Source organism: Opisthocomus hoazin, chromosome W (assembly GCF_030867145.1).
Source record: "Opisthocomus hoazin isolate bOpiHoa1 chromosome W, bOpiHoa1.hap1, whole genome shotgun sequence".
Classification (NCBI taxonomy): Eukaryota; Metazoa; Chordata; class Aves; order Opisthocomiformes; family Opisthocomidae; genus Opisthocomus; species Opisthocomus hoazin.
Window position 1 is genome coordinate 24633222 of NC_134453.1, and position 144179 is coordinate 24777400.

Below are 144179 nucleotides of genomic sequence, written 5' to 3' on the forward strand. Positions count from 1 at the left end.
CTTTAATTAGTTTGTAGACATAAATTAAAAATTGGACTCCTGCAGCTGCCACATTATTTCATTATGTGAATTTGGCAAATAATAAATATGTAAGGAAGCATTTCTAACACTGCATATCTTGTTTATTCTAGCTAAGCAACCAGTTTAAGAGGCTGTAGCATGCATTTTTATTTAGGAAGCCTCAGGCCTGATTTTTCTTTTATGTGTTCCATACTTATAGAAACACAATTCCATTGATCTCTGGTGGAATTACTCTTGGTACAAATGAGAGTGAGAAGAGCATAAGACACTTAATTTCTTGTAATATATTCCTTTGTATTTCCTGAATGTCTTTTGAGACCAATCCTTCATTTAATGCTTATGTCCTGCTCTTGCTTGGAGTGGGTCCCACAGTCCTAGGCAAAACATCCACTGACTCCCGGGGAATGTTGCCTGAGTAAAGATCCTCATCTGGGAAGAAGGCCACGTGCACTGGGAATTTTGCAGGTGGGATGCTGCATGGTTAGGTCGGGCATGCAAAACCCATGGTGGTGCAAAGGGTTGGCCGTGGGCCAGGTGGATGACACTGAGCAGGCAGTGTATGAGTGTGCAGCAAGGGTTTCCCCTTGGCTCTTAGAAGTGGGAGAGAAAGCTGGCATGGTGCTGGTAGGAATAACAGCTGCAGTTTCCCATGCGTTGAACAGCCTCCACCACTCGGTACCTAAGTGCCTTGGCTCTGTTTTGGTCCACAGATAAATAGCACTTCAGAGCTTAATAAACACTCTCCAGTCCAGGTATTACTTTATTCTTAGCTGGATCACCATCCAAATGCACTGAAATTAGCAGAAAGACCCCCAGAGCACTTTTGCATCAGCCCTGTGACACTCAGCTGCTGAAACTTGGTATGGGAGGACACAGGAGTACTTCTGCCTGGTGCTTTTCTTAATCTTCCTCACTCTTCCCCTTCCTAGCTGTTTTTGCAGTTTTCTCTTCTGACGGATAAAAGACAGATTTCCAAAATCCTGTGACTCTAATAGAATCATAGAATCATTTAGGTTGGAGAAGACCCTTAAGATCATCAAGTCCAACTGTAAACCTAACACTGCCAAGTCCACCACTAAACCACGGCCCTAAGTGCCACATCTGCAGGGATGGTGACTCAACCACTTCCCTGGGCAGCCTGTTCCAGTGCTTGACAACTCTTTTGGTGAAGAAATTTTTCCTAATATCCAATCTAAACCTCCCCTGGTGCAACTTGAGGCTGTTTCCTCTAGTCCTATCACTTGTTACTTGGGAGAAGAGACCGACCCCCACCTAGCTACAACCTCCTTTCAGGTAGTTGTAGAGAGCGATAAGGTCTCCCCTCAGATTCCTTTTCTCCAGATTAAACAACCCCAGCTCCCTCAGATGCTCCTCATAAGACTTGTTCTTTAGACCCTTCACCAGCTTCGTTGCTCTTCTTTGGATGCACTTCAGCACCTCAATGTCTGTCTTGTAGTGAGGGGCCCCAAAATGAACACAGCATTCAAGGTGCAGTCTCACCAATGCTGAGTACAAAGGGACAATCACTTCCCTACTCCTGCTGGCCACACTATTCGTGATACAAGCCAGGATGCCATTGGCCACCTGGGCACACTGCTGGCTCATATTCAGCCGGCTGTCGACCAACATCCCCAGGTCCTTTTCCGCTGGGCAGCTTTCCAGCCACTCTTTCCAAAGCCTGTAGCATTGCATGGGGTTTTTATGACCCAAGTGGAGGACCCAGCACTTGGCCTTGTTGAACTTTATACAGTTGGCCTCAGCCCATTGATCCAGCCTGTCCAGATCCCTCTGCAGAGCTTTCCTACCCTCAAGCAGATCAACACTCCCACCCAACTTGGTGTCATCTGCAAACTGACTGAGGGTGCACTTGATTTCCTCATCCAGATCATTGATCAAGATATTAAACAGAACTGGCCTCAATACTGAGCCCTGGGGAACACCACTTGTGACCGGCCACCAGCTGGATTTAACTCCATTCACTACCACTCTTTGGGCCCAGCCATTCAGCCAGTATTTTACCCAGCGAAGAGTACGCCTGTCCAAGCCATGAGCAGCCAATAAGATTAGATTTTTGTCCTGTTGCTTTGGGTGCTGATGTGCTGGTCTCAGTCTGGAAAGCATGTGCCCATGCTAAAATTGTTTATCGTAACACAGCTTAATCATAATAATTGTTTTGTAGTGTTGATGTTATTAGAGATAAATTGAATTCCAAAGTGAGACCTGAATTAAAATCGTAAAATCAGCCGTTGAAGCTCAGACTAAGAGCTAAGGAGCAAGAATGGTGAGAGTAAAATTAATATATAAATATTGTTAAATCCATATACAATAGGTACAATGGTACATGAGTAATTCTTAGCAAGATCACTTGAGCAAAAATATTAATACGACATTAAATGAGTAATTTTAAAAGTTTTAAGGATTTTTTGTAAAAAGCCTGATCTAATATTTTTTTTTTTAAGTAAAATGTACTGTTAGTATATCTCAGTGTATATGACTCTTCATAGTCCTTGCTATCAAAGTATCTTCTGCAAGTATATTCCTGGCATAGTTTAGCAGCTCTAGTATCAAGGCATTAATATGTTATCTTATGATTATTCAGGTGAATGAGTTTTGAAATTATTTGGTGTATTTCAGGAAGAACTGGTTCTCAACAAAATCGTGGGTGACTAACTCTTCCCCTGTAAAAGAGAGAGGTGATTGTGTAGTGTATACACTTTAAAACCACACAGTAAGTAAAATATAAATGCAGTTATATAGAGCACTCTAGAATTGTTAATAAATAAGACAGGATAAGTAATTTATAGAGTAAATTTTTTAACAAGTCATGTGAGCCTGTGCTAAAAAAAACCCCATGTTTAAATTCATATGAAGCTCAGTGCTATTGGTATTTTGTGCCTCTCTCATTTTAGAATTTTAGACTCTGTTGTATATTAAATATAAAACTGTCAACAGGGCTTCTCAACCCCCATCCCCTTCCTCCTGAAAACACTTCTGGCTGTGCAGGATGGCACAGTTTGGCGGGATTTAATGTTTATTTCTGGTGTTTTGGAATGATACAGTAAAATACAAGGCATTGGGCTGCAAATTATTGAAGGGATTTTGGGCATTTGTGATACAATAGCTCCCTTTAGGAATCTGTCCATTTTTTTTCATCTTTCTTTAAAGATCTTAGTTGGTTACAGTGAGTTGTAAGTAAGCATTATTAAAATCAGTTTTGTAATTTCCAGGCTCTAAAAATACCCCAAATATCACAAACCATAGAGTTTTAAATATCCTGGTTTCTTTTTGCTCTCAGGTAACCTTTTGCATCCCTTGTTTTAATCCTTGTTCTTCCAGTCAGTGAGGACTCATGGGGCTCCTTGGGAACTTATTTGGGGTTGTCTCTGACATGCTGAGACAGTGCAAGTTGGCTCTTGCTGGAGGAGGGCAGCATTCTTCAGATGTTCAGTGTTGTGCAGGATTGGGCTGGCAAGACACTACCTGTAGTTCTATGTCTTTAGTCTCTCAAGAGTTTTAAGAGAGGTTTGGGATATACTAAAATGAAGGTAATTTGTATGAATTTGAGACTTTGGTCTAGAATATGTTGTTTTCATGAAACTTCCACTTCTTTCCATACTAATGAGAAAACAGAAGGCCCAGGAGTCCAGCTTCCGATATCTTTAGAATGGTATTTACCAGATTTTTCAGATTCTATTTTTCCTTTATTATTTTTATGCTGAAAGTATAAGAGAGAAAGCAGCCTATTGAGATTCTAGATCTCGAATCACTCTAAACCAAAAACTTTTCCATAACTAAATAAAGGTTTTATTTCTCAATTTTGCATTAGTTTTAAAGTTAGAGGGGAAAAAAATAACGTACTTGTTGGATTGCAGTTCTCTCTCTCCAGTGTTTGTCATCTGTCACTGCAACAATATCTAACAACATGTCAATAAGGGTGGCTAGTAGAATTTCTTCATCCAAGCTGGATGAGTATAGTAGGTAATGAAGCATAAAAATGATGAAAAACAGAGCAGAGAGCTTTAAAAAGCCTCTCAGTACTTTATTGATGTTAAATGTATCTTTAGCTTGTTATATTTGGAAAACCTCTCTTTGAAAACTGTCCTTTTTAAAGTGAAGTACTCTTTGTATTAACTTATCATTTATCTGCATTGTAAATGGAGAAATAAATTCATAGAGGTTTGAAAGCCATATGCCTATGCTGCATGGGATGTGAATACAACCTATTACTGGAAAGTGTTTGCATTTACAAAGATCTACTTATAGAAATGTATGTAGGCTCATAGCTGCTATTGAAATCAAATATATTGGAGATGCACCTTAATTCCTTTTTGATTGTGAGCCTAAGAAACTGCAAAAAGCAAAGCAAACCAAACTAACATCCCCTGAAATATGCATATGGAAATCTTGTTTCTTATATAGCTATTATTAACCATAACATTACAGAATCATAATGCACTTATGGGAAAGGAGCCATGCCATGAAAATTCTATTGTGAGTATGTATATTTTTTTAAAATTTTCCTGGAAGAAAGTTACCTGTATTGACTGATGATTATCAACAGCAGTTATAGCTGAAATGATTAAGTATATTTAATACCAGGTCAGCTAGTCTTGTTTCTGACATTCTTGATGATCAGATTTCAGGTCAATATTCTTTAGTTCTAAGCAAAGCCTGAAGAAACAAATTTTTTTTATGGAATTAAGGGAAAGTAGGACAAGGCAGACACAAGACCCAAGACATTTGTAAAAGCAGTTTAAAAGATCATAATCTCTAAATGGTGTAACTTGAATCAGCCTTTTGCTAAGCCTACTGGTCCTGATCCAGCAAGACACTTAGACACCTTTTATTTTAAGGGGAAGCCAAGGCTCAGATTCTTGCCTTGTTAAAACTGGTGGCAAAACGTCAATTGAATTAGCATTCACCAATGTAGAGTAGTTTAGAGGACATATGCTAAGGATGAAAAGAACTTTGATTCAAGCATTTTATTAGGTGTTTTTTTTTTATAAATTTGGAAGAGAAGGGATATTCTTGAGGCCTATTAATCTACCATGTGATTTATTTTTGGCTTGGTGCTTTTCTTGGATCCCAAGTGTTTCCTACTGTGTGAAGACTAAATATGTTGAGGCAAGAGGAAGTTGAGATTGGGTATTTTAGAGGGGTGTTTTACAAAGTTTCAAATAATTCCATATTTAAATGAACCTGCACAATAGTTACATGTGCAAAACAGTGGCAGTTGCAATCACTACAGAAGCTTGTACTAGATTCACTAGTTCACTTTATACATTTGTCCTATGTATAAAGAAAAGAAGGACAAGCAATTAATCAAAGTTAGTCCATTGCTGAAACAGAAACAGTGAAATGGTAACACTTCTAAGCTTCTTGTGGGAGACTCTATTGATAGAACTCTAACTGGGACTGGGCAAGTTATTTATTTATTTTTCATCTTGGTTTGGCAGTTAAGACAACAGAAATCTTGATTTTAGATTTAAACAAAATATTTTTTACCTTTTTCATTTCTAAACCATACATATAAAAATAATTAGGGCCATATTAAGCAGATATCCTCTGTAACATGGATATTACACATTCAGATGCTGTATTCTGTATGAAGAGCATATAGGACATGACTTTTCCCCATACTTCTGCAAAACTGTCTGATTTTCTAAATGCCAGACTGCCCAGAAAGCATATGCAGATAAATCATGTGTGCATACTGGGCATGTCAGACTTATTGGACATACATGGATGGGACTGTCCCAGTCATATGCTGGATTTGCTGTGCATGTCTGGGACTGTCCCAGACCTCAGCATTTAAAATCTGGCAAGTCTCTATGAACTGTGTAGCAAAGGGACTTAAGTTGGCTGGCTACTTCTCTGCTAACAATGGAGAGTCCGCCTCTTCCAGGAAGTGATTCAGAAGGCATAAATTAGATTCTTACTGCAAATCTACTTATTTGATGTAAGCATCCCCCTCTCTCTCCACTGACTATAAGAAAACTGGGGACTTATTTCACTGAGTGGGAAAAGCAAGAACTCCCTTTTAGCGAACAGCATCATGCTGTGGAGTGTGCTGTTTGTGTGGTCCAAAACAAACCATTTCAGCAGAGTATTGTGCAGGGTTGCTCTGCTTGATTCAGAGCATGGGTTTGAAGATCTTGCATGTCAGCATCTTAACTACCATCCTATATGGCATACAGATGTGGATTTGTCTTTATTCTTCCTGTCAGAGTTGCCTAAATTCATGTGGAATACTTAAATATGCTTTTGGGTCAGAGAGGAGAACTGTCTAGCTAAGTGACTGTAATACGTATTTGTATAGTGAGACAGCTAAATCCTGTTTCTGCTTCACTGAATGTTCAATTATGACAAAAATTATAACAGCATGAACAGGTAAGGCTGAGACTGCCCTCTCTGATTGCTTTATAGTATGGTATCTTTTGGGAGACTGGGATTACATTCCCTCAGGAAGAGGGAAGAATTGAACCTGGTATTCCTCAATAATAGTTGAACATTATTTCCAGCATTTCCTCCAAATCTGTGGTCTTCTACCTCATGTAGACATGTCTCTTTTTTTCTTATTTTTTTCCAGCTGAACCTGTTTGGTTAATATGGGTCTGTTTAAGGAAGGTAAAATCCCATTTGTGGATAGGGAGGTGAATAATCTGTTGCTTTTTCATTTCTTACTCCCTCCTCGAGTCTTTTAAAATTTTTAATTTTTTTAAAAATTAGTTTTGGAATACAACATATGTGTAGTGATCTTCTGCTTATAAACACATATATTAAACTCTCCTACTAGGAGCAGTTCTGTTAATTTCTATGTGGCTAACTATGCAGTGTACTTAAGCATATGCCAAAGTATTTTCAAGTTTAGGGTGGCAGCAATGTAAATATATTTTGAATACTGTATATGCCCCATGTATTTATATGTGTACACAAAAGTTTGAACTTTTCACATTAGGTTCAAATAGATTTACAAACATTTTGAATGGACACAAATCCATATGTGGCATAAAGATACCAAAGTGGAAAAATATTAGTGCTGGATAGAACTTTTGGGGTTTTTTTGAGCACTAGACATCACTGCAGATTCTGGACTGTGTTTGTGTGCAGTGGCTGTCTTGTTGCCCAAAGCCCATGTTTTTTTGGAGGGCATGGACCTAGGTGGCACAGCTACAGATATAGTTACCGCTTTTCCTGGAGGTGCGAGAGGGTGGAAGAAAGACTGTTTTGATCTTCCCTGCCCTGAACATTTCTTGCAACTCTCCATGGCATTCATGTCTGCGTGGAGACAGGGCAGTCATTCCCTCCTCTTCGGTATGCTTGTATGTACAGTTTTTTCCTGCTGTACAGCACTTTGCATCTTGTTATGATTTTTAATAAACAGTTTATCTTGAAGCAGTTTTGCTCTCCACAGTTGGTATCTAAAGTGAAAGGTTTAGGAGATGACAATCCTAAAGAGTCTGGCAGCTCGATCTGATGTAATTGCAGGTGAACACTTCACCCATCCTGAGGGTTGGGGGAATGCTGGAAGGTGTGTAGATTGGAGGAATTCTGAAAGGTGTATGCAGCAGTGTTGCATAATTAGGAAAATCATAAAGATAAATAGGCTGGAGGATGAGAAAAATATTAGCCTGCTCTTAAGCAGTGGTAGAGACAAAAGCTGTAAAGGTAAATGAAGAATGCCATGAAAATTGTGGTGGGTAAGGAGAAGGCAGCTTTTGCAGAAATAATAGTGAAAAAGTTTGAAGACCATTGTACTAAATAATATCTTGTGAAAGAGGTACATGCAGGATGAGAACAAAGTTTGAAGGGAAACCAATAGAGAAGATGGTCAAATGTCGCGGAGGATGAACTGGACTAGACACGACGATCAATGTGATCAGGTACAAGCCGTTTATTAGCCCCAGATAGCTCACATTTATATTCCCCATTACATACGCGGCGATCTCCCATTGGCAATAATCAAATTAAATCACATAGCAACCTGATTATGATTGGTGTGCATTACTTGTTCACGCGCTGTGCTCGTGGCCTTCTTGCAGGTGGCAAGTTCCGCTTCAGTATCCTGGACTTATTTTTCTTTGCATTAATTTCCTTGTTTATACCACCGTTTGTCCTCTAGATGCCCTTGCGGCCTTATGCTAAGGCTTCATGGCCTCATAGAGAAAATGCTGGATTGCTCACATGCCCCCAGTTCTTTAATGCTTCATCCTCCACAAATCCCCCTTCTTTGTTTTGAGCAATCCAGGCCTGGTTGAAGACCTTAAGCATCAATTTCTTCATGCAGCTTAAAGCACAACCTACAATTCCTAAACACACAATAATTGCTACCAGAATAACAATACCTTGTTTAACTAATTCCCTTATCCACCCCGACAGACCCCAAGAAGACAGCCAACTGTCAAACGGTGATGAATTGTACGTAATAAGCTCTGTTCTTTCCCGCAAGACACCTAGCTGTTGGTGAATACTTTGAGAATGATCAGACAGATTCATGCAACACATCCCCTCAAACTCTTGGCACCCATGACCTTGCGCAAGCAATAAGAAATCAATAGCTGCTCTATTTTGTAAAACTGCATGGCGAACGCTATCTACATCCATTAATAGCTGCGTTAATATTTCTGATGTGGTATTAGACTGCTTCAAGCTCCAACAAGCTAATTTTTTAAGAGTATTCCAATTCCTGGCAGCAGTGCCTCCAGGGAGGAAAAAGGATAACGCTACTGTTCCAGCTACAGATCCCAGCTGTACATTATCATCACACCCTGGATCAAAGTGTCTAAGACTTTGCTTACTACGAGTTTTATTGAGACTCAAGAAATCTCTGATACGTGGGGTGAACAATGTTAGCTTTCCTATGTAGCACGGACCTCCTACTGGGTGAACAGGAATCCCTCCCCACGTGCGATCTCCGCAGATGAGGAAATATCCTGATGGCAACAGAAATCCCCCTGAGGTGTTAACCAAAAACCTTCCCACGGAGTTTAGCAAAAAATTCCAATGCCTTGAATTCCCACTTACATTTTGATAACCTATTGTATACTGCTTTTCACCTTGGCTATGTAACCAAAGAAGCCATGGATCTCCGAACTCAATCACTCCTGTGCCATTCCACGGCAACCACTGCGATTGCTGATGCAAATCGCTGCAATTTGGCTGGTTAGTCACATTTGCCCATTGAGCGGGTGCCATGGAACCTAGTAGCTCCAACTCTTGCAGAGGGAGTGAACGAGAGTGATTTAAATGTGTTACAATCCACTGCTGTAAAAAGGCACTCTGCATCACTGGCACATCACTACTCCACGTACATTCACCTTTCTCTGACCTACTTTGCCTGGTTTTGTTATACAACTTGTTCAAATTGTTCATACTCTCATTCACAAAGTCCTTGAACTCGTCCCCATTCATGATAGGATAGCCAATCAGGCATGTGCGAAAAGGATCTCCTGGAGTAGCTAAAGAAAGGCAAAAATCCATCTGACCTGTTTGATTGGCCCAGGTTACCCACATATTCTGTCTCACGTCAATGCAATGAATGGCTCCTGCATTCTCAACAAATAGGCAAAGGCATATCATTATCCCTAGCGCGATGGCTGCTGGCATCCTCGTCTCTTTCCAAACCGTTGTAGACACTGTCTCTTCGTTTTCTCCCATTCTGTTTTTGGCACCGTCCAGATAGCAGGTACCGGGTTATCTTTACTGCACTCAGGCTTAACTACCAGGATAGTTCTTGCCCTTACATACACTAATCTTACCCAATCTGCTGTAGCCAAGTGATATTTTTCACTGTTTATGTTTTCATGTCCAGCAAAAATTAGCACACAAACAGTGTTGAGTTCCCTTTCCATGCACTGATCACACCAGCGTTGTGCACGTGCTACTCTACACCACCACTGTTTTTCACAGACATAACACTTACATAAAACCCATGGATTACACGCCTTACAATAGTTACACTCAATTGTTCCAGTATGTGCTTCCACACCAACGTCCATTAATCTTTCTTTTCCAAAGCCTGGATATCTGTGCCGTTGTTATCTCTATCAGGACCTTTCCATGGACGGACCCATCGAGCAGGAATCCATCTTACTCCGTTATCTGTAAGCAAGCACATATAACCTCTACCAGTTAATTTCACTTCAGCTGGTCCTTCCCATTTTCCTGTTTGCAAATTCTTAAACTGAACCAACACTTTTTCCTGTTTCTGTTCTTCCATCAACGCCCTGTGATGTATTAATGCTGGAGGTTCCTTCCTTTCCCCTGTCAAACGCAAAAAATTCAAGACATACAATACTTTGTTCAATTGTTCCTGTGGCATACTCCCAGTTTCCCCCCTTTTTTGTTTATGCAGTAATTGTTTCAATGTGTGGTGTGCTCTTTCTACCATGGCTTGTCCTGTGGGATTATGTGGGATACCTGTGGTATGGTGGATGCCCCAGAGTACACAAAACTGAGCAAATTTTGTTGAGGTGTATGCTGGACCATTGTCTGTTTTTATCTCTGTGGGGATCCCTAGGACTGCAAAACTAGCATACAGATGCTTTATTACATGCCGCATGGTTTCTCCAGACTGCGCAGTTGCCCAAATGGCCATGGAAAATGTATCAATCACTACATGTACGTACTTTTGGCGTCCAAACTCTGGCACATGCATGACATCCATTTGCCATAGCTGTAAAGATCGTAGTCCCTTGGGGTTTGCTCCCACTCCGAGACCAGGACTGATATTTTGGCAGTCTGGACAAGACTTCACAATTCCTTGAGCATCATGCAAGAGAATGTGAAACTGTCTCGATAATACCTTCGCGGACTGATGGAAAAATTCATGGGCATTGCGCGCCTGAGCAAAGCTGTCCGTGGGTGGTCCCGTCCACGTTGGCATAACAAGCTGATCTGCACGACGGTTTCCTTCTGCAAGGCCCCCTGTCATCAAATGGCTGCGAATATGGGTTATAAAATATGGCACTGTTCTATTGTTTAGCATAACTAACAAGTGCTGCAACATTTTATACAAATGTCTATTGGATACTTCTTTGAGCATAGCACACTCTAAACGCAACACTACTCCTACTACATACAAAGAATTAGAAACAATATTGACTGGCTGTCTATCCCACTTTCCCACATCTAAAACACCACTTTTCTAAATTTCTCTTTTCCTGATTTTTATGTAACAATGGTGTGATAGCCCCTTGTACCGCGGCAGCCACACACGCAGCGTACTTGGTCTGTTGGGTTCGTTCCATCAAGTCAACCATGTCCGCTACCTGTGCAGATCGTGGCAACGAGCCTAGTATTTGTTTACTCCTCTCATTGGCATTGTCAAAAGCTAGTAACTGGAACATTTTGGTCTTCATGTCCCCTGTTAGGTCTGGGTGCGTCTCGATAGCTTTGTAAAGTCGGTCAACAAACTGCATAAACTGCTCATTTTGTCCCTGCTTAATATGTGCAAAAGCAGTAGGCTGACCCGACTCCTGCACTGAAAGAATTGCTTGTAACGCGAGTTGCTACAACAGCTGTATCACCTGCGGTATAAATCCTAACTGCATCTGTGCATCTGCAAAAGGACCCTGTCTGGTAAGCATTTGTGATTGAATACCATATAGTGGATCATTTTGATCCCGAGGCCGTGCAGCCTCTTGATCACACAGTCGCGACCATGCCCTGTGGAATAAAAGTTGTTGTGAAGGAGTTAGCACAATTTCAGCAATTTGTAAAATGTCCATAGGAAGTAACCGATCAGCAGTAAAAATATACTTTAGCATTTGTTGGGTTACCGGAGATCTTAACGCATTCTGCATTACTGAAGTCTTAACTTTCTCCAATAACTTCCAATCAAATGCTTCCCATTTCGATTCCCCGCCCACCCCCGTCACCACTGGATACGCTGCAACAGACGTGATGAATTGTCCCTCCACCAGCGCGTCTCAAAAAACTCCTCTCCATCGTTGTCCTGGATGCGTCTCTCCAGCAGGTGGCAGCACAGGAATACATAAGCGACTGGGTGAGGGTGCAGTAGGTGGCAACGGTAACGATGGTAACGATGTTGCTGGCAACGGAAGCGGGGGGGGGGGGGGGGGGGTGGGGGGTGTGTGTGTGGGGTGGCAGCTCAGGATTCCAGTCCGACCGGAATGGATTTCCCTTTCGTCGGCTCTGCCTGCACCGATGGTTCAAGCGTCTCACCAGCCCCTGGCGAAGGTGACCGCACCAAGTCCTTTAACTGCTGGCTGATCTCCTGCAGTACTTGTTTAAGCGAACTATCGTCCTCCGCCCCCGACTCCCTTTCCCCTTCCGGGGTCCCTGGTCGGGTCAGCGATAGTTGTGGGTATATTTTTTCAGGCTGAATTTCCTCACTAGCCTTTTCGGCTATTTCCCCGTCACGTGTCTCTGCCGCCGTTGTTTCTTTGACCGCCCATAAAGGTGGCATACGTATGCGATCCTCAAACAAATTCGGCGCGTCGTTTGAAAGCAGCGTAGCATTTCCCGACACTGATGGCGTAGCAGCGGTCAGTGCAGCGAAAGCGGAGGCGGCAACGGTTCTTTTGCTTTTCATTTCTTGCAAAGTCTCTCTCACTAACTGCCAGAGAGTAGAGAAACGACCCGCGGTCTTATCCCCGCTACTGATCTCCTCCCATAGGCTTTGTCCTATGGCTTCCCAGGTGGGCAGCTCAAACGCGGCTCCGACCCCGGGGATCAAGTTATGCTCTTGTGCCCACAGCAGTAACTCTTTCAGTACTTTTGCATCGTAGGAGACCCCTCTCTTAGAGAGGATATGTTGGAGGAGCTTCACCACTGCACTTTCTTCCTTTGTTAGCATGGACCCCAACCGCTCACCTGTTCCTGGTGAGATCCCAACGGGGATAGCCGTCCCGTCTCGCTCCGTCTCCTCTTGTCGTGGGGCACGTCCTGACGGGGATAATCGTCCCGTCTCAAACGGAGCCTCTTATTGTGGTGCGCGCAAAGTTCAAGCCGCCGGGGCAGCAGCTGCTCTCGGTTGGCTTCTCCGCTCTTTGGATGCCTCCTTCTACCTCCAGACAGATCCCATCGCCTGAATTCTTCGGGGCACACAAGGGTCCCTGTTCGGGCGCCAGATGTCGCGGAGGATGAACCGGACTCGACACGACGATCAATGTGATCAGGTACAAGCCGTTTATTAGCCCCAGATAGCTCACATTTATATTCCCCATTAGTCAAAGACTTAAAATGATGTCAACATGGAAAATGAACACTTACAAAAGAGTAAATTTTCATGAAGCATAACAACAAAGTCAATTTGATCCCGCTCTAGAAAAGTTAATATGTATATACCAAGCAGCACAACAAACAGAAATGCAAATAAAAACCCGGATGAAAGGCACAGAACATTTTACTGTGTGTACCATTGCAAGGGAGAATTTTCCAGAAATTAAATTGACCAAGTAGAGAAATATGAAAAACTGTGGAAATAGTGGCAGCAATATGCCAATCAACATGAGTATTAGAAATGCTCTGGGTAGTGACAAATGTGCAGAAAGTGTAATAAATGCATCATTATGCTAAAATATGCAATGCAAGCAAGAAACTGCTTGTATTAAGTGAAGAATGGGATTCCTCAAGTGAAGGTGAAGTGCTGTTTTTGGGAATACTAGTGGAAAAAGCTATCAATTAAAAAGATTGGCCAATTAAAATGAGCAGAAATGGACTATACAGGACAGAGAATGGAATGGAAATAAATGTGGTAACAGAAAGTGAAATAAGGAAATTTAAAGAGCACATAAATGTGGTAGGATAAAGAGTGCCTCTGAAATGCTTTAACAGAGGAGCAATTTTAATGCTGTTGAAATATTCTCCAGTAATGTATTTATTAAATAGAAATGGTAAAATAGGTGTTGATATGCAGAAGGTGGCAACCTGTTCTGGGCCTAGAAAGCTGAGGTAAACATCAAGAGAGTTAATATAATGGAAATTCAGAAAGACAACCTGTAGCCTTTTTGGAATGTTTTAGTAACATAATATGAAGATTAAATGTCTTCCATTAAGAGACAAGATATGGCTTGGAGATGACACAGATCTGTGGTCAGGGCTACACAGAATGTTTCACAAGTCTTGAGAAAGAGGCTAGGAAATGAGTTGTGAACTAAGGCAGCAGATGTTATCATTTGAAGAATAGAAAAATATCTAAAAATTGAGTTCTCTACTTAATAATTGCAGAGAAAAAAAGAATGGAGATTATGACCATATGTAGACTCTTTGGACAAATAAAAACAGAAAAAGGAACATTTTTGCTGTCTTATGGAAAGGAGAATGTTGTTTGAGATGTCAGGAGTCAAATTATTCAGCAAATTTAATGCATTAACAGGATATAGATGGATTTTCCTGGATAGATGGCTTTAAGCTTTGCAGTTTCATTCCGTCATTTGGAAGTACTGCCTTTTGATCTGTTTGGCTTGAGGTATATTGCATGCAATGAATGAGACAATGGAAAGTGTAGCAGGTACAGACACATGCCTTGATGATTCAGTGAATATCAGAAAAGACTGAACAGAGTATTTAACATTAAAAGAGATAGTAATTTTTAGCTGAACAAAGCTGCTTATTAATGTCAAACAGTGGAAATAATATACTTGGGAGGAAGACTGGCTTCAGAGAGAATTTCTGAGGGAATTTCTTCTGTTGAATCAGAGTCAGGGAATACTGAATGTATCAAAACTTGAAGATAGGAAAAATGACTTAAATGTTGTAAAGCACTGAATTATGTCAGCGAGTGCTTATCTAACTCTTAAGACATCTCTTCTACAAAGTTACTTCCTGAACATGAGTTTCTGGGAAAAAAAGAATTCAAAGGTTTTGACATCAACCAAGATGCTTTAATGTTTTGATTCACTGAAAGACCTGAAAAGATGTGTCTAAAGGACAGTTAGGATCAATCTTACTGCACTATTATGGAACTGATGTTTTGTCAGTCTTATTTGCATCAAGACCAGTGACAGCTATAGAGGTGGTGTATGCAAGTGCTGGAAAAGAGAGATTGTGTTACTAGTCTCTGAAAAGTCATCATACTAGGTGACTCTATAGGAGAAAGAGTTGTCACATATATTTCTCTGTGGGGTTTCTGGAGAAACAGGGACATATTGTGAGCAACCCAGACACTCTGAATATGGACTCGATCGGTTTGTAGTAGCACAGGCTTCAAGCAGCACAGGTCTCAAAGCTTTTCTCAGGCTGGTTGTGGGAAAGCAAACCTTTCTCAGGCTGGTTGTGGGAAAGCAAACCTTTCTCAGGCCAGCTGTGGGAAAACAAACCTTTCCCAGGCTGGCTGTGGGAAAGACAATCGTTCTCAGGCCAGCTGCAGGTAAACAGTCATTCTATGAATAATGACCAATCATAGTTTGAGTATTGATTATGTAACCGGGGTGTTTTATTGATAGATGTTTTTATGTATAGTAACCAATCATAGCTGAGTGTTGCACCGAGTGTTTATGTATAGTGACTAATCACAATTGAGTGCTGTCTATATAATCTAGATTCTTTACTAATAAAGTTGACTGTTATGGATCATATTGGTCGAGTCCTAGATCCCGCCGCAACATTTCTCTGTATTTATTCATTCCTTGAAGATGTCCTTTCTTCCTAGCAAGCCAAATTTAAAAGAAAATTTTTTAACTCTTATGTCTGCTCTCTGTCAAGAACTAATAAACAGCCACATTCATTGCTTTACTTTTGTACATTTATTTAAAGTGTGATTTTTTTGTGTATATATTATAAAGGGTCCGTACGGGAATTTAACTCCCTTCCTGTCAGTCTGCAGAGATTATTTCATACACAGTGGGGGAAATGTGTTTTATGGAAAAGTATAAGGCCAGCGTTTAAGACATGCCTTTATAAATAAATTCTTTATCATCTGGATAGCTGATACTTCTTTCTGACTATAACAAGGGATATCAGTATTTCCCAGAAATCTTTGCCAGGGAAAAGCTAGACTGTAGCTGTCACCTGTCCTCTGGAGAAATGTTAAAAATTGATGTCTTGGTGAAGTATCAAACGTATGAACTTCATGGAGCTCAGGGGGTGTGTGTGTGTGACAGGAATAGAGATCCTAATGGAGAAAATAGGCAAATAAGCTTTGCATTCATTCTGGGGAAAGTAATTCTGAAGGTGTTGCTTAAGGACATGAATCACAAATCTGGAGAGCTGCATGAAAAGTCTTGAGAGTTAGCTTGATTTGGTACACTGCTACTTGAAAAGAACAGAACAAGCACCTTCAAGCCAAACCAGAGACATAAGTAAGCCTGAGTGCATTACATTTCATATTCCCATTTTCTAAATATAGTAACCATTTTCTTAAATTCTGCATTGTGGTCATATTAATTTATTTCTACTTTTGCCTTAGTGTTTGCATACTGTAAGGAGTGAACTAAGGTTAACTGGCAAACCATGGGCTTTCCATTTCCCAGGGAGTTGCAGTCCTAAGCAAGAGTATGGATCTGCTCCTGCACTGTCAAAACAAGACCGGCATCTCCACTTAATTCCAGCTTTCTCCTGCTTTAAGCTGGTGGATTGGTGCTAATTGTTCAGAATGTCAGCTTTGGAGAAGCAATTCCCAATGGCATCTGCATATTACTAATTGGACAATTATAGCATCTTGGCATGGAGCAGAATGACTCCTGGTGTCTCCTTGCAGTTGAAACAGTCACAGAAAAAGAACAGGGAGTTCTTGAAGCTAACTATAATCTGTGACCTTGGCCTTTGTTCCAGATAGCCCTGAACAGTACCTTGTCTGAACATGGGATATATGTAGTGAAGAATTTGCTCAAAAAAAGTGTGTGTCAGTGGTTGCAAAGAAGGGTCCAAGAGTTAGTTCTGTCAGCTCTAGAGCTGATATACTGGCATATGGAAAGCTACCTCCTGTAGTCTTCTGTGGCTAATGGTTAAATACTCTAAATGGGAGACAAAAACCCTAAAGGATGACTTAAGGAGCGTGTGATAGTGGCAATCAGTTTTCTGCTCTTTGTGAAATACAAAATGATTCACAGTTTAAAAAAAGCAAAGACAAAACCAAAAAAAACCCACAGGACTTGCTGAGAATTTGTCAGGAGACGCTGCATAGGCAAAGAGTCGAGCATATGTTTTTAAAATTGCTTAATTCTAGGCAAGTCCACAGTGGGCTAACTGGATACTCTGTCTCTTTTCTGAGTTATGGAGTATTTTGTTTCTTGATGTTGGCCTCCTGAAATCTGGGACTGATGATACCAGATGAAGACAGCACAATAAAATAAAATAAATTGGAATAGGACTGAGCCTGTATATCTGTAAAGAACTTGCTGCTAGCATAGGTATTTACATTATGTTCATTAGCCTGCTGTTAGAGAGTCTGTCCTGGGGGAGATTAGTCCTATATAAAAAATTTCTTTCTTGAGTGGAGATTATATCGTTGGTCCCTACATCTGTCTGAAACCTGAATTCCTCATATGCAAAGTTATATACTTCTATGCTTTATTTTCAAACTATGTGAGTTCACACCCCTTGAGCTTTACTTTATGTTTGGTTTTGTCACAAAAATTTTGCAACTGGCCCATGCTGACTGAGGAGAGAGGCTAGGACACAAAGTATAGAATTACAAGAGTAATTCTTTATTCATGAACATGAGGTGTCCCATTCAAATTGGGGCACCCCTAATGTGAATTTGCACATGGTTCTTATACCTTTCAAGCATTCAGGTACAACATGATTTGACCAATCAGTACTTAACACACACATACTACTGTTTTGCAAGGCAACTATAATTCTATGGCATCATCATCCATCTTCTTCTTCATCTAGACATCCCTGGAGTTGGTCTTGCTGCAGTTCCTTTTCTATGATGCCAGATAATGGGAGGGTTTCACAGAGGTGTTAGAGGGGCTAGGATGCTGGTGTGATCTCAGTAGTCTAGGGGTATCTTTTCTTCTTTGTGGATGGCTTTAAGATTCCAAGAAACAAAGGTCCTTAACTTCAAGTTGGGGGCTGTCCTTCTCCTTGCAGTGAGCTGGGGCCCTTTAGTTATGCTGAGTTAACCATGGTTATGCAGTATACAATGTAAAAGATATATATCTCTTGAAAAGCTAATACAGTTTCATACTGTTAAGACTAATTGGTACAATAGTTAGGGAATGAGATTTTCCTAACAGTTTCAACAGGACTGCAAATGAAACCCATTTTGTCCAGCCTACAAGTTTTTCGTGATTTTGATGCATAAGTATAAATCGGCCCAGGTGTGCTGAAAATGTCCATAAGCTTTAGCATATCTTTTGACGAACTTAATTTGATATTTGAGTTTGTAAGAAAATACAGCACTAGGGAATTTTGCAGCATTTAATTGTGGATGTTACATAAAGCTCTCACAGCAGTGTAGACTAAGGACATATGTGACTTGTCATTAAATGGTAATTAATCTACTGACAATTCAGTGTCTGGAGTGTGCTGCCTTTTTCCCTAAAGATCCGGTGAAAAAAACCCTCAGAATAAAAAGTTTTCCTAAAGTTCAGAAACATTTCACCAGTAAACGTTTATTAATTTTCAGAACTTTTTTTGCCTAGCTTTATGAATCAGGGCTAAATGTATAACTGATTTAATTATTTGAGTGTTAAGTAAATATTTTTCCCATAAAGGGAGTTTTCTGGCAACAGAAATATTTCTGGAGCTGAATTACAGTGTTATCTGCTTACATCTATGTCATTGATACTAGCATGTGGCTGGTTTTACAGTATAGCTCCAAATGGAGTAGTATACCTTAATGTACATAAATCCAGAGAAAATAGAGTAAATCAAATATGCTAGGGAGACATAGTTCTGCTGACCAAATGTTTTCAGTTCAAGAAAATGGATGTCAGATTTGAAAGTTAAGAGTGAAATCTTCTTTTGAGCTGTTGAAGCACAAAAGAATCTAAACTGTTTTAAAGTACAGAAATTACATTCATTTCTTTTCATGCTTTCATAATTCAAAAGTTGCTTCACTGACTTTGTACAGTTTTTTACATGTGTAATGCATGAAAATGAAGACCACTTAAAAAAAAGTTACTTGAAAGAGTTAAATCTTTTGCCATAGGTTTTTAAAATATCCTTTCCAGAATGTTGCAGAAGTGGTGAAGTATGAATATGTGATATTATTCAATAGTTAAGTTGTTGAAGTGTGCTGAGATGAGCATGTTACTGTAAGTTTCAATGTGCAGTCAGTAGGTGTATGATTCTGAATGCTTTTATGAGATTGAATCAGTAGTTTACGAAGGGGATATTAAATTAAAGGTATAAAAAATAGTTTACTGATGACTTATTGAAGGAGAGACAAAATGGTATAGTATAATCAAGTGAATAGTACTGTAGACAGCTGAGGGTTTTGTTTGGAGGCAATAATGGGTATTTGTGAGCTGATAAGTGTGTTCCGATTGCGTAATATCCTGACAGATTGCAGCTGCGCTACACTTTGCGGTGTGTAGTGGGAGCTTCCAAGCTCCTCATGTAACTTGAGCCAGCCATGAGTCAGGATGTTTTTCTTCTGTGCTACAATAAAAAATGTTCAGTTAAAAAACAGGCTGGATATCCTTAAAGCCAGGCAGGCATATTGCATTTCTCAGCATCACACACTGCAAGTTGGAGCTTTTAGAGTATTAATGTTTGATGATAAATAACATCAAGGTAGAGTAATTGTGAAGAAAGTAAAAATATACTTCACTTAAAGTTTTTATTTCAAACCTCTCTCTGAATTAAAAGAACAGCTTCCCTTTGAAGTGTATAGCTGCAGTCATTGTACTTCTTACTTTTTCACTGATGTGAAATAGCTGCAAAGATTTGACTTTAAAAAAGATTTGTTAAGCAAGTAAGGAAGCATAGGAGAACCTGACCTGCTTGTGGTAATTTACATCTGTCTACTCTTCAGGAATTTCCAACTACTCGAGAGCAGCCCTGAGGAGAAGGACTTGGGGGTACTGGTGGATAAGCTCAACATGACCCAGAAATGTGCGCTTGCAGCCCAGAAAGCCAGCCGTATCCTGGGCTGCATCAAGAGAAGCATGGCCAGCATATCAAGGGAGGTGATTCTGCCTCTTTACTCTGCTCTCGTGAGACCCCACCTGGAGTACTGCGTCCAGCTCTGGAGCCCCCAACATGAAAAGGACATGGATGTGTTGGAGCGGGTCCAGAGGAGGGCCACAAAGATGATCCGAGGGCTGGAGGACCTCTCCTATGAGGACAGGCTGAGGGAGTTGGGGCTGTTCAGCCTGGAGAAGAGACGGCTCCGGGGTGACCTTAGAGCAGCCTGACAGTACCTGAAGGGGGCCTACAGGAAGGATGGAGAGGGACTTTTCACAAGGGTGTGTAGTGATAGGACAAGGGGGAATGACTGTAAACTAAAAGAGGGCAGATTTTGATTAGATATTAGGAAGAAATTCTTCACCATGAGGGTGGTGAGGCACTGGCACAGGTTGCCCAGAGAAGCTGTGGCTGCCCCCTCCCTGGCAGTGTTCAAGGCCAGGTTGGATGGATCTCTGAGCAACCTGGTCTAGTGGAAGATGTCCCTGCTCACGACAGGGGGGTAGGAACCAGCTGAACTTTAAGGTCCCTTCCAACCCTTACCATTCTATGATTCTATGTAAAATATGCTTTACTTTTATGTTCTATACTAAGTGAGTGGTATACAAATGTATTGAAGAACAGTTATTATTTTGAGTAATTTGTAGTTGCACTTAACCAAAATTTCTTTCGAGTCCCTACTTGAAGTACAGTTATGGAAAGTCAGAAATCATTTACTATAAGCAGCCTAGTACCAGCTCAGAGTAAAGTGTGGAACTTTCTTTTTGTTGTTATTTTTTTAAGGCATGCAATAAGAGAAAGATAGGGGAGGAAAGATTATGTATTTATGTTGCTTCATCATCCCAAATGTTGTCCCTTTGGTTTGTTCCCTAATAGACCAATACCGATATTTTTTTTTATTTTTATTTTTTATAGATGGTCTGCTCATACTCAGATCTTAATCTGGTGTAAATTGTGGTTGCTTCATTAACTTCAGTAGAGCTGAGCTCTTTTACACTGGTTGAGGTTTACCACTGTCCTGGGTTTGGCCAGGACAGAGTTAATTTTCACCAGAATCCAGGAAGGGGCACAGCCGGGTGGGCTGACCCAACCCCAACCTGGCCAAACAGAGCCGGGTATTCCATACCATGTGCCGTCATGCTGGGTTCCGGTGGGGGGGGGGGGGGGGCTGCGCGGCGGGTACTCACTCGCGGCTGGGGAGCGCGCGGCGCCGGTCCGGTCCGGGAGAGAGGGTCTGTTGTGCGAGTTTGTGTCGTATTTTCTCCTTATCTGTATCGTTGTTGTTACTGTTCCCTCTGTTTGCTGTTCTGTTAAACTGCTCTTATCCCGACCCACCGATTTCTGCCTCTTTCTTTTCATTCTCCTCCAAACCCCGGCGGGGGGAGGGGCGGCCGCGTGGCGCTTTTGTTGCCAGCGGCAGCCGAAACCAAAACAACCACAGAATGTAATACACTAATATATTTCAATGCAACACTGTAAGTTATGTCAGTTTTGTAGCTTATCATAGTAAGAGTTTCTGGTTAAATGTTTTATGATTAAAATTGCAATGTTAGATCTGGTTTTGTGATAAATGTATTTAAGTGACGGAGTTGGATTGTGGTAGCGCTTGTTGGAGAATTGTTGCTCAAGTTTCTTCTCTTTTACTCTTCTGAGTCCCTTCTCCCTCTGTGTTTCTCTGTCTGTTTTCCTTCATTCATGCTCTTCTGCATTTGCTCTGCCTCCTGGTCTTGCAGGGTGCTCATTGGTTGAATGTTGAGAACAGAGTGAGGAAGATACCTTTCATATTTCTTGCACAACTTTATTTTAGCATGATGAGGTCTAAGTGACAGATAACATGAGACTTAATTAAATCCCCTGTTCTTCAGGGCAAATTCAGAGGCAGTAAGACCATCCACTTACAGGACTCCCAAATGGAAGGATTGATAGCCTTTGCTAGACTTACTCATTGTTTCTACTTGACAAAATACATAAATCAACCAACAAATGAAAAATAGATTAATAAACCCCAAGAGATCAAATCAATTTAATTTAAAAATCCAATAAAGGGCACAAAATATATAGGAAACTTACCTTACAATGGGTGCACCATGTTAATCTTATCCTAAGAAGCCCTGCAGAGCAGTCATTGATGTCATATGATGCTGTGGTAACGTGTTTTGTCCAGTATCATGTGCTGATTTTTGTCTGCCTTTATTTTTCCCAAGAGACAATGAATCCCATTAGGGGATTTTTTTTGTTTTTCCTGGCAAGACCGTAGCCTAAGTCAGCTTTTCAGCTTGGAGGGAAGTCTAGCCCACCTCTTGGGATTCTAAAGCTTCTGTTGGGATGTGGGCACACAAAAGATTTCTCTAAAACACCAACTATGGTAGATTTTATTGTCTTTGAGAAAGTGATAAACTTTCTTCTCCAATCACCAGAGTTCCTTTAAATACAAGAAACACTTAAAGTGAAAAAAAGTTTTATTCTAGCAAAATAAATACTCCTTCCATTTATGAAAGTGTACTGTATTGTGGCTTTGCTTAATTCTGGATGCTTATGAAAATACGAGCCTCAGTTTAGTTTGTCTGTGATGGGTTATCTTTGGAAATGCACTGACTCTTTGACAAGGTGATTTCCCACATCAGACTTATGTGTCTTCTCATAAGGTCAGTTGAATTGCACTTTCCTCTGATTCCTTCTTCCTGGACAGCATGATTAGCTCTGTGAAACGTTTTTCTGTCTGCAGAAGAGAGAAGCTATGTATCACCCCATGTATTATCTGTACAACATTTTAATTTCCAGTCTGTGGGATGTCACTGGTCATTCATAGATCTGACATGGTAATAATACAAAAGACCAGCTTGCATGCCCACATCTTTTTGGGGTTCAAACAGAAATTCATGGTACGTGAGAGGACTGACAGTACTTCTGTCTGTTATGACAGTTTCCCTTCTCTTAATTTCCACTTGTGCATGTGATATAATGAAGTGTAGCCTACCTTTCTTCTGTTTTCCTATTGCCACACCTTAAAAAATAAAACTGCAACTACTTTGGGAAAGGGAGAAAATTAATTTCATGAGTGATTAGTTTAAGAACAACATAATGGAAATAAGACCAGGGCAGCCCCCCCAAATGTAAATGGGAGCAACTACTCTACTACCATGAAAGCTGGCCCTTTTCCTGTTGTAGAACCCATGAAACAGTGTCCTGGAAAACAGTGACACTGTAATCCAGCTTTATTTATTATGTCTTCAGGGTGACTTCTTTCCTTGATGAACTCATTTGCCCTGTGCAAAACTTGACTGTTCCTCCTCCATCCCCTTATCACAATAATAAATGATGGGGAAGATTTTAATGAGCATGTTTGCTATGCAGGTGTTTCAACTAGACCTCAGTGTTAATTGCATGTGGTGGGTTGACCTTGGCTGGCTGCCAGGTGCCCATCAAACTGCTCTATCACTCCCCCTACTCAACTGGACAAGGGGAAAAAATATGACAAAAAGCTCGTGGGTCGAGATAAGGAGAGGGAGATCACTCAGTGTCCTGAGTTTGGCTGGGTTAGGGTTAATTTTCACAAGAAGTCAGGAGGGGACACCGCTGGGCCGGCTGACCCAAAATAGCTAAATAAACAGGGTAGTTGATACCATGTGACATTGTGCTGGGTTCTGGGTGGGGGGAGCTGGCTGGGGGGAGGTTAATCATTGCTTAGGAGCACGCTGGGCATCGGGCAGTGAGAGAGAGTTGCTCTGTGTATTCCCTTGTTTTATATATTCTTCTTATCTTCATTATTGTTGTTACTGTTGACTTTCATTGCTTTTCTGTTAAACTGCCCTTATTCGGATCCACATGTTTTGCCTTTTTCTTCCCATCCTCCTCCCCACCCCAGCGGGAGGAGGGGCGATACAGCAACCGCGTGGTCCTTTGTTGCCTGCTGGGGCTAAACCATGACACTCAGCAAAACAGGGTCGACTAGGGGAAATTGATTTAAATTATTGCCAATCATATGAGAGAAGGATAATGAGAAAAAAGAACAAATCTAAAACCCACCTTCCCCTCACCTCTCCCTTCTTCCCAGGCTCAGCTTCACTCCCCACTTCTCTACCTCCTTCCCCTGAGTGGTGCTTGGGGATGGGGAATGGGGGTTACATTCAGTTCATAATGCTTTGTCTCTGCTGCTCGTTCCTCCTCATGCTCTTCCCCTGCTCCAGGGAAAACTATCAGAGAGGTGCCACCAGTGTCACTGCTTCACTCAGCTTTGGCTAGTGGTGGGTCTGTCTTGGAGCCCACTGGAACTGGCTCTTTCCGACATGGGGGCAGCTTCTGGCATCTTCTCACAGAAGCCACCACTGCATCCCCTCCTCCTACCAAAACCTTGCCATGTAAACAAAATACAGTGCAATAGGTCAGCAACCACTGCCAGCTTTCAGACTTCATTGCTGGCTTCCGATCAATCAAAGCCATGGAGGGAGCCACTTTATTACTTTGCTTTTTGTCTTTTTCAACAGTTACATCGCAAACCAGCAGAAATTAGACAGTATCAATTACAATGAAGTTGGATTTTATGTTGGACTTAAAAATCTGTGAGTATATGGGATAATTATATTTCCTTATTTCTCTTGCAGAAACATTTACAGACCTCATGAGAGAGCAGGGCTAACTTTTTGCATTACAGAAGACAGCTGTAGAGCTTGCAGTTCAGCTTAGTTGATATTTTATTCACATTCTTATTTTAAACATCATCATTATTATTTCCATTATATTTTAAATGAAATATTCTAAGTTTTATATACTTTCACAGGACTGTGGTGGATTCAGGCTTAAGGTTTGTGTCCCATTTCAGGCATTTGTGAAAAACATCAACCTACAATACATGTGAGTAAGGATAACTTCTGTCTTCTAAGTTAAAACTGTTCAGACCTTGTTAACTCCCTTCTCTCTCCTCCTGTTTCCTTAATGTAAAATGTTTTAACTTTATTTAAACTATTTAAATTTAAAATTTAAAAAATTTATTTTTAGTATAAAATGTTTTATCTGGGGATGAATAACCCCATGCACCAGTACAGGCTCGGGGCTGAACTGCTGGAAAGCAGCTCTGCGGAGAGGGACCTGGGAGTCCTGGTGGATGACAAGTTGACCATGAGCCAGCAGTGTGCCCTGGTTGTCAAGAAGGCCAATGGTACCCTGGGGTGCATTAAGAAGAGTGTGGCCAGCAGGTCGAGGGAGATTCTCTTTCACCTCTACACTGCCCTAGTGAGGCCCCATGTGGAGTACTCTGTCCACTTCTGGGCTCCCCAGTTCAAGAAAGATGAGGAACTGCTGGAGAAAGTCCAGAGGAGGGCTACGAGGATGATCAGGGGACCGGAGCATCTCTCCTATGAGGAGAGGCTGAGGGAGCTGGGCTTGTTTAGCTTGAAGAAGAGAAGGCTGAGAGGGGATCTTATAAATGCTTATAAATATCTGAAGGGTGGGTGTCAGGAGGATGGGGCCAGACTCTTCAGTGGTGCCCAGTGAAAGGACAAGGGGCAACGGGCACAAACTGAAGCACAGGAAGTTCCGTCTGAACATGAGGAAGAACTTCTTCCCTCTGAGGGTGACGGAGCACTGGAACAGGCTGCCCAGGGAGGTTGTGGAGTCTCCTTCTCTGGAGGTATTCAAGACCCACCTGGACAAGGTCCTGTGCAGCCTGCTGTAAGTGACCCTGCTTTGGCAGGGGGGTTGGACTAGATGGTCTCCAGAGGTCCCTTCCAACCCCTACCATTCTGTGATTCTGTGAACTTGTAATGGCCTCCTGTCTTTAATGGGCATGAAATAGGACATGTATCATTAGGAATTGGTAGATCGTAAGAACATAATGTGGAATGGCAAAATGACCTATCCAGCTCATTATCCTGTCTCTAACAGTGGTTGCTGGCTGTGTCTCTTTTAGTAAGTACTGGAGCACAAAGGAGTGCATCTCTCTACTGAGTCATTTGGTGGTGAGAGTGTGATGTCCACACTATATGCATCACACTCAGTGACATGGGTTTGACTTTGGACTAGCTCTAGTCTGATTCAGAGGGCTGAACATGTTTTAGTAGCTAGAAGTGCATTTGGTCCATGCATGGAGCACATCTTCTAATGTAGTTTGACTAGTTTACATGCCCCAAGACTCTACCATGCCTGTGAACTTAAGTCTTGTGAGGATGATCAGAAGATTCACTTCAGCTCAATTCTGAGCTGAACTGATGCATCCAAAGCAGAATATAAGAATGCAATTATTTTCCCACCCAATTGCACTTTGCAGTTCATGAACTTCAGGAAAGAGTTGGTGCCTGTGCAGCTTTTTGACTGTGTTTTTCTAGATTACTTACAGTTTAGATTTAGCAAAGTACAGAGAAAAATGATCAGTTATAAATAAAGATTTTGTGGGTTTTTTTAGTTTAAATACATACACCTGAAAGACTGGAGTGCCTTTCAGTGGGACAGACATAGAGTAAATCATTCCTGCTACTTATATGGAAAATTGTGGTTCCAGTCCTACAAAACACTGAGATCATGTGTGGGGTTCACTGTTTTAGCCAAGTATTCAAGTATGTGTTTAAGTCCATCCATCTTTGTTAGATATATTTATCATTTAATTAAACCCTTGCTTTTATTAAAGTTCTAATGAGATCAAGAAGATTTAAGGCCAAGCTCCAGGCTTGTAAGATGCCTAAATGCTCTTGTAATATGGAAGAATTGTTGGATTTGGCTTAGGACTGATTGCTTTGTTAATAAAATGGACTCACTTTCTGCACCTGTGTTTTCCAAGGAACAACAATTAGTTTACGTAAAGAAGTGGGCATGAATATCTGAGTTCACCCACACAGTAATTGCTATCCTTAATATAGAACAAACAGTTGGAAGAGTATGAAGCAGATCTCACTGGCCTGTGAGGATTACATATTAGTTCATATAGTCTTTGATAAAGTAAATTGCTTTTACTATAATCAGTTGGCGAATAAGGGAAGTATCTTCCAGAATGAGTTTGTGTGTCTACCTTGTGTCAATTTCCCAGTGAATTATGATTATATAAGATGAAATTCCATGAAGTCAAGTGCATATACACTGACTGTGGAAATGCACAATGATACAGTATTGGCTAAGTGGCACAATTGCAGAGAAATGTTTAGTGGCTATATTGAAACAGAATCTCAACATGATGCAGGAGAACAAAGAAAATTCAGTGTATGATCAGAAATAATTTTGTGTTAGACTTTTGCATCTTTTCCCCATTGCTTCAGCTGCTGGGAAGGCATCTATTGGAATACTGTATACAGATTAGGACACGGAATCTACTGATCTAGAAAGATATTTGAGAAGAGCAACAGAGCTGTAAGGAGTTTGTAAAGCAAATAATTTCAGGATAGGCTGAGAAGGCTGTTTAATTTAGTAAAGAAAAGAGTGAAAAAGAATACACATCTTCAGATATTTAAAAGGAAAGTGATTATGAAGAGAACAATCAGTTTTCTCTATGACCATGAGGATAGGAAAGAATGAGTTTAATTTGTAACAAGGAAGATACATATTTGGAAAGTGGATATTTGTGGAGTCTCCTTCTCTGGAGGTATTCAAGACCCGCCTGGACAAGATCCTGTGCAGCCTACTGTAGGTGACCCTGCTTCGGCAGGGGGGTTGGACTAGATGACCCACAGAGGTCCCTTCCAACCCCTACTATTCTGTGATTCTGTGATTCTGTGAAAACCTTCCCAGCTGCATGGGCAAGTAGACACCACAAAAAATAACTGAGAGAGTTGGTGGGATTGTCTTCATAGTCTTTTTTGCCTGGTTCCTTAAGAAAATGAGTCTCATGCAGTCAGAAAGTGTCTTTGTCCCCAGTGGTTTATTCTAACCAAAACTGATACAGGTGAATAGGTTTTGTGAAAATTGGCTATTGGACAGAACATAGAGAGCCAGGGCTGAAAGTAGGGGGAGTAAATACTGTGTTTTTTAGACAAGGGGCAGGGGGAAGAGGTTTAATCCCTTTTTTAAATGCTATGCAACTTAAAATATGGAGCCCCTATGGCATCTCTATAATACCACATAAAACTCGTGGTATTTTGGATCATAATTCCGATTTGCATTACATTACTGTCAGTTTTACAGTTTACTGCTCTCACTTTCTTTAATTTATGGACTGATAAGACTACGGAAAACCAGCATTGGTTGAATTGGAGCATTGGAGAAAGCATTTTTGTAAGCCTGGGAAGGGGAGCATTTCTGATTCAGATTAGCATTTCTTTGCTCTGCATAGTGGGAGAGGACCTTTCACTTAATTACCACTGGAAACTGTAAATGCTTAATTGACATAAAAAAGCCCAGTATAGGCATTTTACATTTTTATTTTTGATCTTTCCTGTGTGTGCATATTGCACATGTAATTTGAACATAATAACTAAAAGTCTCTGATATGGATTGTGTACTACTATGCGAGTACAGAGTTTGGTGCAGTATCAAAGAAAGGGATACAACCATTTCACTTATGAATAAATTAAGCATATAATTAACATCTGGACTTTACATAATACTTGTGAAACACAACTAAATCTGCTGCTTTTCTGTAATGAACACAAGTGCTTTAAGGGAAAATATTGACTCCCTGTTGAGTTTGATTTTAAAGAATGTATTTAACTTCAGATACAAGCTGGATTCAAATCCTTGAAACCCATCAAACTGTAAAAAGAGACTGGGCACTATTCCTTTCCCACTGAAGTTAAGGGAATAAGAGCTTTTTAGAGCTGGTTCGGGCTCTTCATTTTTTTTTTTGAGACACAAACTGTATTGTTAGTGTAAGAAGAAGCAGCCCTAATTAATACAATTTTTCTGTTTTCCCATAGCAGTTTATCCAGAAACAAGCTCTCAAGTTTGTCCAAGAAGACTTTTCGCCATCTGGGTTCGTCTGACCTGTAAGCTGTCTTTTTTAAAAATAAAGTTTTTGTGGCTAGCAATGAAAGAACAGGACTTTGATGCCACCAAAGAAGGTGGCATATATGTTGCCAGTGACACAAGCACAGAGAGATTTTAATTCCAAGCCTTCATAAAAGATCAAGTGTATGTTTTAACATAAATTTATAGATCAAAATAGTCTTTTCCTTTCAACTTTAAAATACTTTTTATGAGATTATTTCACACAAAACTACTGGTGCTTTTATTAAATATTTGAGCTAGTAAAAAATGTAACCATCTACAGATCATAGAATCATAGAATGGTTTGGGTTGGAAGGGACATTAAAGATCATCCAGTTCCAATCCTCCTGCCACAGGCGGGGACACCTTCCACTAGACCAAGTTGCTCAAAGCCCCATCCAACCTGGCCTTGAACGCTTCCGGGGAGGGGGCATCCACAGCTTCTCTAGGCCACCTGTTCCAGTGTTTCACCACCCTCACAATAAATAATTTCATCCTAATATCTAGTCTAAATCTACCCTCTTTCAGTTTAAAACCGTTACCATTCATCCTATCACTACACTCCCTGATAAAGAGTCCCTCCCCATCTTTTCTGTTGGCCCCCTTTAAGTACTGGAAGGCCACAGTAAGGTCACCCCGGAGCCTTCCCTTCTCCAGGCTAAATGACCCCAACTCTCTCAACCTGTCCTTGTAGGAGAGGTGCTCCAGCCCCCGATCATCTTTGTGGCCCTCCTCTGGAGCTGCTCAAGTAGGTCCATGTCTTCCTTATGCTGGGAGCCCCAGAGCTGAACACAGTACTCCAGGTGGGGTCTCACGAGAGTGGAGTAGAGGGGCAGAATCACCTGCCTTGACCTTCTGGCCATGCTTCTTTTGATGCAGCCCAGGATACAGTTGGCCTTCTGGGCTGCAAGCACACATTGGTGGCTCATGTCCAGCTTTTCATCAATCAGTATCCCCATGTTCTTCTCGGCAGGGCTGCTCTCAATCCCTTTGTGGGAAACCATATAATTTGAGACAGAACAGCTGCAAAAGATCCTGGAAAACAGCAACTGTGAATTGGCATTCGCAAAGCCACGAATCCAAAGCTGACTGGCTCTAGTAACTATTGTATTAGTATATAAGGTATTCACTTGAGCAATAAAAGGATTCTGACCGAGCACAAGATTGGGGTCCGTGAAGTCATTCACCACATCCCTTCATCCCCCAGTCTCTACTGATATTGGGAATTGCCCCGACCCAGGTGTAGGACCTTGCACTTGGCCTTGTTGAACTTCATGAAGTTCACACAGGCCCACCTCTCAAGCCTGTCAAGGTCCCCCTGGATGGCATCCTTTCCCTCTAGAGTATCAACCACACCACTCAGCTTGATGTCATCTGCAAACTTGCTGAGGGTGCACTCAATCCCACTGTCCATGTCCCCGACAAATATGTTAAATAATACCGGTCCTGATACGGACCCCTGAGGGACACCGCTTGTCACTGGTCTCCCCCCAGACATCAAGCCAACAAGCGCAACTCTTTGAGTGTTGCCATCCAGCCAATTCCTTATCCATCGAGTGGTCCACCCATCAAATCCATGTCTCTCCATTTTAGTGACATCTTCAAATGAAGTCTTTGCCTTATATTCTTATATTGGGTCCACAACTGCTATGCTTGTGGTTGGCTATTGAACAATATTTTTGTTTTCTCAAATTCTTTGAGTTTCATTGTAATGCTTCATTTGATAATGAAGCATTTGTAAATATATTTGTTAATTTTTTTAACATTACATGTTTATTCTGTGCTCTTTCAAGCAGAAGTTCTGTATTGGTATACATTCCAAAATTACATAACCAAAGGGTAAAAACAGGGAAAAGAGGATGTAGCATGCCTGCATGACAGATATTGTTGTGTCTTATTTGTTTTGTTAAATTTGGGGCTCACAGAAAAGGTAGAGTTTTTGAATGACTTTGTGATTGGGGGATGCCGAGGATGCCTCCAACCTTCACATTCTCAACCAGTCCCTCTTTGTTTGTGAGTACAAGGTCCAGCAGCACACCTCTCCTCCACCACTTGCATCAGAAAGTTTTCATCGATGCTCTGTAGGAACCTCCAGGACTGCATGTGCCTGGCTGTGTGGTCTTCCCAGCTGATGTCAGGGTGGTTGAAGTCCCCCATGAGAACCAGGGCCTGTGACTGTGAGGCTACTTTTAGCTACTTGTAGAAGGCCTCATGAACCTCCTCCTCCTGGTCAGGTGGCCTGTAGTACACACCCACAACAGTGTCACCCATATGAGCCTGTCCCTTAATTCTAACCCATAAGCTTTCAACTTGTTCTTCATCTGCCCCCAGGCAAAGCTCAATACATTCCAGTTGCTCCCTCAAATAAAGAGCAATTCCACCACCTCTCCTTGTTGGCCTGTCTTTCCTAAAGCGTGTGTAGCCATCCATGACAGCATGCCAGTCATGTGAGCTGTCCCACTATGTCTCTGTGATTGCAATGAGATCATGGCCCTGCGACCGCACACAGATCTCTAATTCTTCTTGCTGCATACATTGGTGTATAGACATTTCAGGGAGGAACTCGAGCATGCAGGTTTCCCTGGAGGGGTGCAAGAGGATCTGCCATGCCCACCCTTAAGGTTGTTGGTCTTTTGCTTCTCAGCTTGGGACACAGCTGAGGAATATTTGTCCCTGCTCTGATTAGCCACTCTTAATCCCCAGCCAGATGGGATGGCTTGAGCATTGTGACTTTGCCCCCCACCCCCCGAGTCCTTCAGTTTAAAGCCTTCCACACCAAGTTGGCTAGCCTGTTGCCAAAGATCCCCTTGCCTTTTCTAGACAGGTGGTTCCCATCCCTCCCTAACAGGTTATTGTCATTGAAGAAAGTCCCATTGTCATAAAAACCAAAACTCTCATTGTGACACCAGCCACGAAGCCAAGAGTTGATACCTGTCATGCGTCTGTTTCTAGCTGATCCCCTTCCTCCAACTGATAAAATAGAGGAAAAGATAACTTGGGCACCAAAGCTTTTTGCTTTCACCCCCAGGGCTTTGAAATCTTCCTTAATTCTGCCAACATTCCGACTTGCAGTGTCATTTGTGCCTATGTGAAAGAGTAACAGTGGACAGTAGTCTGTGCTCAGGGACTTGAGTGATCTGCCTGCTCTAGGTGACCCTGCTTTGGCAGGGGGGTTGGACTAGATGACCCACAGAGGTCCCTTCCAACCCCTACCATTCTGTGATTTTGTGATTCTGTGAGTGATGTGGGAAGAGAGATTACCAATGAAAACTGAGGCAAAAAAATTGTTGAGTACCTCAGCCTTCTCCATGTCAGTTGTCACTAGTTCTCCTGTCTTATGTACCCCCCCAGTAAATTTTCTTTAATCTTCCTTTTCTGTCCAACATACCTGTAGAAGCCCTTCTTATTGTTCTTCATATCCCTTGCCAAATTCATCTCCAACTGTGCCTTAGCTTTCCTGATTCCATTTCTACACATCTGGGCAGTGTTCCTGTATTCTTTCCAGGATACAAGTCCCTGGTTCCACTGCCTGTGCATTTCCTTCTTACACTTTAGTTTAACCAAGAGGTCCATGCTGGTCTCCTGACTTCTTTGCTTGATTTCATACACATGGGAACGAGAGGTCTTGCTCTCTAAAAAGTATGTCCTTAAAGCTTATCTCCTTTATCCTTGAGGGCAGTTTCCCAGGGGGTCCCATTCACTAATTCCTTAAACAACTGAAAGTATGCTCTCCTAAAATTCAGGGTCTTGACTTCACTCTTCACCTGGCCCATATCCCTCAAGATTGTGAATTCCACCAGGGCATGATCACTGCAGCCCTGGCTGCCACCAATCTTGACCTCTCTAATTAGTTTATCTGTGTTGGTAAGCATCAGGTCCAGTAATGCTTCTCCTCTGGTTGGGCTGTCTATCACCTGGATTAAGAAGTTATCCTCAATGCACTCCAAGAGTCTCCTGGACTGCTTACAGCTTGCTGTGCTGCTTTTCCAGCAGATGTCAGGGTGATTGAATCCCCCCAGCGGGATCAGGGCCTTCGAGCGTGATGCTTCCTGTAGTTCAAGTAAGAATGCTTCGTCAACAGGCTCCCCTTGATCAGGGGGCCTGTAGTAAACACCAACCACGAGGTTTCCTTTTTTGGCATGGCCCCTAATTTTTGCCCATAAAATCTCAGCCTGTTCATCACTGTTTTTCAGACAGCTCTGTGTGATCAATCCATTTTTTTACATAGAGGGCAACCCCTGCCACTCCAGCTCTTCCTGTTTGTTACCCATGCTGTGTGCATTGGTGTAGAGGCACTTCAGCTGGGCTATTGACCATGTCACCTTTTTAGAGGAACACGCCCTAATTCCTTTGAGGCATTTCACAGGTGTTGCCCTGTGGATTCCTAATGCATCAGCATCCCCTATCTCTTCTGCATTGCTCAAAACTCCATCCCCTTCCCCTGCTAAATCTGTTCATTAATGACCTGATTAAAGGCTAGTTAAAATTTAGATGCCATCAACTTTGTGATTTCTGTTGTTGACATTTAAAGATAGGTGTATTCAATAACTAGAAGATCCCTTCCACGTGCAATATTAAAAGTGTCAATCAATTGTTATGGTGTTTGCAGCACTATTTTTTCAACTGCATTTGGAATTTTGGAATACACAGTTTTGTCTATGTTGGTGTGGTACTTGATCTGGCTTTCAGTTTTGTTTATCCTCCCAGCTTTGTATGCTTACTTGTCGTGCATTGTCTCTGCAGATGTTTTCTGTCTGTCATTGGTCATATATGCTAGCTAAATATACTGACCAAAGTAGCAAAAAAGTATATGACTAATTTTTTCTGGATTGTATTGGGTCTGGCTATGATGGAGTTAACTTTCCCTATAGCAGCCCTCATTGTGCTGTGCTTTGTAGTTGTAGCTAGAAGGGCGTTGATAACACACCAATGTTTTGGCTACTGCTGAGCAGTGTTCATGCAGCATCAAGGCTGTCTCTCCAACCCCCCACCACTAAAGGCCGGTAGGCTGGGGGTGGGCAAGAGTTTGGGATGGGATGTAGCCGGGACAGCTGACCCAAACTGGCTAAAGGGGTATTCCATACCATATGATGTCATGGTCAGTAATAAATGATAAGAGAAAGAAGAGGGGGAGAGGGGCCATTCGTTATTAAGACACTTGTCTTCTGAAGCAACTGCTACATGTACTGAGGCCCTACTTCCCAGGAAGTGGCTGGACATTGCCTGCAGATGGGAAGTAGAGAATAATTCTTTTGTTTTTTTTCCTTTGCTTTTACATGCAGCCTTTGCTTTTCTTTGTTAAACTGCCTTTATCTCAACCCATGAGTTTTTAATCTTATTTTCTCCCTCCATCCCACTGAGGAGAGGGAGTGATAGAGTAGCTTGGTGGATACCTGATGTCCAGCCAAGGTTAACCCACTACCAAAAAAACGTAAACCCAGTACATTCAACCCCTCACCTCTGTGAATCACATATTTAAGAATTATCATTAAAATATACATTCATCACACAATCTACAATCTTCGCGAACTTCACTTACATCAACAAAAAGAATTCCCCATACCAAAATCAGAAGAACATCATCACAACACTGACAGAAGTGGACAATTTACACATACTTTAACACTTCACCATAATTACAACAACAAAAATTCCCCACAATTATTCCGCTCTCTAACAATGTTCAGTCCATGTTTTTCCCATTACCTCTCCCAATTACTATCCTTATCTCAAATTCCTCATACTCCATGTTGAGTGCCACAAAGGACTGTGGCAAGTTGACCATGGCTAGCCGCAAGGTGCCCACCAAGCCGCTCTATCACTCCCCCTCCTGAACAGGACAAGGGGAAAAAATACAATGAAAAGCTTGTGGGTCAAGATAAGTAGAGGGAGATCACTCAGCAATTACTATCACAGGCAAAACAGGCTCAACTTGGGGAAATTAATTTAAATCATTGCCAATCATATGAGAGTAGAATAATGAGAAATAAGAACAAATCAAAAAACCACCTTCCCCCCACCCCTCCCTTCTTCGCAGGCTCAACTTCACACCCCACTTCTCTACCTCCTCCCCAGGAGCAGCACAGGGGAGTCAGAATGGGGGTTACATTCAGTTCATAACTCATCTCTGCTGCTCCTTCCTCATCATGCTTTTCACCTGCTCCAGCATGGTGTCCCTCCCATGGGGGACAGTCCTTCATGAACTCCTCCAACATGGGTCTTTCCCACAGACTGCAGCTCTTCACAAACTGCTCCAGCATGGGTCCTTTCCACAGGGTGCAGTCCTTCAGGAACAGGCTGCTCCAAGGTGGGTCCCCCATGGGATCACAAGCCCTGCGAGCAAACCTGCTCTAGCGTGGGCTCCTCTCTCCACAGGGTCTGCAGGTCCTGCCAGGACCTTGCTCCAGTGCGGGCTCTCCATGGGGTCACAGCCTCCTTCGGGCACTACCAGCTGCTCTGGCATGGGGTCCTCCACGGGCTGCAGGGGACAATCTGCATCACCATGGTCTTCACCATGGGCTGCAGGGGAATCTCTTCTCTGATGCCCGGAGCACCTCCTCCCCCTCCTTCTTCATTGACCTTGGTGTCTGCAGAGCTGTTTCTCTCACATATTCTTACTCCTGTCTCCCAGCTGCTGTTGCAGCAGCATTTTTTATCCTTTCTTAAATGTGTTATCACAGAGACGCTAACAATGTTGCTGCTTCAGTCAATCTGGGAATCAAATAATTTTGTAAATTTTGTAAGTGTGAAGATAATTAACCACTGAAATAGCATTTTAGGTGTAATGATGGAGTCCTTTCTCCTTGTTTAAGACGCTCTTTTTCTAAAAGTTTCTGTAGTATATTGGTTAGAACATTGGCTTCGTGCCAAGAGATCAGTTACAGATTACAGTTTGTATTAATATTCAGTTATTTCTTAATTAGGTCATATCCTTCCTTTGATAGATATGGTGACAGTTTGACTTTACTGAGGGCAGTATAAGTTTTCTGTAGAAAGTAGTAAGTAGCAGCATGAGGACATAGAAAACTCTCAAGGAATTGAGATAGAAGTTTTTTATTAATTTCCATTGACAATTGTGTAGCCAAATGCTGTAGTAGCTTTGAAAATTTCAGCCAAAATATTTGGTTTTGTCATTGTGTAAGTCCTAGCTGTGCATTGTGAAAATATGAGTCATTGCCTAGCGATGCTTGACAGTTTAACTGTAATATGTCCTCTGCCATCAGTTTGCAATAATAATGGTCTGTGAAAGTAAATTGTCTGCCTACTTAGAGTTTTTTACTTCTAAAGCCTGACATAATATTTAGGGAGACTCAGCTGACATAAAGGAGTCCCCCCAACTTGCCTTTTGTTGTGTCCATTTGTGCTGGAGTGAATGGAAGTGACTGCTTATTCTAGTTCACAGCCGCCTGTTCCCTGGAACAAAGCGTCATTGATTTGAATGTGTGTTGCGGTTCAACTCGGGCGGCAGCTAAACCCCACTTGCTCACTCCAACCACAGTGGGATGGGGGAGACAATCAGAAGGGTAAAAGTGAGAAAACTCATGGGTTGAGATAAAGACAGTTTAATAGATAAAGCAAAAGCAAAATAAGGAATTCAGTCATTACTTCCCATTGGCAGGCAGGTGTTTAGCCATTTCCAGGAAAGCAGGGCTCTATCACGCGTAATGGTTACTTGGGAAGACAAATCCCATAACTCCGAATGTCCCCCCTTCCTCCTTCCTCCCCACGGCTTTTATTACTGAGCACGACGTCATATGGTATGGGATACCCCTTTGGGCAGTTGGGGTCAGCTGTCCCAGCTGTGTTCCCTCCCAACTTCTTGTGCACCCCCAGCCTGCTCGTTGGCAAAACAGTGTGAGAAGCAGGAGAAACCTAGACACTGTGTCCTAGGCTCAGCTGGGATAGAGTTAATTTTCACAACAAGCTGGTTGGACTGACACAAACAGCCAACCAAATGGGATATTCTATACCATGTGATGTCATGCTCAGTATTTAAGTGGGGAGTTGGCTGAAGGAAAGGTTTTTTGCTACTCAGGAGCAAGCTAAGAATTGGGTGGTGAAAACACTGCATCTTGCATAAGCTTTTTATCAGTATTCTTGATAGCTGTTTTCTTCTTCCTTTGCCATTCACTTAAACTGTTCTCATCCCAACCCATGAGTTTTTGCCTTTTTCCTTGTGATTCTCCTCCCCATCCCACTGCGGAGGGGGTAAGGAGTGAGAGAGTAACTGCATGGTTCTTTGTTGCAAATTGAGGCAAAACCACAACAGTTCTTGGCGCCCAACGTGGGGCATGAATACAATGGCAGTTTTGTACTAAATGTGCTATAGCTATAGTTGTTATTAAGTGGCAAGCCTCTCTGTGGGTCACGGAATTGGTTGTTTGTACTGCTTATGTCTTTATTTTGCTGAGCTTTGGAGCATGTTAGTACAAACAACGGCTGTGTGCTTTGTCCTGGTGTTGACAGCCTTGCTCCATTGCAGAAGCTATCTTATGGAGATGATAAGGAAATACATCTCCCTCTCCGTACCTAGGATTTCTGTGGATGGCTTTATGAGGCAGGCTCCCGAGGTCCTTGTTCACCCACACGTGAGTTTTCTAATACTACTAATTGATGCTGTTGGCATATTATGGGTTTTGTGGAATGCGGTCCTGTCCTGGTGTAAGAGAAAACACATTCTGGGCGAGGCGATATTGAAATGTGCCCTGAAACGGACAGTCCCTGGGTGGCAGGGTGTGTGGAAGGATCTGGGCAGGTTCCTAGGACGGTAATCACCTCCCTTAATCCTGGTGAGGGGACTTCTGGTCTGGCACCGCAAAAGTCAGGCAGTGAACACTCCAACCAGGAACAAGAATAGAGGGTCCGTGCCTTCGGCCAGGAGGAGGAAAGGAATGTCCGGGTGTACTGGACTGTGTGGATTCGATGGCCTAGCACATCAAACCCACAGAAGTATAAGGCTTTGGTAGACACTGGTGCACAGTGTACGCTGATACCATCAGGGTATCAGGGCACAGAACCCATCTGGATCTCTGGAGTGACAGGGAGATGCCAAGAATTGTCTGTACTGGAGGCTGAGGTGAGCTTGACAGGGGACAAGTGGGAAAAGCACCCCATTGTGACCAGCCCAGAGGCCCCTTGTATCCTTGGCATAGGTTACCTCAGGAGAGGGTACTTCAAGGACCCAAAGGGGTACCGATGGGCATTTGGTGTGGCCACTGTGAACACAGAGAAGATCAAACAGCTCTCTACCCTGCCTGGCCTCTCAGAAGATCCCTTTGCTGTGGGATTGCTGTGAATTGAAGAATAGCAGGTGCCAATTGCTACCAGGACTGTGCACCGGCAGCAATATCGCAAAAACCGAGACTGTTTGGCCCTCATCCATGAGTTGATTCATCAACTGGAGATCCAAGGAGTAATCAGCAAGACTCGCTCACCTTTTAATAGCCCTATATGGCCAGTGGAAAAGTCTGATGGAGGGTGGAGGTTAACAGTAGACTATTGTGGCCTGAACGAAGTCGCACCACCACTGAGTGCTGCTGTACCAGACATGTTAGAGCTCCAATATGAACTGGAGTCCAAGGCAGCCAAGTGGTATGCTAGAACTGACATTGCCAATGCATTTTCTTCAATTCCTTTGGCAGCAGAGTGCAGGCCACAGTTTGTTTTCACTTGGAGGGGCATCCAGTACACCTGGAATCGACTGCCCCAGGGGTGGAAACACAGTCCCACCATTTGCCATGGCCTAATCCAGACTGCCCTGGAAAAGGGTGAAGCTCCAGAACAACTACAATACATCGATGACATCATTGTGTGGGGGGACACAGTAGAAAAGTTTTTAAAAAAGGGAAGAAAATAGTCCTAATCCTTCTGAAAGCCGGTTTCACTATTAAACGAAGTAAAGTCAAGGGACCTGTGCAAGAGATCCAGTTTTTAAGGAATAAAATGGCAGGATGGGCGTCGTCAAATCCCAATGGATGTCATCAACAAAATAGCAGCTATGTCTCCACCAACCAGCAAAAAGGAAGCACAGGCCTTCCTGGGTGTTGTGGGTTTTTGGAGGATGCACATCCCAAATTACAGCCAGATTGTAAGCCCTCTCTGTCAAGTGACCACGAAGAAGAATGATTTTGAATGGGGCCCTGAGCAACGACAGGCATTTGAACAAATGAAACGGGAGATAGTTCATGCCATAGCCCTTGGTCCAGTCCGGTCAGGGCAAGATGTTAAAAAGGTGCTCTACACCGCAGCCGGGGAGAATGGCCCAACCTGCAGTCTCTGGCAGAAAGCACCAGGGGAGACTCAAGGTCGACCCCTGGGGTTTTGGAGCCAGGCATACAAAGGATCCGAGGCCCGCTATACTCCCACTGAAAAAGAGATTCTGGCAGCATATGAAGGCGTTGGAGCTGCTTCAGAAGTGGTCGGCACTGAAGCACAGCTCCTCCTAGCACCACGATTACTGGTGCTGGGCTGGATGTTCAAAGAGAGGGTCCCTTCTATGCATAATGCCACTGATGTTGTGTGGAGTAAGTGAGTTGCACTAATCACATAGCGTGCCCGAATGGGAAACCCCAGTCTCCCAGGAATCCTGGAAGTAATCATGGACTGGCCAGAAGGCAAAGATTTCAGAATGTCACCAGAGAAGGAGGCGACACCTTCTGAAGAGGTTCCACCATACAATAAACTACCAGGAAATGAGAAGCAATGTGGCCTGTTCGCTGATGGGTCCTGTCGTATTGTGGGGAAGTACTGAAGGTGGAAGGCTGCTGTATGGAGACCTACACGACGAGTTGCTGAAGTCGCTTATGGAGAATGTGAGTCAAGCCAATTTTCAGGGGTGAAAGCCATCCAGCTGGCTTTAGACATTGCCAGTCGAGAGAAGTGGCCAGGGCTCTATCTTTACACCGACTCCTGGATGGTGGCCAGTGCCTTGTGGGGGTGGCTGCAGCAATGGAAGCAGAACAACTGGCAGCACAGAGGCAAACCCATCTGGGCTGACCCATTGTGGCAAGATATAGCTGCCCGGTTGGAGAAGCTGGTTGTGAAAGTGCATCACGTGGATGCCCATGTACCCAAGAGTCGAGCCACTGAAGAACATCAAAACAACCACCAGGTGGATCAGGCTGCTAAGATTGAAGTGTCTCAGGTGGATCTGGACTGGCAACATAAGGGTGAATTTTTTATAGCTCGGTGGGCTCATGACACCTCAGGCCATGAAGGAAGAGACGTGACATATAGATATGCTCATGACCGAGGGGTGGACGACCATGGACACCATCGCACAGGTTATCCATGAATGTGAAACATGCGCTGCAATCAAGTAAGTCAAGCGGGTAAAGCCTCAGTGGTGTGGAGGACGGTGACTAAAATATAAATATGGGGAGTCTTGGCAGATTGACTATATCATACTGCCACAAACCTGCCAAGGCAAGCACCATGTGCTTACAATGGTGGAAGTGACCACTGGATGGTTGGAAACATATCCTGTGCCCCATGCCACCACCCAGAACACTATCCTAGGCCTTGAAAAGCAAGTTCTGTGGCAACATGGCACTCCAGAAAGAATTGAATCAGACAATGGGACTCATTTCTGCAACAACCTCATAGACACCTGGGCCAAAGAGCATGGTATCGAGTGGGTATATCACAGCCCCTATCATGAACCAGCCTCCAGGAATATCAAATGATATAATGGACTGCTAAAAAATACACTGAGAGTGCTTCGTGGTGGAACCTTCAAACATTGGGATACACATTTAGCAAAGGCCACCTGGTTGTTTAACACCAGGGGATCTACCAGTCTGGCTGGCCTTGCCCAATCAAAACCTTCACATACTGTAGAAGGGGATAAAGTGTCTGTAGTGCAAATGAGGAATATGTTTGGGTTAGTCCTGTCTCAGGCAAAGGCAAGCCCATCCGTGGGATTGCTTTTGCTTAGGGACCTGGGTGTGTTTGTTGGATAATGTGGAAGGGTGGGGAAGTCCAATGTTTACCTCATGGGGATTTGATTTTGGGTGAGACTAGCCAATAAATTAAATTTTATTATGTTAATTGCTAAATAGCCATGTCACGGTGTGCCATCAGTTCTGTAGTTGTTATATGACATATCAATGGTATTACATTAAGAATAATCCAAAATAATAGAAGATGAATTTTGATAAAACCAGCTGCAAGCTCCGGATGCAGCATGCGACCATCCAAAACCACAGGTCATCTCTCCTGCCCTGAAAGACTGTTGCAACAGATGGAGCCCAACATCATACATTAAATGAACTCAACGGACATTTTAGAGGGTCTGTAAACTAAGGAAATTATATTTGTGTGTGTGTGTATGTATGTAAAACCAGAAGAAGTGATAGTAAAGTGTGGACCCTGGACATGACATAGATGGTATAGAATAAGGGGTGGATAATGTCCTGGGTTCAGCTGGGATAGAGTTAATTTTCACAACAAGCTGGTTGGGCTGACACAAACAGCCAACCAAACGGGATATTCTATACCATGTGATGTCATGCTCAGTATTTAAGTGGGGAGCTGGCTGAAGGAAAGGATTTTTGCTACTCAGGAGCAAGCTAAGAATCGGGTGGTGAGAACACTGCATCTTGCATAAGCTTTTTATCAGTATTCTTGATTGCTGTTTTCTTCTTCCTTTGCCATTCACTTAAACTGTTCTCATCCCAACCCATGAGTTTTTGCCTTTTTCCTTGTGATTCTCCTCCCCATCCCACCGGGGAGGGGTAAGGAGTGAGAGAGTAACTGCATGGTTCTTTTGTTGCAAATTGAGGCAAAACCACAACAGTGACCCATTTGTATGTGACTGTTGTAGACTCCAGTTTTGAATCCAGTCCAGTGCAAGAGAGGATGGTTTGTTTTGTTTTGTAGTCTGAAGACAAGATTGGTTTTGCAGATCAACTCAGCTATACGCTAATTAGATAAGTTCATAGAGTCTTTTACATCAGTCAGTGCTAATGCTCTGCACGTGTTCATTAGATTCATATAGAACTACAAAACCTTTACACTGCATTATAGTATTTGCCTCTAATGGCCAGGAATAAGGCTGTATAATCAGTTTCCTTTAGCAGTTCCTTGTTGAGAATATTTGATTTCCATGTAAATCTTTTCTGATAAAGTTGTTGTTAAGAAGCAGCCATGGCTGAATTTTTTGTAAAAGATGAAGTGACAGTCTGAGCATCACCCTAAAATACTTGAGTATAACAAGTAATAATGCTATTTTATGTGAATGTATAAATTGCATCATCACAGGAGGCCATGCCCAGAATTGTGACCTGAATGTACTAGGTGGTGTAAACCCAGGGAGATGTTAGAAAAAGAAAGGATAGACAAGCCAGAAGTGGTCAAGAGAGACATTATTAAGAAGAGAGGTAAAACTCTTCAGAAAGGAAGAAGGTAGTAAATGAGCAGAAGGGGCACATCAGAAAAAAGGTCAGCCGAGAATACTTGTTAAAGGTCTCTGGCAATGTAGAAATTATTTATGAAAATATTTCATGCATCTTCTTGAAAAAAATGATTTATTTATAGCCCTGCAAAATAGAAGCGATGATACTTCCAATGTTTTTGCAAAACCTCATTGTAGCTTTGTGACCAATTTCATAATAAATGCATCCCTTTTCAAATCTGCTGTAGCAAAACTTCTAGAGCTTGGTTTGTAGTGTGGCTATCTCCAGGATGGCTGCCTGGTGTGGTGCAAGCAGCGTTCTGTGTAGGGCATTTTTATGCTTGCCATGGAGACAATTGCAAGGAAAGCTGTCAGAAGACAGGTGGCAGGATAGAATCTCCAGGAGATGAGGTATCATGTGGCGGGGAGGAGGAGGAGGTGGCTGTGAACAACAACAGAGGACCAACATCTAGAGGCAAGTCACCCAATTTGTGGAGCTGATCCTATAGCTTGTGGGTGATGCTGCTGGGACATGCTGAAATTTAAAGTGACACCTTTCTATTCACAGTTGCCCTTTGCTCTGCTGCAGTAATTTTTAGGTCTGCATTTGAAGAGGATTTTGAGTATTTGAGGCTTCACTGCTTTAGAAATAGACTTGGGAAAGAAGTGTGTTCTGAGGCAATTCTGTATCTTTGATCTGAAGCTGTATTGGCAGGGATATTCTTCCAAATAGGTCCATCCAGCTCCCTTCCTTCTTCAAAGCTGAATCTTTTTTTAACATTGATGTCCCAAAAGATCTAGTTGAGCATAATCCAAAAAAGCTATAACCATGTTAAAGCAAAGCAATTGCTTTTCTTCCCTTTATGATTTCTTATAGATGCAGACAACCACAAAATCCTGCAGTGAGTCTGTCACTAAGGCTATTCCATGTCGTAGAAAAATGGCAGATGTTTTGCCTGGCTATCAATCACAAGAATTTTTACTGACACATGATTGTTGAGCACCAAGACTTTTCCCAGAAGACCACCTGTTGCAGGCCAGTAAGGGTTTCTGGGCAGGGGCTAGGATCTCCATTCTGAGGCCAAAGAGAGATGTATAGCTGCTCAGTGCTCTAGGGACAGGGGCTATAGAGAAAGCTGCTGAAACGATTGCTGTCACAGAGGCATAAAGGAATCAGTTTCACTATTGCTAAGTAATTTAATGGCAGTTGGGGAAAAATATCAAGCACTAATGCTCTGGAAGGAAAGTAAGTTACCTCTTGCTTTATGCTTACTGAGAGCCAGTTTTGGACAGCCCCTCTTCTGTGCTGAAGCCCTCTTCCAAAAGCCAAATGTTGCCTCCTTAGCACGTGTAAAATTTAGGTCATCAAGACCCAAAGCCTGTTTACCCAGGAAGATAGTGCAGTGCTTGGCAAGTAGTTGGTGGACTGCTAGTTCACTGGCTTCCCACGTCCTCCTTTTCATTTGTAGGTGGGCCTTGGGATTTTTTTTTCAAAGCCTGTTTTCGAGGCTGGGGAATGCTTGGAGATGAAGAGGAGCTAGGCTGGGACTGAATGGAAGTCCAAGAAATCTTTAGTTGGGCTGTAGTATCATCTAAATAAGAGTTGAGTAAACAGCGATACCACATTTCTGCAGACATTGTTTATAATTTGAGCACACTTTGTGAGTTGATTGTGTGTAATCATTCAATTTTGCTTCTATGCAGAATGTCATGTTTAAGGTTAGCTAGTATGGATGTAAACGAAAAATTATTTTGAAGCTATTATGCTGAAATGTTTGTTGAGAGCAAATTGAGAGGTATATTTCAACGTAAAACTTTATAATTTATGCAGTCTTTGTGGACTATAGAAATCTTCCACTCACAGAAAATGAAAAATGATACAAGACTTTGTGTTATAGTGCTATGTGGCTAACACCTCCACTAATAAAAACTGCTCGGAAGCAATTAAGACAAGGAAATTAAACCCTGAAATTGTATGTGAAGAATGCAATAAAATAAATTGTAGTCTAATAGCAATAATCCACTATAAACTGTGTATTCATGCGTTACTGATGTGCTTCTCTCCTGACTGAACCTATCTTGGTACTGAAGCCTGCAGAAGTAACCTGATAATGCAGTGAAATGTATGTAGCTTAATCACATATATTATGTGTTTGTTCAGCTACAGGCCTTGTTCAATTCTGAATAGACGTAAATCAACATTTGAAGAGGCCAAAGTATCTGCTGTAAGACCCCTCAAGGTCTACCTTTTTGACAACATGGAAGATTAAGGCTGGAAGGGGACATGGGAGATTACTCTCTGTCCTAAGCCTGTGTCAGCTATTTATCTTTCCTGACAGACATTTACCAAACTTGGCTTCAAGATCTCCAGAACTAGAAATTTCTGTATAATTTATGAACAATTCCAGTGCCTGAGGAAGTCTTCCTAACGTTTCACTTCAGTCTCTCTTCATGCAATTTTATCATGCAACTATTTTTGCTATATTCAGCTCCAACTGTGCCTTAGCTTTCCTGATCCCATCCCTACACATCCGGGCAGCGTCCCTATATTCTTTCCAGGATACAAATCCCTGGTTCTACTGCCTATGCATTTCCTTGTTACACTTTACATTGACCAGGAGGTTTCCCCCCTTCCTTGCTCTATTTCTTACACATGGGAATCAAGAACTCTTGCACTCTTAGAAAAATGTCCTTAAAGAGCAGCCGGCTCTCTTCTGTTCCTTTGTCCCTGAGGGCAGTTTCTCATCCATTCTGAATGACTTTGCAGAAGAATCTGAAATTACTTTGAATAGGTCCACCACCTAAAGAGAATAGACAGGTTTGTCTTTGGGAAGCTTATTCAGCTAGCTTTGATTTTTTTTTTCCTTTGTGTTCTATTTATGCCTTTTAATTCAACATCCTGTATTCAGCATGCAGCATTTAAGAGACAAATTATATAAAAGAATGTTGGTACAATTGCATTACTTTCAATTAGTTTGGGCTGTCTTATTCAGTTTTAATAATAAACAACTGCAGTCTTAATGTGCAATTGCAGAAACATTATTTAATATCACAGTTGCCTATAGTTGTTGAATTTAGGAATGTAAAAGAGCATTCAAAATAATGCTTGTAGCATCTGTCAGAAAAATGTGTGCCAAGCCATGACTGACGAGTTGTCTTCTAGATGAAGTGGAAGATAGGCTGTGATTCAAGAGTTGAGCTAAAAAGGAGATATATACTCTGTTAAGACACTTGGATCTTAGCTTGATAACAAGAAAGTTTGAGTCTTTGTTCTTGCTGAAGTGTAAAACTTGCCTTTTAATCATGCAGAGTTTCTTGGAATCTACACTAAATATGTGAGTCTTATGGGGAAAGTCTTATGTAAGTGCTTTTTGAGAACAAGGTGTTCAACTAGTGAAAAAATACATCTATCTCAAAAGGAAAAAGAGAAGATTCAGTATGGCTCAAAATCCAACAGAGCTGATGCTGACTGGTGATATGCACTCAACTGTCTCCTGCTTGGTGCGTCATTACCTGATGGTGTGCCATTACCATGCCTCTGCACAGACTGGTCTTTGTTTCTCTGGGAACAAGGACTTGAAGCAAGAAGAGCCAATGCTAGTGCAAGATCTATTGATAAGTCTTCCTAGTAATCAACATCCTTTTTCATGGAAGAAGTCATAGTTATTAAGGCATCAGCACAAATGTAATCACTATAAACAATCCTCTTTACCTGAGCTGCCTTGTAATGCTTGACTATATCCCTGGATTAACTACATGGCTCCAACCACAAAGCTAAGATTGGCTGGTTTTGACAATCATTGCTTCTATTTCCTCCTGGCATCGCTGAGCCATTAGTGGTAACTTCAGGGATAATTCATGTGATGTGTGATGCACAAAAATGTGTCCAAGAAATCTTGGATACAGTGATTGTGACCATCTAAACTAAAGTCTGGGAATATGTGCTAGCAATGCCATGCCAAGTGCAAACCATGTTCTTTATGATTCGATATTTGCAAGCCTTTTTTTTGCCTGAGACTGCTTAGGTGAGTGTGGTGGATTGACCCTGGTCAGCAGTCAAGTACCCACATAACTGCTATGAGTTCCTTTTGAATATCCTGCTTTACTGTTCTAGTAATGTGCAACGGACACTTTTCCATACCATTGTTATATACATGGTAGAAGCAAATGATGAAAAAACAGCCGCCTCCTGTGAAGCGGAGAAGAGCAAGGATGAAAGACTTAGTGGAGTGCCTCTAATTGCATAGCCAAGAAAATTCACTCATTTGCTGTAAAGGAAGGGATTTGACCCTCATACTAAAGCTGTATTAGTATAAAAAGACTGTATTGTTTCCAAGCAAATGTGTATTTGCTTGCTTTTTGGTGCCATTAGCTTGACATTCAGAAAGTTTGGAGACCTAAGGACAATCTCTAGAAAAAATGGACAAGTGTTTTTCATGTGTTTGCACGCTAGTCTATTTCTACTGCACACAAACTCATATGCACTTGAAAAATGTATCTTGTGGAACTCATCTGAGGAACTAACAGTTTGTTAGGCTCTGCACTTCATTGTAAAAATCTTCACAAAAAACTTAATCCTGATAGCTTTCCTAGGAGGATTAGTCTTTTGAGGATTTGGGTGATCAGTAAGGACAAAACCAGCCTTGGTATTAGTATTCAATTCAATAAACTGCAGAGATCTAGACTTCACTTACATTTGTCAACAGTGACTTTCCAGTGAAGTACAAGGCATTTGAAAAATCACTTCTAATGTTTCAAGCCAGTGGAGGAAGTACTTTTTCAAACAATGAGAAGATTTCCCTCATGCACCATTAACCCAATTAGGGAGAAAAGAAAGCAGGATAGGAGTGGGACTATGCTTGAGCCTCTAAAACTATGATTGAAATCACCACATGCCAAATTGCAAAACGCACTCTATGCAAATGCACGCAGGATGGGGAATAAACAAGTGGAGTTAGAGACATGCACATGCCTGAGGGGCTACAATCTTATTGGCACCACAGAGATGTGGTTGGATGGCTCCTATGACTGGAGTGCTGGAATGGAAGGATACAGGCTCTTTAGGAAGGACAGGCAGGAGAGACAAGGAGGGGGTGTCACTCTCTAAGTCAGTGACTAGCTGGAGTGCATGGAGTTCCACCTGGGGATGGATGAGGAGCTGACTGAGAGCTTATGGGTCAGGATTAAAGGCAGGGCAAGAACTGGTGACATTATAGTGGGGGTCTGCTACAGGCCACCTGACCAGGAAGGCTGAGAAGATGAGGCCCTCTATAGGCAGACAGGAGCAGCCTCATGTTCACAAGCCCTGGTCCTCATGGGGGACTTCAACCACCCTGATATCTGTTGGAGGGACAACACAGCAGGGCATAAGCAATCCAGGAAGTTCCTGGAATGCATTGATGATAACTTCCTTCTCCAAGTGATAGAGGAGCCCATGAGGAGAGGTGTGATGCTGGACCTTGTTCTCACCAACAAGGAGGGGCTGGTGTGGAATGAGAAGCTCAAGGGCAGCCCTGGCTGCAGTGACCATGAAATGGTGGAGTTCAAGATCCTTAGGGCAGCGAGGAGGGCGCTGTAGAGATTCATTGTTATTCCTAGAGTGAGATTAAGACACAAATGAGGTCAAATGCCGCCAATCAAACAAGTTTATTGATCACCTATTCAAATGAAGGCACGAGGAAACAGCAACAGGAAAGAGAGGAAAAGACGGGAAAGAAAGAAACCTAGGAAGCAGTCGGGATAGAGTTGCAAGAGATCCAGCAGCGTCCCGTTGGTCTGTAGTTCCTGTGTGTGCTGGTGGTGGGGGTCCCCCCATCATTTGGTCGCACAGCTTTTTATAAGGTGTTCAGGGAGATTGTTCCCTAGGCAATGGCACGTACCCCATGTTCCCACAGTCCCGTGCATGTGTTTTTTCTCAGTCCTGGCTCCAGCAGGCCAGGGAGGGGGTTGGTGTCTAGACACATATTCCACAACAAGGTACCCATCCTCCAACTCCCTTCAAAGCTGGTTTCAGGCAGTTGTTTATTCCTTGTCTGGTTTGTATTTGACTGGCCTGCCAGGAGGTCCAAGCAAGCAAGCAAACTGTCCGTGGTAGTTGGAAATATGTTGAATTATCTATTTCCAGAGGATGGCACATCAGCAAGGGTTGAGGGTTAGGTGTCTCATAAATGGAACAGGACCAAGCACTGGTGTCATTAATCCAGGAACAATTAACACTGGGGGTATAGGGTAGTGTGCAATTTTTAATGGATTTGGGGATATAAATTCTGGACTGATTAGTGGGAGACCAAAAACTGGAAAATCATTTCCTGTGTCCTGTTCGATTTACCCAGGCCCAACTGGGCCAGCGGGGTACAAGATTCGAGGCTTTGGACCTAAAGAGGCAACAGTATGTCTGGCTGCCTCCACGGAGCAGAAAACGGGTCAGATTTGAACTTCTTGAGCAATCAATCGGTTTAAAACCATCAGTGAGGAAGTGGTTGCCATAGGTATAAGTCCAGGTGCAATTGCTATTTCCCAAGAAAACACCACCCTCTTGTGTTCGGCTTAGGCAATACATACCTTGGGCTGGGTATTGTATTGCCCAGGGCTGCAAGTCTTCATTCCAATAGGAATCACTTTTGACTTCACTGTAATTACTCACTAACTATTCAGGGGAAATGGGGGCAGCAGTCCATGGCCAGCTCTCCGGGCCAGTTGGACCACTGCAAACCCAACAATTGCTGAGGTTAAACTGATGAGTTACTTCAGAACCTAACGCTATAAATTTATTTTCCCACTCGTGTCCTGAAGTGAGAAAAGAGAGGTTTCCTGTGGTACTAAGGGTGAAGAGAATGGTTGCCCAAAACAGTGCCTGAGATGGTGAACAATGCATCCTACAAATATTCATAAAGCTATAACCATCAGTATTATACAAAGAATCAGGATCATCATCTATCTTCTTTCCGGCGAAGGCTTTGATTTTCCCCCACAGACTTCGTCTGCTAAAGGAAAAGAAGAGAGAAAACATACTCGGTCCCAAGAGAACCGGAATTAAGTCAATCACAGAATCACAGAATCACAGAATCACAGAATGGTAGGGGTTGGAAGGGACCTCTGTGGGTCATCTAGTCCAACCCTCCTGCCGAAGCAGGGTCACCTACAGCAGGCTGCACAGGACCTTGTCCAGGCAGGTCTTGAATATCTCCAGAGAAGGAGACTCCACAACCTCCCTGGGCAGCCTGTTCCAGGGCTCCATCACCCTCAGAGGGAAGAAGTTCTTCCTCATGTTCAGACGGAACTTCCTGTGCTTCAGTTTGTGCCCATTGCCCCTTGTCCTGTCACTGGGCACCACTGAAAAGAGCTTGGCCCCATCCTCCTGACACCCACCCTTCAGATATTTGTAAGTATATATTAGGTCCCCTCGCAGCCTTCTCTTCTTCAGGCTGAACAAGCCCATCTCCCTCAGCCTTTCCTCGTAGGAGAGATGCTCCAGTCCCCTCACCATCCTTGTAGCCCTCCGCTGGACTCTCTCCAGTAGCTCCTCATCTTTCTTGAAGTGGGGAGCCCAGAACTGGACAGAGTACTCCAGATGAGGAAATATTAAAAAGACGATTGTTTACATAAGTAATTGCATCCCATAATCGCTCCAACCATTCTGATTCATGGAGCTTAAGGAAACGCTTAAGAAGGCCGTTTGTCCTTTCCACTATTCCATTTACTTGTGCATAATAGGGCGTGTGGAAAACCCACACAATCCCTTCTCCCGCAGCCCAGTCCTGAACTACTTTGGCCATGAAGTGAGACCCATCGTCCGATTGTATGGATTGAGGCTTGGGGAGAAAGCTAAACCACATTTTTAAGGCTTTTACTGTGTTTTCCCCCATAGCTCATGCAAATGCTTTGGCTTGAACTAGACCAGATACTGTCTCTACCCCCACTAACACATAGTATTTTCCCTTCGATCTCCGAAAGCAACCAATGTAATCTATTTGACAGGCTTCCCAGAGCCCTTTTCCTTGCCTTAAATGTAGGGAGTCTCTTCCGAAGGGTGTCTGTCTAAATGACGGCGGCACTGTTTGCATGCAGAGATGCAGGTTCGACAGTTCTCTCGGGTGACTGACCAGGCTCTAGCCTGAGCTTCCCGATAAAGATCCTTAGCTCCAGTGTGCCCCCTCTTGAGGTGTAACCGTTCTAACAACCTTTCCCAATCTTCCAACTCAGGATCACTTTGCAGGGGAGCAAGTCTGGCTAATTCATCCGCCTGATTGTTCCACCAGTTAACCGGGGTTTCATCTGTTTGGTGGGAAGCTACCCAGCCCACTGCAAAGTCTCTCTGTTTCGCAATAGCTAATGTATCCTGCCATTTCTCCTTTTTTTTTTTTTGCAAACAAGCTTTGAGGCAATTGTCTTAAGATATGCTCTCAGACAGGCACACAGCAAGCTCACTGCCCTGGACTTCACGAGAGCAGACTTTGGCTTCTTCAGGGATCTGCTCAGTAGAGTACCATGGGTCAAAGCCCTGGAGGGAAGAGGGGCCCAAGAAAGCTGGTTAATATTCAAGGATTACCTCCTCCAAGCTTGGGAGAGATACATCCTAACAAAGAGGAAGTCAAGCAAAAACACCAGGAGACCTGCATAGATGAACAAGGAGCACCTGGACAAACTCAAGCACATAAAGGAAGCCTACAGAGGGTGGAAGCAAGGACAGGTAGCATGGGAGGAATACAGAGAAATTGTCCGAGCAGCCAGGGATCAGGTTAGGAAAGTTAAAGCCCTGACAGAAATAAATCTGGCCAGGGATGTCAAGGAAAAGCTTCTATAGGTACGTCAGTGATAAAAGGAAGGCCAGGGAAAATGTGAGCCCTCTCTGGAAGGAAACAGGAGACCTGGTCACCCGGAATTTGGAGGCTGAGGTACTCAATAACTTTTTTGCCTCAGTCTTCACCAGCAAGTGCTCCAGCCACACCGCCCAAGTCACAGACGGCAAAGGCAGGGACTGGGAGAATGAAGAATTGCCCCCTGTAGAAGAAGGTCAGGTTTGAGACCATCTAAGGAACCTGAAGGTACACAAGTCCATGGGACCTGATGAGGTGCATCTGTGGGTCCTGAGGGAACTGGTGGATGAAGTTGCTACGCCACTATCCATCATATTTGAGAAGTTGTGGCAGTCCGGTGAAGTTCCAAGTGACTGGAAAAGAGGAAACATCAGCCCCATATTTAAAAAGGGTAAAAAGGAAGACCCTGGGAACTACAGGTCTGTCAGCCTCATCTCTGTGCCTGGCAAGATCATGAAGCAGATCCTCCTGGAAACTATGTTAAGGCACATGGAAAATAAAGAGGTGACAGCCCATATGGCTTCACTAAGGGCAAATTGTGCCTGACAAATCAGGTGGCCTTCTACGATGGGGTTACAGTGTTGGTGGATAAGGGAAGAGCAACTGATGTCATCTACCTGGACTTGTGCAAAGCATTTGTCACTGTCTCGCATGACATCCTTGTCTCTAAATTGGAGAGACATGGATTTGACGGATGGACCACTCGGTGGATAAGGATTTGGCTGGATGGTCGCACTCAAAGAGATGCAGTCAACAGATTGAGACCAGTGAGGAGTGGCGTTCCTCAGGGGCCAGTATTGTGGCTGGCACTGTTTAACATCTTTGTTGGTGACATGGACAGAGGGATTGAGTGCACCCTCAGCAAGTTTGCTGACAACACCAAGCTGTGTGGTGCGGTCAACACGCTGGAGGGAAGGGATGCCATCCTGAGGGACCTTGACAGGCTGGAGAGGTGGGCCTGTGCAAACCTTATGAGGTTCAACAAGGCCAAGTGCAAGGTCCTGCACGTGGGTCAGGACAATCCCAAACACAAATACAGGCTGGGCAGAGAATGGATTGAGAGCAGCCCTGAGGAGAAGGACTTGGTGCTGGTTGGCAAGAAGCTCAACATGACCCAGCAATGTGCGCTCGCAGCCCAGAAGGCCAACTGTATCCTGGGCTGCATCAAAAGAAGTGTGGCCAGCAGGTCAAGGGAGGTGATTCTGCCCCTCTACTCTGCTCTGATGAGACCAGGAAAGACATGGACCTGTTGGAGCAGGTCCAGAGGAGGGCCACAAAGATGATCCGAGGGCTAGAGCACTTCTCCTATGAGGAAAGGCTGAGAGAGTTGGGGCTGTTCAGCCTGGAGAAGAGAAGGCTGCAGGTAGACCTTATTGCCACCTTCCAGTACCTGAAGGGGGCCGACAAAAAGCTGGAGAGGGACTTTTTACAAGGGCCTGTAGTGACAGGACAAGGGATAATGGCTTTAAACTAAAAGAAGGTAGATTTAGATTAGATATAAGGAAGAAATTCTTTACTATGCGGGTGGTGAGGCACTGGAACAGGTTGGCCAGAGAAGTTGTGGATGACCCCTCCATGGAAGTGTTCAGGCCAGGTTGGATGGATCTCTGAGCAACCTGGTCTAGTGGAAGTTATCCCTGCCCATGGCATGGGGGCTGGAACTAGATGATCTTTAATGTCCCTTCCAACCCAAACTGTTCAATGATTCTATGAAATTATTTACCTTTTATTCCTGCAAGCCATACTATGTAATGATAAAGTGATTTTGTTACGATACTGTGAACCACAAAACTGTAAGAGAGTCCGTTTCTTTTCTTTAAAGCTGCCCTTTCTTGGCTGATGTGTCTGGTACTGTCCTGGTTCTTATCTTGTCCCTTAATTGTGTGTGTGTGTGGTATATCCTCCCCATCTTTTCTCCTGCCCTCCATGAAGCACCCACAAGATCTGCTGTTGGTCCCCATTCTCTCTCCCTCTGCATCCACCGACTTTTCTGCAAACACAGATGCCGTCTATGTGCAGGTGATAGTCAGATCCCCATCTTACCTCTGCACTGTCCTCTTCTATTCAACTTAAAACCTATCTGGGGCTCCAAAGGAGTCGCTGTCAACTCCGAGTAAACACAGCTTTTTGTCTTCCCCAAAGTCCTCTCTGCTGCCCCCTTCTTTGATTGCTGTGAATGCTGCTGTCACCCTGCCTGTCACTTTTGCCTGCGGGACAAACACAGGTGTCATCTGAGGATGCCATTCTAGGAGATGTGACCGCTACCCAAAAATCCCTGGTTAACACGGATGGAGAATTATCTTAAAAATTGATATTTTGTGGACTCTGTCAGCTATTCAATGGGCAAACTAGGTAAAACGTCAATGTTTAATGATGATGCTGATTTTCTTTGAATTCTGAATGTAAACTGGAGGATATAACATAGAATTAGCTAGCAAGCATTACATCACAAGAGTTCAAATGTTATCTGCTCTGATCTTGGTGTTAGATCAAAGGCTTCTGCAGCTCACATACGTGGAACTCTGCTAAGCAGGTTGGTTATTTTTACCCATTTATAAGGTTTTATTTCCATGGTGCTTTCACTAAAAATACAAAGCACAAACTGAGAAAAAATAAAAAATTGTCACTAAATTACTGATCAAAATAAACCGCTCCTTCTGGAAGGTCACTAAACTTGGCTATTGATGGGGCCTCATAAGGCAGAGAAATGTTTCCCTGGGCTGGACAAGCCCCTGTGAAATGACCCCAGATCTCATGGTGGGGTGGGAAGAGTGTTTTTCACTGCTCTTCTGAGTGTCTGCCTTGCACCTACTGTGACTGTGAAAATTTTCCTCTGGATTTTGGCTCTCAGCCATTTTGTCCTTCAGGAATCATACAGCTTCCCATGTTAGGATGAGCCCATCTCCTCCATGTTTGTTGTCATGTTATAATGCCGCCTCAAACGGAAGGCAGATGTTCGCCAGCTTTGTGGGAAAAGGAATTATTGCAGTGTGATCAGAGTAGGGCATAAAGTAAAAAAGTTAATGTGTGTATTTCATAGCTTATTTCTGAGAATTATAGGAATTAATCAAATTTGGACATCTTTCCCAGTGACACAGTATGCTAGACCCTGATGTATTTAGTCTAGGTGATCTCCAGTACAAAAATTTATATCACATTCCCGCTCTTAATGGCAAGACATATAAAATCCCTGAGGTAAGATCAGCAAGGGACATAAAGAGAGCTTTTGACTAGCGGGATGAAGGAGAAACTGGTCAAAAAAAGAAAAAAAAAAAGAATTGTCTGAGGGAGGGAAAATGTTCTGAGTTACAGGAGAATCTTTGTTTCTAACTCTAGGTCCTTCTTCAGTTATCAGCAATGATGATGATTTGGCAAGTCCCCTCCATCACATCTCAAATGGCAGTAACACTCCATCTTCTTCTGCGGGAGGTCCTGATGCAGTCATCATTGGGATGACAAAGATTCCCATAATCGAAAATCCCCAGTATTTTGGAATTGCTAAAAGTCAGCTCAAGCCCGACAACTGTAAGTACAAATGCATATATGCAGTTCAGTCATTCTTTTTTTTTTTTTTTTGGTGCAAGTCCTGGGGCCTCTTAGCAGTGCTAATAGAAAAAATGGTGTAAATTCCTGGTAGCAGAAGGGTGGAGTTAAAACATATGCAATTCATTAAGAAATACTTTGGTACATGGGATGAACTGCTTTACATCTGTCAAAGCCAAATTCAGTCCTTGTGATGAATCAAACAGTGTTAGGCTCAAAGCCCAGTCTGTATTCCATCAAAGTCACCGGTAGTCTTTCCACTCATTTCAGTGGTCTTTGGCCAGTCCTGTGCACCTAATGTATTCTTGGGATAAAACACATCCTGGGTCAGAACCAGAAGTCAGTATTTGCATTTATGGCTAAAACAGTGTTGATAACACACCAGTGTTTTGGCTATTGCTGAACAGTGCTTGCACAGCATCAAGGTTTTCTCTTCCTTCCCCACCTCCCCCAGCGAGTAGGTTGGAGGTGGACAAGAGGTTGGGAGGGGATATAGCCAGGACAGCTGACCCGAACTGACCAAAGGGATATTCCATACCATATGACATTATGCTCAACAATAAAAGCTCAGTGAAAGGAGGAAGAAGGGAGGATGTTTGTGGTTATGGTGTTTGTCTTCTCAAGCAACTGCTACACATGCTGAGGTCCTGCTTCCCAGGAACTGGCTAACTATCTGACTGCTGATGGGAAGTAGTGAATGAATTCCTCTTTTTGCTTTGCTTGCACACACAGCTTTTGCTTTCCCTTTTAAACTGTCATTATCTCAACCCATGAGTCTTCTTGCCTTCCTATTTTCTCCCTGTCCCAGGAGTGAGCGAGAGGCTGTTGGCTAGATTTAAAGCACCCCAATATGCAATGCTGATTTTTGAAGCAGCAATCAACACTGCAGCAAATAACTGTAAAAATATCTAAAGAACATTGCAATTAATAGCAACTGTACTACTTACTGAAGGAAGGGGTTAAAAGGGATTTTAGATTTTAGTAGAAGTAGCATTATCTAATAGTTGCAGTCCATTTAAAGAGAATTGATAGTGCCTATCTATTGTCTAAATTAACTGAAGCAGAGTGTCTTGCATCTCCATACAAAGGGGTTAGTTCCTGATAGGGGCTGGGAGTCGCCTAGAACCGGTCAAGACCGACCCTGCTGTATGGATGGGAGCCAGGAGAGAACTGAGTTTGCGCAGAAACAAAGGTCAATCAGCGGACACTGTGATGAAGAGGATGGGCCTTCATCTTGGGACCCCCGACGACCACCACTAGGAGGCACTGCGCAAGCGCAGCTGGGAGGAGACTATGGAAATTACTTCTTGGAACTAATTATAATATGGAAATTATTTCTCGGAACTGATTTTGATAAGCAATGAGGATAGATGCATATGTATAGGTGTATTGGGAAATCTAATGTATATGTAATATTTGATTGTATAAATTGAAGAGACACGTTGCTGATCGGCGCGCACGACTTTGGTGGGACTACCCCCCGTGTTGCCCGGTGCTGAATAAACATACCTACTTTACAATCTTACAGATTGTGGAGTCTGCTTTCCGCACGTCAGTTTTGGCGAGCCAGCCAGGAGAATCGCTACTCAACTGTGGGAGCGACTATGGAGCAGATGCTCCTAGGTGCGCCCCGGGCACTTTCCTCGGAGGAGCCTCCGCTGCCGGCCGCTCACCCGGAGAGCAGACAACAACCTCCTGAAGCCGCAGATATAAACGGTATGTTTTGTAGGGAAGGGTCTGTAAGTTGTATGCGTGGCCGGGGCAGCTGGTAAATCGCACTGATACGTCTGGCGTGCAGCATAGTCCCCGTGGGGAAAGGATGCCCTGGTAAGGAAGGGGGGGTTTGCTGACCTATATAGCGGCTGCTAGCGATCTTGAGGGTAGATCGAGCAAACCTGAGGTTACCGCTGTATCCCAGTGTCGGGAGCCAGGACGGACCTGCTAATTTTTGGAAGGGTAAGCGGACCTCCGCACAATTGCGTTCGGGTGGTTTTGTATGAATGCTAACCTCTGCACAATTGTGTTTGGGTGGTTTCGTATCAAAGAAGCAGGAGAAGGGTAAGCGGACCTCCGCGCAATTGCGTTTGAGTGGCTTTTGTATGAATGTTAACTGTAACTGCGTTTGGGTGGTTTTTGTACGAATGTTAACTGAAGTGATAATGTTATAATTTGAATACCCGGGGACCTTATGTTAAAAGTTTTGTCTTTGTGCATGTGTATGTGTGGTTGAGACGCAGCATTGTTGTGAAGTGAGTGGGAGTCCCGATCTGCGGTTCCATAACTCCGCGAGGAGCACGACCAGAGACGGACAAAGCGCCTGGAATAATTATAAAGCTTGTAAATCTTTTAATGTGCAAGTTGGGCTGCCGTAGTCCCTAATCATTCTCCTAAGTGACGGGGAACGGGAACTGGTTAATTATTAAAGTGGCAGAGCAAAAGAAATCACTCCTTAGGTGGTTTGGGCTCTAACCTTGGGAGTATTTGAATGAGGGGGGGAATTGGATACAAAGGGGAGAAGAGAGATTTTATTTGAAAGGGGCATACGTGACTCCCGCAGGGTGGAAGGTAGCCTTAGATTGGGAACAACCTCCATAAATCCTTATAAGTCCTGGGGTTGGTGGGCAAGCAGGAATAATTCCCTGCTTCGCATGTGGGCTAGTTCCTAGATTATGTAAGAATTGGCACCAAGCTTGGGTCCTGTTGAAGTGTAAATCTTGTGATAAAAAGTGGTACTGTGTATCTAGGAGGCGAAGAGTGCAGTGTCCTAAGTGCCTTCCCTGGACCCCATGGTTTTATAGTTTGGAAAGAACTCACCAAGAAATTTAGGTAGTGAAGCTGCTGTGCGGAAGGGAAAATTTGATTCCGGAAATTTGGGACGTGTGGGAGAAAGATTGGGAAGAAACTATAGCGAATTGTAAGAAGCGGTACGTGTGGAAACTTATTAAAAGAATAGCAAAAGGCAAGTTAAAGGGGCAATAAGTCGCGAAATGGGTAACAATCAGGGAGGAGTTTTGAAAAAGAGTCCTTTAGGCTGTGTGCTCGCTCACTGGAAAGACATTGATGGGACCGGAGGCATAGAAAGTAAAAGGACCCTTATCAAATACTGCAATCAATGGTGGCCTCTATATAAATTGGAAGATGGGGCCAAGTGGCCATTAAATGGGTCAACAGATTATAATACTCTCTTGCAATTAATGCTGTTTTTGAGGAGAGAAGGAAAATGGGATGAGGTTTCATACGCAGATATGTTTTTTACCCTCCGAAAACATCTGGAGTGGCAAAGGGACTGTGGAATGATACCACCACAGGACCCTATGGTACTCGCACTCGAGCAAGAAAATAATAAAGAATTTGGGGGGAAACTGAGGCGGTGTTGTTCGGCATGTAGCATTGGGCAAAGATGTACTAAAGCTAACAAAATTCACCAGGCACCAGAACAAGATCTAACTGACTTGTTTAAGCCTCCCCCTCAACCACAGGAACAGGATGCGAACTCGGATGAAATTCCCACTCCTTCAGACAGCCCTGTATCTTCCCGGACTAGGAAGAAATTCGCTACAACGGTCTTACAAGCACCTCTTTGAGAGGCAGTAGGACTTGATGGTGGAACTATGCTAATCAAAATACCTTTTTCCACCACCGATTTAGACGCTTGGAAAAGGTAGCCCGGGAATATCGGGTCGAGCCAGTGGGTGTCGCTAAACACTTTAAATTCATAATGAAACAACATAATCCAGATTGGAATGATATACAATTATTATTAGAATATGTAACCGATACAGAGAAACAGTTAATTCTAAAAACTGCAGGTGATTTGGCTGAAGATCACTATAAGAAGGTGATGTTGAGGATTATTTCCCCCTCCAAGACCCAAAGTGGGATGCTAACAGGTCTGCTCATATGGAGAGATTGCAGGCATACCAAGAGTGGATTTTTAAAGGAATGGAAAGGGCCATTCCCAGAACTATAAATTGGTCAGCTTTATATGTAGTTAAACAAGGTCCTTCCGAGTCCCCATCCGAATTCCTGGATCGATTGAGGGATGTAATGCGCCGTAACACACTGCTGGACCCTGGGTCACAGGCAGGAATACAACAACCAGTCTCCCTACTTTTGGGTCAGTCTATGGGAGACATTAGGCGCAAACTCCAGAAGTTGCATCCTACAGAAGGTAGGAACTTGAAAGTCCTGCTGGATGAAGCATGGAGAGTGTTTAGCAATAGAGAAGAGGGATGCAGGCAAGGGCAGAGAATAGTGACAGTCGTTAGGGAAGAGGAAGGAAGAAGGCCTAGACGGGAATGGTCCCGGTTGGGTAAAGACCAATGTGCACTATGTAAAAGATTTGGTTATTGGAAAAGGGAATGTCCAAAAAATAAGGAAAAGGGACGAGGCTGCCAGATAGGAAAAATAGCCCATGTAAAGGAAGATTGACGGGGACCTGTGGAATCCACCCTAGCGGATCCACTGGTTATAATGAAGCTAGGGAAGGAACAACAAGAGGTAGAATTTTTGGTTGACACGGGGGCAACATACTCGGTTTTGAATCAAGCCTTGATGCCCCTGGGGAGTGACTATATCATGGTAAAAGGGGTAACTGGCCAAAGTGAAAAGGCATACTTTTGTAAATCTTTGAAGTATAAATTAGGAAAACAGTGGGGCACTCACAAATTCTTGTATATGCCCAACTCCCCAAAGGCACTTCTGGGAAGGGATTTGTTGGAACGATTAGGTGCAAAAATTACATTTGAAAAAGGAGAAATTACTCTGGAGGTAAAGGATCAATATATCCAGGTACTGAGTCTATTTCTAACCAGTCCCCCCACAGAAGGAAAAATTCCCGAAGAGATCCTAAACCGGGTATACCCTGGGGTATGGGCCACTGGTGTGCCTGGAAGAGCAAAGAATGCTCTACCCGTTGAAGTTAGACTCAAAGAAGGCCAGCAACCGGTAAGAGTTAAGCAATATCCCCTAAAACAGGAAGATAAAGAAGGAATCCGGTCAGAGATAGAAAGATTTTTACAATTAGGATTATTGAAAGAGTGCGAGTCGGATTTTAACATCCCTATGCTACCTGTCCGTAAATCTGACGAGTCGTATTGGGTGGTCCAGGATCTGTGAGCCATAAATGAAATAACAGAGGACCTCTACCCAGCAGAAGCAAACCCATATACTTTGTTCACTGTATTAGCTCCTGAATTAACCTGGTTTACTGTTTTAGATTTGAAAGATGCCTTCTTTTGCCTCCCTCTCCATGAAGCCAGTCAGAAATTATTTGCATTTGAATGGGAGAACCCCAAAAGTGGTCGAAAGACTCAGCTCACTTGGACGGTGCTGCCACAAGGATTTAAGAACAGTCCTACCATCTTTGGCAATCAACTTGCAAAAGACTTGGAATCCTGGGAAATCCCGTCTGAAGAAGGGAAATTACTACAGTATGTGGATGACATTCTGATTGCCACCAAAACAGAAGACGGTTGTATCACTTGTACCGTGAGTCTACTAAATTTCTTGGGGCTCGAAGGGTACCGGGTATCTAAGAAGAAGGCCCAAATAATGCAGCGCGAGGTAATTTACTTGGGCTATGAGATTAGTGCTGGACAAAGAACTTTGGGACAGGCCCGTAAGGAGGCAATATGCCAAACTCCGAGACCTCAGACAGTGAAAGAGTTACGGACTTTCTTGGGAATGACCGGGTGGTGCCGGCTGTGGATTTATAATTATGGACTCCTTGGTAAACTACTATATGCACTAACAGCTACTGGACAAAGTCACCTTAAATGGAACAAGGAGACCATGCAAGCCTTTGAACTACTGAAAAAGGCTCTGATGTCGGCCCCTGCCTTAAGGCTCCCAGATGCAAGTAAGCCATTTTTCCTTTTCTCTCACGAAAAGCAGGGGATTGCTCTGGGGATACTAGCACAAGATCTGGGTCCATACCGACGAGCAGTTGCCTATCTCTCCAAACAACTGGATGCAACTGCGAAGGGTTGGCCTGGATGCCTGCGAGCAGTTGCAGCTGTAATATTAAATATACAGGAAGCCCGAAAATTTACCTTGGGCCAAAAATGACTGTCTTGGCGTCCCACACGATATCCGCAGTATTGGAAGCAAAAGGAGGATACTGGCTTTCTCCACAAAGATTCCTGAGATATCAGGCTATACTGGTAGAGCAGGAGATTATAGTTACTAACATTGTCAATCCAGCTTCCTTTCTCAACGGAGACACAGGAGAACCAGTGCATCATGACTGCTTGGAGACCATTGAAGCAGCCTATGCAAGTCGCCCGGATTTGAGAGACAGCCCTATGGAAAACAGAGAAAACTGGTTCACAGATGGAAGCAGCTATGTCCTGAGTGGTAAGAGACACACGGGGTACGCTATTACCACCAGTCAAGAAATCATAGAGTCAAGACCTTTGCCCATAAACACCTCTGCGCAAAAGGCAGAGATAATTGCTTTAACCCGTGCCTTGGAATTGGCCCAAGGCAAAGCTGTGAATATATATACAGACTCGAAGTATGCCTTCGGAGTTGTGCATGCGCATGGAGCGATCTGGAAGGAAAGAGGATTATTTAACTCTCAAGGGAAAAACATCAAACATGCAGAAGAAATTTTGAAACTACTGGAGGCAGTTCAACTCCCCGAGAAAGTGGCAATCAAGCATATTAAGGTGCACCAGAAAGTGAGCTCAGAATTGGAAAAAGGAAATGAGCTGGCGGACAGAGAGGCAAAACAGGTAGCCAAAACGGAGGTAAAAACTGAAGGGGCTTTAATCCCTGATGGACGAATCTCCCTAGAAGGTAAGCCAGAATATGCTAAGGAAGATCAGAAACTTATTACAGATCTAGAAGGGTCATATAATGAGGAGGGGTGGGCTCAAACCCCACAGGGAAATCTGATCATTCCCTCCTGTCTGATATGGCATTTGGTAAGGGAAGAACATAGGAAAAGGCATTGGGGGACAGAGGCTCTGTACAAACATTTAATTAGAGAGATTGTGGCCAGAAATTTATACACCACGGTGAGACAGGTGACTCAGCAGTGCAATCTTTGCCTCCAGACTAATCCGAAAAATAACCCTAAACCAGAAATGGGTCAGATTGGAAAAGGTAGTGGGCCTGGACAACAATGGCAAATTGATTTCACGGAACTCCCAAGAAAAGGGGGGTACCAATATCTATTGGTATTAACCGATACATTTTCAGGTTGGCCGGAGGCATTCCCGACCAGGACAGCTAAAGCTCGGGAAGTAACTAAAGTATTAATAGAAGAGATAATACCATGTTTTGGGGTTCCAGCAACTATGTCTTCTGATAGGGGACCATATTTTGTTTCAAAAATAGTACAACAAATTAGCCATCACCTGGGTATAGACTGGCAACTCCACACCCCATACCGCCCTCAGTCGAGCGGCCAAGTGGAGAAAATGAACCACTTAAGCAACAAATTGTGAAATTAGGGCAAGAAGCAAATTTGGCATGGCCTCAGTCCCTCCCTCTAGCCCTCTTGCGTATACGGACAAGGCCAAGGGCAAGAGAGGGACTGAGCCCCTTTGAGATCCTGTATGGACGACCCTACGGGATACAGAAGGGGATATCCACGCAAATTGGGGATGAAATTATGACTTCTTATTTGGTGGCATTGAGCAAACAATTATACGAAATCAGGAAACGTTGTTGGAACCCGGTGGAGAGGTCTAGATGGACCTGTACATAATATACACCCTGGAGATTATGTATATATAAAGTCTCTTGCAGAAAAAACTTTAGAGCCACAGTGGGAAGGACCATATCAAGTACTGCTCACCTCCTTCACGGCCATCAGGATCAAGGAACAGAACGCGTGGATTCATCACACCAGAGTCAAAAGGGCACCTAAACAGCCATGGGTATCACAAGAAATTGGACCCTTGAAGCTCAAAGTATCAAGGCATTGATGAAAATTGTATTTTTAGGATGGACGTTACCTAGAGGGGAAGCCTGGAGCCAAAACACCTATTTACAAATAACTGAAAATATGTCAAGAATATTGAACTTATCCAATTGTTGGATATGCAATACTCTCCCTCGGGGTGGGCTAGAACTCCCTTTAATAGGAATACCGACTAGAAATTGGACCATTTACACTAACGGAATGAACATGAATGGATCATGTGTGTATGGGAAGGGGAATACAAGAGAAGGACCAAGTTTTGACCTAGACCTCCCGCTCTCAGAAAAGGTAATGATTTTGGGTTGTTGTTTAGGATTCGAAGACAAAACATGGATAGATATATAAGATTGTCCTGCTGCCAAAGATTTAGGGACTTTTGATGCGGAAAGATTGAAACAGATAGGATTAAACTTGACCTCAAGTTTATACCTCATTCAAACACCAAGAAAGGAAAAAGGTGGGGAAGATGGTAGAGAACAGAACAAGGATCCAAGATGCAACATGGGACCTGGATATTGGTGGCTTTGCGGTGACGGGACGGCTAGAAAGAGCTTACCTTTAAGCTGGAAAGGACATTGTACTAGAGGGTACCTTACGCCTGGAGCAAGCATTCACGAAGCTACCTCCCCTCTTATGGGACTTTTAAGAACTCCCTGGATTCGTTTTAAGAGAGCGGAGAATCCATTGGTAATTCGAGGTACTGGCTTTCACAGCTTTGTACGATGGTTAATCCCCTCTTTGGGAGTAAGCGAGTTAGAGAAAGCTATAGTTAATATATCGGCTACTGTTGAAACTCTGGAAAATTTAACATTAGATGCCATACGGGGAATGCAATTAGAAGTAGAATCCTTAAGCAAGGTGGTAAAGCAAAATCGAATGGGATTAGATATGCTTTTAGCTAAGGAAAGAGGATTGTGCATGGTTATTAATCAAACCTGTTGCACCTATGTAAACCAGAATAAAAGAATAGAAACAGATTTGAATAAAATCTGGGAAAAGACCAAGGTGTTACATCAAGTTGCCCAAGATGATACATCCTGGGGTTTCTAGGAAATATGGGAGAAACTCACCTCTTGGTTACCTAATTTAAGATGGCTGAGGCAATTATTTGTTACAATGGTTTTGATCATAATGCTAGGTATCGTTTTGTGTATTTTGATTAGGTGTAGCCTTTGGTGTTGTAGGAGTACGGGAGATTCTTATAGTGAATGGAAAAAGAATCAATTACGACAAAAGCTGGAGTCCAATAAGTATTTTGAGAAGATGCTGAATAATGATGTACTATAATAGAATTAAGAGTAGTAAAAGAATTTACTGACCTTTTTGAAAAGGGGGGACTGAAGGAAGGGGTTAAAAGGGATTTTAGATTTTAGTAGAAGTAGCATTATCTAATAGTTGCAGTCCATTTAAAGAGAATTGATAGTGCCTATCTATTGTCTAAATTAACTGAAGCAGAGAGTCTTGCATCTCCATACAAAGGGGTTAGTTCCTGATAGGGGCTGGGAGTCGCCTAGAACCGGTCAAGACCGACCCTGCTGTATGGATGGGAGCCAGGAGAGAACTGAGTTTGCGCAGAAACAAAGGTCAATCAGCGGACACTGTGATGAAGAGGATGGGCCTTCATCTTGGGACCCCCGATGACCACCACTAGGAGGCACTGCGCAAGCGCAGCTGGGAGGAGACTATGAAAATTACTTCTTGGAACTAATTATAATATGGAAATTATTTCTCGGAACTGATTTTGATAAGCAATGGGGATAGATGCATATGTATAGGTGTATTGGGAAATCTAATGTATATGTAATATTTGATTGTATAAATTGAAGAGACATGTTGCTGCTCGGTGCGCACGACTTTGGTGGGACTACCCCCCGTGTTGCCCGGTGCCGAATAAACATACCTACTTTACAATCTTACAGATTGTGGAGTCTGCTTTCCGCATGTCATTACTATGTTTCACCTGTACATTAAGGTCTTTAACTGTTTCAAAGAAGGTTCTTTCTATCTCTTTATGCTGTGAACTTGTACATATATTTCTGAAGCGTTGCTGGAAGCCTGATCTGTTTCTCTGAGAAGTCATTCTAAAGATTGCCAGTGCAGTTAGTGAGCGTTGGATGTGCAACTAAGTGATATTCATATCTGTATCCTGACTGATTTAGCTTCACAGCACAAACTGTAGTTTAAGGGCATACAATCTAGGTCAGAAACCTTTGCATCCAGCTTTGCATAACTTAAATACTATAATAGGTGCCTGCCTTGTTGAAAGCCTTCCTGAAGTCAAGGTAAGCAATAGCCAATGTTCTCCCCTCATCTGCACGGCCAGTCATTTCATCATAGAAGTTTATCAAGTTGGTCAAGCATGACTTCCCCTTGGTGAATCCATGCTGACTAATCCTGATGACTTTCTTGTCCTTCCTGTGCCTGGAAATGGTTTCCAGGATTAGCTGCTCCATCACCTTCCCAGGGATTGAGGTGAGGCTGGCCAGACTGTAATTCCCCGGGTCCTCCTTGCCTTTTGTCCTGGGTTCGGTCAGGATAGGGCTAATTTTCACAAGAAGCCAGGAGGGAACAGAGCCGGGCTGGCTGACCCAAACTGGCCAAAGAAATGGGGTATTCGATACCATGTGCTGTCATGCTCGGTTCTGAGTGAGGCAGCTGGCCGGGGGGATGTTAGTCACAACTCAGGAGCGTACAGGGCATCAGGCAGTGAAAGTTGCTCTGTCCATTTCGCTATTTGTTTTGTATATTCTTCTTATCAATATTATTGTTGTTACCGTTTGCTTTGTTTGCTGTTCTGTTAAACTGCCCTTATCCTGACTCACGAGTTTTTTGCCTTTTTCTTTCCATTCTCCTCCCTGCCCCAGCGGGGGGAGGGATGATAGAGCGACCGCATGGTCCTTTGTTTCCCGGTCAGGGAACTGCAACATTTCTTGAAGATAGGAATGACATTTGCTTTCCTCCAGTCCTCAGGCATTTCTCCCAATCGCCATGGTCGATCAAAGATTATCAAGAGTGGCCAGCTCCCTCGCGCACATGGGTGAGTCCCATCAGGGCCCGTGGTCTTATGTACATCCAGTTTGCCTAAGTATTCCCTGACCTGATCCTGTTCCACTAAGGGTACATCTTCCTTACTCCAGACTTTCCCCAGTCTCTGGGACCTGGCATTCCTGAAGGCCAGTCTTGCTAGTAAAGACTGAGGCAAAGGCGGCATTCAGTACCTCAGCTTTTCAATGTCCTGTATAACCAAGGTCCCCTGTCTTGTTGAGTAACGGGCCCACATTTTTTCCTAGTCTTCCTTTTGTCACCTATGTACTTCTAAAAGTCCTTCTTGTTGTATTTGACATCCCTGACGAGATTCAATTCCATTTGGGCTTTAGCCAAATGGATGCTCAGACATGCATCCTTGGATGCTTGAACATCTCTGTATTGCTCTTATGCTACCTGTTCCTGCTTCCATGCTCTGTATGCTTCTTTTCTGTGTTTGAGTTTGTCTAGGAGCTCCTTGTTCATCCACACAGGCCTCCTGGCTTTTTTGCTTGACTTCTTGCTCGTTGGGATGGACCTCTCTTGAACTTGGCGGAGGTGATCCTCGATTATTAACCAGTTTTCTTGGATTCCTCTTCCCTCCAGGGACTTATCCTATGGGACTCTACCAAGCAGTTCTTTGAAGAGTCCAAAGTCTGCTCTCCTGAAGCCCAGGGTTGTGAGCCTGCTTTTTACCCTCCTACCTTCCCTCAGAATTCTTAACTCCACCATCTCATGGTCTCTGCAACCAAGACTGCCTTTGACCTTCACATCCCCAAAAAGCTCCTCTTTGTTGGTGAGTACGAGGTCCAGCAGAGCACCTCTGCTCATTGGATCCCCTATAACTCGGAGGAGGAAACCATCATTGATGGACTCCAGGAACCTCCTGGATTGCTTATGCCCTGCTGTGTTGACCCCCCAGCAGATATCGAGGTGTTTGACTCTCCCCATGAGGACCAGAGCCTGTGAATGTGAGTCTGCTTCTAGTTGGCTATAGAGGGCCTTATCCTCTTGTTTTTCCTGGTCAGGCATCCTATAATAGACACCCACTATAACATCACCTTTAACTGTCCTCTCTATTCCTAACCCATAATCTCTCAGGTAGCTCTTCTTCCATCCCCAGGCAAAACTCCATGCATTCCAGCTGCTCTCACATATAAGGCAACTCCCCCTCCGTGTCTTCCCAGCCTGTCCTTCCCCAAGAACTTTTATCCCTCCATTGCAACATTCCAGTCATGGGAGCCAACTAATCGCATCTCTGTGATCCCAGCAAGACTGTAGCCTTGCAGCTGCACACAGATCTCTAACTCATCATGTTTATTCCCCATGCTGTGTACATTAGTATGCACTTCAGAGATGCACCCCATTGTGTTGAGTTCCTGGAGAGAGTTTTGGGGATTTCTGCATAATGGTGCCTTGTAGGCACTTTCTTGCTTACATGCAAGTGCTGAAGATGACCCCATCCAAGCCTCATTTTGCTGACTTTGTGATCCCTTCCCATCACACCACCCCATGCCCTTTCCTCATTGACCCTGTCCATCGCTGCCTCACAAGACTGCTGGTGACCCTCTTCCTCCCCCGTCGTTCCTAGTTTAAAGCCCTCCTTATGAGGTCAGTCATCCTACTGGAAAACTTAGCTTTTCCCTGCTTAGTGAGGTGGATGCCATGTCTCCCAAGCAGATGCTGATATGCAAACAGGGTCCTATGGTTGTAGAACCCAAGACTCTGCTGCCAACACCAGTTCTGCAGCCAAATATTGACTTGTTCTATTAGTGCCCTTCTCCTCACACCCTTTCCCCTCACTGGCAGGACTGAGGAAAACACCACCTGGGCCCCCATGCCCTTGACTACTGCCCCCAGAGCTCTGTAGTCACTTTTGATCCTGTCCAGCTTTCCCCTGGAAGTATCATTTGTGCCCACATGGAAGAAAAGCAGGGGGTAGTAGTCAGAGGGCCAGACAAGCTTCAGCAATCCCTCCACAACATCCTGGATCCTGAGCCCCAGCAGGCATCAAACCCCTCTAGTTGATAGGTCAGGTCAGCAGATGGGTGCCTCCGCCCCCTGCAGCAGGGACTGACCCATTACAATGACTTGCTGTTTCTTCCTGGTGGTCTTGCATAGTTTAGGATTCGGTGGACCATCTCCTTTGCTTGAAGGAACATCTGGCTCCCATTCAACTTTGAGGGTGGTGAACCTATTTTGCAATTATAAGCCCTTAGGTGGGGCAGGACCCTTCCTCTTGGCGCCAGAAGTCACCAGCTTCCATTCTTCACCTTCTCCAGAGGTTGAACTTACCATTCCACTAGGGGTGGACACTGCCTATGTCTCTGCTGCAAATGGGGTGAGAGGCTTTTCAAGCTGCTCTGTCTCAGAGAAAACCCTATCTCCCTTCTCCATCTTCTCTGATGCTGTGCAGCCTGCTCACTTCCTCCTATGAATTGTAAGTGCTTTCTGGGAATAAAGAGTACAGGGGAGAAAGATGGCTATGATTTATGGTAAAATCTATTAAGGCTTTATAGAATATCATACATTTGCACTAGTTATCACCATAAAATTAACCAGGTACTAGTTGGTTGGAGCTGCCAACTCAGCCTAATTATGCGTGTAACACTCTTGTTTGTCATGTCATTTGCTGAGCCACTCTCTATCATCTTTGAAAGGTCCTGGAGGACAGGAGAGGTGCCCGAGGACTGGAGGAAAGCCAATGTCACTCCAATCTTCCAAAAGGGCAAGAAGGAGGACCCAGGGAACTACAGGCCGGTCAGCCTCACCTCCATCCCGGGAAAGGTGATGGAGCAGCTCATCCTGGAGGCCATCATCAAGCAAGTGGAGGAAAAGAAGGTTATCAGGAGTAGTCAGCATGGATTCACCAAGGGGAAAGCATCCTTGACCAATCTGATAGCCTTCTACGATGGCATGACTGGCTAGGTAGATGAGGGAAGAGCAGTTGTCTACCTCGACTTCAGCAAGGTTTTTGACACTGTCTACCATAACATCCTCCTAGGGAAGCTCAGGAAGTATGGGCTGGATGAGTGGTCGGTGAGGTGGATTGAGAACTGGCTGAATGGCAGAACTCAGAGGGTTGTCATCAGCAGCGCTGAGTCTAGTTGGAGGTTGGTAACTAGTGGTGTCCCCCAGGGGTCAGTACTGGGCCCAGTCTTATTCAACTTCTTCATCAACGACCTGGATGGAGAGTTAGAGTGCACCCTCAGCAAGTTTGCTGATGACACAAAACTGGGAGGAGTGGTGGATACACCAGCAGGCTGTGCTGCCATTCAGTGAGACCTGGACAGGCTGGAGAGTTGGGCAGAGAGGAACCTGATGAGGTTCAACAAGGAGAAGTGCAGGGTCCTGCACCTGGGGAGGAACAACCCCATGCATCAGTACAGGCTTGGGGTGGACCTGCTGGAGAGCACCTCTGTGGCGAGGGACCTGGGTGTCCTGGTGGATGACAGGTTGACCATGAGCCAGCAGTGTGCCCTGGCTGCCAAGAAGGCCAATGGTACCCTGGGATGCATGAAGAGGAGTGTGGCCAGTAGGTGGAGGGAGGTTGTCCTTCCCCTCTACACTGCCTTAGTGAGGCCCCATGTGGAGTACTCTGTCCACTTCTGGGCTCCCCACTTCAAGAAAGATGAAGAGCTACTGGAGAGAGTCCAGTGGAGGGCTATGAGGATGGTGAGGGGAGTGGAGCATCTCGACTTTCGATTAATGCATCTGTGTTTTTTCTTCTTCACTAAATTAAAGTTTTATTTACTTGTGGAAGGGGATTTATACATATCAGTGAAAATTTACAAAGCCCCTATTTAAACAGATATCTGAAGGGAACTTTGCTGAGCAGCAGACCTGGATTTCTATTGGCTGCAGTGGAACTGAGGATCCCTTTGCTCCTACTTTATGTCCCCTGCTTACCTGTGTTTGGCTTGCTAGCTGGACAGACAGGCTACATGCTAACTAGGTGGCTGGTGCCTGATGGTCTGCAGCCATGGAGGCATAGATAGCATGGTGTTGCTCCTGATCTGCTAAGGGGAAAGCAACCCTGAGCTTTATTTGGTGCTGAACTGTTGCAAGGGACTGTGTGTTGTTGACATTATTGCTCCCTTGTCAAACTTATTTGACATTGTCCAACAGACTCAAAAAGTGAAAGAGGTGCAGATACTGTCATTATATAAGCATCTCCACTTCAGAAATCCTAAAAATTCCAGTGGCGTAGTCACTTTAATTTGTATGCCTAATTTTATATCACATTGGAACCTTCTGAACTGAAAGGGGCGAAATTAGTTAATATTTCAAAGATACAGTCTAAAAGATCACAGAAACAGAGGGGCAGACAGCTTTATAGGAACCTGCTAAGTCTTTGTCTCTGCTACCAGGTTATATTGTAAAAATGCTCAGTATGTGTAAAATGTACATTCAGTGGCCCAAAATTTAATAATAATGACTTTAAACCCCTCTATGCATAGTACAAAATAAAATAAAAAAGGAGGCCTCCTTATCTGTCTGAAATGCAGAAAAATATAATCATAGAATCTATCATAGAATATTCTGAGTTGGAAGGGACCTACGAGGATCACCGAGTCCAACTCCTGACTCCACACAGGGCAACCTAAATGTTAAACCATATATCTAAGTGCATTGTCCAAATGCTTCTTGAGCATGGACAGGCTTGGAGCCATGACCACTTCCCTGGGGAGCTTGTTCCAGTGCTTGACCACCCTCTCAGTGAAGACCTATTTCCTAATATCCAATCTAAACTTCCCCTGATGCAGCTTTAAGCCATTTCTTCATGTCTTATCACCGGACACCAGAGACAGGAGATCAGCACCTCCCTTTCCGCTCCCCCCCCCCCCAGGAAGTAGTAGATAGCAATGAGGGCACCCTTCAGCCTTCTCTTTTCTAAGCTGAGCAAACTTAGTATCCTCAGTCACTCATCACAAGTCATGCCCTCTAGTCCTTTCACCATCTTTGTTGCCCTCCTTTGGACACATTCTAATATTTCTACATCCTTCTTATATTGTGGAGCGCAAAACTGCACACAGTACTTGAGGTGAGGCCGCACCAGTTAGCTATATTATGCCTAATGCACCCCAGGATACAACTGACCCTTTTGGCTGCCAGGGCACATTGTTGACTCATATTGAGCTTATCATCGACCAAACCCCCCAGATCCCTTTCTGCAGGGGTGCACTCCAGCCTCTTGCCCCCTCAGTCTGTACGTACATCCAGGATTACACCATCCCAGGTGCAGAATATGGAATTTGTCCTTGTTAAATTTTGTACGGTTGGTGATTGCTCAGCACTCTACTCTATGAAGATCTCTCTGTAAGGTCTCTCTACCCTCGAGGGAATCAGCGGCTCCTCCTAATTTAGTAGCACTGGCAAACTGACTTAGTGTGCACTCAACTCCTGTATTCAGGTCATTGATAAAAACGTTGAAGAGAACTGGTCCTAAAATTGACCCCTGGGGAACACCACTAGTGACTGGCCACCAACCATATGTTACCCCATTCAGTACAACTCTTTGAGCCCAACCCTTCAGCCAACTGTTCACCCATTGTGTTGTGTACATATCTAGCTGTATGCTGGACATTTTGTCCAGAAGGATACTGTGAGAGATCATATCAAAAGCTTTGCTAAAATCCAAAAAAACCCACATCCACTGCCTTCCCTTCATCCACTAAGTGGGTAAGCTTGTCATAAAAGGATATTAAGTTAGCAAGGCATGACTTTCTTTTCATGTACCCATGTTGGCTTTGACCAATGACTACACTGTCTTTCAGGTGTTTTTCAATAGCTCCCAGAATAATCTCCATAATTTTACCAGGCACCAAAGTGAGACTGACAGGCCTATAATTACCAGGGTCTTTGTTCTTGCCCTTCTTGAAAATTGGAACAACATTTGGTAGCTTCCATTCAACTGAGACCTCACAAGATTCCCAAGACCATTGCCATTGATAAATAACTGAGAAAGGTCTCGGTATAACATCAGCCATCTTTTTCAGTACCCTGGGACAAGTCCCATTGGCCCCCATTTGCAGCAGCAAATCCTGTACAAGTTCAAAGTCAACTGGGAGATTATCCATAACCCCAGTCACAGTCCTCCAACCCAGGGCTCCGGGTGTCCCAGGGCCCATCATTGGTGTTAAAGGCAGAAGCAAAGAAGGCATTAAATGTCTCTGCTTTATCTTCATCCCTAATGTCAGCTGAAAGATAACGCTATTAAATGAATAGAAGGAGATTTATCATGTTCTATTCTAGATCTGTCAGTATTATATGAAAATCCATGCAAATCCAAGAGGAGAGAAGAGAAAATATGTCATATTTTTTGCAAGGGAAATTGTGGGAAACCGTATAACTTGAGACAGAACAGCACTGTCTCATGACCCTGAAGGATCAGCGCATCCTGTGCCTCCCTTCTGTGTTCTCAGGAGATAAGCTGTTTTCACACATCTAACTGCAAAAGATCCTGGAAAACAGCAACCGTGAACTGGCATTCAGAAAGCCACGAATCCAAAGCTGATTAGCTCTAGTAACTACTGTATTAGTTTATAAGGTATTCACTTGAGAAATAAAATGATTCTGATCAAGCACAAGATCGGGGTCCGTGAAGTCATTCACCACAAATGGCGCTCGAATGTGGGGCATGAAGACATGAAGATATTCAGACATGAAGATATTCAGAGTTGGAGATAATTACCAGTGGTGAACTGCAGATGGGACCAAGAGGAGAGACATATGCAGACACGCGCACACACACAGGAGTCATCACCATTCGCTGGACGATTGAGGTGACCAGCTGTGGAATTTATAAGATGGGACAGTCAGCTACAAAGGAGCAAAAGCTCCATCAAGAGATTTTACAGAGAATTTTGAAAGAACAAGGGTTTGCAGTATCAGTTACAAAGTTGGTTAAATTGTTAGTTTGGATAAGAGACTATTGCTCGTGGTACCCTTCCTCAGGTTCCTATGACAGCTCGTTGTGGGCAAAGGTGGGGGAGGAATTGCAGACGAAAAAGGACTTGCGGCTTGAAGTCCCTGAGGAAATCATTATGACTTGGAAAACAGTGTATACAGCTTTAAATGTTCTAAACCCCACAGAAACTCTCTTACAAGCATCGGTTGCCCCTCCTCCATTCTCGCTAAAACAGGAACGGACCGAGCTGCAGTCTTTTGAAATATTTAGCCCTGCGTATGATGAAACCCCTAACCCAACACAGGGAATATGGGGGGTAGATCCACCAGAATCTGATGACCCTTTTGATCCCGGGGAAACAGACACTGAGGACGGACCTGATTTATACCCACCACTAACTCTGGTGAAGGTTATGGCAACCCATGCCCCCACAGCAGATGAAATTTTACAGGCGCAACAACAAAAATCACTATCGTGTATGTCACTTATTAACCCCCCCCCCTTTCGCTCCGAAACTTCTCCCTTCTGCTCCTACACCCCCCTCTTTGGCTCCTACACCGCCTCTGACTCGTACGGGACCATTGAATGTTGGACAGTCAAATGTATTGTTAGATAATTGTAGGATTGATGCACTCTGCAAAGGAGATGTTTCTATCCTTCAAGCTATGCCTGTAGTATATAAGCCTAACCAAGTCCCAGAGTATGCTTACTTACCATATGAGGTTATTAAGGAAGTTTGGAAATCCATACGAGAATATGGTCTCCAGGCTTCGTTTACTATGAACCTTATACAGGCTACAGGAGAATCTTATGTCATGACCCCTTCTGATTGGTGACCAGTACTTAGAATGGTTCTATCATCTGCACAATATACTATCTGGGCATCAGAATATAAGGGACTTGTAACTGTACAGGTTATGGAGAATATTTCTGCTGGATTAGGTATTGGAGAAAACAAGTTGCTGGGTATAGATAATTACACCATGGAGGGAGCACAAGCGGAACTACCAAGAGCAGTATTTACGCAAGCCACGGATTTAACTCTCAAGGTCTTTCGCAAAAGGTGACAGACTCTGGCCGGCGACAAGCATCTTTTGCATCAATTCGACAGGGATCTCAGGAACCCTATGTGCAATTCTTAGATCGGTTACAAACTGCTATTATGAGACAAACTGAACAAGAGGAAGCCACTGAGATCTTGCTATTTCAGCTTGCAACTGAAAAAGTACAACAGGGTCGCTCTAAAACAGTTGGCGTACCCGACCTGGGATCAAAGCAGGGTGAACTCCAGCATAAAACCGTGCAGTGCCTCCAACACGGCACAGCCTGCAGCGCTGGGCTAGATCTACTCACAGCGCCAGCAGTCACCACACCAGATGGATCAGCAAACCTTACACCTGCTGGGGTATGTAGCCCCCCCGTGGGCTGCGCCTGCCGAGCGCCGCCCCTTCCCGCCGGCGGGCTCCCATCGCTCGGCAACCGGCGGCTCGGCTCAGTGCATCACGTCACGTCGTGTCCCGTCCTGGTGGCGGCGTGCCATGACCCAGCAGCGGGGACACACCGGGGCCTCCGTGGTGGGCCCAGCTGCGCACTAGCCTGCGCCAGCCCGACAAAGGGCGAGCGGTGAGCCTTTCTCCACCGCCTGCTCCTCACTCGGCCTCCCCGCCCGCGCCACCGGCACGTCCACCTGGCCTGGCCCGACCTGGAAGCGGTGCGTCGAGAACCATTTTCCTCACATTCAAGCCCTTGGTTGGAAAAAGTGTATACAATTCAGTTACTGCAGTAGAATTCCTTGTGGACAAACAGCTGGATTTTATTATCCTTCTATGGTTCAGATGACCTTTCTAGATGATGTTATTCACTCTTTGTTGAAAAGTGAAAATATTGGCATCACAAATGAAGAACTGTCCCCTTTATTTACCTTGTTGAAAAGGAACTCAGATTTGTTATCTTCCAGGAGATTGACGCCAAAAGCATAAACTGTCTTGCAGGAAGTTTCGGATAAAATTGCAACTGCCTTTGCCTCCAGAATTAGTGTCAAGTTGCCAATAGATTTGTATATAATTTATGCTTTTTTCCAGCCCTATGCTCTTTTAGGTCAGTGGTGTGCAAACGCCCAGGAGTTGAAGACTCTGGAATGGATCTTTTTGTCTCATACACCCATGAAAACATTAACCACAAAGGTAGACATGATAGTGTCCTTAATGGCACAAGGTCGGAATCGCTGTCAGCGATTGACAGGACATGATCCTGATGCTATTTACCTGCCGCTGGCTAAAGATGACTTTGTGGTATTAAACAGGGAATCCTTATCGCTGCAAGCCGCTCTAGCTGATTATTTAAATGACATACGTTATACCCTTCCACAACATAAGCTGTTACATTCCCTCTCTCAAATTCCATTGCAGCCAAACATCCAATGTGTTCCTGTTCCTATTAAAGGAGCACAAACAGTGTTTCTGGACGGATCAGGGAAAACACATAAAGCTGTAGTTCTGTGGAAACAAACAGATTCCTCAGATTGGCAGCCATCTATTTTAATCGTTGAAGGATCCACACAATTTCTTGAACTATCAGCGGCCTTGCATGCCTTTGAATTGTTTTCGACTGAACCCCTCAATGTTGTCACAGATTCTGCATACGTTGGGGGTATTGTTCAACGCACTGAAGATGCAATGATAAAAGAGGTCAATAACAAACAACTTTTTTCCTTGCTATTGAAATTAGACACACTACTCAAAAATCGTGTACCTGTATATTTTATAATGCATATACAGTCACACACTACTCTACCAGGACCAATAACTGAAGGAAATGCTGTAGCAGACAAATGGACAATGGCAGCAGTACTGCCGCGCAGTTTTGAGCAAGCCCGATTATCTCACGACTTCTTTCATCAAAATGCCTCTTCCTTGCATAAACAATTTGCTTTGTCCCGAGGGCAAGCCACAGAAATTATTCGTGCATGCCCTGATTGTCAACATATTACACCCGTATCATCATATACAGGAGTGAACCCTCGTGGTTTACGAGCTAATGAGTTGTGGCAGAGTGATGTTTCACATATACCAACATTTGGTCGACTGCGTTATGTATATGTTAGTGTGGATACTTTCATCAGTTATTTACAACAGCAGCTGACCGGTAGTTCGGAATGGTCCCTCCGTTTGTGGCTCGACCAAAAGTATGGTGTAAAAAATTTGGGGAATCACAATGGACAGGTCCTGTAGAACTAATAATGTGGGGAAGGGTGTATGCGTGTGTTCTTCTTTCAACAGGCCCTTGGTGGTTACCAGCAAAGTACGTGAAACCATATCATGAGCTGAAGAACGCAACACAGAATCAGATGCCAGAGATGACCACACTCACTCTCAAGGAGCAACCTCCGACGTGGAAGTGGAAGAGATCCACTCCGGATGATCCTATTACATAGGGAAAACTGAAAACATTACAGCAAACAAAAGTACTCTGATGGCTGTAGTGGGTGCACCACCCACTCCGATTAATACATTTTTGGCATATTTGGCAATTATCTCCCACAACAGCTCTTTGTATAACGGAGCAATCTTGGAGGACAGGGTATATGTGATTTTAGAATTGAGTTTGCGCAGAAGCAAAGGACAACTAGCAGACACCGTGAGGAAAAGTATGAACCTTCCTCTGAGGGCTCCCGACAACTGCCCAGAGGTGCCAATAGACGTGTACAAAGGATATTAATACATGCAAAAAAAAAAAAAAAGGGGGGAAAATGATAAGCACTTCTCAGAAATGTAATGATTAAGTATGTTAACATGGCATAAATATCCAGTAGTTGTGGCTTTTCAGTACGCACATTTGGGTGGAGCTATCCCCTGTGCGTCCAGTACTACAGTAAAGAATGCCAGCTTTCTAGAACTCCAAAATTAAGTTTTAGAGAGTGAATTATTTTTCCCCTTTTCCGGTAACAGATTTTGGCACCCCAGATGGGACCCTGCTCCTGAACATCAACGATCCGAGGGATCGCAGGACCTCTAGCCGACACCGAGGGATTCTCGGGGAGAACCTCCAATCCCTGGACCGAGAAGTTCTGAGCAAGGAACATTAATAAGGTAAAGGCATTCTTCTAGTGTTATTTCTTGTTGCCTTGCTGCTAGTCGTAGTGAAAGCTTCACAGCATTGGGCTATATCCCTGGGGAGAAGGGAAAGTACCCTTCCTAAAACAGAATTGAATAAAAAAATACTCTTCCTGAAACCGAGGCTCGGGAATTTGTCTGTTAAATGTTGAATATTATTGTAAGTCCCTGTCTGTTTTTAAGTCTCTGTCTATTTGTAATATTTGGATTTATGTTGAAAACTCGGTGTGCCTGTGCGTGTGCGGTCGCGACTATGATTGTGTGGTTTTATGTGCTTGTTGTCATAGTGTTTGTATTTTTGTGATCTGATGGATTTACTTGGTTTCTGTGATATAACGGGTTTGTCTGGACTAAGTAACTGCCTTTGCGCCTTCTGGTTTGGGAAGTTCTGCAGGTATTGATTATTTCTGCTTTTTGACTTTGGACTGTTGTATTTGGACTCTGATTTATCGGGGCTGCGGAAGCATTTAATGCAGCAGGGAATAGATGTGGTGAAGTTTGCAGCTTTATGCTTTTATGTACATTAATTTTAACCTATATAGTTAATGAGTCATGCTTCTAGATACACTGATCTTAGCCTAGGTGATTAATATGGATAGCCAATACTTAATATTATGGATGTTTGTATGTGTGATGAGTATACCTATAACCCAAGTTCAAATTTACTGGGCTCATATCATCAATACACCTTTATTTTGACCCCTGACATGGTGGGATGCCTCCCCTCCAATTGGAAATAATGATATGTTGTGGTCAGGCGGTGCTTGGATCCCACCATCCACACAGGAAGAAAATTGGATGCAAGTAAATCATTCTACACCCATATGTTAGATAGCAGATTTGCCATCAATATGTACCATTCTCAGGCTAATTTGACCCTTCTTTACACCCGGCAGGTTATGGTATGCACTTCACATCTATATGTCTTTTTATTAACATTTGTGTTCTTATGTTTGTTTTTTAGTGTTGCAGTTTGTGTGGGCCTCAATGAGAAGACTGTAGAAAGCTGAAGGCCGAATTATGTCAGCTCTTATCATAAACAGTGTCTGACTAAAAAAAGGGGGAGATGGGGGAAATGGTATAACTTGAGACAGAACAGCACTGTCTCATGACCCTGAAGGATCAGCGCATCCTGTGCCTCCCTTCTCTGTTCTCATGAGATAAGTTGTTTTCACACATGCAGCTGCAAAAGATCCTGGAAAACAGCAGTCGTGAACTGTCATTCGCAAAGCCACGAATCCAAAGCTGATTGGCTCTAGTAACTACTGTACTAGTTTATAAGTTATTCACTTGAGCAATTGTCCTGGGTTCGGCCTGGACAGGGTTAATTTTTCACCAGAATCCAGGAAAGGGGCACAGCCGGGTGGGCTGACCCCACCTGGCCAAACAGAGCAGGGTATTCCATACCATGTGCCATCATGATGGTTTCCAGTGGGGGGGAGCTGGGCGAGGGGAACTCACTTGCGGCTCGGGAGCACACGGCAGCAGTCCAGTCCAGGAGAGCAGCTCTCCGGGTTGTGCGGTTTGTGTTGTGTTTTCTCCTCATCTGTATCGTTGTTGTTACTGTTCCCTTTGTTTGCTGTTCTGTTAAACTGCCCTTATCCTGACCCACCAGTTTCTGCCTGTTTCTTTCCATTCTCCTCCGCACCCCGGCGGGGGGAGGGGCGGCCGCGTGGCCCTTTTGTTGCTGGCCACAGCCAAACCATAACAGCAATAAAATGATTCTGATCGAGCACAGATTGGGGTCCGTGCAATCGTTCACCACAGGAAATGATCTGGGAAAGTCCTGCTGTTCTCACTGTCAAGCCACAGCTTGACTATGGCTCAGTCCCTTAATGTATGAAGTTTCTTAGAAGTCCTGCTTCTCAAACTGGGATCCTTGGGATGCTTTTCAGACTATGCCTGTTTCTGAACACTAAGGCAGAAAAGAGTTAATACTTTGAAGCCAGTATGTTTATTAGCCCTTCACCCTTCAAGTGTCTATCCTAGGAGATGCACGACACAGTACTTTCTCATCCTTTGCTGAGTGCTTCTGTTTCTGCAGCACAGAAGATCCCAAAAGATTGGTATCATGCTGAGGGAAAGGATTTCCTTCTCTGAGCTAGAAGGGTGCTGTTGAGATCATTGTCTCCAGTTAACTTAAACATGGAAAAAATAACAGTTAACTCCAGTTAACTTAAACATGGAAAAAATAACAGTTAACTCCAGTTAACTTAAACAGGTTGCCCAGAGAAGCTGTGGATGTTTAAGGTCATGTTGGATGGGGCTTTGAGTAACCTGGTCTAGTGAAAGATATGCCTGCTCACTGAAGGGGTTGGGACTAGATGATCTTTAAAGGTCCCTTCCAACCCAAACCATTCTATGATTCTTTGATTGTATGTCATGGCAAATTCTTTAGACCTCTTTCTTGTGACCAAGGAAAAAGCACTTTTACACTGTCACTGCGTTTCACTTTTTAATTAAGCACACAAACATTTTTACACTTATACCATTAAATGTCTTGCTGTCTGTGGCTTAAATCAGTCACATCCAACTCAGTGAATTCAATACGGTGAGGTCATCCTGAGCTAACCATTTTGTTGGGACCCAGTCCAGAATGTGATGTGATCCCCTCTGATCAGCCTCACAATCAAAACTAGATTTCCTGGTGGGTGAAAGCCTATGCCTACAGGTAGTGATTTTTATGAGTACAAATAGCAGCTCAAAGGCAACCACCATTTGGATCCAAAAGGAGGAAGATGTATGATGACCCTTTGAACATTTATCTTTGCCTGTGATAAAATGTTATGAGACCACATCTTTGGTAATTCAGTTATGCCACCTCCTTGGCCAAATTCTGATTTGTTTCTTCAGTGTAAATCCAGCATAATCTCTTGGACTTTAACAGAAATAATTTGCTGTATTCTGATATTAACTGAAAGCAGGTTTTGACTTGAATTTTTCAGTGTATCTACTGCTGGAATCTCCTGCCACTGATGACAGTGTCATTATGGTTTGGCCCTGAGTGCACTAATTGTTTTTTTTCCTTAGCTCATATTTCCATCACATGAGTTTGTTTTACTTACATTGTTCTTATATTTGATCTGTGCTTATTTAGTCACATTTACTGTAATTTTTTATTTATTCAGTAACTCAGTTCAGCTCAGAAATGTAACAGGGATGGATAGAGTGTGACAAGTTGCAAACATATGCTGTACAGATCACTTCTGCGGCTTGCTATGTTTCGCATTTGATAGTTTGGTATGGGACAGGTTGTTTATTTAAATTCTAGGTTTATATAATAGCATTTAGCAGCAGCTGTAAGTGTACTGTACAGAAGTATTTCATGTTTCTTATTTATTTTTACTCTACATTGTTTGTGTAGTCCTCCAGGGTCTTGACAAAAATGTCTCTTTAACACTAGGGTAAACATCAGTGCTGTTCTGTGTTCAAAATGGAGAGGACCCAAACAAAATTTAAGAGGTTGAGTGTGTTTATCACCAGGTCTTTGATGGTGGTATTAAAGAGAACAAAATTAAAACCTGCTTCTACTGAAGTGGAGTTTTGCTGCCGATTCCAGTAGGCCAGGATTTTAGCCATGCTCTCTGCCTATGGAAGTTAATGGGGTTTATGAGCATTTTAAAATGATGACACTTGTAACGTGGAGCTAAACTTCTCCTCTCTCTAGTAAAGGAAGGGAGACAGCCTTGCAGTGCTATTGGGGAAGTAGAGGGAAAGAGAAATCCCCAAAGAGGTAGGACTGAATGACAGTTTTAGCTGAACATGAACAGGAACAAAACAGGACCTCATGATTTCAGTCTCTGCCCTGATGAGAACAGCTGGCGAATGGCAAGTTCTAATGCTGGCAAAAAAAATTGGCTTATTTATTAGTAAGCATTTTTTAAAGTGCAAGTCACAGTTGCCTTTAAGCCCACATGATATCCATAAGGTGAAAAATCTGGGCTAGACTGTCTGTCTGGGAGCTCAGCTCCTAATCCCTCACCACTGCCTGCTGCCCTGGCTCCCAATGGCACGGAAGGGCCTCTAGGACTCGGGTGGAAAGGAGACCTGCCTCTTTAGCAGAAAAGAAATCTTGAAAACTGTTCATAATCTCTATCTCCTCCCACTCAAACGGACTGGTCTGACCATAACTGTATTCCCTCGCAACAACCAAATATAATTAAAGTCTGTCAACTTGCCACACTTTTCTAGTGCAAGCATAGGGAAATATTTGTAAAACTGTAATCAACCAAAGAACGGCTGTCACGTTAAAAGGGGGGATAAGGGGAGTCTGATATTCAACTTGCCTGCCAGAGCCCTTCCAAGGACTTTCACTGAAACAGTTTCGCAAAGTTGAAACAATAGGTAATTTATTCAAGCGACAGTTATCACAGATTCGGAATTGCCGTTGATAAATTCACTGTCTACAAAAGTTGAGCTCAAAGTAATAGTGTTCCCGGGGATACGTCTGACAAAGTCAGAGGCGCGACTCTTACCAAAAAGGCGTCCCTTCTTGGAGGGGGGAAGAGAGGTTCAGGCCCGTCGACCTGTCCGTCAGGTGAAGTTCTCGCTTGGCTCCTCCTCCCAAAGAGAGTTTTCAAGTGCCAATTTTTATATGTTTGGAAATCTTTTTGCGAGGTGGGACTAAGTCAATTATTGTGTATTGATTGGCTCTTGGCATGGAATGTCGTGTCATCAGAAGCGGGACTCAGCAGTGTGACACGCCTTCGGAGCGGACATCTTGGTATGTGCATTCGGGGGCCATCTGTGCTTTATCCAAAGCAATCTCTGAAGCAATCTCTGGCTGCACAGCCTCCGCGACGCCCCACAGATCACTGAGTTTACAGTGATGGGCTATCCCCCCTTACTTTTGTCTGATAAGATAAGCACCAGTTAATTACTTCCTTTGTTATCTCTTCGGCTCTTGACAACTCAGTCTGTTTGTCTTGTTTGTCTTGCATTAGACAAGTCCAGCAAGGCCATCGATTACAACGGCTTTCATTTAAAAAATAAACCCTGCATCTTTAGCTGTAATTGAAGACCTCTGTTAGTATTAGGGACTGTTTACTGACTCATTTCCTGTGAGTTGAGACATGAACAATTAGAAAAACTGAAGGAAAGCAGAGCAACTTATATGATACTGCACAATGGCAGCACATTTCAGGCCTGATATAAGCCATGATATCTGGACCCTCTACTTAAATTATGTTTGAGATGTATACCATGTATCATGTATTTAGGTAACACTCCAGGACAGTAATTCAGCCTTGATATTTGTTTTGTTATGAATATTAGTAAAAGCGAAGTAAGCCGGTTAATTTGCATCTGTGAGGAAAAGACGTGGTTTGTTTCAGGCCTATCTCTCGTGCTAAAATTATTTTTTGCTTTATTTAAAAAGCCAGTGCTGAGAAGGAAATGAAAATAATGAGTATGTTCCTACTGACTGTAGTGAAGCTGCTCATCATTTGAGCTCAAAAGCTCATTGTTTGAGCAGCTGGCCAAAAAGGGGTGGGGTGAGGGTGTATCTTTCCATAATATAACTTAATTTTACAGTAGACGAGTTTGACAAGAATCAAAATTGTTTGTAACTTGTGGTCTCATTTAATGTCTATCTTGCTATTATTTCAAAGCATGGCTTCTTAGTTTTTCTGAGACCTGTCATACGAGGTTGACTGTTTTCATAATTGCCTCACCCTGCAACTATAACAATAGCAGGAACAGGTTTTTGTGGGCCTGGAACATTGTAAATAGTCACTCTTCCATATTGTGCTGTACAACAGGTTGGCTGTTATATGAAATGAATGTGATCACAGCAGTTCTGTCTGTGTCTGATAGAGTGTTGGAGCCAAAGGGTATTGGCATAAGTAGTGGGAATACTAGGATCCAGAGGGCTTAAAAATACATATCACTCAAGTGCAGGGTACATTGAGTACTCCTGTTTGTAGGCTGTGCACTCTAGAGGTTGTCAAAATGGAAGCTAACAAGCTAAATAAATATTGGCTCTGTACCCTCTACAGACTCATGCCCCCAACATCATTTGGAAGAACCCTACAGCAAAGGCCTTGTTCACAGCTTATATTTTGTTATGGTTTGAAAATGTCAGCACTGAAATATTGAATAGTCTTTCCCCACCCTTTGAAAACAGCACATTCAGTCATCACCTCAGAAATAAGAGACAGAATGGCATGCTGGCCTGTGAGAGGGCAGCTGCGCATTGCACCTGTTAGAGATTGATTATAAAGACTGATTATAGAATAGAATAAAATCATAGAACTAGAACATAGATTCAGCTGTGTAAACACAGCTGTTTTAAGAAACCATACAATGTGTATGCGTGCAATTGGGATAGAAATTAATTGTATGGATTGTATCAAACAGAATTCACAAAAGAAGCCGAGACGACCCTGAAACCAAGCAAAGCCTGAAACCAGCAAGGGAGAATTCTATGAAGACAGAAGAATAGAAAGAACTTAATAAATGATGTACTTAAAGGAACGGAACGGTTGCTTAGAAACTTATGAAGATTCTAGACTTGATGTAATTGGTTTAATAAATGTATATAAACTGGTCTAATGGGTTAAGCTTTGCCACTCACTGAGGTGATAGCCCAACTCTGAGTTGTGAATAAAGCAATACCTAGTGTAACCCACTCGTGTGAGGATAAAATCTTTAACAGAATTTGGCGACTCTGGTGGGACACTAGGACACAGGAGATGGACACTCAGGATCTTTTCTGGGAACACCCGAGACCAACGCTCAAAGTGCCGGCACAAAACAAAAGGACTAGGTGAGTCCGAGAGCTTTTGGTCTCGAGTGTGTTCAGACTGATTGCTGAGATTTTCTCTTGTGTTTAAATTTTGCTTGAAGTATTTGATATGGGAACTACACCGAGAGTTGAAAGGGGACGCCCCTTGCTGAGGTTTTAGAGAATTGGAGTAAGATACCTTTGTCTCAGACTTTGAAGAAAAAGAAATTGATATTATTATGTCAGGAGGAATGGCCATTTCTCACGAGAACTAGAGGAGGGGGACCCATGGATGTGTGGCCCCCTAAGGGAACTTTTTTTTTCCCTGATTGGAGTGATGTAAGAACTCTCCTCCGAGAATTATTCCAACCAGACGAAAGAGAAAAAATTTTACAAAAAGATACGGAAATTGCTCAGAGGGGAAATGGACTTAATCCATGGCCTGAGCAAAATCCAGGCTGCGATGTAACTACTACAGAAGGACTTCAAGCATCTCAAACTTCTGTTCAACAATTAGTTGAAGCAGTTAGACAAACTGGAGAACGAGTCACAAATTGGACCAAAGTAATGGAATGTAGGCAAAAACCTGATGAACATCCTAGTGATTATTGGGGAAGACTAAAAGCTACACTTTTAAATTATGGGGGAATGACTTGTGAAAATTTTCAGGAACCATTGGCCATAAGTGTGTTTGTGGACCAATCTCCTCCTGACATTAATAAATATTTCCAAAAACACATGCCAGGCTGACAAGGTGAAACTTTGACTAAAATCCTGAGCATAGCAACTTTTGTTTTTGACGGAAGGAGCGAAGAACAACAGAAGCAAGAAGAGGAGAAACTGAAGGCAGAGAGGAAGAGAGAACATAAAGAAAGAGTAAGAGAAATCGGCCTGCTCGCTGCAGCGATTGCTCAGAATTATAGCCAAAGAGGAAGAGGTCGGGGATTTCCCCAAAGAGGAATCAGAGGAAGAGGCCAAAGAGGCAGAGGTCTTCCTCCCCCTGTTTCCCCTTATTTTAACACTCCTGAATGTTTTTATTGTGGTAATTTAGGTCATATACAGTGTGCATGCCCCTTGAGACCAGTGACTTCGGCAGTCAAAGTTAGAAATTACGGAGAAAGACCTCCCAGACCTCACTCACAGTAATTGAGTTGTGAATAAAGCAATACCTAGTGTAACCCATTCGTGTGAGGATAAAATCTTTAACGGCACCTCTGGCACTACTGAGCCCTGCAGGTGAGTGGTGGCACACTGGGAGTGGCTAGCTGGGAGCTCAGGGCCCCACAGCATCCCTTCATGGGATCAGAGCAAGTGCAGCGAGCCTGTTTTCATGCTAGTAGTGGGTTTTCTGGCGCCTCGTTGAGTGGCAGCTGAGTCTTGTGGAGGTGTGCTTCTCAGGTGTGCTACCTTCCTGGAAGGCTTATGTTGAAGGTGGCTCAGGGCACCCCAGGTCTCTCTTCTAGTTTATTCCAGCACCAGGCTCACTTCACACATGTGCATGTTATTATTAAGTATATATGCAGTGGTCTGAGGTTACATCTTCATAGACTTATGATTTGGAACATATGTATTTTTCTTTCATAGACTGTGGTCCCTTACCCCAAAGTTGGTGATAGCAAGGGGGACAAGCTGTGTCATTTCTCTCCACTGCTGTTAATAGCAGCACTCCTTTTTATGTTCTTTAGTAATGGAGATAAAGTAGTTTCTAAGTAAATGGACTCTCAGTTGGAACATGCATGTGGTCAAGCATGGAGCCTGAGGTTGGTCCACATCTGAATATATCCCAAACTCTTGATTGTTTACCCAGCAGCATTCACTGTTATGTATGCTCTACAGCATCCATCCAAGCACAAGGATAAATAGCTTTTTCCCAGATGATTCTTAATTCTACATCTTCTTATCCAGCAAATATACTACATTCCAAGTATAAATATATTAACACATTCTTTTTGGACAAAGTGCTAATGAATGACATATAGGCACATTTATTGTTTTCATGATATGCTCTACACTGTACAGGTAAACCTGTCTCCATGTGGCCATAAGCACAGACCTCTTCCTGTTGTGGCCTTGCAGTTCACTTTTGACCTCCATTTTGTGTTCTGTTTACAGTTGTTCAACACATTAAGTGCCAAAACATTGTTCTTAAAAGAGAACTTGGAGAAGGAGCCTTTGGGAAAGTCTTTCTGGCTGAATGCTGCAACCTCTGTCCCGAGCAGGACAAGATCGTGGTGGCAATGAAGGTAAAAGAGTCTAGGGTTTCCATTATTAATTCATGGTTACATTTGTAAATAATCATATTTGCCTATTCTGTAGCCCCATGTAACTCCTCTAATATATGTGGAGGGGTTCACAAGGCTAACGGAGCATTAAGAGAACATGAAGTTTGATCTTGCTGTGGATTATGAAAGCTGAATTTCATAAGGAAAAGGAAGAAACTGACAATGTCACAAAGGGGCAAAATCTTTTATGATCTAAGATACGATTAGTGAAAAAAAATATTTAAGTCGTTAAACATACATGTGACATTTTTGTGTCTAAAAAAATAATTGTTATAGTTTGGCTGCAGCTGGCAACAAAAGCGCCACGCGGCTGCCCCTCCCCTCGCTGGGGTGTGGAGGAGAATGAAAAGAAACAGGTAGAAACTGGTGGGTCGGGATAAGGGCAGTTTAACAGAACAGCAAACAAAAGGGAACAGGAACAACAACGATACAGATAAGGAGAATACACAAAACAAACCGCACAACAGAGCCGCTCTCCTGGACCGCCACCACGTGCTCCCCAGCCGCAAGTGAGTTCCCGCCGCGCCACTCCCCCCCCAACCAGAACCCCGCATGACGGCACATGGTATGGAATACCCTGTTGTGTTTGGCCAGGTGGGGTCAGCCCGCCCAGCTGTGTCCCCTCCTGGATTCTGGTGGAAATTAACCCTGTCCTGGCCGAACCCAGGATAATAATCTATAACCAGATAAGTGAATAGGCTATGTGTATAACTTCTAGTCAAAGAAGGCCTATTTTTCCATGAACTGTGTAATACTTTTAGTCAACCTTTGAAAATGTCTGTGGGTAATTGTCATTAATATGACTGCCAGAAATGTTATTAAAAATATTGTAGATAATGTTGTCATGTGCTGTTAAACACTGGCTGTATGGAATTCCAGAAGTTATGATATAACAGACCCTGAGGAGTGATTCTTGATTATTCTCCATTCAACTCTCCCAAAATACAGTCCAAAGGAAAAGGAAACTATGTGAAAACAACCATAAACTTGGACTTGAAAGTATTCAGAAAAATCCTCATGTTTCTGAGGTGGAAAAAAAGAATTTCTTTGGAATCCTGGAAGGGCACAGACTACATAACACATTGGGAAGTAAGAAAATTGCTATCATGATCTCGGAGCTCAAACACCAGAATTACTTCACCATGCATCCTCAAAATAGAACCACTGAAGTCAATTGTCATCCTAACCTATGCATGCACACTAGAAAACAATATCAGTGAAACCATACTCAAGAATTTGACAATTTTCCCTGCCAACAGTCTTCTGTCTCTGTGTCCTGCTGAAAGCTGAACAAGGTGTTCAACATTTAAAGTATCTCGTTTAAGGCAGTGAGAATACACATTTTAGAATCTGGGCTGTGCTTAGGGATCAGAAAATAATACTGTATGCTCTTGTCAACATCTTGGCCTTCTGTTAACCCTAGACTACATGTTCTAGCTAAATAATTAGGTCAGACTGACCTTCTATGCATACTTGTATAATGCTGAGTTCAACTGACTACAATTCCCCCCTTTGAGACTAAGAGTATTTCTTAGATAAGTCTCACTTTCTCCCCAGATTAGTCAGTTATGGCTAAGCAACACCTGCAGGTATATTGTATTAACACATACAAACATACAAAAATAATTAATATGATCAGTATTAAGCTCAATAAATTCTTTATCCACAGACTTAAATAAGGGAACCAAGAAGTTAGCCATTTCCAGGTCTCTTCAAATCCCAAAGAAGTGTCTTCCCTTTGAATTTCATGTAAAATTTTATTTTTTTGACAAATTTCATTTAAATCAGTGAAGATTCATCCACTTTGGTCTATATCCTTGCACAGATTTTGCCAGGAAACATTTGCTGGAACTGGGATCCCAGTCAAGGGGATCCCTTTTTCTGCTTGTTCTGGGAAGTGAGTACATACCCAGCAGTCAGTTTTATTTGCAATTTTCATAGTTCTTGCTATTAATCCCAGATGGACATTAAAGTTCCATGGATTCGGATAACTTTCCTGGTTCCCTTTGGTGACATGTAAAAATATTGCTAGATAGAAGAGGGATATCATTCCCTCTGTTTCTTTTGCTCCTTACTTTAAAGAAATCAGTATATCTACAAAGATATGTTAGTAACACTGTTTTTCCTAATAATGTAAGAAAATACAAGAATAATTCCCCTTGAATACAGTCTATGTGAGCTACAGATTCCATCTAAGTACAGTTCATTTCATTCTGAGTCAGCTTCAATTTCAACGGTGCTGTTTCTCTCGATGTCCACTCTTTTGGAGGGGTGTTTTTCACCCATGTGTAGTGGATCCAAGAATCTATTCCTTTTACTTTGATAGCTGTGAGGTTAATTAGTAATAACAAATATGGTCCCTTCCAGTGCTCTTGCAGAGGTTTATCTTTCCAGGTTCGGACTTAGACTTGGTCTCCCGATTGAAAGGTATATACTGGAGTATCTAGTGGAACAGGTGCTTTCTCATTCAGGTGCCTGTGAAGGGAAGACAGAGTACGCCTCAACGACAGCAGATATTCAGTTAGTATCTGGTCTCCATTAACATACATTTGATCACTCTTTCCTGTTAGCTTATTTACAGGATATGGTTTACCATATAGAATTTCAAAAGGACTAACCCCTTCCCCAACTCTGGGAGAAATTCTGATTCTTAACAATGCTATAGGTAGAATTTCTATCCATTTCATTTGGGTTTCCTGGCATAATTTTGAAATTTGTCACTCTAAAGTTTGATTCATCCACTCTACTTTCCCACATGATTGCGGCCTCCAAGGAGAGTGTAAATCCCACTGAAATTGCAAGAACTTAGCAACTTCCTGTACAATTTTAGCAATAGAGTGGGGCCTGTTATCTGAGGCCATTCCTTCATGGATATTGAATCTAGGAATTATTTCTTTCAATAGCACTCTGGCTACCTCTCTAGCTTTGTTGGTTCAGCATGGGAAAGCCTCTGGCCATCCAGAAAAGGTATCAACCAATATCATCTGATGTTTGCTACTACTGCATCTCCCCCCATATGAGTTTCTTGATGAGTCTTTTTATTAATTCCTTCATTAGTGAGGTTGTGACTGTTATTTCTCCAGTATCAGTTGTCCACCATTCATCCTTGGTTTTGGTACAATTTAGAAGTTTTGCTAATTGATTGTCCTTTTCCGAATATGTTGAGGCTCCAATAAAATTCTTCCAGCTGGAGTTAAAGACCCCACCAAAGACTCTGTCAAAGCTGCCCTTTGCTGTCTCATCAGCTTTTTGATTTCCACTGATGATATCTGTTTGTCCTTTCTGATTGTCTTTACAGTGCATTACAGACACTTCCTTTGGCTTGAGAACGACCTGTAATAAATTTATATTGCTTTCCCATGTTTAACTGGAGTTCCTTGGGAGGATAACAGTCCACAGAACAACCCCATGCACCAGTACAGGCTTGGGGCTGAGCTGCTGGAGTGCAGCTCTGTGGAGAGGGACCTGGGAGTGCTGGTGGACGACAGGTTAACCATGAGCCAGCAGTGTGCCTTGGCTGCCAAGAAAGCCAATGGGATCCTGGGATGCATTAGGAGGAGTGTGGCCAGTAGGTCGAGGGAGGTTCTCCTTCCCCTCTACACTGCCCTAGTGAGGCCTCATCTGGAGTACTCTGTCCACTTCTGGGCTCCCCAGTTCAAGAAAGATGAGGAACTGCTGGAGAAAGTCCAGAGGAGGGCTACAAGGATGGTGAGGGGACTGGAGCATCTCTCCTACGAGGAGAGGCTGAGGGAGCTGGGCTTGTTCAGCCTGGAGAAGAGAAGGCTGAGAGGGGACCTAATAAGTGCTTATAAATATCTGAAGGGTGGGTGTCAGGAGGATGGGGCCAAGCTCTTTTCAGTAGTGCCCAGCTGATGATAATGAAGTGCATTGATTAGGAACTACTGGATGCACACCAACTGATTTCCAGTTAATTTCCCTTAAATCCTGTACTAACCGATACTCCTGTGTCCGGCTTTTTGACTGCAAAATTTGGGTTTTACATTCAGATTGGCGTTCTCTTAACAGTACATACTGATTAAAGTCATTTATCAATGGCTCCAAACCTATTCTGGCTTCCAATTTAACAGGATGCTGTCTCTTTCTTACCTGCTGTGCTCCAGGTTTCAATTCAGTTTTTACCGGTACAGCATTTTTCACTCTTCCCGGTCTCTTGGTTGCCCATACTGTAGGTATCATAGTGTCCAGGATGTCCTCTGGGATGTTGATAATCTCCTGTTGTTTCCTAGCCAATAAATAAAATTGTGTTTTCCAGACAGTTTCTTTTGGTAGATGTAACTATCGATTTATCAGAAAAAGTTATTTGTGCTCTTAATTTACAAAGTAAATTTCACCCTAAAAGAGGAATGGGGCACTGGCATATAGAGAAACTCATGAGATGATACGTCCAATTTTACCTTCCATTGATTGCAGAAATGGTTTTAAAGCTTGCTTTCTCATGACCCCAACAATAGGCATATATGTTACTTAAAGGTCCCTTACAGCTAGTCACTACAGAACCAGCTGAAATGGGACCAGGGGATCAGCTGGGGAAATTTTAATGTTCTCCCCCTGTCTCCATCAGCCCAAATCTGAAGCTCCCAACATAATCAGAGCAGCCTCCTGTGTAGACCCCTCTTGGGTTATCAGTTTCTTCTTTGGGCATTCATTTTTTCAATGTCCTTCCTCCCTACAGTATGCACACTGATTTGATCCTAACAGGTGATTTGCAACAGAGATAGACCCAGGGTTCCAACCCTGACCTCTACCCCTACCTCTGTTATTTCCTTGATAATATCCTCAACCCTTTCCTCCACCTCTTACCAAGTTCCCCACGATTGCTGTGACTAGTAATGTAGCCTGCAGCTTTCTATCTTTTAATTTCTCCTTTTTTTTCCCCTTTTCTCTGTTTCATCCCAATTAAGCTATCTCTATCAGTTGAGATATAAATTCCTCCTGCTCCATCCACTTTCTGCAATTTCTTCCTCCTGCTTGTCCCCTGCACAACATACAGATACTTGGTTTTTTATCTCTGTTTTTTTTTCCAACACAGAAATACCAAATTTATCCAGGAGATGCCTTGCGGACACAAACTGAAAAATGTTCCTACCAAAGATCTAAAGTGAAAGAAAGCTCTACTGCAAATCTTTAAAGACTGACTTTGTTACACTTGGAATCCCCTGAATTTTGTACACAAAGTAAAGACACCACAGACTACCAGTTCCCTCCTCCTCACAACAAACAGCAAAAAAACAAAACTGAATTTTACTCTTAGGAGAAAATGAAAAACACATGGATGGTTCAAATTCCTTGGACCAGACCGTAAAAGTAAAGACAGACTAATTATGAAATTACTGCAGCAGCGATGAACAGTAACTTACCCCATATACTCTTATCATACTTTACCTTCCCTGGCCTAACTAAATCAAGGCAGCTGAAGAGGCAGAATGAAAGCAATCTCAGAAGCAGGCTGCCACTGATAGCATACGTCTTTGCATATCTCTTCAATATGTGGCATCAACATATCTCCTTCTAATTTACACTTTTTCTGAACATTTGGATTGCCGAGTTTCAGCATCCGTGCAAAGACAGGAACGACTCTCTCACACATTGATACGATGCACAGTCGGTTCCTTGATTATTCCGCTTGTGCAGTTATATACATTTTCCATATCTGTACACGCGATTACGCTTATTCGGATAGGCTACAGACATAAATCACACGCTGTTCACATGCCCCACATTCCCTTATGATTGGTAACTATGCACTAACGCCAATAGCAACAGACTGCCTCCACGTCCTTGAACACATATTGTTTTTGCTAACCCACACCATGTGCACTATCAGAACTTTCTCAATGGCTATTCTTAGCTGTCTTTTCCAGCAGCCTGTTCAATTATGCTGTTTTGCTTAAGCGGCCTAGTCGTGCTAACTCTCAAGCTACATCGACCCCAACATCTCCCCCTTTTTCTTTTCAAAAAAAAGGCTAAGCTATCTTATCATTGCCTTAAAAACATTTGCTCAATTTGCGTTAGTTGCATCACAAAAATTTTCTTCACAGTTACCTCTAGTGCCTTTTGTGTTATGCTTATTATACACGGGACCAACATAATCAGTGCCATAATCATTACAACAATAAGCAATAACATTTTGATTAGTGACATTAACCAGCCAGAAATTCCCCATCTGTTTCCTGCTGCATCAAATGCTTCCGCAGCCCCAATAAATCAGAATGCAGATACAATAGTCTAAAGTCAAAACCCAGGAAAACTTACCAAACCAGAAGATGCAAAGGCAGTTACTTAGTCCAGACAAATCCATTGGATCACAAAAACCAAATAAATCCCTCAGAACACAGAAATACAAACACCATAACATAAAATCACACATTTATGGTCGCAACCACACACACACACAAAAGCACACCAAGTTTTTAACATAAATCCAAATATTACAAAGACTTATGAACAGACAGCAGGCAGGCAACAAAAAGTAATACTGGAAGAATGCCTTTGTCTTATTAATAGTCCCTGCTCAGAACTTTTTGGTCCAGGGATCAGAGGTTCTCCCCGAGAATCCCTTGGTGCCGGCTGGAGATCTTGCGATCCCTGGGACCATTGATGTTCAAGAGCAGGGTCCTACCTGGGCACCCAAACTCTACTACCAGAAAGGAGCAAAATAATTCACTCTCCAAAACTTAACCCCGGAGCCCTAGAAAGCAGGCACTCATATTGACACTCGTCAGATAGTACAGATAACAGCTATACATCATTAGGATGTAGCATCTTTGTTAACTGGGCCCACTGTCTTTTTATCACCTCCCCTTCTTCTTCCGTGTTCATTCAGGATGGGTTTGATCCATTTCGCCAGCACCCACTCCGTCTGTCCATTATCTGTAGAAACTCAAGCATATCCCCTCCCCCAAGTGAGTAGTCGTACTGGACCTTCCCAAACCCCTTTATCTGGGCGGAATACTGTTACTAACACCACATCATTGTCACAGACATTTTTGTTTGTTCCCCTGTGCCGAACAGCTGGGGGGTCACTATGACCTCCTCTAACATTCAACCAATTCAGGACAAAAAGGGTTTTGTGTAGACAGTCTATCGGGGATTGCTCTCCCCCCTTTTTTAAAATATTTAAATGATCTTTTAGTAAGCGATGGGAACGCTCAACAATAGCTTGACCGGTGGAGTTGTATGGGATGCCCCGTACATGCTTAACACCCCACCGCTGAAGGAAACGGGCCACCACCTGAGACCTGTAGGCTGGGCCATTATCAGTTTTAATTTGTTCAGGTACTCCCAACACAGCAAAGGCTTGCGCCCAATGTCGTTGGGTTGCTTTGGCATTGGTAGAAGTAGCTGCTGTTGCCCAGATGGAAGCCGAACACGTATCAACAGACACATGGATGTGCTTCAAACGCCCAAACTGGGGGAACTCGGTCACATCGGTTTGCCAAAGTTGTCTGGGCTGTAGACCTCGAGGATTTACACCACCATCCTATATAGGAGTGAATCTCGCACAGTCAGGGCAGGCTGCAACAATAGCACGTGCATCTGCTTTAGATAATGAAAACTGTCTTTGCAGCGCCGCCGCAGACTGATGGAAAAAATCATGCGCTGCTCGTGCAGCATCGAAGCTTGTGGACAGTTGTACGGGAGTGGCTGTCACTAGTTGGTCCGCGCGGTGGTTACCTTCTGTTAGGCCCCCAGGAATGGAAGTATGACTTCTAATATGAGCTACAAATAGTGGTTCTTGCCGCTGTTGAAGCATGTGCCATAACTGAGTTATGGCACTGAACAGCAAATGGGTTTTGTATCTTAGTGATAAATGCAAAATGTAACCTTTATACGATACCAACGACATATAGTGAGTCAATCACAATATTAAGAGGTTGTTGAGGCCACCGTTTCAATACTTCCACTACTGCTAAAAGTTCTAAAATTTGAGCAGATCCTTCTGCCACAAAGCTGTGCGAGTACCAGTAGCCATGTAGTTGCCACACAAACCCAGCACGCTTCGATTTGCTACTCGCATCTGTAAACACTGTCAATGCGTCTAGTGGGCAATCAGTCACAATATTCCGTGGCAACAGCCGTAAACATGTCTTAAACAATGGGTGACGCGGGTAGTGATTATCTATTACAAACGGTTGGTTCAATACAGCCGCCGCAAATTCATCATTGGTTTGACAAAACTGTGCGACCAATTGGGATGTGAGTGGCATTATTACTTGGTGTGGTACAGCTCCAGCAATAATTTTTGCTCGTTGGCATCCTTTATGGATTATAGCCGCAATAGCCTCAGTCCTTGTGGTCACAGTTCGTTTGAAATGGCTAGGACCGAAAATCCATTCCAGGATGCATAATGGGTCTGATTGTTGCTCCCGCCATTGAGTCAATATCCCAATGATCTCTTCCCGAGAGTCATAGACATATAACTGGATCGGAGAGCCTTCAAGTATTCGGGAGATAGAACCGTGTGTAATCTTCTGCGCGATAATTTGAAGTGCTGCCTCTGCTGGTTGTGTTAATTGGCGTGGTTCGTGAGGATCCTTTCCGTCCTGCAATAGTTCATACAGGGGCTGTAAATCCGTATTGGTTATTCCACAAACGTTCCGAATCCATTGGAGGTCTCCCACCAACTTTTGGACATCATTAAGGGTTTTGACGTTGTCAGCACGTATAGTCAACTTTTGCGGCCTAATCACGGTTTCGGTTAAAGTCATGCCCAAATATTTCCATGGGGGTTGTCGTTGAATCTTTTCAGGAGCCACCACTAAACCCCAATCTTCCAACATCCCCTTTAATTCAAGAACAATGTCATCTTGGATTGGACATCGTGAGGCCAATAATAAGTCATCCATGTAATGATACAATACTAGTTCCTGATGAGATCGTCAGAAAGGTTGCAGCACCAAATCCACATACCATTGGCACATTGTTGGTGAGTTTTTCATACCTTGTGGTAGCACTACCCATTGGTACCGCTTCGTGGGTGATGCTCTGTTAATGGCGGGTACTGTAAATGCAAACTTTTCACAATCATCCGGATATAATGGGATGGTAAAAAAGCAATCCTTCAAATCTAGGATCAGGATATCCCATTGTGCAGGTATCATAGCTGGCGACGGTAGTCCGGTTTGTAGCGGCCCCATATCCTGCATTACTGCATTAAGTGCTCTTAGGTCTTGTAAGAGTCTCCATTTTCCGGACTTTTTCTGAATGGTAAACACAGGAGTATTCCAAGGACTAGTGGACGGGACCAAGTGCCCCAACTTCACTTGTTCATCCACCAATTCTTGGAGATGGGCGAGCTTTTCAGTAGACAGCGGCCATTGGTCCACCCAGATCGGCTTTTTTGTCAACCACGTGAGCTTCAGTGTAGGCCTGGATGCGCTCGCTTCAATGGCCGCTGTCAAAAAGGCATCTGAATGACACAACCCCATTGTGATAGTACGTCTCTGCCTAATAGCCAAATAGTAGTATTCAAGACATAAGGGCGTGCTTGTGGCAGCAACTTACCATCTTGGTCTACAAAGGTAATGAACTCAGTACTCATTTGTGTCGCTGTTGCACCACTGATTCCTGTCACCATGCCCGACACTACCGTCAATGGCCATGACTCTGGCCATTGGGCCCTCAGGATTACAGTAACATCTGCTCCGGAGTCTAACAACATTTTCTGGTCTTTTAGTACAATGCCGTTCGGTCCTTTAATAGTGATCTTTCTTATGGGCTGTTCTGTGGAAAGAGGTTGTACGAATGCCACCAAGGGGGGTCCACTTGAGCCAAAGGTGTCACTTCCCCTATAGTTAGGGTCAGTTAGGGGGACCTGAGCAATAAAAGGAATCAGTTGGGCAACCTTGCTGCCTCGTTTGATGGTTAATGGTGCCGTGAATACCTTTAACATAATCCCTATTGGGCCTGTGAAATCTGCATCAATTACCCTTGGTAGGACAAAAATTCCCTGACTAGATGCAGAGGATCGCCCCACCAACAATGCACTCAGCCCATGACCTAAAGGTCCTGTGGCTACCGAGGGGACGACATGCACCTTATCATCTTCTATAGTGATGTCTTGTCCCACGGCCAGATCGACTCCTGCGGAGCCTCTTGTGGCGGCTTGGAGCTCATCGAGACAGCCATAGCTGTGGGGAACTTTCTTGTCCTCGCGCCCCCCATCCTGGCGCTGCTCTGCCCGCTTCCCGACAGGGGGGTACCATCCTTTTTAAACTGCGACCTGCATTGAGCTGCTTTATGCCTGAACTTGTCACATCTTTGGCATGTCCCTACAAATTCGTCAGCCACCACCTTTTGCTTCTTGATCTGAGGACAGTTTCTTTTGTAATGGTCTTCCTCTCCGCAAATAAGACAACCAGTTTTTGCTTTAGCACCTCGATCCCCTTTCCCCGTTTGCATGGCAGGTCGTAAAGCAGCGGCCATAGCAGCCGCATGTATTCTGGCCTTCTTTCTTTCCTCCGCTAAGCGAGGTAATCGGGAACAAGCCTCCACGTACCGACTAAGGGTAGACCCAGTAGGTAGGGACGCAATTATCTGTTGACATTGAGTGTTGGCATTTTGAAAAGCTAAATCCTTTCCTACTGCACCTTTTGCTTCACTTGGCAGATTTGGTGCCGCATCTAATGCTTCCTTTAATCGGTCTATAAAGTGCATGTACAGCTCATCAGGACCCTGACAAATCTGCGTATAAGGTAATACAGGCTTCCCAATCTGTGGTAACTCAGTTAAAGCGGCCAGGGCTAAGCTCTGTGACTGTTGCAATATTCGAGGGTGTAGCGCCGCTTGAGCCACCCCGTCGCAGAAAGCGCTAGTACCCATGAGCTGGTCTAGTGTAACTACACGTAAAGGATCATCGGCACCTAGGTGAAGGTTTTGCATCATTGCAACCTCACATTTATCCCGCCACTTATCCTTCCACAACATAAAGGCAGTGGGGGGCAACACCAATTCTAACAAGGCTCGGGCATCAGCTGGCACTAATATCTGATTTTTGAAAAAGGTGGTAACCAGCGTCATAACTTGCTTGTTATCCAAACCATAGTTCATTATGGTTTTTTGTAACTGACTCACTGTTTTCCAGTCAAAAGGAGCCCATATCCGTTGATTCCCCTGCGTAAACACCGGGAATGCTGTTAAACTGTTTGGTAGCATTTGTCCTTCAATTACAGCATTTTCTATTACCCCCCTCCATCGTTGTCCCATATTAAAATTAGGGTCGCGTATCGAGGGCGTCCCGTCTCCACTCCGACCTCCAGCGGCCACACCACCACCCTCTGTACCACCGGGTCCCTGCAGACCACACCCACCGCACGCGCAATCAAGCTTTTGAACACCAGATGCCCCCCCTCCTTGCTCTCTCCACTTCACGCCCCTCTTCCACACCTCACGTTCGTCATCCCCCACCCCCTTACCGTATTTACTGCGTAAATAGTGATCAGCGTCAGCTAAGCTCATTTCCCCGTCTTCCAGCATCAGTCTAACCCAGTGCCGTTGCGAATGCTGTGCTGGCGCACTTTCGTTAATGCTTCCATTATTTGACCCCCCTGAAATCACCTCCCCCATCCCGTCCGACTCCCCACATATCTGCTGCTCGACCGCTCGCAAACCGTCCATTATGGCCTGGTGAGCCTTTCGATATGCCTGTTTAATCGTGGCGTTACGGGATCCTTTATCTGGTCGTTGCATCTCGTCCAACAGCTTTGTCATTTGATCCTGTTGCTTTCTCAATGTGTCCGTAAGTTCACTTTTATGAATCTTTGGGTATAATAGCGATGTTGCTCCTTTGGGTGAATCAGTATCCACTTCTTGAAAATCAGAGTCCGGGAGCGGCACATTCTCTGGCAGTGGTGGAGCTGTAGGTGGCGCTGGTGCCCAGTCTCCCAATTCAACAATCGGTCCTCCCCAGAACTCCTTTTCACTAGGACGAACGGGATACGCGGAAGGCGCCGTACAGGGATCTTGATACTCTCCCGCGGGTTGACTGATTGCATAAACAGCTCTCGCGGAAACCCATGCTGCCGATGTTCACGCCCCCCCCGGCATGCCATTGATCCGCTCCTGCCTTTCTCGGGCAGCCCGGCTTACCTCGCCAGCCGGCAGTCCTCTGCGTTCTTCGGCTGCGGTAAATCTTCAGGGTCACCACAATGCCGAGTTTCAGCATCTGTGCAAGGACAGGAACGACTCTCTCACACATTGATACGATGCACAGTCGGATTCCTTTATTATTCCGCTTGTGCGGTTATATACATTTTCCATATCTGTACACGCGATTACGCTTATTCGGATAGGCTACAGACATAAATCACATGCTGTTCACACGCCCCACATTCCCTTATGATTGGTAACTATGCACTAACGCCAATAGCAACAGACTGCCTCCACGTCCTTGAACACATCTTGTTTTTGCTAACCCACACCATGTGCACTATCAGAACTTTCTCAATGGCTATTCTTAGCTGTCTTTTCCAGTGGCCTGTTCAGTTATGCTGTTTTGCTTAAGCGGCCTAGTCGTGCTAATTCTCAAGCTACATCAACCCCAACATTGGATTTCTATACAAAGTCACAAAAGCATCAACATGCAGAAGCATCACCATTTTCCAAGTCGACAACAAAACTACATCAACTGCAATGTAGTATTAAACTGCAACGATCCATTTTCCATCTACTGTACCCTATCATCCAATTTGTAATTTGATCACCATTGATTACAATATTTATGGAATTTTTCTTGAGTTAAGGCATCCCCTCCAAATTTTTGCCAATTCTTCAGGATGCATCCTAGAGGAGTGTAGGAATGTATCACAATGGAGGGATTATTTCCCAGGAAAAATTTTATTAACCGGTACTTCATGTACTCTGCAATTGGAGGATATTCCTCTATTCCTCTCATCCATCCATGTACCGAAATCTAAGCTTCTGCTGCAGTCCTTTTATCGGGCATCTTATGCAGAGTAATCCTGAAACAGAAACCGATACAGAAACAGAACCAGATCTCCCACTCATCGAGATTTCCTTCCCTGCAGTCCCCTGATGATATCTCATTAAATTTGCATCGCACCATTGTGTCACTTACTGCCCGACCGCAGAAGGGAGCCTGAAGGGAATCCACAATCAACAGGCCGGTGTGCGCTGGAATCCGTTCAGACCGTCACTTCCCGTCAGGACAGCAGGAAGATCCGGGCAAGGCTTGGTCCCATCTAGGTCGCCAAAATGTTGTCTCACAAATGGAGTTCGTTACCCGGTGTGCAACATCGAATATGCAAACAGAGCTGAGATATCAGTTTATTTTATGTCTGCGCAGAGATGGGTGCTAGCTTTGTGGAGTTACTACCAACAGCAGTGAGAGAACACAAAAAGAGGATGGATTTGTTGAGTACTTTCTTGTTCCATCAAAAATAGGTAGTTTTTTTGGATTTGTCAAGGTTACAAGCTTTTTGATACTTGGAGTTGTTCACTCATGTTGACTGGTGAGAAAAAAATGAAGCCCTGAAGGTATGTATAGACAGGAGAAAGCAAGAGAGAGGAGATGACAAAACTAGAACTGACGGAATTTTCTACCGTATTTTGATGAAGCTAGATTTAAAATTTTCTCTTCTCTATCACTTCAGGGAACTGCTTGGCAGAAAAATAAAAGCCTTTTCACTCACTTGCTCTCTTTGAAAATCGTGACCAAATGGAGCCTAGCACTTCAACTGCTGTAAAATGCTGTACCTGCACTATCTGCTGCTCTTTCTCACTGTAATTTACAATGAAGATCATTCAGCATTTAAAGGGAGAGATGTCTCCATGGGTTTAGATGACAAATCTATCGTTTTTCTGGAACAGTATTTTTTTTTTCCAAATACATTCTTTACAGTGTCCTCAATAAGCAACTTGCATGTAGCCATGGAAGGACAATTAGGAAGAATTATGCTTGTGGACAAGTTATGCCTGTTAAGTGATGTAAGAAGTGTGGCTGCCTTCTCCAGTGCTCCAGACCAGAATCTCTCCTGCCTGGCCCCTGGAGCCCAGCCCAGTGCCCAGGGACTCAGGGTTTCTGCTCAAGCTGAGGGACGCAGCTGCCACTTTCCCAGTTGCAGATTCAACCAGTAACAAGGCTGCACAAGTATCCCAGAGACACACACAGAGACAGACAGACAGACAGACATGCACACACAGAGGACACTGACACAGCCAGTCACACAATTGCCCAGATGAGGCGCTACCTTCAACAGCACCTACATACAGGACTCATATAAAACATAAACATAGACAGCCAAGTCCCCTCCTCTTTGGCTGGTAGAGATAGAAGTTCACTAGTGAAAGCATGCACACAACACAATATAAACAAGCACACACACATTCACAGATCCCTCAAGTACTGGCACAGCCCCTCTGTCTGCCCAGCACCCCTGCCTGGATCCTGGACCCCCTTACTCGCTTCACTGGTTCCCTACTCTCCAGCTAGTCCATCTTGATGCTTGCTAGCAAACATGCATACACTCACACACTCATCCCTCATGCACTCCACATTTGCAAGTCCCCCTGGGCGTACCAGCACAGATACTCTGCCTTCCTGATACCCTGGCTTGGACCCGAGCCTCCCCTACTCTCTGGCTAGTCCAGCTTAAAGTTTGCAAGTGCATACACATGCACACCCCCCACACACCAGGTTTGGGGAAGATACAGACACTCGGCCCTCCCCAGCAGCCTGCACCTGTGGTCCTGCTCCAGGCACCGGTGTGGAGCCCCTCACTCACCTCATTCATGCTAGTCCCCCCCAGTAGCTGGTTTTGGGAACACACACCATTCCTGCCCCAGTGGCTGGAGGCAAGAGACCCCCACTCGCTCCAGTAGCTGACATCACAGGCCAGGGGTGCCTACACCCCAGGTCTGACTCCAGCAGCTAGCACCAAATTCCTCTCATGCACATAGAGGTCTCACCAGAAGATGGCACTTAGTCCTTGCAAGCACACATACACACAGGACAGAGTCAGATTATACAGACAAGCAGTTAAGAAAAGATTTAATAAGAAAATATAAAATGATAAAAAAGACTGCGGTGATCAGGCACAGGGCTCAGCCAGATAACCGTACTTACTGCCCCTTTTATACCCTTTTGTGTCTACCCCTATCTTTGTTCCTTCCTGCTCCCCCCTTCCCCTGCATGTCCCCCATGGGTTTGTACAGTTCTACTGATTTCCAAACCTCCCCCAGTCTGGGCCTGCGCACCCCCCACCCCCCCATTTTACAGTCTTATCAGTTGCAAAATCCAGGTTGATTTTACTTGAAGTGGCATCTGTGGTTTATTGATAGCCCGTCAATTAGTGTGACTGGTGAGGTTTGCACCCACGAGTGCTGAGGGAGCTGGCGGATGTCATTGCTGAGCCACTCTCCATCATCTTTGAGAGATCCTGGAGGACAGGAGAGATGCCTGAGGACTGGAGAAAGGCCAATGTCACTCCAATCTTCAAAAAGGGCAAGAAGGAGGACCCAGGGAACTACAGGCTGGTCAGCCTCACCTCCATCCCAGGAAAGGTGATGGAGCAGCTTATCCTGGAGGTCATCAACAAGCAAGTGGAGGAAAAGAAGGTTATCAGGAGCAGTCAGCATGGATTCACCAAGGGGAAATCATGCCTGACCAATCTGATAGCCTTCTACGATGACATGACTGGCTGGGTAGATGAGGGGAGAGCCGTGGATGTTGTCTACCTCGACTTCAGCAAGGCTTTTGACACTGTCTCCCATAACATCCTCCTAGGGAAGCTCAGGAAGTGTGGGCTGGAAGAGTGGTCGGTGAGGTGGATTGAGAACTGGCTGAATGGCAGAACTCAGAGGGTTGTCATCAGCAGCCCAGAGTCTAGTTGGAGGCCGGTAACTAGTGGTGTCCCTCAGGGGTCAGTACTGGGCCCAGTCTTGTTTAACTTCTTCATCAACGACCTGGATGAAGAGTTAGAATGCACCCTCAGCAAGTTTGCTGATGACACCAAACTGGGAGGAGTGGTAGATACACCAGAAGGCTGTGCTGCCATTCAGCGAGACCTGGATAGGCTGGAGAGTTGGGCAGAAAGGAACCTGATGAGGTTCAACAAGGGCAAATGCAGGGTCCTGCACCTGGGGAGGAACAACCCCATGCATTAGTACAGGCTTGGGGTGGGCCTGCTGGAGAGCAGCTCTGCACAGAGGGACCTGGGTGTCCTAGTGGACAACAGGTTAACCATGAGCCAGCAGTGTGCCCTGGCTGCCAAGAAGGCCAATGGCACCCTGGGATGCATGAAGAGGAGTGTGGCCAGTAGGTGGAGGGAGGTTCTCCTTCCCCTCTACACTGCCCTAGTGAGGCCCCATCTGGAGTACTCTGTCCAGTTCTGGGCTCCCCACTTCAAGAAAGATGAAGAGCTACTGGAGAGAGTCCAGCGGAGGGCTACAAGGATGGTGAGGGGACTGGAGCATCTCTCCTACGAGGAAAGGCTGAGGGAGCTGGGCTTGTTCAGCCCGAAGAAAAGGCTGTGAGGGGACCTAATAAATGCTTATAAATATCTGAAGGCTGGGTGTCAGGGGGATGGGGCCAAACTCTTTTCAGTGGTGCCCAGCGACAGGACAAGGGGCAACGGGCACAAACTGAAGCACAGGAAGTTCCATCTGAACATGAGGAAGAACTCCTTCCCTCTGAGGGTGATGGAGCCCTGGAACAGGCTGCCCAGGGAGGTTGTGGAGTCTCCTTCTCTGGAGATATTCAAGACCCGCCTGGACAAGGTCCTCTACAGTCTGCTGTAGGTGACCCTGCTTCAGCAGGAGGGTTGGACTAGATGACCCACAGAGGTCCCTTCCAACCCCGAACATTCTGTGATTCTGTGATTCTGTTTGTTTCTTGTCGTTGTCTCCATGTTTGCTTTGTCAGGTCTGGGTCCTGGTGTATTTTGGTTTCTGGCTTCCCACTTTTCCCTTGGTTTCCCAATCGACTATATCACTGATCAGATAACCTGCTCGAATAAACATTCTCACACTCTTACCTCATCAGTTAGTGTGACTGACCAAGTTTGGTTCTCATCGTCTCCCTTATCATGTGTCTGTCAGGTTTCTGTCCCTGAATGTTCTTCTTTATGGCTTCCTCCTTTTCTTATTTTCCCTTGCTTCTCTTAAAAATAAGATCCTTGACCACATGCCATTAAAGAGGTAGACACATTCCTTTCACATACCCTTATACTGCTCCCTTTCAGTTTATTGTGGTGAATGACTTCACGGACCCTGATCTTGTGCTTGATCAGAATCATTTTATTGCTAAAGCGAATAACTTATAAACTAATACAATAGTTACTAGAGCCAGTCAGCTTTGGATTCGTGGCTTTCTGAATGACAGTTCACAGTTGCTGTTTTCCAGGATCTTTTGCAGCTGCATGTGTGAAAACAACTTATCTCCTGAGAACAGAGAAGGGAGGCACAGGATGCGCTGATCCTTCAGGGTCATGAGACAGTGCTGTTCTGTCTCAAGTTATACCATTTCCCACATCTCCCCCTTTTTTGTTTAGTCAGACACTGTTGATGACAAGAGCTGACATAATTCGGCCTTCAGCTTTCTACAGTCTTCTCATTGAGGCCCACACAAACTGCAACACTAAAAAACAAACATAAGAACACAAATGTTAATAAAAAGACATATAGATGTGAAGTGCATACCATAACCTGCCGGGTGTAAAGAAGGGTCAAATTAGCCTGAGAATGGTACATATTGATGGCAAATCTGCTATCTAACATATGGGTGTAGAATGATTTACTTGCATCCAATTTTCTTCCTGTGTGGATGGTGGGATCCAAGCACCGCCTGACCACAACATATCATTATTTCCAATTGGAGGGGAGGCATCCCACCATGTCAGGGGTCAAAATAAAGGTGTATTGATGATATGAGCCCAGTAAATTTGAACTTGGGTTATAGGTATACTCATCACACATACAAACATCCATAATATTAAGTATTGGCTATCCATATTAATCACCTAGGCTAAGATCAGTGTATCTAGAAGCATGACTCATTAACTATATAGGCTAAAATCAGTGTACATGAAAGCATAAATCTGCAAACTTCACCACATCTATTCCCTGCTGCATCAAATGCTTCCGCAGGCCCGATAAATCAGAGTCCAAATACAACAGTCCAAAGTCAAAAAGCAGAAATAATCAATACCTGCAGAACTTCCCAAACCAGAAGGCGCAAAGGCAGTTACTTAGTCCAGACAAACCCGTTAGATCACAGAAACCAAGTAAATCCATCAGATCACAAAAATACAAACACTGTGACAACAAGCACATAAAACCACACAATCATAGTCGCGACCGCACACGCACAGGCACACCGAGTTTTCAACATAAATCCAAATATTACAAATAGACAGAGACTTAAAAACAGACAGGGACTTACAATAATATTCAACATTTAACAGACAAATTCCCGAGCCTCGGTTTCAGGAAGAGTATTTTTTTATTCAATTCTGTTTTAGGAAGGGTACTTTCCCTTCTCCCCAGGGATATAGCCCAATGCTGTGAAGCTTTCGCTATGACTAGCAGCCAGGCAACAAGAAATAACACTAGAAGAATGCCTTTACCTTATTAATGTTCCTTGCTCAGAACTTCTCGGTCCAGGGATTGGAGGTTCTCCCCGAGAATCCCTCGGTGTCGGCTAGAGGTCCTGCGATCCCTCGGATCGTTGATGTTCAGGAGCAGGGTCCCATCTGGGGTGCCAAAATCTGTTACCGGAAAGGGGAAAAATAATTCACTCTCTAAAACTTAATTTTGGAGTTCTAGAAAGCTGGCATTCTTTACTGTAGTACTGGACGCACAGGGGATAGCTCCACCCAAATGTGCGTACTGGAAAGCCACAACTACTGGATATTTATGCCATGTTAACATACTTAATCATTACATTTCTGAGAAGTGCTTATCATTTTCCCCCTTTTTTTTTTTTTTTTGCATGTATTAATATCCTTTGTACACGTCTATTGGCACCTCTGGGCAGTTGTCGGGAGCCCTCAGAGGAAGGTTCATACTTTTCCTCACGGTGTCTGCTAGTTGTCCTTTGCTTCTGCGCAAACTCAATTCTAAAATCACATATACCCTGTCCTCCAAGATTGCTCCGTTATACAAAGAGCTGTTGTGGGAGATAATTGCCAAATATGCCAAAAATGTATTAATCGGAGTGGGTGGTGCACCCACTACAGCCATCAGAGTACTTTTGTTTGCTGTAATGTTTTCAGTTTTCCCTATGTAATAGGATCATCCGGAGTGGATCTCTTCCACTTCCACATCGGAGGTTGCTCCTTGAGAGTGAGTGTGGTCATCTCTGGCATCTGATTCTGTGTTGCGTTCTTCAGCTCATGATATGGTTTCACGTACTTTGCTGGTAACCACCAAGGGCCTGTTGAAAGAAGAACACACGCATACACCCTTCCCCACATTATTAGTTCTACAGGACCTGTCCATTGTGATTCCCCAAATTTTTTACACCATACTTTTGGTCGAGCCACAAACGGAGGGACCATTCCGAACTACCGGTCAGCTGCTGTTGTAAATAACTGATGATCAGAACGATTTAAAATATTAAGTACATATAATGCTTTGTCTAACTGTTCCTGTGGGGTAACACTGCCCATAGGATTCCCCCTTTTTTGTTTATTTAACATAGCCTGGGTCACATGGAGACTTTCAACAATGGCTTGTCCAGAGGGAGAATGCGGTATACCTGTCGCATGTTGTGTACCCCAGTCTTGGGGGAAGACAGAAATTGTCCGTGAAACACAAGCAGGACCATTATCAGTTTTAATTGTTTTTGGAACGCCCATAGTGGCAAAACATCTTAGCCAGTGGCGTTTCACATCGCGTGCCTTTTCTCCCGTATGTGCAGTGGCTACCAGAAACCCTGAGAAAGTAGCCACACTAACATGTACATAACGCATTCGACCAAATGTTGATATATGTGAAACATCACTCTGCCACAACTCCTTAGCTTGTAAACCATGAGGTTTCACTCCTGTATATGATGATACGGGTGTAATACGTTGACAATCAGGGCATGCACAAACAATTTCTGCGGCTTGGCCTCGGGACAAAGCAAACTGTTTACGCAAGGAAGAGGCATTTTGATGAAAGAAGTCATGAGATAATCGGGCTTGCTCAAAACTGCACGGCAGTATTGCTGCCATTGTCCATTTGTCTGCTACAGCATTTCCTTCAGTTATTGGTCCTGGTAGAGTAGTGTGTGACTGTATATGCATTATAAAATATACATGTACACGATTTTTAAGTAGTGTGGCTAATTTCAATAGCAAGGAAAAAAGTTGTTTGTTATTGACCTCTTTTATCATTGCATCTTCAATGCATTGGACAAGACCCACAACATATGCAGAATCTGTGACAACATTGAGGGGTTCAGTCGAAAACAATTCAAAGGCATGCAAGGCCGCTGATATTTCAGGAAATTGTGTGGATCCTTCAACGATTAAAATAGATGACTGCCAATCTGAGGAATCTGTTTGTTTCCACACAACTATAGCTTTATGTGTTTTCCCTGATCCGTCCAGAGACACTGTTCGTGCTCCCTTAATAGCAACAAGAACACATCAATGTTTTGGCTGCAATGGAATTTGAGAGAGGGAATGTAACAGCTTATGTTGTGGAAGGGTATAACGTATCTCATTCAAATAATCAGCTAGAGCGGCTCGCAGCGATAAGGATTCCCTGTTTAATACCACAAAGTCATCTGTAGCCAGCGGCAGGTAAATAGCATCAGGATCACGTCCTGTCAATTGCTGACAACGATACGACCTTGTGCTATTAAGGACACTATCATGTCTACCTTTGTGGTTAATGTTTTCATGGGTGTATGAGACAAAAAGATCCATTCCAGAGTCTTCAACTCCTGCGTGTTAACACACCACTGACCTAAAAGAGCATAAGGCTGGGAAAAAGCATAAATTATATATAAATCTATTGGTAACTTGACATTGATTCTGGAGGCAGTTGCAATTTTATCCGAAACTTTTTGCAAGACACTTTTCACTTCTGGCGTCAATCTCCTGGAAGATAACAAATCTGAGTCCCCTTTCTACTAGGTAAATAATAGAGGGGACAACTCTTCAGTCGTAATGCCCAAAAGGGGTCGTACCCAATGAACTGTTCATAATAATTTTTGTAAATCATGAAGAGTGGTGACCTGGTCAACCATACGCAATGGTTGTGGGAACACTCGCGAAGTAAAGAATTTCCATCCTAAATACTTTCAGGGATGCTCTGTCCGCACCTTTAACGGGGCTGTCTGTAACCCGAAGATCTTTAGTGACGATTCTAATTTAGCCAAAGCAGTGAGCAGCACGTTTTGTGTTTGAGCAGCAAGGAGGATGTCGTCCATATAGTGATATAAGTAAATCTGTTTAAAAGATTGCCGTACTTCTTTTAGTGCTGCATCCACGACTATCTGGCATATCGTGGGGCTATTCATCATGCCTTGTGGCAGAACGACCCAACAGTATCGCTGCATAGGTCTGCTGTTGTTAATTGAAGGCGCAGAAAATGCAAAATGAGCACAACAATCAGGGTGCAAAAAAAATTGTAAAAACCCAGTCCTTGAAATCAATAACAAAAAGAGGCCAGTCTTCTGGAATCATAGCTGGGTTAGGGACACCAGGCTGTAGTGGCTGCATTGAGCTCATTACTGCATTTATAGCCTGCAGATCTTGTAATAATCTCCATTTAGCCGACTGGGACGGAACCTACACGTTGTATTGATAGGGCCGGGGCACCTGAATCTTCTGTTGTTACTGAGTTGTTTAGTGTCTCCCCCGTGCATGTAACTGTCGCTGGTCCTGATCCAGCTAAGTTCTGGAAACACCTAGGCCAGCAGGCTTGGGATGATGGCGATGTTGAAACAGCTGAGGCAATGGGGGGGGAAATTGCTGCTTATCTGGTTTATCGGGCCGACAGTGCAGCAGCAGAATGGGAACCTTTTCAGTGGGGAGTCATCAAGGAATTGCATTCGACATGCATGCAACATGGCTTGGGATCCCCGTATGCTCAGTCACTATTACGCTCAATTTTTACTGCTGAGCTCACACCACATGACTGCAAGGGTATCGCACAAACCATCTTAACCAGGGGCCGGAGTCATGAGCAGGAGCTGGGGCCAACAGACCCTGAGGAAGAATCGGGTCTGTCCCCCTCCGGCTAGCTGAAGGATGGGACAGTCAGCTAGAAAGGAACAAAAGCTCCATTAAAAGATTTTACAGAGAATTTTGAAAGAACAAAGTCTTGCAGCTTAAAATCCCTGAGGACATCATTACTTGGAAATCAGGGCATACAGCTTTAAATGCTCTAAAACTCGCAGAAACTATCTTAGAAGCGGCTGCTACTCCTCCACCGTTATCTCAAAAGCAAGGACAGAGCCGTAGTCTTTTGAAATATTTAACCCTATATACGATGAAATTCCTAACCCAACACGAGAAATGCGGGAGGTAAATCCGCCAGAACCTGACGATCCCTTAAATCCAGAGAAACGGGAAGAGGGGTGCAAAACCCAGCACCCCAAAAGTGTACAACAGGGTCTCTCTACAGCAATTGGCATACCTGACCCAGGATCAGAGCAGGGTGAATTCCAGCGTAAAGCCGTGCAACCCCTCTGACACAGCACGGCCCACAGCATCGGGCCGGGTCTGGCCGCAGCGCCAGCAGTCACCGCACCGGACGGGTCAGCGAACCGGACACTGCTGGGGCCTGTGGCCCCCCCTGGGCTGCGCCTGTCGTGCACCACCCCTTCCCGCCGGTGGGCTCCCCTCGATCGGTAACCGGCGGCGTGGCATGGCCATCCCGTTCCCGTCCCTGTTGCGCCCGCCCGGCCCAGCCTGTCACAGAAGCGGCACGGTGAGAACCGTCTTCCTTACATTCAAGGCCTTGGATGGAAAAAGTGTGTACAGTTCAGTTGCTGCAGCAGAATTCCTTGTGGACAAACAGCTGGCATTAGGGCACCTAGTGCCATCTACCAGCCCATAGAACACCCCTAGATTTGTCATTCCAAAAAAGTCTGGTAAATGGAAATTATTACAAGATCTGTGGGCTATAAATGCAGTAATGAGCCCAATGCAGCCACTACAGCCTGGTGTCCCTAACCCAGCTATGATTCCAGAAGATTGGCCTCTTTTTGTTATTGATTTCAAGGACTGGGTTTTTACAATTTTTTTACACCCTGATGATTGTGCTCATTTTGCATTTTCTGCGCCTTCAATTAACAACAGCAGACCTATGCAGCGATGCTGTTGGGTCGTTCTGCCACAAGGCATGATGAATAGCCCCACGATATGCCAGATAGTCGTGGATGCAGCACTAAAAGAAGTACGGCAATCTTTTAAACAGATTTACTTATATCACTATACGGACGACGTCCTCCTTGCTGCTCAAACACAAAACGTGCTGCTCACTGCTTTGGCTAAATTAGAATCGTCACTAAAGATCTTCGGGTTACAGACAGCCCCGTTAAAGGTGCGGACAGAGCATCCCTGGAAGTATCTAGGATGGAAATTTTTTACTTCACGAGTGTTCTCACAACCATTGCATATTGTTGACCAGGTCACCACTCTTCATGATTTACAAAAATTATTAGGAACAGTTCATTGGGTACGACCTCTTTTGGGCATTACGACTGAAGAGTTGTCCCCTCTATTTACCTTGTTAAAAGGGACTCAGATTTGTTATTTTCCCAAAGATTGACGCCAGAAGTGAAAAGTGTCTTGCAAAAAGTTTTGGATAAAATTGCAACTGCCTTTACCTTCAGAATTAATGTCAATTTACCAACGTATTTGCATATATTTTATGTGGGTTTTGTTTTCCAGCCTTATGCTCTTTTAGGTCAGTGGTGTGCTAACGCGCAGGACTTGAAGACTCTGGAATGGATCTTTTTGTCTCATACGCCCATGAAAACATTAACCACAAAGGTAGACATGATAGTGTCCTTAATAGCACAAGGTCATATCGTTGTCAGCAATTGACAGGACGTGATCCTGATGCTATTTACCTGCTGCTGGCTAAAGATGACTTTGTAGTATTAACTAGAGAATCCTCATCGCTGCAAACCACTCTAGCTTATTACAATATTAATATATGCTAATGAGTTCTCAAGAGTGCCTGCTTTCTAGCGCTCCGGGGTTAAGTCTTGGAGAGTGAATTATTTTGCTGCTTTCTGGTAATAGATTTTGGGTACCCAGGTAGGACCCTGCTCTTGAACATCAATGGTCCGAGGGATCACAGGACCTCCAGCCAGCACCGAGGGATTCTCGGGGAGAACCTCTGATCCCTGGACCAAAAAGTTATGAGCAGGAACCATTAATAAGACAAAAGCATTCTTCCGGCATTGTTTCTTGTTGCCTGCCTGCCAGTCGTAGTGAAAGCTTCACAGCAATGGGCTATATCCCTGGGGAGAAGGGAAAGTGCCCTTCCTAAAACAGAATTGAAAAGAAAGTACTCTTCCTGAAACTGAGGCTTGGGAATTTGTCTGTTAAATGTTGAATATTATTGTAAGTCCCTGTCTGTTCAAAAGTCTTTGTAATATTTGGATTTATGTTGAAAACTCCGTGTGCCTGTGTGTGTGTGTGTGGTCGCGACTATAAATGTGTAGTTTTACGTGTTTATTGTCATAGTGTTTGTATTTATGTGATCTGATGGATTTACTTGGTTTCTGTGATCTAACGGGTTTGTCTGGACTAAGTAACTGCTTTTGCATCTTCTGGTTTGGTAAGTTCTGCAGATATTGATTATTATCTGCTTTTCGACTTTGGACTGTTGCATTTCGACTCTGATTTATCGGGCCTGCGGAAGCATTTGATGCAGCAGGGAATAGATGTGGTGAAGTTTGCAGCTTTATGCTTTTATGTACATTAATTTTAGCCTATATAGTTAATGAGTCGTAGTTCTAGATACACTGATCTTAACCTAGGTGATTAATGTGGGTAGCCAATACTGAATGTTATGGATGTTTGTATGTGTGATGAGTATACCTATGACCCAAGTTCAAATTTACTGAGCTCATATTATTGATCCACCATTATTTCAACGCTTGACATGGTGGGATGCCTCCCCTCCAATTGGCAATAATGATATGTTGTGGTCAGGCGGTGCTTGGGTCCCACCATCCACACAGGAAGAAAATTGGATGCAAGTAAATCATTCTACGCCCCTATGTTAGATAACAGATTTGCCATCAATATGTACCATTCTCAGGCTAATTTGACCCTTCTTTACACCCAGCAGGTTATGGTATGCACTTCACATCTATATGTCTTTTTATTAACATTTGTGTTCTTATGTTTGTTTTTAGTGTTGCAGTGTAGCGGGGCTGCTACTGGACCATAATTCCAAGAGAGATGCTTATGCATGTCAATGAAGCACTTGCTTTAAATTCATTAAATAAAAATGGGGGAGATGTAGAGGAACGGGATAAAAGCAGATTGCTGTAACAAACAGAAGAGAAAAATGCTGAAGTAAACAGGACTTGTGGATGTGCTGAAGGAGCCAAGTACATGATCAGGAGTTAAAAAACAGCGGTTGTGTACTGTCAGCCAGTGCATGGGCAGCACGTGATCAGCAACCTCACTGGCTGACCTGACGTGTGATATGGCTACAGATTGTACAGAAGTAGAACAAGAGAACCTCGTGCAAATAGGTGCCTGATTGGGATAGAAAGTTCCCAGGAACTAACGTCCGGGTACATGACCGTGTGCACAAAGCCGTGTTCATCTGGAACCACCTAACACTTCCGGCATCTCGAGAATTGCCTCCTATCCTAACTCATTTTCTGTCATTACAGAATGCTGATATACGGCCTCAGGCAAAGGTGCTGGCACGGGATCTGCAATCAGGAGCTTGGACAGGGCCGTGGGAACTATTAATGTGGGTGCACGGGTGTGCTTGTGTTTCCACAGATTTAGGACCTCAATGGTTCCTAGCGAAGTGCTTTAAACCAGCACTAGACAAGCAACAGGCAACAACAAAAGACCCTGAAACCTGCTGAAGCATCAGAAGACATTTTGAGTGATAACACACTGTTTGATGGGAAGTGATTCGTTTGAGACTGTAAGGAGTGGTGTATCAGGCCTCACTAGGCCGCAGGTGTCTATGTGTTTAGTCTGTAAGCGCTGTTGTGGATATATTATTGCATATTGTATATTTTGCCAAAGGTATTTGATTTATTTTAATGGTAATCAACGCATTTATCTGAATCGCAACTTAACACCATTGTGCATTCGCTGTAAAAGAATTGATACCATAAGTAAGATCTATTCAATCCGCTGTTTTTGCTGTAACACAGACCGCTATATCAGATGGAAATGATAACAATCCTCTTAAGCTTGACTGGGTGTACACAAGCGATATGGGTGCCACCGCAACCAAAAATGAATGTGTAGGTCACGCTAGCGAATCTAACAGGACGAGATTCAATTTGCTTGTCCATAGCATCTCCAGGGAACCCCTTTTCAACATGCCTAGTTGGTGTCCCTTTGGGTGCATGGCCCATACCATCGTCACTGACCAGTGTGGTCCCCCCGAACAACGGCACAGTCACTGATATGTGGGACCTATGGACTGTTCAATTGCCATTGGCCCAGTTAGAGCCTCAGGAAATAGAGTTACTCGGCTCCATATGAATGGACTTTTGTTTGTTTTTTAAATATACAGGGAGAAATCAAACACATGCACGGAGACATTATACATCGCAATGCAAGCGCTTGGTGCAACTATACCACAAGCAACATATCTAAATCAATTAATCAACCACTTGCTTTACCCCATGGGGTATTTCTCATTTGTGGGGATGCTGCTTAGCCATCCATCCCATCCCATATAAAGGGAGGTCCCTGTAGTCTAGGGACATTAACGCTTTTAACACCAAATCAGATCATGATAATTGGCCACCGAAATACACGATACTGAGGGAAAAGATCAATTCATGCTTTTACCTCAGATTGCAAAGGCAATATCGGATTTTGGAATAGTGGCGAAATAATCACTGCATCACTCTTAGCTCCCGGGATTGCAGCCTCCCGGGCTCTAGCTACCCCAAAGAAATTGGGATGTTGGCTAACCAAAAAGACTAATGCTACTTCTCAGGCCTTAAGTAGTTTGCTTTTAGATGTTGATTCGGTTAGACATGCAACTTCACAAAATCGTGCAGCAATTGATTTTTTACTTTTGGCACAAGGGCATGGGTGTGAAGAATTTGATGGTATTTGTTGTATAAATCTCTCCGATCACTCGGAATCTATTCATCGTAGCCTTCAATGACTGAAAGAGGATGTTAAAAAGCTGCAGATTGATGATGGATGGGGTTGGATAGAAAGTCTTTTTAGTGATTGGGGAATTAGTGGTTGGCTTAAATGTTTTAATTCTATTGTGTGTTATCTGTGGCCTCCTTCTCATCATTCCGTGTTTGCTATCCTGTCTGCAAAGGGCCCTGCAGAGGATGGTAAACACTGCATTTTTGGTAGAAAAACAAAAAGGGGGAGATGTGGGAATTGGCTGGGCCGCTGGCGGCCTTGACGGTCTTGATGGAATAGAGCCATTTCTATGAGCTAATTATTTTGTGCACCCATGGTTGAAAAACAGGAGGAAAGGAACGAAGAAACAGGATGGGAAAATCCAACTCTTTGATAAGCGTGAAGGTCATGTGAATGGACACATGATGACCAATCAGAAGAACAAAGGAGCTACATGCCAAAAGACCCTCACCAATGAGACTTTGGGGGTGGGGGACAAGGGGATATAAAAATGTTATGATTAACCATTAAAGTGCTTCTGCTGCTGCTTCTGCTTCTGCTTGCTTTTGCTTGCCTTGTTACTGCCGTAACTTATTGTGGCGTGCTGCCACATATAACAACATTACTTTTAATGCGCAAGGGTTACAGTGGATATTGACTTGGCAAAGCTTACAATGATATAATGTCTGATTTTGCAAAACTATAAAATATAGCAGATTGACAAACTTACAACAACATTACCCTTATGTGCCTATAAATCAAGTCAGAGATAGAGAGGAAAACAAAAGGAGAGATAAGAGAAAAGATACCACCACCCTTGGATCCAGCAGCAGTTTCTGCTGGTGGTTGGGGTCCTCCAGTGGCGGGCGCATGCCAAGAGGCTTGCCCGTTCTCCTTTTAAACCCTTTGACTGCCTGTCACTGGTCCTCCGGGGAGGAGTATTGTTGTGCTTGCACAGTCGTTCTCATAGTTTCACAAAAGCTCTTGAAATGAGTCAGTGAGCACAGGGGGGGGTCTTGGTGGTCTCACAGTTCCCCTCTGCAGAGTTGACCTTCAGCTTTGCGCAAGCGTTTAACTTCCTTGCCTATGTGGCATCTCAGAGGGATAGAGGTGGCATTCGCAAGACAGCATCCCGCCTCCACAGGGTTCCGCTTGCCTGCCATGGTCCCTTATCAAGTGAGGAAGATTGCTTGCAAAGGTACAAAGTACAATGCCTCATTTGTAAGTTTGCTTGATTCAAGCATCTCTGTCTTCATTTCTCAAGACAGATGTTTGCGACAATTGCTCACTCTGACTTGGGGCTCCACAGTAACCATTCTCTTACTATTTTAAAAATATTATTTGAATTAATATATTGCAACCACTGTACCTTTTGAAGGTAGAGCAGAGCAGTGGTTTATTGCTATTTATGATTATTCCTTACTTAACTGGTGTCAGTATTGGGATTTTTTGATGCATGAAAGTATTTCCTCATTCATGAAGCGTAGTTCTTGAGGAGAGATCTAAAACTGTTTCTGTGTGGGAGTTAAGTTAGCATTATTTCATTATACAACATTTAAGACTCCCATTTGATCCAGTGTTGATATATTTCCTGTAAAATGACAATATGCAAGATTTTAAAGCTTTATAAATGTAGAAAATATAAATTTAACCCCTCCAAATTCTGTTCTGCATCTGCTTCCTCTCTGTCTGCCAATTTAAGTTTGATCCTCCAGTTGCTTATGCATATGCTTAATCTTAGACATATGAGTAGATTTACTGAATTCCAAAGGAGTTTCTGGCTGAGGTCTTAGATTGTAAGTTCTGGTCCAGGGATGTACCCTTCTATAAATCTACCTAATGGATAGCACATTGTAGGGGCCAACATCAGCAGCAATGTTAGTAGTAAATAACAAATGCATCTACGTTCCTGCTAAGCATTTTAAGCAAACAATGCTTTACTTTAAGGAACTTACAACAAAGGTAAATACCAATAGGATACCAGAGTTTTGCTTGAGTTAAATCCTAAAGGCCATAGATCAGCTGTGTACTAGTACGTTTTTCAGATAAGATGAATTTCTTTGTTCTGTTTTTGGAAAACATTTAGCACAGTAAGATCATGAGTATTCCTGCATCCTCTTACAATAAAAATCATTGTGTGGGATGATGTGTGGCAGGGGAATGAAAATTGTACCACTGTTATTTAATTGCAATTGCATCACATCTGCATTGCTAAAACAGTTACTAAGAATGTACTTTCTCCATCCTTTACACAGTAGTGTCCTTATCTTACCCTTACAGTGCCTTCCCATGTTTACTGCCTTCTCCGAACATCTCCCCTTCCTTACATATTCCTTTCCTCCACCAGATGCTGAAGGATGCCTGTGACAATGCCCTCAAGGACTTCCACCATGAGGCAGAGCTGCTGACTAACCTGCAACATGAGCATATCGTCAAGTTCTATGGCGTCTGTGTCGTGGGTGATCCACTCATCATGGTCTTTGAATATATGAAGAAAGGAGATCTTAACAAATTCCTCAGGTAAATCCACCAACATGTGTTGTGCTGGAAAGTCAGAAGTGGGCAGAGAAGCTAGGCATTGCTGGTACTTAATGCCTGAAAAACGAGGACAACTAAGAGTGAAAATCTGTGCAACACTCTGCTGATTCATCTTGTGTACTGTGATGTGGGGCTTATTATTTCAACTATTAAACTTTTTTAATCTCAACCCATGAGTTTTCTCACTTTTACCCTTCTAATTCTCTTCCCCCATCCCACTGGGGGAGAGTGAGCCAGCGGCTGTGTGGTGCTTAGTTGCCGGGTGGGGTTAAACCACGACAGGGTATCACAAAGGCATTTCAATATCTTGAGATCTCTTCTGCCTAAGGATAACTAGGGGATACCACCATTTTGGAAAGATATCTGTGTAATGCATGCTACTGACAAAGCTGTAAAGCAGTCAAACTAATGGTATATTCGTATCAAGCATTGCCTATTGCACTACTTCGGATACGTGTAAAACCTAGGACCAAAGAAAATTTGAGCCCTTTTAAAATACTGTATGGGAGACCATATCAGGCTAAATATCAAGGGGAAGATTTGAAACAGTTGGTAAATCAGTATCTACAGAATTATGTTATATCCTTAGGAAAACAATTAGAAAAGATTAGTAAAAATGTCTTGGGTACCAGGGCTAAAGGGTTAGATCACTCGATCCATCCATTTAGCCCTGGAGAGTGGGTTTATGTTAAGAATTTTTGAGGTGATCCACTAGGAGAGAAGTGGAATGGACCTTACCAGGTATTGCTGACCACTTTCACTGCAATCAAGATTCGAGAACAACTGGCCCGGATCCATCATTCTCGACTGAAGAAAGCTCCTAAACCAGGATGGATGGTTGAAAAGGCTGGCAGTTTGAAACTGCGATTGCAGCGGTAACTTTGTTAAACCTAGGCTGATTAGCGAATGCCACAGGAGCTAAAGATTTTTAGATTTGTACTGCCTTACCAAAAGGTAACATGAGACTCCCTTTATATGGGGTAGGGTCTACTCATTGGAATTGTAACAATAATACTTGGCCCGATTTTTGGTGAAGACACGAAGGAGGATACTGCGATCACGACAACTCGAGCTACGTGACTGGAACAAGATTTGACCTACAGATATTAGATAACAACACCCAGATATTGGTCAGCAATAATAGTTGCCTATGGAAAGCAAGGTCCAACGCTTGTTCGTGCCGACCCCCTTCTATACACACAAAAATTGTACTTGCAGGGATGGGTGGAATGATTATTAGATCAACAAAACTATAGTAGAAGTGGGAACATGGGATGTGAAAGGGACAGGTGCGATATATATTGATTTTTGTAACAGAACCCAATTAGAAACCTATAGCCCCTCGAACTGGGATTATTTTAGGAATGTATCAATTGGCTGAGTAAACCACAGAACATTTTACGCAGCTAATCTCACAGCCACTGACAGGCCCTGTAAATTACCCAATGGGTATTGGTGGCTATGTGGTGATGGCATTAGCAGAAAGCGACTCCCTGCGGGTTGGAAGGGAATGTGTCACCTAGTTAGTCAGGACCAAACATATAAACAGTCCCAAATACCTAAAAGCATATTAAAAACATCATGGAGATGAGCCAAATGGGAAGATGACCCACTTGTAAGTAGGGGAACAAAATATCATAGCTTTGTCAAATGATTTTTACCCTGGCTAGGAGTAAGCGAACTAGAGAAAGCCATAATAAACATTTCCACAGTTTTAGAAAAAATTGAAAATCTAACAATAAGTACTGTAAAAAATTTACAGACAGAAGTATCATCCTTTAGTAAAGTTGTACTACAGAACCGAATGGCATTAGATTTATTGACTGCCAAAGAAGGGGGAGTATGTATGATCATTAATACCAGTTGCTGTTCATATATCAATAAAGACAGACAGATAGAAGCAGATTTGAACACACTCTGGGAGAAAACACGAGTATTCCATGAAGTATCTTTGGATGATACTTCCTTAGGGTTTTGAGATTTATGGGATAAATTAACCTCTTGGCTCCCTAATTTAGAAGGGTTAAAACAATTATTCATGAAATTAATCACGCTGATTGTTTTAAAAAAATTTGTTTGGATATCTCTCATATCCTTTGGTGTTATCAGGATTCAGTTGAGACATACAGTGACTGGAACAAAAAAAAACAAAAAACAAACTGTTGGGATTCCTGGAAGAGCAGGGACATATTGTGAGCAACCCAGACACTCTGAATATGGACTTGATCAGTCTGTAGCAGTACAGGCCTCAAGGACATCGAGAGGCCGGCTGTGGATAAACAGATGCTCTAAGGCCGGCTGCGGGTAAACAGACGTTCTATGAATAGTGACCAATCATAGTCGAGTACTGTCTGTATAATCTGGGTGTTCTATAAATAGATGCTCTATGAATAATGACCAATCATAACCAAGTGCTGTACTGAGTGCTGTCTATATATTCCAGATGCTCTGCTAATAAAGTTGACTGTTATTGATCATATTGATAGAGTCCTAGATCCTGTCGCAACAACAAACCAAAATTAAGTGACAAATAAAAACCGGAAAATACTTTTTACGGACCCTTGGAATGAAAGACTGAAGAAATTTGAAAATAATACCTACAAAATACAATAGTGAGGATTCGTAGCTTTCTAGCTACAAATCCTCAAAAGAAAAGGAGAGATTTGATACCCGTGAATGTAAAATTTCCACTTACTTGAGTGACTGTAATTAAACTAAAGTAGATCCTTGCTGTTTTGAGAAGACAGGAAAGCTCTAAGACAAAGAGGCTCCTAAATAACCCTACTTAGACAAACTTGACTTGCTGTTTTGGGGGGGGATAGCAAAGCTCTAAGATAGAGAGACTCCTAAATAATGTTGTTTGGACAGCTTGGCCTTGGGAGGGCAGATGCACCAAGCTACAGAGATAAAGAGGCACCGAGAGGGCAACAAGACCAGAGCAAAACAACCTAGAAGGACACAGTATACGTAATCTTAGAATTGAGTTTGCGCAGAAACAAAGGTCAACCAGCGGACACTGCGATGAGGAGTATAAGCCTTCATCTTAAGACCCCCAAAGACCACCCGAGGATGCTAACAGATATGCGTGGAAAACATTAACATATGCTAATTAGTTCTCGGAAAAGTCATGAATATGCTAAGCATTTCTTGGAAATGAATGTGTATATTGTGATTGTATTTAACCTGACATGACAGGGTGTTTGGCGCGCACGTTTGGAGGAGAGATACCCCGTGTGCCTGGTGCCGTAATAAAGAATACCTGCTTAATAGCCTTCTGACTATTGAGTCTTCAATTCCGGCTTTTCGCGGCATCAATACCATTGCACAATATAAAAATATTCTCCACGTCTTCTGAATAGTAGAAAAAGGTTGAATTCTGCTATCTGCATTCCAGTTCATGCTTACAGATGCACCTCTGTCTTTCGAAAGCCACTGAAGGCGAAGGGCTCTGGAGCAGAGGCTCGCGCTGAGGGACCCTTTCTCCAGTGGCAAAACCACAGCAGCTAGGCGGCAAAAGCGCCGAGAGAGAGAGAGAGAGAGAGAGAGAGAGAGAGAGAGAGAGAGAGAGAGAGAGAGAGAGAGAGAGAGAAGACCCCAGCACCACCACCCCCCCCCCCCCCCACCCCCCAGTGGGAAAGAGGGAGTTGCAAATGAGCGGCAGCTCTGACTCAGTGGGGGCGGAGTCGAGTGTAACAGTGGCCAAACACCCTCACTATAAGAGCAGCCCCCAGGGAGTGAGAGCGACAGGGAGTGCCGGCAAACGGAGCCGGCAAACAGAGCCGGCGTAGCAGTTTGCACAGGCAGGGTGTGCGGGGAAGGCGAGCAGGCAGGGTGCAGTCCCCCCTCCTGGCTACTCAAGTAGTGGGCATCGCCCTTCCAGGAGATATTCTAGCCATGGTTACCACCCGTGGGAAAGCTCTTGCTAGAAGGAGTGTGGGGACCCAGATGGAGGCCCCACGCAAGAACGCAGGTGTCCAGGTCTCTGGCTGCAGGGAGTGCCTGAGCCTGGCACTCGTACCAGAGGACAGCAGAGACAACGGCTGTGTTCGGTGTGAGCAGGTGAATGATCTGCTCAGCCTGGTGACAGAGCTGAAAGAGGAAGTGGAGAGGTTAAGGAGCATCCGGGAGTGTGAGAGAGAGATCGACTGGTGGAGCCGCACCCTGCCCTCCCTGAGGCCGAGGCAGCAGGAGGCGGCTCCACAAAAAGCAGAGAACCCCCTACCCTCTTGCCACCGAGCAGAAAGAGGGGCCCTAAGAGATGGGGGGGGAATGGAAACGGGTCCCTGCTAGGGGTGGCAAGCGAATCCCCTCCCAGCCTCCCTCACCTGCCCAGTTGCCCTTAAGCAACAGATATGGGGCTCTGGAATGTGAGGGACCGGCCACAGAGGATGCGGGTGAAGTTCCATCCACGGGGTTCCCTAGGACGAGTCAGTCAACCCCACGTATTACGACTACGTCGGCTAAGAAAAAAAGGATGGTAATTGTCATAGGCGATTCCCTTCTGAGGGGAACAGAGGGCCCAATAGGCCAACTGGACCCATCCCACAGGGAAGTCTGCTGCCTCCCTGGGGCCCGGGTTAGGGATGTTGCTAAAAAACTCCCTGGTCTGGTGCGGCCTTCTGACTATTACCCCCTCTTGGTAATGCAGGTTGGCGGGGACAAGATAGCAGAGAGAAGTCCCAAGGCCATCAAAAGGGACTTCAGGGCACTGGGGCGACTGGTTGAGGGATCAGGGGCACAGGTGGTGTTTTCCTCCATCCCATCAGTGGCAGGGAAATGAGGAGACTGATGACACGGACTCCGATATCCAAATTGAAGACCCTTTTTTATCAGAAAGCTGCATTTTATACCCTTACAAAGCTGTCCATGCGCTCCAGCCCAAATGATTATTCCTTAACATACATTGTTCACTGCCTGTTCTCCATATTCAATTCGCTAGCCTAGCTGTGCATGATTTCTCCTTTGTTAACTCCAGGCGTTCTGCCAAAGTCCTCTGTTGCAAGTGATAAATTCCTTATTTTAGTCTTGTTCAGAAACTCTCAAGGACACCATGACCTTCGTTAATATAGTATTTTCCCACAATTCCCCCTTTCTTGTTTTCAATGACCAAGGCATGGAGTTGTTGATACTGTCGTTGAATTGTTCTCTGAATACACTGCAAGGAACAAGGTAATATCATAACAACAATCAAAATCATCATTCCTTCAAAATCCTCACCTCCAGGTCCCCAAGCTAACAAGAAATCTGTGGCTGCTCTATTCTGAAACATTGTGTGCCTCACTGAATTTATATCTATCGCTAATTCTGATATTAAAGCTGACATTAAATTCATTTACTTTGCCACCCAACATGGCAACCTATCTGTACTACCTAAAGCTTTGCCTACACCTACATGTGGAGAAAATGTAGCTACCAATACTCTCGTTGCTTCTCCCCAATTATCTACCTCTAAGCTCTTAAAATGCCAGTGACATTCACATACTCCATAAGATCTCTGAAATCATTCACTGCCTTTCCAATAAGACATGTTCTAAATGGATCTCCAGGTGTGGCTGATGACAAACACGATGAGCCTTGTCCTGTTAGATTTGCAAAAGGCACCCCTAAGTTTTGCCTTGTTTGGATGGTCCATGGTCCTGCTGCCGTTGTCGTGATGATCACTGCCCCAAAGATGACCCATCCGACAACGTTTCCTTTTCTACCGCCGGTTTTACCCATTTTGCCGGGATCCACGTAGGTCCACTATCTGTAATGACACAAGCATAGCCTCTTCTGGTCTGGTTTGTATACAAATTTGTTGGTAACTTGACATTAATTCTGGAGGTAAAGGCAATTGCAATTTTATCTGAAACTTTTTGTAAGACAGTTTTCGCTTCTGGCGTCAATCTTCAGGAAAATAATAATTCTGAGTCCTTTTTAACAAGGTAAATAGAGAGGGCAACTCTTCAGTTGTGATGCCAATATTTTCACCTTTCAACAGAGTAAACAACATCATCTAGAAAGGCCATCTGAACCCTAGAAAGATAACAAAGTCCAGCTGTTTGTCCACAAGGAGTTCTACGGCAGTAATTGAATTATACACATTTTTTGCAACCAAGGCCTTGAATGTCAGGAAGATGGTTCTCGCCGCGCCGCTTCTGTGTCGGGCCCGGCTGGGCGGGCACGCCGGGAGCAGGGGAGGGGGGGCCCAGGCCGTGCCGCCGGTTGCCGGGGGGACCATGTGCCCCGCCAGGTGTAAGGTTTGCTGATCTGTCTGGTGTGGTGGCTGCTGGCACTGCGGGCTGTGGTGTGTCGGAGGGACTGCACGGCTTTATGCTGGAATTCACCCTGCTGCTGATTAATGGGATTGCCATCCTTATCAAAGCGTGATTGACACTGATTGGCATAATGACATCCTTTCGGCAACATGGGCACATTCCTGGCATACGACCTCCTTGAGGTCCGCTCTGCCACCTTCCTTGACCTTTATTACATTGGTAACTCAAATGTCCTTGCTGTCCACAGGTATAACACCTTCTTGATTCTAAGGGCTTCGTCGCGGCTGCAAAAGCTCCTGCTAACATTGTAGCTTGTTGTTGCAAAGTTCCTACACGATTGGCTGCTTCTACCATTTCTACTAAGGTGGCATTTCGTGGTAGGGCGATCAATATCTTTTTACAATCGGCGTTCGCATTTTCTAAGGCCAATTTTATTAATAATGATTCTCTGGCTTCCGGATGTTCAATTTGCTTTTCTACCACATCGCGCAGCCAGTCTATAAAAGTCATATAAGGTTCAGAAACCCCTTGTTTGATAGAGGTAAATGAAATTGGTTGTTTGCCGGCTTCAGGCAAGGTTAAAAATGCCCGTAAAGCCATCCGAGCTGACTCTCTTAAAACCTCCGGCAATATTCTCGATTGCAATTCAGGGTCCGCAAATCGTCCTGCACCAGTGTAATGATCCACGCCAACTCCTAACAAGGGATCTCCTTGTTGGCGTCCCAGATTCTCCACTGCCTTTATTTCACAATACTCAACAAATTTGTCTCTCCATAATAGATTTTGTGCTGATGTTAAAATCAACGAAGCCAATTGCTGACAATCATATGGAGTAACTAATTGTCCACACAGCACATTCTCCAATAATGTTTGTGAGAATGGAGATTGTAATCCATTCTGCACAACAGCCTTCCTTACTTCCTTTATCAATTGCCAGTCAAAAGCTTGATATTGAGGCGGCTGGTTTGGTCTAAAAGTAACTGGAAACGCCACATCTATCTTCTCTCCATCCTTTAAGCCATCCATTCTTATTTGTCTCCACCTCTCCCTAATAGACTCCCTCTTCTTGCATCCAGCCCTTCGAATTGATTCCTGTTCACTGCTGCTATCACTATCCGTTTTTCATAACAAGTGCTTAATATGTTTCTTTCTCGATCTTAATGATTTGCTACTTTGTCGTGAAACCACAGTCTCACCCTCAGATTCTTTATCGGATCGCGACTCCTTGTGGTCATCATCGCTATTATCTGTCTGAGTGCCTGTTGACACAAGACTTCCCGCAGATGTCTGTGTAGGCGGATCATCATAAACAAACCCTGGCAAGCCTTCCTCAGATGGTACATTTGCATGAAAAGGACTTTTCTGAATGGCGCTGGCTACTTTTTTCTCTGCTCGCGCATCTTTTAACGCTTCATAAACCAAATGCCAGGTTGTTAAAACTCGACTCGCATTCACATCCCCCCTTGAAGCCTGTTCAAAAAGTAATTCTCCTGCCTCCTTCCAAGATAAAACATCAAAAACACACGGTGATTCCGTGGGCACTCCTTTACTTCTGAGCCAGGCTAACAACAGCTCTAAAGTTTGTTCTTCATATTTGATCCCTCTCCTCCTTAAAATTTATTTAAACATCTTAACAATCCCTTTCTCCTCAGCTGACATACTCACTTCCATCACATTTCTCGGCTATTCACCTGATCCTGATTACGGTGTTAATGGAAAAGGTGTCTGTATAGCCCCAGGGTCTTGGTCAGCTCGGTCCAACTGGCAAGACGATTGTTCAGCCGAGACGTCTCCTCCAAACACTGCTACTCTGGAGGGCGCTTTATCGATCCATGAATCCGTCCCTGGGTCCTGGATAGCATCCTGAATCACGTCCTGGATCATGTCGGGGTCACCATTTGAGGAGACTGACGACACGGACTCCGATATCCAAATCGAAGACCCTTTATCAGAAAGCTGCATTTTATACCCTTACAAAGCTGTCCATGCGCTCCAGCCCAAATGATTATTCCTTAACATACATTGTCCACCACCTATTCTCCACATTCAATTCGCTAGCCTAGCTGTGCATGATTTCTCCTTTGTTAACTCCAGGTGTTCTGCCTAAGTCCTCTGTTGCAAGTGATAAAGTCCTTATTTTAGTCTTGTTCAGAAACTCTCAAGGACACCATGACCTTTCTTAATATAGTATGTTCCCACAAGGAACAGCACTGAAAGGGGCAGGAAAACTCACCTGGTTAACAGGTGGCTCAGGGACTGGTGCCATCAGTGGAATTTTGGTTTCTTTGATCACGGGGAGGTGTACACAGCACCAGGCCTGCTGACAGAGTGCAGCTATCTCAAAGGGGAAAAAGGATTCTTGGCCACAAGCTGGCAGGGCTCAATGAGAGGGCTTTAAACTAGTTTCAAAGGGGGAAGGGGTCATAGCCCAGCTCACTAGGGTTGAGCCCAAGCTTGGTGTGCCAGGGTCAGGGGTGAGATTGACAGCCCAGCTCAAGTGTGTCTATACCAACGCACGTAGCATGGGCAATAAACAGGAGGAGCTGGAAGCCATTGTACAGCAGGACGGCTACGTCTTGGTCGCCATCACAGAAACGTGGTGGGACAACTCGCATGACTGGCATGCTGTCATGGATGGCTACAGACTCTTTAGGAAAGACAGGCCAACAAGGAGAGTTGGTGGAGTTGCTCTGTATGTGAGGGAGCAACTGGAATGCATTGAGCTTTGCCTGGGGGCAAATGAGGAACGAGTTGAGAGCTTATGGGTTAGAATTAAGGGACAGCCTCATATGGGTGATGTTATTGTGGGTGTGCACTACAGGCCACCTGACCAGAAGGAGGAAGTTGATGAGGCCTTCTACAGGCAGCTGCAAGCAGCCTCACAGTCACAGGCCCTGGTTCTCATGGGGGACTTCAACCACCCTGACATCAGCTGGGAAGACCATACAGCTAGGCAGGCGCAATCCAGGAGGTTCCTACAGAGCATCGATGATAACTTTCTGATGCAAGTGGTGGAGGAACCAACAAGGAAAGGCGCTCTGCTGGACCTTGTATTAACAAACAAGGAGGGACTGGTGGAGGATGTGAAGGTTGGAGATAGACTCGGCTGCAGTGACCATGAAATGGTGGAGTTCAGGATCCTGCGTGGAGGAAGCAGGGCGATAAGCAGGATCAAAACCTTGGACCTCAGGAGGGCTGACTTTGGCCTCTTCAAGGAGCTACTGGGAGGAATCCCGTGGGCCAGGGCTCTCGAAGGCAGGGGGGTCCAAGAGTGCTGGTCACTGTTTAAACATCACTTCCTCCATGCTCAGGATCGGTGCATCCCCCTGAGAAAGAAATCTAGAAAAGGAGGCAAGAGAACTGCATGGTTGAACAAGGAGCTTCTAGTGGAGATCAGGCAGAAGAGAAAGGTCCATGGAATGTGGAAGGAGGGGCAGGCCACTTGGGAAGAGTACAGGAACGTGGTGAGAGCATGCAGGGATGCGACGAGGAAGGCCAAGGCCCACCTGGAATTGAAGCTGGCGAGGGATGTCAAAAACAACAAGAAGGGCTTCTTCAACTACATCAGCAGCAAAAGGAAGGCTAGGGACAATGTGGGGCTGCGGCTGAATGAGGCGGGTGTCCTGGTGATGGAGGATGCGGAGAAGGCAGAGCTACTGAAGGCCTTCTTTGCTTCAGTCTTCAGTGCCAAGGCAGGCCCTCAGGAATCCCAGGCCCCGGAAGTAAGAGAAGAAGCCCACAGAGAGGATGACTTTCCCTTGGCTGAGGAGGACTGTGTGAGGGATCGCTTAAGCAATCTGGACGCCCACAAATCCATGGGCCCCGATGGAATGCACCCACGAGTGCTGAGGGAGCTGGCGGATGTCATTGCTGAGCCACTCTCCATCATCTTTGAGAGGTCCTGGAGGACAGGAGAGGTGCCCGAGGACTGGAGAAAGGCCAATGTCACTCCAATCTTCAAAAAGGGCAAGAAGGAGGACCCAGGGTACTACAGGCTGGTCAGCCTCACCTCCATCCCGGGAGAGGTGATAGAGTAGCTTATCCTGGAGGCCATCATCAAGCAAGTGGAGGAAAAGAAGGTTATCAGGATCAGTCAACATGGATTCACCAAGGGGAAATCATGCCTGACCAATCTGATAGCTTTCTACGATGACATGACTGGCTGGGTGGATGAGGGGAGAGCCGTGGATGTTGTCTACCTAGACTTCAGCAAGGCTTTCGACACGGTCTCCCATAACATCCTCCTAGGGAAGCTCAGGAAGTATGGGCTGTATGAGTGGTCGGTGAAGTGGATTGAGAACTGGCTGAATGGCAGAGCTCAGAGGGTTGTCATCAGCGGCACTGAGTCTAGTTGGAGGCCTGTAACTAGTGGTGTCCCCCAGGGGTCAGTACTGGACCCGGTCTTATTCAAAATTCTTCATCAACGACCTGGATGAAGAGTTAGAGTGCACCCTCAGCAAGTTTGCTGATGACGCAAAACTGGGATGAGTGGTAGATACACCAGAAGGCTGTGCTGCCATTCAGCGAGACCTGGATAGGCTGGAGAGTTGGGCAGAGAGGAACCTGATGAGGTTCAACAAAGGCAAATGCAGGGTCCTGCACCTGGGGAGGAATAACCTCATGCACCAGTATAGGCTTGGGGCGGACCTGCTGGAGAGCATCTCTGTGGAGAGGGACCTGGGTGTCCTGGTGGACGACAGGTTAACCATGAGCCAGCAGTGTGCCCTGGCTGCCAAGAAAGCTAATGGGATCCTGGGATGCATGAAGAGGAGTGTGGCCAGTAGGTGGAGGGTGGTTCTCCTTCCCCTCTACTCTGCCCTAGTGAGGCCCCATCTGGAGTACTCTGTCCAGTTCTGGGCTCCCCACTTCAAGAAAGATGAGGAGCTACTGGAGAGATTGCAGCGGAGGGCTATGAGGATGATGAGGGGACTGGAGCATCTCTGCTACGAGGAGAGGCTGAGGGAGCTGGGCTTGTTCAGCCTGAAGAAGAGAAGGCTGTGAGGGGACCTAATAAATGCTTATAAATATCTCAAGGGTAGGTGTCAGGAGGATGGGGTCAAACTCTTTTCAGTGGTGCCCAGCGACAGGACAAGGGGCAATGGGCACAAACTGAAGCACAGGAAGTTCCATCTGAACATGAGGAAGAACTCCTTCCCTCTGAGGGTGACGGAGCCCTGGAACAGGCTGCCCAGGAAGGTTGTGGAGTCTCCTTCTCTGGAGATATTCAAGACCCGCCTGGACGCGGTCCTGTGCAGCCTGCTGTAGGTGACCCTGCTTCGGCAGGGGGGTTGGACTAGATGACCCACAGAGGTCCCTTCCAACCCCGAACATTCTGTGATTCTGTGATATAAGTGCATTGTTCCCTTTTTCTGCATACATAATACCTGTTTTTCTCATAATTAATATCAGCAACAATGATATTTTACAGTATTAACTTTAGTATAAAATGTTAAATATTAAATAGCTTTAAATGTTAACAATCTGGACAATATTAATAATAAGAAGGCATTTCTGTGACTGCAGCATGTTAATATTAACTATTATGAACTTGCATTCGTGGCAAATACCTTATAGTGATTGGCATCCATTCCAGTGCAGATAGCCAGCAGAAGGTATATAATAGTTCTTCCCTTGCCTTCTAACTGAGAATATTGTGAGTGACTTCAGTGGCATAGCCCCACAGAGATGAATTTCCTCTTTAGTGAAAAAAACATGATCACAGGATTTAAGCCTTGGATGGAAATAATCGAGATATTAATAGATGGTGACCTTGCAAGTTGTGCATTTCAGCTTTGGATGAGAACAAGGACATGGATAATAATAGAGGATCATTGGCCCAGTGTAGACATTACAGAGACTATTCCTGATCCGAATGCAGAATGACCAAAAGCTGTAATTCTGCTGCAAGGCAGAACTCAAATGCAGTAACTGTTCAGGAGAAAACAACTTTAAATCATCATAGGGTGTGGCTGCAATTTCCACCCACAACCCGTGGTGGCAGATATAGTCCCCAGAATCCTAGAAATATAGGCTCAGTCTGAAAGCCTCGTGGTGACAGCTGAAAAGCAAAACCTCATCAGGGCTTTCTGACAGCCTCTCACAACCTGTGAAATCCCTCAGGAGCCAGTCAAAGTTGGTCTTGTCTTCTGCTGGTAAGGACCTGTAGGGTCCTGTAGGATAGTGTAAAGCTCTGTATCTGTATTGTTTTAGAGAAGAAACTGATTCTACCTTACTCTCTTTTTTTCCCCTACACATCTGTAATCGATGGCCTTGCTGGACTTGTCAATGCAAGATGAAAGACATGCTCCTACTCAGGTGCCAAGAGCCGAAGAGTTAACAAAGGGAACAACTAACTTGCTCTTATCTTCTCAGACAGAAGTAAGGGGGGATAGCCCATCACTGTAAATCAAGTGATCTGTGGGGCACAGCGGAGGCCGCACAGCCACAGATTGCTTCGGATAAGGAACAGACGGCCCCCTTGAGCACATACCAAGATGCCTGCTCCATAGGCATGTCAAACTGCTGAGTTCCATTTCTGATGACACAACATTCCACACCAAGAGCCAGTCGACACATATGTCCTGGGTTCGGCCAGGACAGGGTTAATTTTCACTGGAATCCAGGAAGGGGAACAGCTGGGTGGGCTGACCCAACCTGGCCAAATAGAGCAGGGTATTCCATACCATGTGCCGTCATGCTGGGTTCCGGTAGGGGGGAGTTGGGCGGCGGGAACTCACTCGCAGTTCGGGAGTGCGCGGCGGCAGTCCGGGAGAGCGGCTCTCTGGGTTGTGCGGTTTGTTTTGTGTGTTCTCCTTATCTGTATCGTTGTTGTTCCTGTTCCCTTTTGTTTGCTGTTCTGTTAAACTGCCCTTATCCCGACCCACCAGTTTCTGCCTGTTTCTTTCCATTCTCCTCTGCACCCCGGCGGGGGGAGGGGCGGCTGCGTGGCGCTTTTGTTGCCGGCCGCAGCCAAACCAGAACAAAATATTAATTGACTTAGTCCCACCTTGCAAAAAGATTTCCAAACATATAAAAGTTGGCACTTGAAAACTCTCTTTGGGAGGAGCAGCCAAGCGAGAACTTTACCTGACGGATGGGTCGACAAGCCTGAACCTCTCTTCCCCTCCCAAGAAGGGACGCCTTTTTGGTAAGAGTCGCGCCTCTGACTTTGTCAGACGTATCCCCAGGAACACATTGTTAACTAAAGCGCTAAACCATTACCTTTGAGCTCAGCTCTTGTAGACAGTGCATTTATCAACAGCGATCCCGAATCTGTGATACCTGTCGCTTGAATAAATTACCTATTGCTTCAAATTTGCGAAACTGTTTCAGTGAAAGTCCTTGGAAGGGTTCTGGCAGGCAAGTTGAATCTGAGAAGTGGCTACACACTTAACCCTTTATACATAAACCGTTGACCAGGTCTGGGACTAGGAGTAGATCCTCTGAGAGAGAGTTTAGAGTGCAAGGGGGTCTGCTCTGATCCTCGTGACTCAACGGGAGAGCTTTCCTTTTGCTGCTTATCAGACTCCCTTATCCCTTTTAACGCGACAACACCTTTCCCAGAAGAAAACCGAACAAGCAAGGACACTGCAGCTTTTGTGTCATACATGTTGGAGAAGTGAAACAATATTTGTGCTTAGTCTGAATATTGCATTCCTTTCAACAGCATTCATTCTGAACATTGCATTCCTTTTTGCTGAAGCAGAGAAGGGCTGCAGCTTCTTGTAACTTGGTAGTGTTTTGACCAGATGTCACCTTCTACAGGAAGACATTATGTTACTGGGTAGTTATGCCTGGAATAGTGAAGCTGAACTGAAAGATACATGCAAGACTAGGGCTAAAAAGAGTCTTTCCCAGCCTTCAGGCCATCCATAAGGGGGCTGAGTAAGTAAGAGGGTTTATATGGGACACAGTGCTTACTAATGAGCACTTGTGTACTTGCTTGTTGGAAATGATTTGCAGTACATAGAAGGCTGGCTGGTCATTCACTCCTGCATGCCCTGCCCTATAGTTGTGACCATTTTGCTTTCTTTCCAACTCCTGTTCACCATATATTCTTTCTCCCCCCCCCGGATCCCTCCATATTCAACTTGATTCCTTTTCCACATTCCCCACAGCTATGCTATTGAGTTGTTACCTATTCCACTATATGCTTCTTCATTAAAATGGTCCTACTGAGCATAAAGATGCCCTTATTTAAGTGCCCATCAGGGACAGTAACCCATATCAGGTTCGTTTAACAGGGAATGGACTCCCTGCTTTCTCTAGGGCCAAGACATGGGCTCTGGGACCATGAATTGCTTCTGCAGTTACTGCATCACGCCTGTCACAGAAGAACTATGGATGCTGGGAAGCTCTCTGACCTTAAAGAATAAGAAGTCAGATTGAATTTCATTCAGGGATTGTCAGTAATAATTCTGGTCTGATAGAAGTATGGTCTATATAGGCTCATATATGGTGCTCATTGTCATCGGTTCAAAATGGCCAATTAAAATAAAAGCAGCACTATTTTAGGGTTTTAAACGGTTAACTCTCACGTCACTATTTCTCTAGTACAACAGTTCTCACAGAAAACCGGAGCTTCCTCTCACTTTCCATCAAAGAATTTATGCTGACCATAACAGTAGCATCTCATTAGAGTTAATTACCTTTACCAAATATACTACAGTGCATGTACTACTATGCTATAAAATATTATCCTGTTGTACTGGGTCTGGCTGGGATGGAGTTAATGTTCTTCTTAGCAGCCTGTATGGTGCTGTATTTTAGATTTGTGACTAAAACAACGTTATTAACTCACCAATGTTCCAGCTGTTGCTCAACAGTGCTTGCACAGCATCAAGGCTTTCTTTTTTCCACTCTTCTACCCCAGCAAGTAGGCTGGGGGTTGGTAAGAGACTGGGAGGGGACACAGCTGGGATAGCTGACCTGAATTGACCAAAGGGCTATTCCATACCATAAGACATCATGCTAGATAATAAAAACTGAGTAGAGGAAGAAGGGTGGTTTTGACTTCCAAAGTGGCTGTTGCTCGGAGACTGACAGGGCATCAGTCTGAGGTGGTGAATGATTTCCTTTGTGTCGCTTGTTTTTTTTTTTTTTTCTTTCCTTCACCTATTAAACTGTCTTTATCTTGACCCATGAGTTTTCTCACTTTTGCTCTTCCTTTTTCTCTCTTTTCTTGCTGTGGGGAGGAAGTAAGCAAGCGACTGTGTGGGTGCTTGGCTGCTGGCCAGGGTCAACCCACCACACCTGTAAAACCAGATGTGAGTAGTGTCAAAATTAAGTAGAATATGTTTTGTGATGGAGTCTTCATGATCTTGTATTAATCCCATTTTCTCACTACCTAGTTCACAGTACTCAGAAACAGTGTACCAAATCCCTTGTGCAAATAACTATGCAAAAAGAACCGAAAATTTGAAAAGTGAAACACCTCTGTGTGTTTAATCACTTTTTGATCCCAGGTAAGTCTTTGGCATTTGTAGTATCTTGTGGCAATGAGTTCTACAAGCAACTGTATGTTATATGACAGATTGCCTACTTTTGTTCATTATGAATCTTCCATCTCATAATTTCATTTGACGTCTTCTGGTTCTTCTGCTATGCAAAACTGTGAGTAATTGTTCTTTGTTCATCTTCTCCATACTGCTCAAGGTTTCACAGAGACTGATGAGAAGACTTTTATCCCCAGTGACACAAAGTTGACACATGAAACTGAACTGATGTGGCACAACTACAGACAGAATTTACAGTATAATAAATGTTGTTCTAGACATCATTTCAGTTTTCTGACAAGATTACTATTAGAATTAATTAAGAACTTTAGACACAAACCCCTCTTGAATAGAAATGAGCTAAAATAGGATTAAAAGAGAAATTGAAAGGACACATATTTGTCTATTGGCAAATAATCTGCTTTAATTCATAATTCAGCAAGCTCATGTGCTGGAGTTGTATGGCTTCTTATCCAGACAGACTGTGAAAACAATATATTGTTTTTCTGCAAGTGGACAGGATTGATGATATTTTAAGAGGAGACATTGACTTTGTCTGCAAGGCCAGGGCATGGAAAAAATTAAAATAACAATTATTGATTTTTTCTTGTGCTGAGAGAAACATTTTCCAGTGTTTTATGAGGAAGAAATAGCAGATGTTCACCAAGAGAGGAGAGATTTTCGGTTTTAGCAATAAGGCATTATAGTCTGCAGAGAACATTTCTTTGCAATTATGTTATCCTGAGATGGGGGAATAAGTCACAAGATCAAAAGATAACTAAAGTACCCTGAAATGCTATAATCCCCCAAATGCTCAGGATGCTTTATTATAGGTAAATGAATAAAGGAATTGAAAGGCGAAGGTTGGTTCCAGTTTGACAAACTAAGATCTAGCTATATCAAAGACACTAAGTATATACCTGTCACATGAAAGTTAATTTAAGCGTATGTTGAGCTTTGTTGCTGTTCTCGGGACTACAGCCCTCAATTGCAAAAGGTCTATCCTTGGGTAGAGCTGCACTAAGATCAGCAGGGCACTGGAGAGATGCAGCATGCCAGATGGGGCATTGGGCAGGATCAGGGTTGAAATCCATGCATTAGTTATTCAGGTTCACTGAGCTCACCAAATAAACAGATTTTAAATAAAAAATAAACTTTGAAATAAAAAATAAACTTTTTACTGCATGAAGTCAGAGTAGTAACTGACTGATTAAAGCTGGAGATCAAAAAAAAAAAAAGAGAAAGGGGTTATCTAGTATGATGCCTGCAAGAGCTGGAGGTTGGATTTCATGTCCTCTCCAGAAGTGCTGGTGGATAGTGAAGGTGCAGAACATTTTGATATGTAGATGTATTCAGTCCATCTGGAAGATGCTGGTGGGGACATTCTTCTCCCACGACACATTGACAATCACAACATCGAAAGGCCAGTGATACTCTGACAGACTAGGGCCTACCTTTCACTGCTCTCTCTCATATGAACAAGGCACCTGCAAAGCAGCAAAAAGGGTTTAAACTTCCCTTTAGAGCAACAGTGGGTGCGTCTCCTAACTATGGCCATCAGCATTTAACAGGAAGAGATGTAGATCCATGTTCTGGCCAGGCCCTCTCCTTTGGTCACACCCTGTAGCACCTCATGGAATAGGGGATAAATCTGATGAGAATCAATTGGGTGGCCGCCTTTTCCAGCCCTTGGCTTGCATTTTTTCTGTGCAGCCCTATATACAGCCCTGTTTCTTCCACAACTCTACAGGTTTGCTTCCCCCAGCTCCCCTGACAGTCTCCTGCTCCCAGCAGAAACACAATCCTTCCTACGTTCATTCTTTACAAGAGAGAATATCCATTTGCTCACAATTGTGGGCCAACAGGGAAAGAAATACTTCCAGAATACACTGGAGATTTTCATGAGGCAACAGGGTTTTGGGTTCCCATGGCGGTTGGGCAGTAGAAGTTGAAACTGTGATCAGAGCAAAGTATTAACAGATATATTTTCAACTGGCACAGGGAAATTGCGGTGACTGACTGCCTTTAGGTTGATAACAGTCGTTTGAGGGATCTTGTCTGTGGTAGTATTAGCGATGTGCCAGTAGTCTGGGTTTACATTGGATGGATGGATGGATTGATGGATGTGAGCAAAACCCTTGGGTAATGAAAATCAGCTTCCCACAGTATTTCATACAACAGGCCTGGTTTACTTCTTACAACAGAACCTTCTGCATTAGACAAGCCTCACCGTTTCCTAGAGCCCGCAAAGTGGGTTAAGGAACATCTGAAGCCAGAAAGCGAACAAACTTAAGCGAACTCTAGAATTAGACAATTAGACCCCTTGCTTCAAGGCTAAGACATGGTACTTCTATAGTAATCCTCGAAACTTCACATTTGCAGATAGACAAAAGGAATGATCAAGGACTACTTGTCTGGCACCTTTCAAAAGCACTAAATTAATTTAAAAAATGAGTGCTGAAAGTGGTGACAAGTGGAATGACATTGCATTGTTGAAAATGTAACAACATTTCATATGTAAAGTAGTACAGCAGTTTCCCCTTGAAAATGTTTCTTTGGAGAACAGCAACAGTTCAGTGATTTGGCATAACAGTCTCCTCCCTGTGGGTAGTTCACACATTGCAGAAGCTAATTCACCAGGCCTTCTGGTTTAGATTCTAGCCCAATATTGCTAGTAAATATAACTAGTAAACATAATATAAGACTACAGCAGGACTAGCGAGTCCTTGCTTTCTTGCATAAACTGATATTTGGAAGTACTTAGGTCACAGAAAGAATCTATAGAAGTGCAATTCCAAATGAAAATGAACCATCATAACACAATTGCCATCAAGTAAGCACCAAGAAACTATATCATAAATTGTATCCATAAAATTGCCATTTTTTCAGCATTGCTACAGCCACAATGCATATTTTAAAGCGATAGCTTATTAAATTAAAACTGTGATACTTCTAAACCTGTCGTAACCTTAGCTAGATTGAATATTAAATGTGGTGTTTACTTGCGATCATCATCTGCTTAGCGCATGACCATTGTAAAACAATGTCTATCAAGCAGCACTACAGTTACAGTGTACGTACTAGGGGCTTCATCTTGCAGGATGCTGATATCTGACAGATACCTAATACTCGCATTTCTTAATAAAGCATGAGCAGAAGGCATCCCTCTGAAGCACCTAACACCTTTCAAGTTTGCTCAGTGTACTAATACTTTCTTTCATTTACCCTTCTTGGGAAACTCCCATTTACCTTGCTAAGAGTTTGGAAACAGCAGCAAAAATGTACCCTAGCACTGTTCACTACTATTATGTCATAGCTGTGGGTCCTTGGATTCATCAGTCCAATAAACACCAAAGGAAGCTCACAACTGACTGGCAGTTTATTTCAGGCATGCAGATAAATGTGATGTCAAGTCCTAGGCTTTGGTTTAAGAAAGCATTGAAGCACGTGCTTCATTTTAAACATGTACCTAACACTGTTCTTAGTGCTTTTCTGAACTGAGTAACCGTTGACTCAGTAACCACTGATCAGTAATAGACAAAGTGTTGCAGTTTAACCTGGCAGCTGGCAACTAGGACCCAGCAGCCGCTCGCTCACCCCTCCCCTGCCCCCCAGTGGGATGGTGAGGAGAAATGGACAAAAGGTAAAACTCCTGGGTTTAGATAAAGACAGTTTAATAAGGCAACAAAGGAAATATTACTACTACTAATATTAATAATAATAATGAATATGCAAAAAAAATTATATACGGTACAATTTTCTCACCACCCGATGACCAATTCGCAACCAGTTCCCGAGCAGTGATCACGGAACCTGGAAATAGTGAATTCACGAAATTCCCAAAAAAGACCAAGCTCATGGAAAAGTTCGAACTCCCGGATCAGAGAGGATTTGAACTCACAGAAGAGTTCTTTGCCCCCCAACCAACCCCCTTTTATAAACTGAGCATGACTTCTTTGGGGTGGAATATTTACATTGGCCAGATTGGGCTAGCTGTCTGGCTATGCTCCCTCCCAGCTCCCGCACACCTGCTCATTAGCTGAACATGGGAGACTGGAAAAAGTCCTTGACAGTTGTGGGTCATTATATTGATTCATCATGCTCTCATTTTTGTTGTGCATGTCAAAGACTGGTGTTTGCTTTTGCAAGTTTCTGTACTTTGCAATGACTAGTAATGTTTTGTCTGCGATATTTGTTACTAGAGCACTGACCTTGGCTGTAATCTGGTATTTGTGCTTTGTACTAAATCTATTACCGATACTCATGTACCACCTCATGGAGTTATACTTTTTCTTCTGAGAGGTTTTTTATGGAGGAAGTGCAGAATGGTGCCTTCACTACCTTCTTCTGTGATGTTTCCTCCCCCGTTACAATATATTTTCGGTATCTTGAACATTCTTAGGTAGTTAAAATACTTTTCTTGGTGTTTCTTGGGAACAGCATTTTGGTTTTGTCTTAGATTAGTGTGGCAGCATGCCACAATAAGTCACGGCAGTCACAAGGCAAGCAAAAGCAAGCAAAAGTAAAGCAGAAGCAGCAGCAGTTTATTGGTTAATCATAACATTTTTATAACTTCTTGCCCCCCACCCCCAGAGACTCATTGGTGAGGGTCTTTTGGCATGTAGCTCCTCTGTTCTTCTGATTGGTCATCATGCGTCCGTTCACACGGCCTTCACGATTATCAAAGAGTTGGATTTTCCCATCCTGTTTCTTCATTCCTTTCCTCCTGTTTTTCAACCATGGGTGCACAAAATAATTAGCTCAAAGATATGGCTCTATTCCATCAAGATCGTCAAGGCCGCCCGCGGCCCAGCAGATTCCCACAAATTAGCAAGCACATTAAGGTTATCATCTGAAGATCTGTCCCGAGGCTGGATAGTTATGAGTGACAGGGTGTGAGGAGTAGCATGGGCAAATGCCTAGGACAGTGGACACCTCCAGTGTTTTGGAACTTTACCCCTGAACAAGTGCAGAATCCTGAAAAACTAGTAGAATATTTGGAAGAAGTATTCTATCTCCATGGCAATTCCAGAGGGACCCAAATTACTGCAGTGTGCTGGGGCCTGGCCCATGTCTACCTGTACTGGGTTTTCATGGTAAGGTTTTTGTAACAGGGGGGCTATAGGGGTGGCTTCTGTGAGAAGTTGCTAGAAGCTTCCCCTATGTCCTATAGAGCCAGTGCCACCTAGCTCCAAGACAGACCCGCCACTGGCCAAGGCCAAGTCAATCAGCAATAGTAGTAGCACCTCTGTGATAACATATTTAAGAAGAAAAAAAAACCCCTGTGTAATGGCATTTGCAGCTGGAGAGAGGAGTGAGAAGTCTCCAGACACCAAGGTCAGTGAAGAAGGAGGGGGAGGAGGTGCTCCAGGCACTGAAGCAGAGGTTCCCCTGCAGCTTGTGGTGAAGACCATGGTGGGGCAGGCTGTCCCCCTGCAGCCCATGGAGGTCCACGGTGGAGCAGCCTGTGGAGGACCCCACACCGGAGCAGGTGGATGACCAAAGGAGGCTGTGGCCCCATGGGAAGACTGTGCTGGAGCAGGCTCCTTCCAGGACCTGGAGACCTGTGAAGAGAGGAGCCCATGCTGGAGCAAGTTTTCTGGAAGGACTTGTGACCCCGTGGGGGACCCATGCTGGAGCAGCCTGTTCCTGAATGACTGCACCCCGTGGGAAAGACTCATGCTGGAGAAGTTTGTGGAGGACTGTCTCCCATGAGTGGGACCTCATGCTGGAACAGGGGAAGAATGTGAGGAATTCTTCCCTTGAGGAGGAAAGAGCAACAGAGACAATGTGTGATGAACTGACCGCAACCCCATTCTCTATGCCGCTGCGCCGCTCAGCAGGAGGAGATAGAGAAAATTGGGAATGAAGTTAAGCCCAGGAAGAAGGGAGGGGTGGGGGAAAGGTGTTTTTAAGATTTGGTTTTATTTCTCATTGTCCTTCTCTGACAGTAATTGGTGAGTGATCTCTCCTTGTCCTTATCGCAACCCATGAGCCTTTTATCGTGTTTTTTCTACCCTGTCCAGTTGAGAAGGGGGAGTGATAGAGTGGCTTTTGTGGGCACCTGGCATCCAGCCAGGCTAAACCACAACACTACCGAGTCCCTGTTCAACACTATTCAGTACCCTCAGAGGGTCTCTGGATCTGACAACAACATGAGAGCCACTGCAGCTACTCAAACCTCTGTGCCAGGTTCTGCGGTTACTCCAACCCTTTCAAGAGTCACTGCAGCTACTCAAACCACTGTGACAGGAGTCACTATAGCTACTCAAACCCCAGTGACAGGCACTGCAGCTGAACCAGAGAACCAATCCATGCTGGTATCAGTCACCCCTATACATAAGAAGAAATACATGAAAAAATCAGACCACAAGGGTGAAGATGAACCGGGGTCATCACGAGAACAGGAGGATGAACCACAGGTAACCACCTGAACCTTATCTCTGGGCGAGTTGAGAGATATACAAAATGATTTCAGCCATCATACAGGTGAGAACATTGCCACCTGGCTGCTCCGATGCTGGGATAGGGAGGCAGTAGCTTGCAATTCAAGGGCAGGGAAGCCAAGCAGCTGAGATCCCTGTCTAGGGAAGGGGGCATTGACAAGGCAATTGGAAGAGGGACACAAGCCCTCAGCCTTTGGAGGCAACTCCTGTCATCCGTGAAGAACAGTTGTCCCTTCAAGGAAGATATTATGTGCCACCCAGGCAAGTGGACCTCCATAGAGAGAGGGATCCAGTACCTGAGGAATTTAGCTGTGCAGGAGCTGATTTACTATGACCTGGACAACACTCAGTCACCCACAGATCCAGATGAAGTCCAGTGCATACGACCTGTGTTGCAGAACTTTATACAGAGTGCACCATTGTCATATGCCAACTCATTGGCAACAATGGGTTGGAAAGCAGAAGAGGCACCAACAGTGAATGATGTGGTTGGCCACCTCTGGCAATACAAAGACAATCTCTCTTCTTTCCTATGGGCCTGGGTCTCGGCTGTGGAAAGGCTGACCAAAAAATCCAAAAACCTGTTCAAAAAAGTGTTTGAAAAATTGGATAGGTCACGTTCCCCACCTGTACGGACCAGTGTCTCAGCTATTAGGAGAAAGCATTCCCCTATTTGAGAGAGACAGTACACACCACAAAGCACCCTGTGGTTTTCCCTGCATGACCATGGAGAACACATGAGGAGGTGGGATGGAAAAACTACCCCAGCCCTAAAGGCATGGTTATGCAAGCTGGAAAGAAAAACAATCAATCACAAATGAGGGTTCTCCCAGGAAAACTGCAGCTCCAGTTTCCAGTGGGCAGTTCCCCAGACAAAGTAGAAGGGTTGATTTTACTTCTGATCCTAGGGGAGGAACTTCTGATTGGTTCTTAAAAGATATGAGTACCAAGGGTGGGGTAAGCCACATGTGGAACACGAACCCATTCCTTGATAACAATTACTATGGCCAGGATTAGAGGAGCTCTGCCTCCACCCAGGTGGAGGAAAAGGACAACCGCGTTTATTGGACTGTGTGAATTTGATGTTCTGGCACATCAGACCCCCAAGAATATAAGGCTCTAGTAGACACTGGTGCACAGTATACCCTAATGCCATCAAGCTATAAAGGGGAAGAACCCATTTATATTTCTGGAGTGACAGGGGGACACGAAGAGCTAACTGTATTGGAGGCTGAAGTAAGCCTAACCGGGAAAGAGAAGCAAAAGCACACCACTGCGACTGGCCCTGAGGCTCCGTGCATCCTTGGCATAGACTATCTCAGGAGAGGGTATTTCAAGGACCCAAAAGGGTATCGGTGGGCTTTTGGTACAGCCCCTGTGGAGACAGAGGAAATTAAACAGCTGTCTACTTTACCCGTTCTCAAAGAGGATCCTTGCGTTGTGGGGTTGCTGAAGGCTGAACAAGAACAGGCAGCAATATTGCACCAACTGAGACTCCCTTATCCCCATCGGTAAGCGCATCTGTCCGCTGAAGAGTCAAGGAGTAATCAGTAAGACTCTCCCTTTAACAGTCCCATATGGTCAGAGCAAAAGTCTAATGGAGAATGGAGACTGACAGTAGACTATTGTGGCCTGAATGAAGTCACACCACCGCTGAGTGCTGCTGTGCCAGACATGCTAGAACTTCACTATCAGCTGGAGTCAAAGGCAGCCAAGTGGTATGCTACAATTGACATCGTTAATGCATTCTTCTCCATCCCTTTGGCAGCAGAGTGCAGGCCACAGTTTGCTTTCACCTGGAGGGGCATCCAGTACACCTGGAATCGACTGTCCCAGGGGTGGAAATACAGTCCGACCATTTGCCATGGCCTAATCCAGACTTCACTGGAAAAGGGTGAAGCTCCGGAATGTGGGAACATTCTATATCAATGAAGGTCCTGATGTCCTTGAGAGTTTCTGAACAAGAAAAAAATAAGGACGTTATCAGTTGCAACAGAGGACTTTGGCAGAATGCCCAGAGCAAACGAAGGGGAAATCATGCACAGCTAAGCTAGCCAATTGAATGTTTAGAATAGGCGCATGAACAATGTATGTTAACCAATAAGCATTTGGGTTGGAGCGCATGGACAGCTTTGTAAGGGTATAAAAATGCAGCTTTCTGATTAATAAAGGGTCTTCGATTTGGATATTGGAGTCCGTGTCGTCAATCTCCTCAAATGGTGACCCCGACGTGATCCAGGACAAGTCCAGGATGCTATCCAGGACCCAGGGACGGATTCAGGGATCGACAAAGCGCGCTCCAGAGTAGTGGCATCTGGAGGAGATGTCTCGGCTAAACGATCGTCTTGCCAGCTGGACCGAGCGGACAAAGCCCCTGGGGCAGTACAGACACCTTTTCCATTATCGCCGTGATCAGGATCAGGAGAGCAGCCGAGAAATGCAATGGGAGTGAGCATGTCAGTTAAAGAGAAAGTGGTTGCTAAAATGTTAAAGCATATTTTAAGGAAGAGAGGGGTTAAATATGAAGAACGGACTTTAGAGCTGTTGTTAGCCTGGCTCAGAAGTAATGGAGTGCCCGCGGAATCACCGTGTGTTTTTGATGTTTTAACTTGGAAAGAGGCAGGAGCTGTGAGCAGGGGCCGGAGCCGTGAGCAGGGGCTGGGTCCAACAGACCCTGAGCAAGAATCGGGTCTGTTCCCCCCTGGCTCGCTGAAGGATGGGACAGTCAGCTAGAAAGGAACAAAAGCTCCATTAAAAGATTTTACAGAGAATTTTGAAAGAACAAAGTCTTGCAGCTTAAAATCCCTGAGGAAATCATTACTTGGAAATCAGGGCATACAGCTTTAAATGCTCTAAAAGCCACAGAAACTCTCTTACAAGCAGCTGCTACCCCTCCTCCGTTATCTCAAAAGCAGGGACAGAGCCACAGTTTTTTGAAATATTTAACCCTATATACGATGAAATTCCTAACCCAACACGAGAAATGCGGGAGGTAAATCTGCCAGAACCTGACGATCCTTTAAATCCAGAGAAACGGGAAGAGGGGTGCAAAACCCAGCACCTCAAAAGTGTACAATAGGGTCCGTCTACAGCAATTGGCATACCTGACCTGAGATCAAAGCGTAGTGAAATCCAGCATAAAACAGTGCAATCCCTCCGACACAGCACAGCCCGCAGTGCTGGGCTGAATCTACCCCCAGCGCCAGCAGCCACCACACCAGATGGATCAACAAACTTTACACCTGATGGGGCACACGGGCCCCCCGCGCACAGCCCCTTCCCGCCGGCGGGCTCCCCACGCTTGGCAACCGGCGACCCAGCCCCCCCCCCCCCCCCCCACCCGCCCCGGACGCGTCCGCCCGGCCCGGCCTGACCCGACCCAGAAGCAGCGTGGCGAGAACCATCTTCCTTACATTCAAGGCCTTGGATGGAAAAAGTGTGTACAGTTCAGTTGCTGCAGCAGAATTCCTTGTGGACAAACAGCTGGCATTAGGGCACCTAGTGCCATCTACCAGCCCATGGAACACCCCTAGATTTGTCATTCCATAAAAGTCTGGTGAATGGAAATTATTACAAGATCTGTGGGCTATAAATGCAGTAATGAGCCCAATGCAGCCACTACAGCCTGGTGTCCCTAACCCAGCTATGATTCCAGAAGATTGGCCTCTTTTTGTTATTGATTTCTAGGACTGGGTTTTTACAATTTTTTTACACCCTGATGATTGTGCTCATTTTGCATTTTCTGCGCCTTCAATTAACAACAGCAGACCTATGCAGCAATGCTGTTGGGTCGTTCTGCCACAAGGCATGATGAATAGCCCCACGATATGCCAGATAGTCGTGGATGCAGCGCTAAAAGAAGTACGGCAATCTTTTAAACAGATTTACTTATATCACTATACGGACGACGTCCTCCTTGCTGCTCAAACACAAAATGTGCTGCTCACTGCTTTGGCTAAATTAGAATCGTCACTAAAGATCTTCGGGTTACAGACAGCCCCGTTAAAGGTGCGGACAGAGCATCCCTGGAAGTACCTAGGATGGAAACTCTTTACTTCACAAGTGTTCCCACAACCATTGCGTACGGTTGACCAGGTCACCACTCTTCATGACCTACAAAAGTTATTAGGAACAATTCATTGGGTAAGACCTCTTTTGGCCACTATGACTGAAGAGTTGTCCCCTCTATTATTTACCTTGTTAAAAGGGACTCAGATTTGTTATTTTCCCAAAGATTAACGCCAGAAGCGAAAACTGTCTTGCAGAAAGTTTCGGATAAAATTGCAACTGCCTTTACCTCCAGAATTAATGTCAATTTACCAACAAATCTGTATATAATTTATGCTTTTTTCCTTCATCTGAGGGCTCCCGACAACTGCCCAGAGGTGCCAATAGACATGTACAAAGGATATTAATACATGCAAAAAAAAAAAGGGGAAAATGATAAGCACTTCTCAGAAATGTAATGATTAAGTATGTTAACATGGCATAAATATCCAGTAGTTGTGTCTTTTCAGTACGCACATTTGGGTAGAACTATCCCCTGTGCGTCCAGCACTACAGTAAAGAATGCCAGCTTTCTAGAACTCCAAAATTAAGTTTTAGAGAGTGAATTATTTTTCCCCTTTTCCGGTAACAGATTTTGGCACCCCAGATGGGACCCTGCTCCTGAACATCAACGATCCGAGGGATCACAGGACCTCCTGCCGGCACCGAGGGATTCTCGGGGAGAACCTCCAATCCCTGGACCGAGAAGTTCTGAGCAGGGGCCATCAATAAGGTAAAGGCATTCTTCTAGTATTATTTCTTGTTGCCTGGCTGCTAGTCGTAGCGAAAGCTTCACAGCATTGGGCTATATCCCTGGGGAGAAGGGAAAGTACCCTTCCTAAAACAGAATTGAAAAGAAAGTACTCTTCCTGAAACCGAGGCTCGGGAATTTGTCTGTTAAATGTTGAATATTATTGTAAGTCCCTGTCTGTTTTTAAGTCTCTGTCTATTTGTAATATTTGGATTTATGTTGAAAACTCGGTGTGCCTGTGCGTGTGCGGTCGCGACTATGATTGTGTGGTTTTATGTGCTTGTTGTCATAGTATTTGTATTTTTGTGATCTGATGGATTTACTTGGTTTCTGTGATCTAATGGGTTTGTCTGGACTAAGTAACTGCCTTTGCGCCTTCTGGTTTGGGAAGTTCTGCAGATATTGATTATTTCTGCTTTTTGACTTTGGACTGTTGTATTTGGACTCTGATTTATCGGGCCTGCGGAAGCATTTGATGCAGCAGGGAATAGATGTGGTGAAGTTTGCAGATTTATGCTTTCATGTACACTGATTTTAGCCTATATAGTTAATGAGTCATGCTTCTAGATACACTGATCTTAGCCTAGGTGATTAATATGGATAGCCAATACTTAATATTATGGATGTTTGTATGTGTGATGAGTATACCTATAACCCAAGTTCAAATTTAATGAGCTCATATTATTGATCCACCATTATTTTGACCCCTGACATGGTGGGATGCCTCCCCTCCAATTGGCAATAATGATATATTGTGGTGAGGCGGTGCTTGGGTCCCACCATCCACACAGGAAGAAAATTGGATGCAAGTAAATCAATCCACGCCCCTATGTTAGATAGCAGATTTGCCATCAATATGTACCATTCTCAGGCTAATTTGACCCTTCTTTACACCCGGCAGGTTATGGTATGCACTTCACATCTATGTGTCTTTTTATTAGCATTTGTGTTCTTATGTTTGTTTTTAGTGTTGCAGTGTAGGGGGGCTGCTACTGGACCATAATGCCAAGAGTGATGCTTACGCATGTCAGTGTAGCGCTTTCTTTAAATTCATTAAATAAAAACGGGGGAATCTGGGGAGACACCAGTAAAAAGATTAATGAAAGTACAGTGTGTGATGAACTTTTTACGATTAGCAGGGGAAGATGTTATTCCTCCTGTTGTGAAACATATGCAAGCTACGTCAACAGGAATGTCAACATATAAAGAGCAACTTAAAGTGTTAGTGAAAAACAAGGAAGGAAAATGGGAAGGACCGTTTCAATTAGTAACATGGGGAAGAGGCTATGCTTGTGTCATTACAGATAGTGGACCTACGTGGATCCTGGCAAAATGGGTAAAACAGGCGGTAGAAAAGGAAACGTTGTCGGATGGGTCATCTTTGGGGCAGTGATCATCACGACAACGGCAGCAGGACCATGGACCATCCAAACAAGGCAAAACTTAGGGGTGCCTTTTGCAAATCTAACAGGACAAGGCTCATCGTGTTTGTCATCAGCCACACCTGGAGATCCATTTAGAACATGTCTTATTGGAAAGGCAGTGAATGATTTCAGAGATCTTATGGAGTATGTGAATGTCACTGGCATTTTAAGAGCTTAGAGGTAGATAATTGGGGAGAAGCAACGAGAGTATTGGTAGCTACATTTTC

The 144179-nt window shown here is 44.0% G+C and overlaps 1 protein-coding gene across 1 annotated transcript; it reads left to right on the forward strand.

The window, feature by feature from the left end:
• The first annotated feature begins 28894 nt into the window (after nucleotides 1-28894).
• On the forward strand, nucleotides 28895-118744 carry LOC142365542 (BDNF/NT-3 growth factors receptor-like). Its single transcript, XM_075446386.1, has 7 exons — nucleotides 28895-28970; nucleotides 54517-54705; nucleotides 56252-56439; nucleotides 76538-76678; nucleotides 85539-85669; nucleotides 115343-115515; nucleotides 118402-118744. The coding sequence occupies exons 5-7, from the start codon at nucleotides 85664-85666 to the stop codon at nucleotides 118502-118504; spliced, it is 282 nt and encodes a 93-aa protein (XP_075302501.1). The 5' UTR covers nucleotides 28895-28970; nucleotides 54517-54705; nucleotides 56252-56439; nucleotides 76538-76678; nucleotides 85539-85663; the 3' UTR covers nucleotides 118505-118744.
• The last annotated feature ends 25435 nt before the right edge of the window (nucleotides 118745-144179 follow it).

Bases quoted from the DNA above. Each gene is read 5' to 3' on its own strand.
- LOC142365542 (XM_075446386.1), top strand. The intron at 115,516-118,401 runs GTAAATCCACCA...TTGTTTGGACAG, and splicing joins GATCTTAACAAATTCCTCAG to CTTGGCCTTGGGAGGGCAGA.